General features: G+C 36.0%; 1 protein-coding gene and 1 long non-coding RNA gene across 9 annotated transcripts; one reads left to right on the forward strand and one right to left on the reverse strand.

The window, feature by feature from the left end:
- The first annotated feature begins 11,171 nt into the window (after positions 1–11,171).
- Positions 11,172–109,480, forward strand: LOC138701603 (regulator of microtubule dynamics protein 1-like). 6 transcript variants are annotated; one of them, XR_011332631.1, is made up of 10 exons: positions 11,172–11,940; positions 33,671–33,821; positions 39,547–39,658; positions 46,727–46,941; positions 53,909–54,142; positions 57,206–57,388; positions 57,592–57,650; positions 57,796–57,865; positions 58,606–58,653; positions 58,756–58,837. XR_011332631.1 is itself a non-coding variant. In XM_069828666.1 (7 exons), exons 1-6 carry the CDS (start codon positions 11,594–11,596, stop codon positions 65,064–65,066), a joined length of 1,122 nt encoding a protein of 373 aa, XP_069684767.1. In that variant the 5' UTR covers positions 11,172–11,593; the 3' UTR covers positions 65,067–65,101; positions 108,873–109,480. The 6 variants fall into 6 exon arrangements, 3 of the variants coding, with proteins under 3 accessions (XP_069684767.1, XP_069684766.1, XP_069684765.1); XR_011332630.1 differs by lacking the exons at positions 57,206–57,388; positions 57,592–57,650; positions 57,796–57,865; positions 58,606–58,653; positions 58,756–58,837 and adding exons at positions 65,004–65,163; positions 108,873–109,480; XR_011332629.1 differs by lacking the exons at positions 57,206–57,388; positions 57,592–57,650; positions 57,796–57,865; positions 58,606–58,653; positions 58,756–58,837 and adding exons at positions 65,004–65,163; positions 97,781–102,034.
- Positions 22,591–26,924, reverse strand: LOC138701605 (uncharacterized). 3 transcript variants are annotated; one of them, XR_011332633.1, is made up of 5 exons: positions 25,624–26,924; positions 24,498–24,654; positions 23,765–24,391; positions 23,346–23,553; positions 22,591–23,129 (listed from the first exon to the last, which is right to left on the reverse strand). It is a non-coding gene; the product is annotated as an uncharacterized lncRNA (long non-coding RNA). The 3 variants fall into 3 exon arrangements; XR_011332634.1 differs by having other exon boundaries at positions 23,765–23,890; positions 24,152–24,391; positions 24,498–26,924; XR_011332632.1 differs by having other exon boundaries at positions 24,498–26,924.
- Positions 109,481–126,530: the final 17,050 nt, after the last annotated feature.

Consider the following 126,530-nt stretch of genomic DNA (forward strand, 5'->3'; position numbering starts at 1 on the left):
AGTAGAAATTTAGTGTCCGAGATTGAAGAATCTTTACGAAATCTAGCAATCCAATATAATAACAATTCTGTTCCACAAACTGGGCGTCAAATTAGAAAACATTTGCAAAAGGAAGCCTATAATGCTTTGGCTAGTCTTCAGTCTAAAGGAAAAGGAGTAGGCTATCAGTTTTCCAAGATGAACCGAAAGTAAACTCTTGGGTGAGTAACAGAAAAGGATTATCATCAGAATGGACCACTGCCATTAAAATGTTATGCAATACTGCAGCAGTAAGATCAGTACCAGGGCGAACAAAGACTTCACGACAGTGTAGAACTCCAGGATGTGAGGCGACTGAGACTCTTGGTCATGTGCTAGGATCATGTCCTAAAGGAGATTTATTGTGCAACGTACATCATCATAGTGTTCGCTTTTATATTGCCTCACATTTAAGGAAAAATAAAAATCTTGAAATACATGAAGAAGTACATTGTATATCTGAGGATGGCAGTAACAGACGAGCAGATATAGTTGCTCTTAATAGACAAAAGAAGAAGTCAGTAATATTGGACCCTACTGTACGGTTCGAAAAGGATGTATCTCAAGCATTAGCGGTTAATCAAGAAAAACAAGTAATTTACCGCCCATGTATTCCCCACTTGAGTGAGAGATATAATGCAATTGATTACACATGGGAGGTGAGGGGTTTGCTTTTTGGTGCCTGCAGATCGGCGTATAAATATACTACTGACATTTTAAAACAATATGATATGACATCCCAAGATATTAAAAATATTTGTTTAAATATCTTAAAGGAATCCATGGGTATTTTACATAATCATTTATATAATGTTTAATTCTCTATTCCACATATGCATTTCTTTCATTGTTTTCCGGACCTATATAGTCACCTGTTATTACAGGTGGATATAAAATAAAATAATAACAAACAACATACCTGTAAAATGTGCACAATGAGGAATATCAGTTAAGCTGAAACCAATCGGGAATATGTTGATATAATCCCACCCAGCTGATTTTTAGGCGGAAAAAAAAAAATCTGTGTGCAGTTTCAGTAAGATGAGGAAGTAAATCTGTTGGTATAATGTGGTAGATTTACTGGTATAAAAGACTCACTTATTTTGAATGAACATGAGTAAAAACAAAATTATATCTATTTATTACTCTATTCTCTCCTTTTATCACAATAATGATTGTGGAGGCATCTGGCAGATAAGAATGAAAACATATCAATTTAAAATCTCACTGCCCTAAATCTCCTATGTGTAACAATCAACATACCCGTAAAAAGTACACAGTGATGAATATCAGTTAAGGTGAAACCAGCCGGTTGGAAACCAACCATATTCTGTAGGTTAATGTTTGCAAAAAGTTTACAAAACGTCCTTTGCTTTTAATTGTGTGACTAATAAAACAAATTCCCTGCGTTTCCAGTTTTTTTTTAATAAATTCTAGGTGACTTACGATAATATATTTGAAATGACTTCATTACTGAGTACTCCTACAGAAAAGACGTAAGTATTAATTTAAAAATAGATATGTTTTTAACTAAGAGTTCCATCTCACCTTAGAATAGTGTCAAACCCACTGGACTCTATTATGACACAAAAGTACAGAAAATATCCCGGATCCATCACAGATGCCACTATTTCTTCATATACAGGGAGAAATTCTCTCTAGACAGTTCATTTTTACTGAATTCCAGAAATTTGTGGGGACTTCCAGACTAAACCAAAACTCTTGGATGTATTGGCGTACAAATATTATCACAGCGAAAATCTTCCCTTTTTTTTAAATGGAAATCACTTGTTATCGGGGATCAGGTTTTTGTAAATTATTTTATCCCTTGTACGTCACACAGTGTGCAATTTTCGCAATCTAGCTGGACAAAAATCAATTTTCGACTTTGATTTCGGCACAAATTAGTATTGTTTGTTGTTGTTTAGTCAACTGTCCGAAGACAGGTCTGAACCTCACAAATGATACCAACATGGCACCACTTATGAGGCAACTAGGCCAGGAGATAATTGGGTAGGGTGGCCAGTTCCTTTCCCCGTCCATTGCATACATCGCCGATTAGCTACATTTTATACTAATCAGACTTCAGAACATACAAACAATTATTTTTCCAATGACATATCGTCAAGTGAGATGTACTGCCTGATAATAGATATACATATCAGCCAGAACCTCAATGAGAGGTAAAATGAGTATGAATTTGTGGTTTTCACTGTACAAAGAATGTTGGGGTGCATCCCTTTTACAACTGTGTCAGCTATTTGTTACTTGTTGATTAGCATAAACAATGCCTTATCACTCCAATCCTCCACTGCGAGTTCAGTCTTCGTGCAAAGTGCTCTTTGTAAGAATGTTTAATTGATGGTTATTGTGTAGTGTATTTGATTCACTGTGATGGAATCTTTTAATCCAAATATGTCCTTCATGATAACATACATATATTTTTATTCTTCCTTTAATATTACTGTGTATCACAAAAGGTTTTTATGACGACTGCAAATATGCATTTTAAAAACAATTTTCAAGTTTTAACGAAGCTTATAGCAAAGAGACTCACACAGACTCACAAAGAAACTTTAACCATTATATTCTATGTTATTTTCTGTAATGGTACACTGGCTCGCAAAACTTTTGTCCAATATACTGTACAGTTTTTCCGTTCTTACGTTGGCATTTGTACTCCTCTAGGACAGTAGCATAAGCGGCAGGTAGTCTCCCTGCAGCTAACAAACCATCACCCCTCACAACAGAAAGGTTGAACCAAGCTACTTAGTAAACTTAAAGATAATACGTTTACTTAATGGTCTAGTGAAATAGATAAATTTAATGAACACGACATTTTGTAGCTCCTCCTCATGCCACGGTTCTTTGCATTACAATGCGCCTATAGCTTATTTTTCTTTGGCTGTTGTTATGATAATAATACTACGTTAATAAAATTACATTGATTAAAGGTGGCACTAACAATCATTACATTAATATTCTAAAATATCGGGTAATAATTTTATTAAGACAAATTTTTATGGCTATGAGTATAATTTAAAACTTGATTGTTAATTATATCCCATAGGATACAGCAGTTCAATTTATATTTTGCACACATAAAAAAAAAAGGTTTGCATATTACTCTTCTATAGTAATGGAACGAAAATGTGGATGTAAAACTAAAATATAAGCAAAGCCTATAGAAAGAGCAAATGTCTGTGCTTTCAACACCAAACATGATATTGGAACCATATATCATACAACAAAGATGTATAGATGGAGGAATTGTCCTGTTGAAAAAATATAATTATATCAGGTTGCAACATGCTCATGTTAGGTAGCATATGGTATTTTCCAGGATGTAGCTATATTGCTAGGAAGTCAAATTCTCTTCAATTTTACACAGAGTTCCTCCTCATAGTCTGGAAATCCATCCCATACAGCGACAGAAATATGTCCACTGCGTTGTGTTGATGTTACATATTCTGACCGGAACCTTGTGGACCCAATAGGACGAAATACCTGAATAGGCCCATGACTGGTGTTTGAGAAAATCTTTTAATCTGAAAATATTACATTTTCCCATGGATATTCATAATATTCTTGTCAAAACGCGATGTGATCTATTCTATGTTTATAATCCAACATGGTATTTATACGTGCAGGGAAGATGAAAAATTTTCCTAGAATATTATATAATACTCAAGAGAAATAAACAACATGTTTTAAACATTTTGGTGCAAAATAGACTCAATGTTTTATTTGTGTCGGTTACATATACCGTTATTGCTCTAAAAGGTTGTTTTTGGTTCGATTAGCTAGGTATAAACCTGCAATTCAGAGTTCAAATACCTCCCTTCCCAGGACAACATGTGGAGTGGGGTATGTAGACATATTGCCAACATATCTCACGAAGTTCACTTCCACATTATTTCATAGGACAAAAGTTTTGCGAGCCAGTGTACCTGTTTCCTCTTTTTGCAGAAATGTGCGATAATGTCCGAAATTGATTATTTTCTGTGCCGTGGTGCTCGCAATTCTGCTGTGAGTTCGTTCTTATTGCAGTGCACTCGCTGTAATAATGTTTCTGTGAGTGTTATTCCTTGGTATGTAGGTATGGCCTATTGTTATGAAATTTCTTAATCCAGGTACATTCTGTAGGATAAAATACAAATTCCTATTCATTTTTATTTTTACCCTGTATCACAAAGGTATCTATTTTAATATATACATACATAAATTTTCAAAATAATTTTCAAGCTTTATGAGAAATACGATAAAGAAGCTGACACAGACTCATGAGAATTTACGCATTTTATTAAATATTATTGTTGTGGCGATTTTGATGTTTGTTTCCTTATACAAACATGCACAATTAATTGAAACTAATCTTTTCAGTCGTGCAGTACCGGTACTCTGTGATCCAGTAATTGTTTGGCGGTTTGTTGAGGAATAAAAAAGATACGTGCAATGCTGAAGTGTTTAATCATGTCATAACTGTATTAGATTTCGGAAATCGAACTCAAAATTAAATCTTGCATAGGTAGCCTACAAACTGTTTTATAGGATATCAAGCGCCACAGTGTGAAAATGTTCAATTCTAGCTGAACATAAATCAATTTTCGGACTACAACAATTATCTCAGACAAAAACTAATGTCAATAAAACTATAAAATATCACCATTTTTCGTTTGACATCTGCCATCAATGTGTAGACTCAGCGGAAATCTGAAGCTTATCTTTTATGACATAATGTATTGTGCTGGTAGTCGATTTCAGTGTGTCTCGGAAGAAACAGTGTAACTCGAATATGGTTTAATAATATATTTTTAATTTATTACACTTTCCCAGGGCTTAAATATTGTTTAGAAATAAATTCATTTTGAACTAGGCCTACAAAAAAGTCCAAATTTCCCCTCTAAATTTTATACATGTAAGCTATAGGCCTCATATATATATATATATATATATATATATATATATATGAGGCCTATAGCTTACATGTATAAAATACCTACCATATATATATATATGGTAGGAGGTATAGTTTTATTCTACGCCTATGAAATATTCTGAAGTGCGGAATTTAGATTGACCTTATGTAGATTGGTGTTCAAAGATATCTGACCCTTCTAGGCCCAATCGATAGTGATTGATAATTTTTGGTGTAAGTGTGGCTTCTTTGAGCGTATTCCGAATCCGAGCATTGAGCAATCTGATGGTATCATGGTGCTCCGAATTTCAACAATGATGTTACTGATGCTCCACCGCTGTCGCACCAGTTCCATCAGCTTACAGAGATGGTGGCAGCAACGAGTTAGAAAAAAATTAATCTCTCTTCTAACTCGTTGGTCAGATGTCTTTGAACGTCAGTGTATGTACTGTAGGGAATGCTGGGCTTTGTTACAAATTTACGCATGCAACAAAATGCCGGTAATTATACCTGTTTTTTTTTTAAGATGGGACATGACAGTTAAGCGGCTGAGCTTGGAACTACAGTGCTATGTTGCCAATATGGACTACCACGCTGTCAGCTGATGGAAGGTTACTTATGTCCCAGCCACTATAGGAACTTGATAAACTACCTTGAAAATACCTTGGATTTATAGTATTGGTTAGTAGAAATTGATGTGATCACTATGAGAGCTATACACCCACCCAACCCGCCCTAAATCCGTACCTTATATACGAAAATCGTCGTGTGTGACTGAAGAATACGGCCATAATTCGTTAATGTAACAGTGGGTTTCAGTGTTTTCAACATAGTAATAACACTACACACCTAATCTAACCTAACCTGTCACATAATACACACCTAATCTAATCTAACCTGTCACATAATACACACCTAATCTAATCTAACCTGTCACATAATACACACCTAATCTAATCTAACCTGTCACATAATACTACACACCTGTAATAACATTGCACACGTTTACTATAATTTCGTTTACATGTATTGCCGACCCTGCTACTCATGTCGGTAGCCATCTAGTGGAAGTGGATCGTAATTCCAGGAAGAAAATATGGCGACTTTCATAATAATTACATTAAGTTCGTTCAGTGTATGTTTTGTGATATATGAAATGTGTTAATATAATGATAATTATATATATATATATATATATATATATATATATATATATATATACACAGGGTGTAACAACTTTAATGTTTAGAATTTCTGGAACATGTTCCCTGACACGTTCTACGTCGATTAAACCTAACATACCTATATCCAAAGTTCTATAGGTTTGGAGTATTTGTACCCCAAAGTTAAATTTCTGAGTTTAATTTTATCGCTGAATACTGAAAGAAGTAACACCAATTTCCGAAAGTGACATGTCTATGTCATTATTTTTATTAGTACCATATTACATTTTAATATCAACTACTTGTGAGTATGAAAGAAGCAGTGCAAAGTTGAAAAAAAATGTCCTTAAGATTCCAAACACTGTACTTCTTGAAATTTGCCAATAGGCACGTGAAAATACCTGTGCACTAGGAATCCTATGATTTGGGAACCGTGCTTGGCTGCTGTTGCATTGCCATTACACAGTCCATACACATAAACTATGTCGGCGTATTCCTGATGTGTGTACACAAAAGGCATGTTTTAATGGTCAAAACTCAATAAAAAGACTAGTCACAATACGGTTTATTTTTCTCACAACTGTTATTTTAAACTGTTGTCTGTTTCGTTTCCTTAGCAACCTAAACAATTTTAATTTAATTTCTCTTAAAAGTAAAATTTCCTTCATTCACTGCTTTTCAAATGTTTTTTTTTTATGTATCTCTACTTAGTAATGCCATAAAATAGGCCTTGTATAAACGGTATAATGCTTGGAGTTGCAAGAAGTTCTATTTTTTCCAGCTCTGTTATCTCTGTAACCTCTCAATTTCGGATATAGGTATGTTAGGTTTAATCAACGTAGAATGTATCAGGGAACATGTTCCAGAGATTCTAAACATTAAAGTTGTTACACCCTGTATATATATATATATATATATATATATATATATATAAGTGTGCAATATTCGTTCAGTGGCCGGTGGATCCTCTACCACAGCCAGAAAAAAAAACTTGCTGCTACTGCAGTTATATGCTGCATTCACAGGGGGCTTTTTTTCTGGCTGTCATCTCCGTATGAAACACGTGGAGAGCAGACGAAATTATACAACGGCATGGTGGAAGAATATTTCGTATTCTTCCACCATGTCAGAGGCTTCTTTAGTTACAAGCCGGGGCATGGGTAGGTTTGGCAACGCAGAGTGGAGGCGGGAGATTTTAGAGTGATATTGTGTTTGCTCATTGCTTTCGTTATACGTAACGCGTATTTTTTTCAATATTACTTCATGCACAAAGGTAAGATCAAGATTCAGAGTAGTGATGTAAATTATTACGGGTTCGAAAATAGTGTTTTATTGCAATCAATTAGCTATACTTCAGAATACGGCGTGAGTAGGCTACTTACATACAAAGGCTGCCACTCAAAATAATTACAAAAAAAAACATGTTTTTGATAGTACGAAGATAAATAAATAAATACAAAAAGATATTCCTTGCACCGAAAATAATAAAATTAATAATGCAATAAAGACGTAAGTTCCTTTCAGTTAACAAATTTGTGGCTAGCAAATTGACAATGTTTTGCGACTTAATAGTGTTTCATCTGTGAAAGGTTTAGGATATATTTTAATATTATCTTATGCGATTATCTATCGTGTTTTTCTACAAATATTTCAGATGCCTACAAAGTGCTGTGTGCCTATGTGTCGTAGCAACTACACTTATAATTAAAAAAATAAAAAATAAAAACATACTTGTTATTTTATTGATGGTACAAGGGAAAATAAATAAATGCTTAAAGAAATGTTACTTGTACCAAAAATAAATAAAATAATGACGTACTTTCGCAATACCCTATTCCAATCAATTAACCATTATGTGGCTAGTAAATTGACAATGTTTTCGCCGCTTAATGTTGTTTCACCTCTGACATGAAAGGTGTAGGATATCATATGCATTTTAATTTCATGTGATTATGTCGTGCTTTTCTATAAATATTTCAGATGTCCAGGAAGCCAGTTTTAGTTTGAACCTGGCCAGTCACCATAACAATACTGTTATCCTAAATTATTTGTTATAAACTTTTAAAAATATAATTTTAAATAAATATAAATACAGAAAACAAGCTAAGAATGTGAATTATGCAAATAGGCCTAAAATAAAATGTAAACAGAAGAAACTATTGACATTCCTATTATAATAAAAGTATGAGGATGTAAATATAGTTAAGCCAAGTAAAACAATCTATGAAAAAATGAAAACACATCCCTTCAACATAATACGTAACAAAACGCAACATTATCTATTAAGTACATGTATGTATCAATTAGCGTAAACTCAGTGGACTTTAAATCCTGTAAATACCAAGTGGGTGAACGTAGAGTATCCAACGCCCACTGAACGAATATTTCACTTTTAGCACTGCCAATGTTGCGCTATAATCGTATATGCAAGGTAGGCTACAACAAAAACCTAAACTAACCAAACCTAACCTGTCAAAGAAGCAACAAGTTATACTAAATATGTGTAAAATTGGCCTATGTCTCTATAGTGGGCGGGACATAAGTAACATTGACCAAACCAACAAAGTGATTATATGCATGTACAAATTATAGATAGTTCTGACGTATAGCAGGCATTCCGAATCTTCAACAAAACTGCAACATTTATGGGATCACAAAACAGCTGTTTACAATGACTTTGAAAACCAACGGCGTAACTTTATTGATATAGTAGGCGAGACCCAACAATTTGACTAGAATTGTGATACACACAAATCACAAATAAGAATATAAAAATGTGGTTATACAATATTTAATAGAATAGTCAATTACTTTGTCATCCATAACCGTAAAAATTCCCAAAGACTGCAACCATTTTATTTTCATTTATTGTCTTGTTTTTTTATCACCAACACGCATTTAGTTTATAATACATCAACAATTAACGTTTGGTACGACCGCAAACATAATTCCATCGACACATACTTATACTGTAACATTAATTTACATTGGAAATCGGCATTAGCACAAACACGTATACTGTACGGTCAGCCTCCGGGTGACAGATAATTACAGTGTTGCCGACGTATGGCCCCGGCTTGTAACTAAAGAAGGCTCTGTCACTGCCATCGTGATCTAAACCAGGCCGTAATGCAGGATGTGTGACGTCACTCGATGCTTTTCTATTTGAGTATACGGAGCTGAGTGAAATATATTACTTTAATGCGTGTCGGTGCTCAATTTTATTTAGTGTAATGTGTGTATAAGATACGTTCACTTCTTACTGTATAATATGTTGCAGAAATAATTACAAAACTGTGCTATTTTAATGTGAACGGAGTTTTACATGTTAACATAACCTGTTTGCATCAACATTTTAAGTTTGGAATGGAAGCTATTTTGAGATTTAATAAAGAAGAATTATTTATATTGTGATTTTAATTTAGCACATCTATCTTCCTTACTTGTAGGTAGAAAATTTACCACAGTCCCTCCTATGAAATAAGTGTAGGTATGTACGGTTGTGCGTTACGTCATCTGGTAGGTTAGATAAATAGAATTAAATACGACCCAGTATAGTAGGGAACAAATAAATAATACAATTAAATTGTTATTCAATGCAATGTGTGCATAGGTTCCGGCTAGTTCCATTTATTTGTTGCATAATGTGGCAGAAATAATTATAAAACTGTGTTATTTTTATGTGAAGAGAATTCACCATGTTAACATAACCTATTTGCGCCAACATTTTAAGTTGAGAACGAAAGCTATTTTGAGATTTAATAAAGAAGAATATATTTAGGATAAACTTCAGAACACGGTTATCTTCCTTACTTATAGGTAGAAAATTCACCACAGTCCCTCCTATGAAATATACATACGGTTATATTACTTAACTAGGGTTAAACGAGCGCTGAGATATAATTCCGGTAACTTCTGAACTGAAAACAGTTGAATTTATTCTTTGTGGAGATGCATTTCATCCTCTAAGCAAGGCATAATAAAAGCCTGTACTAACCGAACTAATTAGTATATGCAAGGTGTATGAATACGAAGGGAACTACCTCAGCGCTAGTTTAGTCCTGGTAACATATTAAACTAATCAGATCGGAGTACCGTATGAAACGAATAAATACAATTGAAGTGTAAACAAATTGCATTTACAAGCTATACGTAGCGTTATACTTAATTATTGTGCATAATTGCGAATATAGAAATAAGGCAAGTACTGATAGAGTAAACATAACCTATAATGTCAACACATCAAAATATGCGTGCGATGCAACTGAAAATTGTTGAAACGTGCTTAAATGAATGTGCAAGAATTTCGTAATGAAGCGAGCGTGCTTTATTTCAATTAATTACAATACTAGATACTGTAAAAGTAATGAAAACTATAAGGTATAATTTTTCATAATATACTATATGTATCTCGCTTTTAGTTCAAATTGTGTATATTATCAAACGTATTATTTATAATGTAGATTATTCACACATAAGAAGGGCGCAATAATTTAAATTTAATAAAACAAATACGGGAAACTAACAAAAATGGATTAGACAAGAGTAACATCAGTAACGCTGCACTTAGGCCTAATCATAATTTAGTTTACATCCCAGTCAATGTTTCACTTTCACGTGTATATTATTACAAATATTTACTGTTTATAACACCAAAAATTCACTTAACCACATAAGGGCGCAATATTTAATCGAAATAAAGGCAGGTATTACACATAGGAACTTTGCCTGCAACAAAGTAATTTCCACACCAAAAATAATAGTATACCTTACGTTGCAAGTGAATTGTGTCTCAAGTGTCTCACAGTCACTGTTTAAAATTTTACTGACGCGATTACACTGCATTTCAGAGAGATATATGTTATTTTTCATGTACTGCAACTAATTGATATGGTTGAAAGACCGCCCTTCGCGATCAGCTGTTAAGCAAGTCACGTGGTCTGCCTTACGGCCTGTATTAGATCGCGACGGCAGTGGCTCTGTCCATGTCGTTGCTTACGGTCCATGTACAACCTCTGTTATTTGTCTATGTGTACAACGGAAGGCGCGCGTATTTTTTAATGGCTGCCATATTTCGTCGAGGCACCACCCACAGCGCTGTACAAGCAAAATGGACACTGTAGCTCGTTGGTTGGTTTATCTCTTGTTACCGGTTTTTGGTTGCTAATTGCGATTTGTGTTACGACCGAGTACGACTTCGTGAAAGAAATAAATGTTTGGTGTAGTAGTAAAGTTAAATTTAATTGCATATGAGGGAGTAGTGTAGTTCGGTATGATTTTAAGGAAATTCTTGTGTCCTTTTTCTTTTATATAGTTAGGTGTATTGCATAATAAGCCTATCCAATATGTATGTGTTTATATATGTTTAGTGTGTTTACTTAAAACAATTTATGTTCTGCTGACTAATGTCATTATGGTTGCCTGAGAGTTAAAGTGGAGGGAAAGATCAAAAGTCACTGCTTGCAATAAAGGAGCGAAAGTAGTTGCAGCCAAAATGAATGCCGATTTCTTACGCTACCGAGGCCTTCTGGCAGCAGCTGTAGGAGCTGGAGTTGTTCTGGGTGCTGCGGGTATTTTCTTGTACCACCAATTATATGCAGAGAAGCGTCGAATGCTGCTCCAAAGGGATTTAGCTCGGTTGGACATGACAGTTGCAGAAATGAGAAGTGAGTTGGACGCTCTCCGACGGGTAAATCGTGGCAGAAGACCTGTACTTCGGAAAGTCAACAGCAAGAATGTGTCCACTACAGAGAGTGAAATTGACACTGACATCGACATGTACTCGGCTGTTGGTACAGACGATGATGATGAATTTTTTGACTTCTCAGACGAAGATGATATGTAAGTTGACACATTTCAAATACAATTGATTGTGTACCACGTCTTTATTAAGTTCTTAGCATGGACATTAAGGTGCCTGGATACATTACCATTATTATTGGTTTTTATTTGTTTATTTAACGACGTATTACCTAATGGGTTATCTAGCGTCTATGGAATTGATGTTAGCAAGATGGTATTTGGCGAGATGAGGCCGAGGATTCGCTATAGATTACCTGACATTCGCCTTATGTTTGGGGAAAACCTGTGAAAGAACCCCAACCAGGTAATTAGCCGAAGCGGGAATCGAACCCACGCCTGAGGCAACTCCGGATCAGTAGGCAAACGCGCTACCGCCTGAGCTACGTCGGCGGCTCGTTAACGTTATTAAGTATAAGTTGCAAGGTACAACCTTAATAGGCCTATGTTATTGAATCTTAAAATTATTGTATCTTCTACAATAAATTATTTATTGTGATAGAATGTAAAAGAATGTAAAATTTTCTCCACGTAACTTACTATCCTCAAAATTGAGGTTGGATAACTCTTTATAATAGCGTTACCAAAAGAAGGTGGATAGCAAGGAACTGCCCCACCCATCAAAGACTACGGGATAGCGTGGGAGAGAGGGGTTTGGATCGGTTAGTGACTTTCTTAGACAATTGTGAGTATAGCCTAGGCTATATAATTAACCTAACCTAACCTGTCACTGATTCGACCGTACGAAAGCTCGCATTTTTTCTGTGCTCTGTAAGGAAGGTAATGCGATGTAAGTGCTGCCCCTCCTTGCCGCCTACCCCTTCCACCACGATGGAGCGATTCCACCTGCCTGCACCTCTTCACCAGCTGCCACTTTCCACCCTTATTTCTTTTGTTTTCGATACATATGACTCGACTGAAGGACTTGATTATTTACAGTATGTAAATACATTTTTGTACCTTAGTGTGATAACGCAAATGAAGGCTAAAGAAATACCGGAGATTGTGTGTCCCATAATAAAAAGAAAAATGAGTGACAGTGATTGTTAATCATATTGTAGGCCTACATTGCTGTTTCTATAGTTATTGGTAGTAAAAGTGATGATTGTAATGTGTAATGAGAATGTTCTCGATTTTGTTGGAATGTTTTCATACACTTATAACGTGGTTGGGCAAATAATTGTGATTTAGGCCTACCTTAGAACTTTCATATTTTTCAGCGTTATGCGAAATTTTGGATTTCTTCACCCATCTTAGATGCAGAAATAGGCTATTTCGATGTCTACCGCTGTGTAACTTATATCGGCACCATCATTAGGGGAGACAAGGAAAAAGAGACCTGGCCTACCTTTTAGATCTGTTATTATTGCAACCCTTGATAACAGATTCAGCAGGTTGGTTTCTACTCCTTCCCAAGGACTATTTTCAGTCCTTTGTAACGGATCAAATGGGTAGGTATCCCCTTCCTTGCCATCTGTAATGATGGAACAATTACATAGCAGGGTCATGCTATGTCAATCAACAAACAGTTTGACTGATCTTATTTTTTTATGAATTGTGAGATGCTTAATGGTCATATTATAATGCAAATATACCAAGTTTTAGAAGTCTTGTATGCATTATATGAAGTATTAGAGCTATGTAAATTTTTTTCTTTATTTAAAAACAACTAGATTTAATTAATTTGGTGATATACTCCAATTGCAATAGAAATATCTATTAATTTGAGAAAAATTCGTTCTGGCACCAGGTATTTTTTTCAAATTAATAGATATTTACAGTATAGCTACTTATAGCCATTGATTAACTTATTTATTCAATGAGGATGGCGAGACCACATATAAGAATATATATGTATATATCAATGAGATAGAAAATTGGGAATGGCCTCATTTTAAATCTCTTGTAATAAACTTTCATTTAATTTGCAAAACAATGGAGAACATGGTAAGTTTTACAGCTCTCCTTCAAAACGAAATTACAGTAATTAGCACCACAATGTAGGCCTACATACGGTAACCAACTGAAGTCTATTTGTCAATATTATTATTATAGACTGAACATCTTTATTGACCCCACTCATGTTTCCAACCCCATCATAAGCCTATCTTCCAGATTTGTCAATGGTAGTTGTAGTCTAATGACAGCACCACAAATGAGTGATGCTATGACTTCACAAATGTTAAAGCAGTTTGATAAAATTACACAAAATAAGGTTGGGATAGACTACCCTATTCAAATCACCGTGTCTCCAATTTCAAACGTATTTTTATCCTTTTTACTGTGTAAATTAGTTTCTCTCAAAACTATACCTCGGAAAATTATTGGGGGTGGGGGAGATCTTTTTGTCCCTGAACATCTTTATTGACCCCACTCATGTTTCCAACCCCATCATAAGCCTATCTTCCAAGATTTGCCAATGGTAGTTGTAGTCTAATGACAGCACCACAAATGAGTGATGCTTTGATTTCACAAATGGTTAAAGCAGTTTGATAAAATTGCACACAATAAGGTTGGGATGCACTACCCTATTCAAATCACCGTGTCTCCAATTTCAAACGTATTTTTATCCTTTTTACTGTGTAAATTAGTTTCTCTCAAAACTATATCTCGGAAAATTATGGGGGGGGGGGGGGAAGTCTTTTTGTCCCTCACAGCTGTGATGCCCATGTAAGTATGTAACAAAGGCAATGAAAGAAATATGAAATAAGTTTCATGGTGAAATCTGCGAAGTAATTACAATAAACGAAAGAGTTATATGCAGTAATAATTCATAAAATGCATTTGGGACTGGTACTGTGCTCCAACCACGAGAAAGTCTTTGCAGAATGAAACGGTGCGGGGTAATGCTGTGAATGAATGTTGTCATAAGGTCACACACGTGGGTACTCGTATCTCTAATGGCTCGCTCTCACAGCACAAACAATAACATTGTTACACACATATTTATACTACCCTAGTTACAAAATTAGATCACTGTTAATCTCCTGGTCTTTTAATCCCTCCATATAGGAAATAACATATGCAGGAGAGCGCATGGTTTTTGAACTGATGTTATAACGATAATATTATCTATCTACTTCGCTCCAATAGATGACTCAATACTAAGCACATTGCTTTCACGGTTGATCTGGATGGAGAACAGTATGTGGATTTAGCTCTCTTCTATAGCAATTTTACTTTTTAAGGACTGACTGCTAATTATAAAGTAGTTCATAATTTTATATTCTACCACAAAGAGTATAACACGCTCAAAAAAGATACATAAATAATTTCGCCATTAATATTGATTAAAAGGATAGAGGTCACTTAGTTTTTTTTTTTCTGTATGATAGCTCCAAGGTAACGTACAGTAGCAAGTTAATGGCTTGTGAAGAGGTTCAGGCCATAAAGAAGAAATTATCACACTTATGTCTTGATAATACATAGGCCTATATATTTTTTTATTAAATCCAGACTTTTTTCTTCACTTGATACCACTTAGTCTTGTTTCTTTGCGACTTCACTATTCTTTTGCTCATATAGTACAAAAATAAGTAATAATGAGTGTTATTATTATTATTATTATTATTATTATTAATATTATTAATAATACATCATCTAATATGGCCATAGAATAGCATTGAAGTGTTTAAAGATTCTATCTGTATTTAGTTAAAACCAGTGCTTTTCTTCTGGAGAAAAAGGTGGCGGAACTCTGTGTAGAATATATTATAACCTATGGGGAAATTATTATTGTTCATTGCACGGGAAATTTGTCGTTTTTAAACTCCTTTTCTTCCAACTTTAAGATTTTAAATGCTTAAGCAGAGTTCAAAGAAAAATCATGTTAACATAATTTATTAACACATTTCTCGGTTCTGTGATGAAAAAAAAAAAAAAAAAAAAATTGCTGGAATGCAGAAAAAAGGCACTGGTTAAAACTACTAATTCGGAAAAGTGATGTGGTAATATTAATGATATTTCATTTAAAACATTTAGTAATTTCTCTAAGAATGATTTCTTTCTAAAGACAGGTGCCAACTTAAATACATATTTTATACATCTTGATTACACAACTTTTAACACTATATCACTTCGGAATATGTATTATATATATCTTTCTCGTGTTAAATTTTACCGTACCTTGTTAACATGAGAAAGGCCTACATATTCCGAAATACGTATTTTAATTGCCTGTATTCTTATGAAAGAACTAATTTGTACCTTTCGAAATGCTTATCACAGATATTTCTCTAGATGTCTGAATGGGAAAAACGTAATACGGCGAACGCTAAGCTCCGCCCACGACCCCTTTCCCCTACAAGCTCACCACACACTCTACGTGATAGGCTAGTGTTGTGTCGAATGCACATTTCATGTGGGTGGGGATAACTTCCCCTACTGGCGTTCGCTGTATTACGTTTTTGCCGTCTGAATATTCAGTCAATATTTTGTAGGATGTTTATTTTAGTTTCATTTCCCGAAAGAACTGTAGGCCTAATCATAACAGTTATTTACCAGTATCTCCAACACTTTTCCCATAAGACTGAATTTATTTAAAGAAAATTATGGTCGCAGAATTAAAATTATCAACTGAAGAAAACAATTCTTGATATTTACCAACACTTGCTACAAATTTATCGCTCAACAATATAAAGCCTATGACTTGTTTTAGTCTTTTACTTTTAAAGCTTTGTGAGCTTTAAATTTACTTTCTTCTCGTTTAGTTGAAAATATTCAGCTCGTTTGAATAATATTCCAACTCTTGAATTCTCTCTGTCTCTTTAATTATTCTGGCTCTGGCCATGATATTACATAATTGAAATGTAGTTGTTTAGTAAATTTTTTTTCATGTGAAAACTCATAACCAAAGTCTGTGAAAATGAACGAATATAGATTCCTTCGTGAATTGATGAACTGAAAAATTTATTTACTGATGGATTAATGGGTGGATAGATTGATTTACAGATTAATAGATTGATTGCTGGATTGTTTTGATGGAATGATGACTAGATTGACGTATTTTAGGATTGATTTATTGATTGACAGATTGATTAATCAATCAATTGAATGATTGAGTTTGATTAATTAATTGTTATTAATTAATGATTGATTGATTTCTGAGTGAATAAGTTAATTGAGTCATATGTATTGATTGAAAAGTGAGATTGATTCCTGGGGGGATTGATTGACTAATGGAAGATTAATTAATGAATTGACTGGTTTGTGGATTTGGTGATTGAATAGACTTACATATAGATCGCTGTAGTATATGATTGATTGACGAGTTGATGTACGGATGTTTGACTGATTGATTGATACATTGATATGGATGGAATAATTAATTATGGCTGGGTAGATAATTTGATTTAAGATTGATTGAAGAATTGTTTGATTAATGGATTGAAATAGATTAATTGAATGTCGGATTGGTTGATCAGCTTACACGTAGAAGAATTAATTTACGGATAATTTATAGTGAATCTATAGATTGATTCATAGGTAGTCCAAAGGGTGAATAGTCTGAATAATGAACTGATTCTTTTAATTTTAAGGTGATGAAATAATGAAGTGATTCATTGAAGAATTGGTTGATTAATGGATGAAAGGACGTGTTGATTTATGGAAAAATGCACATTTTGATGAATTCATTAGCCTACTTAATGCAGGTGTGTCAAACTCATGTGGGCAGTGGGCCACTTCGTGTATTACCAAACCTCCTGCAGGCCACACATGATCTATAGACCTTGCAATTGCTAAACCTATCAGTATTTTTTTAATTGGCTGAGTTCTTGCTTGTTGCCGATTCATATTTATAGCTGATAATCATTAACAACTGTTCTAGTGAAATGTAAAAGTATGTTAAAATAATACAATATAGGCCTAATATAATGAATATATTATGAAAAGAAAGTTTAATCGAGGATATATATTTCAATTTACAAAATAAATTAGCAAATATTACAAAAGTCTTTCACCAGAAACACAAAGCAATGAAAAGTAAGTTTAATTGAGATTATATATTTCAATTTACAAAAGAACAAAACATAGAAGAAAAGTTATAAAACACAATATTTCACCAGGAACACAACCAACCAATTGAAAATATTTTATGACTTTTTGCGAGACAGTTGGCACTGCTTGTTTGCAACCAGTTTCACAAATTTTGGGGTGTGAGATTCTGAAGAGACAACCTTCATTATGGAAGAAAGATTGGCATCTGTTAGCCTTGATCTGTGAGCTGTTTTGTTAGCTTTCATGCGTGAAAACTGTTGTTCACATGAATATGTGCATCTAAGGTAACACAGAATTTCTGCTGCAAACTTTCTCATCTGTGGATAACCATCATAGCACTACAGTCCAAAGTGGACCTTGGCTTCTCTCACAACAGCTCTCCACTTCACTCTGTCCCCAGCCACAGACCTCCAATTCCTCGCTCCTCAGGTTTGTAACGTCTTTCAATACGCCATTCATCCATCTCTTCATCGGTCTTCCTCTCTTTTTTTCTCCCTCCATTCTTGCGTTCATTACCATCTTAGGAAGCCTTCCTCATCCATTCTCACTACATGTCCTAACCATCTCAGCCTAATAGATTTAATAAAGCCCACTATATCCTCACCTTCCAATAGCTGGTCAATCTCTTGATTGTTCTTTTTCTCCAGTCTCCTGTATTGTATACTGGACCGTAAATCCTACAGGCAATTTTTCTTTCAAAGATGAGAAGGCTATTCTCATCTTCCAGTTTCATTGTCCATGTTTCCTCTCCATAAGTAACTACTGTGCGAATCTCATCTGTGGATACTTTTCTCTAAATATAAGTAAATTTCTGGGAATCCAGCTTCTCGGTTAAATTATTTTGTAGATCAATTAATTCCATTTGTAACGAAGTAGTGCACCATTGCTGACATTATAAGAAAAGGAACCAGTGAGTAGAGGTAAGTCGTCCTCGTACACCTTGAGGTGTTTAAAGTGATGCTCAAATTCTTCCTTGATATTTTGTATTTTCTCATAGTATTTTGAAAAACTATAATTTTGAATTTTGAACACTTCACATATAGGAAAGTAAGCAGGTTACCGTTTTTTAAATGATTTTTCCACAAGATTAACTTTCTTCTAAAATTAGTCAGTGTGTCGAACATGTGAGTTATAAATTGGTTTCTGCCTTGTAGTTTGATGTTCAGATCATTTAAGTGCCCTGTTATATCTACTAGGCAGGCCAGATCTTATACTCATGACAGATCCTTAAAAAGAAATAAATCCTCACCTTTCATTTCCAGGAACAGTATTATTTCTTCCAAAAATAAATAAAACCTCTTCAGTATGCTGTGGCAAGACCTTCAGCTAACCTCCATGTAGTATGGTAGCCCTTCAGATTCACTGTCCACATCCTGAAGGAGTTCAGTGAAATGGCAATGGTAAAATCCTCAGGATCAAATGAACTTCACAGTTTTGCACAGTCTTGAGCACATCGTCCATTTTCAGCACTTTGGAATAAAGACACTGCTGATGAATAATGCATTGAAAAGTTTGCAGTTTTGGTTTTCCTGGATATAGTGAGGATCACGTAAGTTCAGTTCCCAAACAGCAAATATTTCCGCCTTGTCAGTGTTGCCAACTGTTACCAGATAACACCACATGTAGTAAAATCACGATCCTATGTACTGAATGACTTCTTTACTCACCGTACTTTACCTTAATGTTGGAAGGTTATTCTAAATAGTTTCAATAATAATGAGAAATGTATTGCTATGTTCTATTCTTTTATTCCTTTACATTATTATTAGTATTAGCATTAATAGGTTACTACACGTAAATATACAACAAAGCATAGTATATAATATTCAAGAATCAAATCTGTTCCAAGACCAATTAAATTATTGTCACTTCACTTCAAAGATTCCAGCGTACATATACTGTACTTCCTAAAGGTAGATAAATTAATAACCAATTGACTTTTGGTTGGAATTCGAATGAACTTCTGATTATCTTTTGAAATTAGTAAGGAAATGGATAATACAACTAGGCTAAAACTGAAATAATAATAAATCAACTTACAAAAATAATTTTGGTCCTTAAAAGCCATAAGTAATTTCACTTCTAGATACCTTTTTAAAGATTTCATTTGTTTGTAAATTGCTTAATAATGCTACACTTACACTTATTATTTCTGCAACTCCACGTCTGTCATTGAAAAAATGTATGATACATAACTGTGAAGTCTCTTTTTGGCTCTTGTGTCCTAAATTTAAATAAGAAAAAACAAATGATTCAAGAAATGTGAGCTGGTGAAAATTAAATACTCAATAAAATAATTACTACCAAAAGAATATTTTATTAATTCTATACAAAAGATGGATTACACAGAACAGATGGCCAGAAATCATAGATTTATACACAACATACAGCATGAAACGATCGTCAAAAAATGCTTTTTGTACACAATAACATCTTTCAAACGAAGTGAAATAGCAAATAAGTTCAATAAATATTATGCTAATAAGTAATAACTATAATTAATAATTATCTACAAGCTGTAAAAGGGAATAAAATAGTATATTGTTGAAATTAGGGGGTTATGGTTTATTACGTGTATTTATAATTTTAATTACTTTTTCTACATTTAATTATATTTTAATTTCCATTAGATTAGTTGGTGGTGTGGTTGTTAGTTTTATCTGTGTACGTCAGACTATTAAGGAAAAACTGAAAGAAATATTAAATCTACAATCTACTTTATATAACAATATTTAATCAAGAACTGAATATTACTATTAATTTAATAACATAAGACCCAAAACATCTCCAAGTCCAGACAATACACATGCTGATTTTCTTAAACATGTTGGCAAACAAGCAAACTCACTACTTTTATCTTGCAATCTCATCTAAAATACAATATCTGTCTGGAGAAAATCTATCATAACATAAATTTTGAAAAGCAATTATTCAACTAATATCTTTTCGAGTTATCGACAGATACCACTTACTAGTATGATAGCCAAAATTATGGAAGAGATGATTTCATAGATTGAATTGGTTCCTGGAATCTAGTAACTAACTTTCATTTTATTGGGTTGACTTTAGAGAATTGCATTCAACAAATGGACAGATTTTAAATTTTAGTCAAGATATTAAAGATATTTTAAACAGAAAACAAAACAACTTAACAATTTTAATTTATTTTCAAGGATCATATGGCTCTGTAGATATAAATCACTTAAGAAATTGCAAACTTAGGGTGTCCATGATAAAGTGTTACACTGGGTCAGTGACTTGATTATTTGATTCATTGTCACAAATATGTAAATAGAGACAGATTCATCTGGGCTTCCCACATTGTTGTTTTCAGGAATACATTTTCCAATATTAATGTCGATGGTCTAACTAAAGAAATAGATCTTATGATAATCTCATCATTTGCAGATAATATGGTTGTCTAGAACAAAAAATCACAGTCCACAAATATTAATAAACTGAGCCAAAATCCCAACAGACTTTTTGACTCTACTTGGAGAACTCAAACTTGCTCAATTAAGGGAAACTTTACTAATAAAACACAATCCCAAGTTATTTCAAAATGAATAGTATATAAGTTAACTTTAACAGATGATGTTAAGAAATGTGATACTTCTCCAGACATTTTAAAAATCATTAGAAACGATAAATGATCTGGTCAGTGAGTGACTACATACAGTATTTTTTTATAGATTGATCCTGTTTACCAAGCCATAGATGTAGTGGTGTTGTAGTACAATACCAGTATATTCCCTTTTACAGGGAATTATATTCAAACACTTGTTTGCCCCATTTTAACCGTGACAACGCTTTTTAGTTTTTTAAACATTCTGGTTATTGTATTGTGTTTGTGTTTAGTGAAAGATTTTAGATAAGGGCGCAAATAGCCATAGTAGCTGCCGCGCCCTTTTTAAATGCCACTAACTAACTAACTAACTAACTAACTTCAGACACTGACTAATTTTGATAGTGAAAATTTAGATACACTTTTAAGCTTACAAAATCTCCAGTATCGACTTCATAAATCTGAGAAGGCTGTCATACTATCAGATTCAAAATCAGATATTCTTGCTGCAGTATTGGACGTAACAGCATGAAATCTCAATATTTTACAGTGTTTTAATATTTTAAGCAAAATGGTCGAATTACATCGACGACTGGTACTTCCGTGGATCCATGAACTTTATGGAGTGGGAGGTAATGAGGTAGCTGAAAGGTAGCAAAATTACTGTAAGGTTATCTATACCTGCATCTTACCACACTGTTAAAAGAATAACAAGATCAGAACATGACAATGTGGTAACAAAAATCGGAATGATTCTAAAGCAAATGAAAAAATTGCAATAGGCCATCCGGCATCCGCTCCACGATGGAGGAAAATCCTCAGAAGAAACCAACTAATCAGACCAAATGGATCCAAACTACCCTCGAGTGCAGCTCTGAATTTGCAGGCCAACAAGTCTACCGACTAAGCTACATTGGTGGCTCCACTAAAAATATGAAGTACATGGCACTCAGATTATTAAATTGACAAACCTAAACAATTATTCATCAGTTAAGCTATAAAATATAATACATAGCAAGCAAGTTAATTCAATTTAAAAGTATAAACAATTCAATCAGTTGAAATATACAGAAACTGATAATAAATATCATGCAAATTACTTCACATTACAAGCATAAACAATTCATCACTTGTGGTATACAGCCTACTATTTAATTTACAGCACATACAATTCATCAGTTAAGCTATAGGCCTACAGTCTACTATTCAATTTACAGCATATATAATTCATCAATTAAGCGAAACAAAAATATAGTACAATACATAGTAAAAATAATACACCTAATTTAATAACTGAACTTCTATGAAAATCTACAGTGGCAGTACTCATATTATCACAGGCCATGATTGTCTCAAATATTTACAAAGAACTGATATTTCAGAATCTCCCCATGCCATTTCTGAAACCTCAATGAAGATATGGATCATTGTCTTGACTGTTTAACTTTACACAGCTTTCAATCATCTGGTTAAATATTGGAGTGCAAGATAACAAATGACATCAACTGCTGAACACTTGGTATCAATCAACCAACTTCATTACATTAAAGGGGAAAAAAAACTGAAAGAATTAATTGTATATAGACACAACACATAAGACAAGGCTGCTTCAGAACAGTAATTGGCAAGGCTCTGTTGTTTTAGGATTCTTATGTAGATTCAATTTCACCTGAAAGAAAAAAGTAGCATCTATAAGTATGCCTAATTATGAGAAATAAGAGAAACGGTTGCAATAGTAGTAGTAGTAGTAGTAGTAGTAATGATAATAATAATAATGACTGTAAAGTATGGAAATTAATATTGCAATGTAATATCAAAAGGTGATTTCACACCATCAACTCTTATCATTTAGTACAACAAATCTATTATATTCAGTTGCAATCACCAGTAGCTGTTCTTTCCTCCATTTTGTTGTTGGCTGATTTTTCACAAGTCTGCTATGATATGCAGCACTATCCATGACAATAACGCATTGCCCTAATGTTCTCAGGTCAACAACTGTGTTTGCACCCACTTCTCAACTACAGGGCTATTCATAGCACTATGGTAGTCCTGACTTTTCTTTCAATTGCATGAAAAAATTAAATCAGCACCTGCAATAAAAATTATACCTGGGCATATAATTACGTCACATGAATTCACAGCATTTAAATAAAGAAAATAAAACATAACATGACATGAGATCCTCTTTGGTGAAAGGCTTTCCCACGTTTTTATTTAGTCACCAATTTTTATATTTTTGTACCCTGATTTAAAAAATTACTCTTGCCAAATTTATGTAAAATATAAATCAATATAACTTACCGAGTATAAATCCACCTTTCGTTCCGGCATCTAATCTTCCACCCTCATTTGTTGGTCTATGAATAACACCATTCATGTCACTGGAAACTTCACCTGGTTTATTTCATGAATAAGTGGGTGATCCTACTTAAAAAACAGAGAGAGAAAAGCAATTCACATTGACACTCTAAGAGACACAAAAATTTTAAAGACAGGAAAACCGTTCAAGAATTTTATAACTAACCTCTAGTTATAATATGAAACTATTAATTGCAAAACATGTTGTTCCCACCTGAATTCATTACTAGTAGCCTATATTAATTGCAATTTCATATTCCACATAAGTGTTAACCTATTTGTTAGTAAAAAATTCAATCACTCAATGTCTCACAATACATTGAAATTTACCATTCATAAAAATCCAAGTCTCATCCAAGAATACTACGGGTTTAGGGTTCTCACGCTCCACATTTCGTATATATTCTCTTAAAAACGAATAACATCACTTTCTCATACATGTGTATAAGGATCCCCTTTGCTCCATAGAAATTTCATCTCTTTCAAAATTTTTTTCACCGATGATAAATAAATATGTTTCATAATAATCATTCATATGTTCCAGAACTTTTGCTGCTGTTAGTACTTCCCCTGTAACAGTAAATGAAAATTATGCCATATTTTTATACATAGGCCTGTGACTAATATCAGAATTACATTGCATAAATCAACACAATAATTCCTGTAACTTCCCTACCTTTATGTAACTTGTCATAAATAAATCTCGCAATTGCATCTTTCGTAAAATCATCAGGATCAGTCACTGGATGTTTACGTAGTCTATGTTTTCCTGGTGTCACGAGTGGGGTCCCCTTGTGTGAATTTATCACTTTCGTGGCTGTAGTAAAGCCAAGCTGTAATAACAAACAATAACATAACACTTCTAAAAATTGTTATATCATAAAATTCATGCATGATACCAACATTTGCAGCTATATGAATAGAAAATGATCAACATGTTAGGTTGGGTCTATGATAGGTTTAAGTAGGCTAATATTTAGGTAATTCTCCAGAAAAGCTACACCAAAGAAGGCATAATTTTATTTTGTTTCATTGATTTCTGTGATATTTACATAGTGATGAACACGTGGTTTTAGTGCACAGCCACAAATACTTTCAGCACAAAAATCCTTTGACACTTACCTGTATATTCTAATGCATTGTTGTAGTCCCTCCCTCAAACTTGTTACTAATTACCAATATAACATGCGAGAGGTCCAGGACGAAGAGAAATGGTTAGTTTCCCAGTAGTGCGTCCTCGTCCTCTCGAGTGTTATATCTTAACAAGTACTTTGGGTGGGGTAGCTTTTCTGAAGAAACACCATATTTAATATTACTTAGACCAGTCATGAATAAATTATTCAGCCAGAGTCAACGTTCCTATGCTTTATAGAATATGTTATATAGTTATTAGCCTATATAAAACTGAATTATTTTTAAGCACCATAACAGGCCAACATTCATGTAATATTTGCTGCAATATCAAGTTAATAATTACAATATGACTTGTATTTTCTTCGGCCGATGTGGCATGTAAATTGTGATCTGAACGGTTAATTTAATACCAAAAGAGAAAACTGGAAATTTACTTCCGTGCTGTTTGATTATTTGTTCGTCTAATTTGTAAATGTATTTAAGCTATCACCTACTGCAGTATTACAGTATCTTAAATGTATTTAGTTTGGCAATATGAAAATCACTGACTTGATTAAAGATCTAGGCCTAACCTAAAAATTTGTTTTGTTTGACCACAATCATGAAATTATTAGTGCAAACTCCTAAAACTGAATACCACTTTGAAATGTATGCTTAAGAATACTTACTCCTAATAATTTTCCTATTCTGGTTGTAATTGCTGTCTCCGTTAGCATAATTCCTTCTTCATTATCTTCTTTCTTCAACTCATTATACACGTGAACTACAGATTTCTGAAGCGTACTCTGAATGTCACACATTTTCTTCCTTGGAGGAGTCACTGCAACACTATTTCATTTTTTTGACATAGTAATAAAAATCTAAACACGAAAGAAATTCATTAAAATTTGAAATAATATTTCTATCCATTACCCACGTGCATTATCACGCCCAAGTATATTATATTTATTCGTACTTATCTGACTATTCTTGAATTATAACCACAACGCAACACATAAAATAACTATTATGTATTAATATTAATACTAATATTAATTAATTACTAATAAGTTCGAATTTCACTATCTTCCAGTAACCGGCTGAGAAATCTAGTACAATTTTAATTTCATGGAACTCCAGTACCGGCAAATATTGTCGATATTTGCCTCAGCTGCCAACATACCAGTTACAAAATCACTACCATTTATAGTATTTGTCAGTATCGAAATTCGAAACGAAGTTGGCAAAAGAAAATTCAACCTTCAAACTAGAAAATCACCATAATCCACTAGCATTTGTAGTAATGGGGGAAAAATGGTTAGGTTTCACCCTTAGGGTATCAAGTTACCTGGTCTTCCCTATACTCGTCTTTCAGCTTTTTTTTTTTTCTAACATTGCTGCAAATCCTTTATCTCTGTTGATCATCATTGGAGCACCATCTATAGTCACAACGAGCCTTTGGAGGGGAAGTTTGTATTTTTGTTAAATTTTCACACAGCTCACAAATGTCTTCCCCAGTAGTAGTTCTAAAAACACTTCGTTTACACTAAAGTTTCGTTTAACCAAAGTTGATGGGACCAAGAATGATTCGTTTAGGCCTAAACGAAACTTTGGTTAAACCGGGAACATAGGTGTTTTACATAGTTTAGTATACTACCAGTTTTTGTTTTTGTCTTTTTTTGCATTGTCACAACAACACACTTTCTTTTTTCTGCCATAATCACATAAAAAACTGAAGTTACTAGATTTCTACAATGCAACAACTGAACTGGTTAAAGAACAAATCAGAACTGAAGGGCATGGATACGAGATACACACCTCACACTCATACCTTTTCTAATTTAAATTTAATTTTTAGCTGAATTTGAATAATGCACTGATACTGAAAGGACACGGAAACAAGATACGAATCTTACTTCCGCACTGTTTCTAATTTAAATTTATTTTAAACTGAATTACAACATTACACTAAATTTCACTGACTAATACTCCAAACATTTTCCAAATACAGTAAGTCGTCATAGTTAAGAGTATAAATCAAATGTGGCATCTGCAAAATTCTACAATCAAAGTTTTATTTTTTTTGCATTGTCGTGATTCGGTTAATCCGGAAATTCGTAAAATCGCAATTTGTGCCACATAAACATTGTCATTACTTTCGTCAAGTGCAATTGAAAAGTTTTGAAACGATGAAGATACTTCTTGTAGTTGTTCATGCAAGTCGTAGCTATTTCAGTTTTTCTTTGAGCCACTGTGTTTCTTGACACCGAAATTTCTTGGAACACTTTCACTTTTTCGGGACAGACATTTTCCATCGCTTTTGTCATACATTCTTTAACCACTTCACTAAAGGTTTGGAATGTTTTTCCAGTGAACAGCTGATTTCATAACTGACTTTCACTGCTGACTCACTACTTTTATTCATTTTTATAAATACACTTTGCTGACTTTGCAATTTATTTTTAATTTCCTTTAGTCTTTCTTCTCTTAATTTACCCTCAATGCAGGAAAAAGTTTCTTTATAAATCGTATCATAGTATCGTTTAACATACTTTTTGACAACAGTTACAGATGCATTTGCAAATAACACATGTAATTTTACCTTCCACCTCCATGCAAAAATAACTGAGCTTCCATCTTTCTTGGAATTTTCTCCCTTCATCAATAATCTTTCGTTTCCTGAATGGCTTGGAAAGCGATATCATGGCAGAATTATGTAATTATGAGTCAATATAAATCAAAATGTAAGGAGTTTATTAAATTGTTAGTTAGCTAGCTTTATTAAGTTATCACCCAATATGAAAGCAGCAATAGAACTGTATCTTAGTATGGGTAACAATGACTTATATAAGGCTATAGAAGAAACTAGAACTCTCTAGAATTTTCTCGATCGAGAATAGATGTCTCATCCGCCTCGATAGTAAATTTTAAATATTTCTGTCGTAAATAGTAAGGGTTGCTTCGGATTTGTTGAAGGATGTATTGATTGCAATATGGACCAATGGATGAAATGATTGATTTGTTGCTAGATTGATAAAGTGATTGAAATGTGGGTTGATTGATTAGTGAATGAATATATTAATGGACTGATAGATACTTTGATTAAGAAATACAGGATATTAATGGTTTTACTGTTACATGGGTAAATTGATTGATGTATCTATTGAGAGATATCAGATAAGTGGCAGTCATATCGACAATCATCGTAAGTAGCCTACTTCATTAGATCAACTGGAGCTTGCGTGGTAAAATACAAAATTAAATTGTGGTTTTATTTTTCCATGGAGGTGGGATGGACTGCAAAGTAACATGTAAAGCGCCATATGCAGCCTGCGGGCTGCCAGTTTGACTCACCTGACTTATGGATTAATGACATGGATGGATTTGTAGATAGATAAAAGGATTGATGTTTGCCATGTGGATTGTTTGAGAGAATTGATTGATTCATAGATTTATCCATAGATGGATTTATAACTTCTTGATTTGGCTAACATATTTTTGATTGATGGATGATTCATTGAAGATTCATTGATATATGGAATTAATGATCGAATGGATTGACTGATGGATTGCTGAACGGAATGATTTATCAGTTGATTGGTAGGAGGATTGATTGATGAATTAATGACATATATCAGTGGTTTTATTCATGGATGGTTGGACTAATTGATGAAATTATAGATTTGTTGAAGGATCTGTTGATTTATTGGTTGCAATACAGATCAGTGGATGAAATGATTGATTTGTTGGTAGATTAAGTGATTGAAATATGGATAATTAGTGAATGAATGTAGTAATGGACTGGTGGATACTTTGATTGATTGACTAATTAAAGAATACAGGATATTAATGGTTTTACTGTTATATGGGTGAATTGATTGATATATCTATTGACAGATTGAGGAATAGATTTATTTATTGATGAATTCATTGAGGATAGATTGATTAATGGATTGATTGATCAGTGGTACTATGGATTTATGAATTGGCTGTTGAATATATTGATGGATGATTAATTCATGGATGGATTTTAACGTTATAAGGAATTTATTAATAGATCGTTTGATTGATTAAAGGAGAGGTGGATTAACAGTTGAATTGCTTAATGGTTGGATAGATAGAGTGATGTATTCATGGAATGGCTGACTTATCGATTGATGGGCTGAATGGCATTCATTCGTGCATTGAGTGAGTGATCAACTGATGGACTGATTGATGGATTGCTTGATGGTTGAATAATTAAAAAGTGAACTGATAGATTGCTTCATTAATTGTTAGATTGAAAAGGTGATAGTTGATGGATGAATTGGTTGAAGGATGGATGGAATGATAGCTAGATGGGTTGATTGATGACCTGATTAATGGATTAAGTTATAGATTGAATGATAACTCTTGATTTAATTATGAATAGATTAATCAATGGATAGATGCATGCATTAAGAGATGGATGGAAAAAAATGGAAGTCTATTAAAATGTTTACTGGAACTACGTATGTTCTAGCTCAATTTTATCTCCATGTACCAGTACGTTGCATGCAGACTTGAAAAGACACAAGTTCATCCTCTTATGTAATAGTGTTCTTTCCACCTCAGAAATAGAAAGTTGGAACTATAACTGATTATACCTTTCTGCCTGAGTTGAATCTTCAAAGTGTACATAAGTATATTCAATGCACATGTATGCTTAGTGAATGGTTCCTTTGATTCTTACTGGATTTAATATTGAGTCAGAGCGGGTAGACGAGAAAGTGACGATACTTCCACTAGTCCAGCGGTTCGTCGCAGAGCGGCGCTCGCTCTGCTTTCTGTTCTCAGTCTCAGGAGCGCTATTCGAGTCAATGCAGATGTTTTTAAAATACCCACTAGATAAAAGTATATTATAGTTTATCACAATATTTTACTTATTTAAAAAGTGTAATACTACCACATTAACTACTCTTGAGTTATATCATATGCTCCTGAATCGTAAATACGAGTATAATAATCAACAGTAAACTGGAACATTCTGTCAGCTTCAGAGAGAAGAACGCAAAAAAAAGTACAGCTTCGCAAAACTGAACATTTTTGTGTTGTAAGTACATTTTGACACAAAATTATAGTTTTCGTTGTACAAGAAAGTATAATATAATATATCAAATGGGACATTATATTTTCACCAATACTTTTTTTACTTATTGTTAGGTTTCGTAACAAGCTGTTTTTTACGGTGACGTGAATATGTTAGGAGAAAATCCACAAACGATTAGGGAAAACGCGGAAATTCTACTTGATGCAAGTAAAGAGATAGGGTTGGAAGTAAATCCCGAAAAGACTTAGTATATGATTATGTCGCGTGATCAGAATATTGTACGAAATGGAACTATAAAAGTTGGAGATTTATCCTTCGAAGAGGTGGAAAAATTCAAATATCTTGGAGCAACAGTAACAAATATAAATGACAGTCAGGAGGAAATTAAACGCAGAATAAATATGGGAAATGCCTGTTATTATTCGGTTGAGAAACTTTTGTCATCTAGTCTTCTGTCAGAAAATCTGAAAGTTAGAATTTATAAAACAGTTATATTACCGGTTGTTCTGTATGGTTGTGAAACTTGGACTCTCACTTTGAGAGAGGAACAGAGATTAAGAGTGTTTGAGAATAAGGTTCTTAGGAAAATATTTGGGGCTAAGAGGGATGAAGTTACAGGAGAATGGAGAAAGTTACACAACAAAAAAGCTGCACGCATTGTATTCTTCACCTGACATAATTAGGGACATTAAATCCACACGTTTGAGATGGGCAGGACATGTAGCACGTATGGGTGAATCCACAAATGCATATAGAGTGTTAGTTGGGAGGCCAGCGGGAAAAAGACCTTTAGGGAGACCGAGACGTAGGTGGGAAGATAATATTAAAATGGATTTGAGGGAGGTGGTATATGATGGTAGAGACTGGATTAATCTTGCTTAGGATAGGGACCAATGGCGGGCTTATGTGAGGGCGGCAATGAACCTCCGGGTTCCTTAAAAGCCAGTAAGTAAGTAAGTACTTTTTTACTACTGCCAGAGCGGGTAGAAGACGTTACTTCCTCTAGTTCAGTGGATCGTAGCCGAGTGGCGCAAGCCCTGTTTTCAGTGCCCAGTTTCAGGATCGCTATTCAAGTGAATTCAAAAGGTTTTTAAAAATAACCCATTAGATAAGAATGTATTGTAAAGTACTTAGTCACAATATTTTACTTCTTTAAAAATGTAATATTACTATATTAACAAATTGTGAGTAATATAACACAACCCTGAATAGTAAATATAATAATTAACTGAAAAATGGAACATTGTGCCGGCTTCAGCCAAAAATACGCAAAAGAAAGTACAGCATCGCAAAACTGAAAATTTTTATGGCATTATAAAGTACGCATTGACATGAAATTATAGTTTTTATACACAAGAAAGAATGTAATATAATAAGGACACATTTCATTTTCACCAATAGTTTTTATCTACTATTTAGTCATTAGTTGCAGTTATATCTGGTTTATACGTAATTCAGGGGAACAAAAAATATTACGTGCAACTTACTCATAAATTAAGCTTCGATATTATATCTATGCTAATGTAAGTTTTGATCTTTTGAAATACATAAGTTATTTTGTGTTTTGTAAAATTAAAACAATTTGGTAGCACTGTATTAAGTAGTTGTATGCTACTTATTGGAGAATATTAAATTAACCACTTTTCCATGAGGTCTATTACTTTCTCATATGCTCGATTAGAAATATCTTATGATGTGGAAACGTAATAAACAATGTAATAAACTTGTGAACCAGATTAAGTTCTAGCCTAGATGCAAAGTAGAATTATACTGTACTTTTGTTACCGAAATAACTTTTACATTAATTACGACTAAAGTGCTATTATTAAAAATAAAATAAATAATAATTAAACATGCATATTTAATGAAGTAGAAGCTAGGTGCTTGGATTCAATTAGGAGTTCACAATTAGCACTTTAATACAGCACATTTTTTAACCGGCACATAGATTGAAAAATCTTCACATGTAGAAAGTCTATGGTTATCATCACAAGATAATCATTTTCTAATTCCAAAATATCGCTCTAGAGGATCCTAGTTAATTTTTTTCTGTCTAAATCTGCTATCCCACAAGAATTAATATATTTCGCTAGTGCTCTGAATTGTCACTCTAAATAATTCAAGGGTTCTTTCTTAGGCAAACGTGTTCTTTATATTGTCAATTACGTGTCATATATTTTCTAAAATCGTGTAATGCTAGAATCCTTTGTACAGGGCAGACGAGGGAGTCTTTGAGTTCAACGTATCTGCATGGTCGTTCATTCACCTTTGAATTCTTTTGTATTTTCACTTTCCTCGAACCCTTCACAGTTTATGACTCTAAAAAATGTATCGGTTTTGAAAAACTCACACTAAACAGCTGAAATGCTGGTCTGGAGTTCATTCACTGGAAGGAATTACGGTCAATGTAACTAGACATAATTTTGGGCATTCAGGTGTGGAGTAATGGCACATAAATGCATACAAGCGCATGATTAGCTAAGGTGTTCTTCTGATTTTCGGGTGTCACATCCAATTATTTTTACTCGGATATTTAACGATGCTGTATCAACTGCTGGATTATTTAGCGTCAATGGAATTGGTCATAGCCAGATGGTATTTGGTAAGGATACATTGTTATGAGAAAGGATTGATGTCCTCTTCGTTGGATATTTTCTCTTCTTTTGTTTTTTTAAGATATCGAGGCAAGTTTGGGAAAATATGTGTTATAGCATACGGTTTTGGTCGCCAGTTCTTGCGTGGAAGTCCTACCTCTTTACTGGCAATAATAAATTTATCGGCTCTTACAATCAAAAGTCGCCCTCGGTAGCGCTGTTGATATAGCTCTGGCTTTCAATGCTCGAGGTTGCGGGTTCGATCCCGGCCGAGATCGATGGCATTTAAGTGTGTTTAAATGCGACAGGCTCATGTCAGTAGATTTACTGGCGTGTAAAAAAACTCCTGTGGGACAAAATTCCGACACACCGGTGAAGCTGATATAACCTCTGCAGTTGCGAGCATCGTTAAATAAATCATAATTTTAAAAAATCACAATCAAAACCGCAGAAAAATGGATATCACAGATATAAGAATGAGCATACAGTTTTCTGTGTTCGTGCAATTGCTCTACACCACTTCTGAAAAATAGTCTAGTCTATGGATGGATAAAATAAAGTCTCTTCCTTACAGATTATAGAGTATCTATAATTGGATTTACATCAAGAACAAAACAATTAGGCTTATTACTACTCGCTCACATAAACGGCACAATAAAAATCACCCGAACACCACAAGAAATATCTTCTTAATTCCATAGCAGAACGAGTTCTACATGCTCTGTCCACAGTATTAAGAGGAAAACTGCAATCTTAGAACGATCACCACGCCAATGTTTCGCTCAGTTGCCGCGGCGACACTCGGGGGTTTAAAAGTCCCATTAGACCCTTGCCGAGTTACCACTCTTTCTATTCTAAGTGCTCTGATTGAGTGATATTTTATTTTTATAAAATAACTGTTAATGTTCAATTCTTGGAATGTTTTAGAGAAAAAAATTGTACATTAGCCTATAACCAAATGTTTTGGCTTGAGATATTCCCATGTTTCAGTCATCAACCATAGATATGAGATTAATTTGTTCATACGTGACATTTTCTGAGACAGAGAAAAAGATGCTGTTTTAATTCCTTCAGAATGGTGTCTTCTGTTCACCTTGGTGATGCCAGTGAAACTGAAACTGATCCAAAACTGGTAGAGCTGTTGGATGAAGTGGATCAACTACTTAAGGGAACAGTAGATGACAAAGAAGCAGCTTACAACTTACTGCTGGAACATGAAGATGAGGTATGTCAGGATATTCCTGCCATGACATATTGTATAAATAGATTACTATCATTACTATAATAAAACTATTTACAACTAATAATTTAAATTCATGGAATATAAATGACAGAAATAAAGGCAGATGAGAAATTAAGTGAAATACCCAAAAACTTACGCAAAACTGTAAGAAGAGAAATAAAAATAATAATAATAATAATAATAATAATAATAAAAGAGTAGTGATTACTTTACCCTTTGAAATATATTTATATTTTATAATTGTATATTTGAGAAGATGTAATTATTATTTATTTGATTGGGCATTATATTAAACTGCCATAAGAAGTACATTGGTCAAACACGTAGAAATTTCAAAATTAGGTTTAACGAATACGTATCTGATTTTAAGTACAATAGAAACAGTCCAAATTTGCTATATACTTAATTGAAGAAGGCCATGAACTTTGTAATATTAAAGACACATTACAAATAGTTAAAACCTTAAATAATAGCAACACAGTAAACACCGCTGAAGAATACTATATTGCGAAGGCTTATAATTAAGGAACTTATCTTTCAGATGAACAAATTACTAATATATCAAACCCTCTATACAATTTATATAAACTTATTACAACATCAAAAGTTCCATTTGATCCCACAAACATTATACCTCACCTCCTCCACAAAACAAATGACGTACGTCAAGATAACTGATAACAGACTGTAAACACTGAGCGACTGTCAGTACCATCATAACGCATACACAGCACAGAGCTCCTATTGACCTCCATATCACATAAATTTTTACAATAGTTTAAGCAACTATCACCAAACTATTAATATTAAAAAATTCCCTTTCTACATAATACCAAACTTATTGGCCTGTTTCTTACACAAATTATTTTCAGTTATAACAACTCAACTTATACTCGCACTGTGTGCTAACTTCTACAGGAAGATAATATATATTTGAATAATGTAATTTTAATGTCACATTCTTTTTCAGTAACAAATTCATTTTAATGTATCCATGTTTATATATGTTGGTTTTTTTTTTTAATATTTTAGTATGTAATTAACATGTGTTTACTCTATCAGTCATATCTGTATATGCACAATGCATTCATATTCATGTGTTATTAATTGTTACGTGTTCTGAAGATGGCAGCTTACACTGAAAATATTTAACACTGTGAAATAATGTTGTAAATATTCAAAAGCTTGTAAATTATAACATTATAATATTGATAAGCAAATTGACGGACATATCTATTTAATTAATGTTAATTGCAAGATAATGTTTTAGAAGTTGCTGGAAGTTGCCAGAGACATTCCATTGTCTGAGTCCAAAGACAAGCATCGAACCCAGACTTCTCAAAACATAATCCTAGTATCGCACCCTTCATAGAACATTCTAAGATAACATATTTTTCTCGCATCTGGGCAGTAAGACACTTTTTGTGTTATGTTTTGTCAGGATACAATAAATTGATAATGATGTTTGTATTTACATGTGACTCGGCTCCTTCTTAAAAACACAGTGACCCACTCTGTAAGTTTAAAGATACAAAGAGTTTGTCTGAACCTGAGCCTTGTTAAACTGTATTCTACATATTCAGATAACGACGAAGACTTATGACATGAAATTGGCAGCATAGTAGGAATATATAATACCGTTTCATGGTGTAATTGTGAATATTGTATTCCTTTGTCAACTGCTATAGAAATTATGTGTTACGAATTTCAAAGTATAAATGAAATCAAAAGGTGTGAAAATTGCGTAACTATAGTTCCTTCATTTCATAGACTAATTCTTGACACAGACACAACTTATGCATAAAAAGCAACATTTCTGGAAAGAAGTGCGATTTAATACGGGACATTTTAGTGCCTAGAACTTGGAAGTTTTGTAGCATATAAACAAGCAATTCATAAGTTGGATTAATTCGTTGCTGGCCAGTTTGGTCACAAAAATCATATTGTTATCTCATCATGTGTTGTTAATATGATAATAAAGTTCTCCCAAACTGATGGAATATATCAAGGATTTAAGGCTGCTGAAAATGTTTACCAGGCTTAGTTACTCTACCTGGGCACTTCTTTAAGTGTGAACAAATAAATAATGATTTGTTTTTTTGCCTAAAGACTGCAGTAGTACCGAGTGATCAGTCATATTTTTCAAGCAATTCCGTATGAGTGACTGCCTTTAGCGGAACTCAGACTGGTATAGTCCAGCTTTAGGTACAATAAAATGCGAAAAAATAGGACTGATCACATGTTAGAATGTGTTCTCTTTTACCACTGTATTATTTCATAAACTGATTAGAATGTTTTTACCACTACATTATTACATAAACTGATAAGTGTATTATTATTTATTACGATACTACACTAGTTCCCAAACTTTCTGAAAGCATGACCCAATTTTAGGTGAGACTTCTATTTGCAATCCCCCACTATCGTACTGGTTCTTGAACCAATTCGAAAAATACAAATCCCCGTGAAATTGAAAAGAACTATAATTTTACTCAAAGCCAGTGGTTAACACCCAAAGTACGATTTTAAACAACTGTTTTCCTTTTAATATTTTCCGGAAGAAACTAAAAACAATTACGAGGGTCGCAGATGGTTTCATTAAACTGACTGAAATTAAAATAGATGGGGAGAAAACTCATTGAAATATGTACCTACTGATAGAATGTTTAAAGTACATTCCCCCTCCAGAAGAACATAGACCAGTTTTGAATCAAAAGAATACCCTAGCCTTGAAAAAGAAGCTTTTAAATTTTTATAAAATGTTCTACTTCGTATTTATTCAGAATAAGTTTCTGGTCTATGATTGTCATCAAAACAAAAGCAAGAAATCAGCTTGAACTTGAAAATGATATCTCAGTGTGTATCGAATATTTAGTCCAGATTTGTTAAGCTACTTTCTGAAAAAAAAAAAAAAAAAAAAACAGGCACATTTATCACATTAATTATTTTTTACTTCATAACTATTGAAATATGTTTAAATTTTGTTAAATGTTGTTTATGTTTATGATTCTAAATACAAAATAAATGTATGTTAATAAGCTGTTTTTTTTTTGTTCTTTTTTTTAATCTTGTAAATCATATCGCAACCCCCTCAGCTCTTTACATGATGTCCATTTTGGAAACCACTACGATAGTATATTTTAACATAATATGTGTTGGTGCTCTTTGTAGCAGTAATTTAAATGGCTCTCTCGTGCAACTGCATGGCGATATGGTAGATGTGACATCACGCGACTTTTTAATACACTGTACTACCAGTCCACGTAAAGGTACTACTGAGTCTGGACAAAAGGCAATATTCTTGAATTTTTTTTTTTCTAGACAATCAATTATTGACTCGTGATTTTAGAGTGTACTGCTCCTTTAACTATGTCCACTAGAATCGTGCAAACAATGCCATGCCATTGTAATTCTAATTCCATCACTTTTATTTCGACAATGTCGGTGAGCATTGTTTCATTTAAAAAAACGTAAACTTAGTGCTAGAAAAATATTTTGTGATCATTGTTGGAATATATGTATGGTCTGCATTTGTAAGTCCCTTTTTGTATTTTCTTTATGTGAAAACAATACATCAATTGCATATCTCGTTTCTTTGTTTCACCGACTCGTATTTCAACTCTATCTCTATAATCGCTTCCAATTTTATTTCTATGACTTGATTCCATGTGCATAACTGTAATGTAAAAATTGACACTTATCCTCAGCTGGATTTTTATTCCTCTGCTGACTAGTTTGTAAACACTTTGTCTCTATTCACTGCATAACAGTATTTAACTGAAGACTAAAAATAAAATCAACTTCTAACATATATGAGGCATGTTGAGAAAGTAAGTGCAGTACTATAGTATTTGGCTGTTACAAGAAACAATAACTTAGTTAGAAAAAAATATATATATATATATATTTTTATCAGATGCACCATACTTTAAACTTTCTTCTGTATAGTTTCTACTATTATTGAGCCATTTACTGTAATGGAACACCAGTTTCTGTATCCTCTCAACTTAGAATGTGACCATCTGAGAAGACAGTCACTTCTGCACTGGCCTTTGATGTCATCATTATTGAAGAAATACTGGCCAGCAAGGAACAAATGAAAGTTGCTTGATGCTAAGTATGAGCTGTAGGGTGGATGGTCCTTTTGATCTCAACCAAATGACTTGATAAAGACCTGATTTTGAGTAGCAGTGTGTGGTCAAGCATTATTATGAATCAATACAACTTCACAAGTAAGCATGTCACACCATTTGTTCTTGATTGTGCAGTAGAGTTTCTTCAAGGTCTTGTAAGAGACTGCTAAGTTTAATGTTCTACCTTGAGGTAATAATATTTTAACAAACAAAATTCCTTGCCTGTACCAAAATACTCAGCAGATATCTTGTGGATTGAAATAAAATTGTCTATTTGAATTTTGATAGTCTGCTTGCTCTTGTGCTCTTCGGAGAGCACCTTTGGCACCCAGTGTGAGCACATTTTTAAAAAATCCAAACAATCTCACAGTTTCGTCTAGAACAATCCTTGAAATTTTCGGGAAATGCAAGGAAAATGCTGAAATTGTAATGACTGTCCTCACAAACTTTTGTGTCGACCATGCTCATCACATCATCAGAGATCACACGAAGCCAGCTGTTCCATGCCTCGTTGTGCACGTTCTCACGATCTTTGTTGAACTGTCTGAACCATTTCCTCACCATTCTCTTTGAGCGTATTCCAAATCTCATCGGTGAGCAATCCGATGGCATCACAGTGTTCCGAATTCCACCGATGACGTCATTGATGCTCCACCACTGTTGCACCGGTGCCATCAACTTGCAGAGGTGGTGGCAGTCTCCATCAGCCGCCATCAGTGAATCTGATTGGTTCTTGTATAGGGCGGGAATTAGCAGACGGATAACATCGTGCACTGTTGTGTCATGGCGGTGTGTTCTGCTTTAGTTCTGCTGTATTGTTTGTAATGAGCACAACATAAAAATAATATGTTAATGGCTTATAAGCGAACATGTCAACAGACCCATTATTACTACCGGTTCAAGAAATAAATTGTTTATGCTATCTTTTCTTTGAACGAGATGGGAGTACGAAAATTTCGCAAAATTTTGCTAGCGTAGCACAGACAACAACTTGTACAGTCGCCATGACAGCCATCGATCCTTCCAGCAGTTTTGTTCCTTATTTCGCTGCAATGTGACGTCATTGATGCCACCGGACTGGTGAGATTCGGAATACGCTGTCTCTCACATGGCGTAACTCATAACTCTGATGGATGTTAGCCAGATTCATATACAGTATCTTGCATTCAGAAAACGAATAAGATGCCATATTTCATATTCAGATGGCTGCTCAAAAATAAACATATTAAATGCACAGAACAAACAATATGTAAACAAGATCTGATGTCCTCGTAATGGCATCTCTGGCTTGCCAAGGTATGAGAGAAATCAGTGTTCATGCACAAAATCATTACTTTAACTCTCCAGAAGAAATATTCACAAACTGTACTGACTTTCTGAACATGCCTCATACTGTTTTGTTGTGAAGAAAGCAACTATGAGATATTTTTTTAATACTTCGGTTTCCTCCTCCCATTAGCATTTCACCACTGCTCCATTGTTGCCAAATCATTTCGCCATTAATAAAGAAATATCTACTCTAAAGGATAGACTATATTATAAATCAGAAGAATGACGAGTCATGCTTGTTGCAGTATTCTGGTCACGTGAGTGTTTTGTGGCGGCTTGCTAAGACAAGCCACTTGATGGCTACTGCTCATGGTGCAGAAGGAAACAGTGAAAAGAAGAAGGAGTTCGTACTACAAGGTACAGTACATAGTTATTACTGACACTTTGTCATTTTAATCCAGATATTGTAATTTATTGGTTGCTTAGATGAATTTTTTAAACTGATTCTCACTTCTTGAATTGTTTGTCAGTTATGACATACACTTATTGATAATTGCTCATTTCTAATGTGGAGGCATAGAGATTACTATTTGTGACTAGTTGCAGGAAATGGGACCTAAAGTCGGATTTTTCATTTTTTTGTTTTTTGTGGTTTCAAAAAGAGGATGAAATACTGAGCATTAAAAAAAAATTCATGGTTCTATCTAGGTGGTATAGTTTTTAATATATTACTTATTGAATATTGATATTACAGGATGTACTTTTCGAGAAAAATGCAAATTAGAGTCTTCATTTGTTTTCTTAGCAACTATAAGAAAGATTTAGGTATTTAAGAAGCACTGTGTAAAACTACGTCCTAGTTTAGTATGTAAAAAAGTGTAAAGGTAGTGCAAGATGTCAAAACATAGAATTGCAGTTTTTACACCGCAAATTAGTTATTTTGTTCTCCTGTTAAATTTATTTTCACGACTTTAGGGCCCTTTTTGCGCAACAGGTCACATTTTCAAATTTAAGATGATAACAAAGAAGTTTAAAGGTGCATTTCTATTGCATTTAGTTTGAACAATATACGTGTTTTGAATATGTTGAAAATATGTAGTGAAGAAAACCAATAATAATTGTTTTAAACATTTTCAAATCAAATTTAGGTGAGCTGGAATTAAGTATAAATTCAGAAGATAATGAACTTGATAATGGCCTCTATTATTGAGATACCTTCGCCAGCTTAACTGGTAACTTTGCAGAATCAATTGACTACTTACATTAAGCTGGTAAGGTGTTTTGTTTTCCCTTCCTGTTATTAACAAATCACTAGAAAATTGTGTTAGAGGAGTTCACTTTATTTTTTTTAATCAGATCAAGTTAATAGTGAGTATCTTCAAATATGATGTCTTTGATCATAATTTTGCATTTGAACTGAGTCGAGGCTCACAGGAATATAATGAACAACCCAGAACCTAACATTAACAGTAATTTCTGGCATACTGGTATACAAAGTAAAATGTGTAGAGACTAGATTATCTTGACTAGGCTTAATGAAGGCTGGATTCTTGCAGGCTTATATTTTCCCATTGTGCTCCCTACTATATATGTGATGATTGTCCAAGTTGTGCAGGTGACCTGGGTGCCCATCGAGAATCCAGCACTGATAGATGAGCATCGTGTCTCACCTCTGACAACCAGATACTGTCCCCAGATGAGTACCTGATAAGTCCCAGGGTTCAGAGTCCTAAGTCCTTCCTGTATCAACATTGGAAACCTGTACTAACCTCAAGACTTCCACCTCAGTCTGTTTTTATTGCAAATGATAGATGAAATGAAGGTGAGGTGGATAGTTGGTGGAATAATAGAGGGAAACAGCAGTACTCCGAGAAAAGCTCTCTGTAATATTTGCTTTGTCTTCCACAAATTCCATCACGACTTGGCCAGGAATCGAAGCTGGGCTGCCTGGATGGAAGACCAGTGTGCTAGAGCTTGAGCCACAGACATGGCTGCTATATGTATCACATACATGTTTACATAAATTGCTGAAATGCTGCAGTTACTTTGTGCATATCAGCAGGAAGTTCTAATTGACATACTGAATTTCTCAAATTTCTTCAGTCAGTGATTCGTGGTGTAAGAATACTTTTATCGTGGGCAGTGATTTACCGCACACACAAAAAACTCTATAATGCTGCCTAAGCATATTTACTTCACAAGCTGGGATTGCATTGCGCATCTGCTTTTAAGGCCATGTATTTTGCTGACACTTTTCCTGATCAGTTTCAAATTTAACACTCCACAGGAAATCATGCTACAGGGTGTTCTTAAGCCCTGGGGCATAACAGTGCACAATTTAGTAATTAGAAGTTGTGCACTGCTACCTCTCCTAGTCCTGAGGTAGAAATTTTACACGAAAATTTCTGACCCCGCTGGGAATCGACCCCGGGCCGGCTAGTCTGGAGGCAGACACGCTACCACAGAGCTAACTTGGCACTTGTCATATATACTGGAGAGCATATTTCAATGACTTTATGGCCATTTTCAACAACGGTTTTAGATCAATGTTGGCACTCATATATATTTTTATTTGAGTACCTCGCTATCCCCTATTAAATATTGTGTATCCCATGACTTTGTGTAGTCATTGTGTAAATACTGTAACTTATATTTCAACAATGTGATGTGACTTTTATTTCTAACTTCAACCACATACCTGTCAACAATGGGTATTCCACTCAACACAGCAACACAGTAGTCGTTATTGCACTCCACAGGACGACAATGACAATTCACGTGTATTATTGAGAAGAACAACACTGTACTCCTAATTTCAACTAATGTTCACAAAGCACTATGTACAAAACAAAACTGTCAGGTCTCAGTTCACAGTTAGTTCGCATTGGCTAGTTCTTCTAGCTCACTCACTCAAGTTTACTGCACTTCGAACTCAAGCCTTCCAGATACAGTTCACTGCACTTCGAACCCAAGCCTTCCAGATACAGTTCCCTGTACGTCGAACCCCGCCCTCCAGATGCGGTTCCTTGCACGTCAAAACCAAGACCTCTGGGTACGTTGCACTCGCCTGGATATTGCCACATTTACGGACTCACTCAACTTCACTGTACATCGAACTCAGATCCTCTGGATACATCTCCACTGACTGAAGACTAACTAGCTCTCTCTTGCAGTTGACTACTGACTTATCGTCGCAACTCACGGTGTTATTTATTTACCACCATCGTCTAGAATGTTCTGCGTCGCGAAGCCTCTGGAATCCACAACAATCGCCTCCAGATGCTTCTCTACTTCCATCTCTCTCTCCGCTCCATGCCGGGACTGCAGTTTTCCTTCCCCTCGCCCTGCGGCGCACCACGGCGTCTACCGAAGCTCGAGCCTTGCCTCCCCTTTTTGCTGGACGTGCACGTACACTCCCGAGGCAACCAGACACTACTAGAATGTTCCAAATGCATGCCACAAACTATTAATGGAAAAAATTCGTTCCGGCACTGGGAATCGAACCCAGGACTTCTCAGGTTGGGGCACTGAATGTTCTTAATCAACTGAGCTATGTCAGGATCTGATCCAATCTGATCGGTCAGGTTGTGATAGAATTTGTGGTGGTCAATTAGATGTTGCAGAGGGTTTTTCTCTCACATTTTTCTCGTATCATTCCACCGACATACTCCACATTCTTTTTACTTCATCTGTCATCTGCTGTAAAGTAGACTGAGGTGAAGTCTTCGGGATAGTATGGTTTTGAATGCTGATATAGGAAGGGCTTGGTGGGGGAGCTCCTGGTGCTTATCTATTTGTCTATCAGGGCTGCAAAAGAGTGGCCTGCCTGTCAGCATTGGATTCATAAATGCCACCTGTCATTGAACAATCATCGCGTATAATATAGTACACACAATGGACCAAAGCAAACCTAAGAGCAAGAATCCATTCCAGGTCTGGCCCTTGAAAAACCAAGCCAAGCAACCTAGCAATACTATCAATTGAGAGAGATCTCAATACAGTTATTGAAAAATTTGCATAAATTAAAACAAGGCGATTCTAAATCAATTTGACTATACTAGCATTAAATGTATCTTAATTTAGTTATGCAAGTATTTCCTTAAAATACAATACAGGTTCTTGGGGTTAAGGGATTCAATACTGAATTTGTGGAAGGGACTGTGGAAGAGCCAGCGATCCATGGGTAGAGGTGTAATATTTGCCTTTCTCTGGGCACATGCAATCCATGCTATGTCAATGAGAGAGGCAATTTGGACAAAGAAAGAAATCCCACTGGAATGACACACTGCAGTTGTATGTGAAAATATATAATATATAAAAATGGGACAAACTGCAGTGTACTAATTATAGAGGAATGTGTTAGTCTATAAAACTTTTAACAAAATATGTTGCATAATAGATTAAGTGCATGGCTCTATAACAGAACTTATGAAGTTTTAAAAGAATTGGTGTTCCCTTTTAAGTTACCAAAGTTGATTAAGATAAAACTATAAGTCACACTGCAAAGTTAAAATACAAAGACAATTTATTATCAGGAGCATTAAATTTCTGAAGAGGACAGGGTGATGCTTAATCAGCATCATTATTTAAAATTGTATTAGAGAAACTGTATGAAATATTGAAATAGCTGATCTTTCATACCTAAAGGCAGTGACTATAACTGCCTAGACTGTTAGATTTTTTTTAAATTCTCAATAAAAGTAGAAGCATTTTTGCATATAATAATTTCTCCGAAACATACAAGTCTGGAAACATATTTGGTTTCTCATTTTATTTATTTCTTAATCTTATGCAATAAAAAAATTGAAATAAATAATCATTAGGATAAATTTCGAGTTCATTGCTAGTTTGTATTGTTTATTTCAAATAAAGATCAATTAAATTTTTCTGAAAATTATTATAATATGTTAGGAGAAAGTCCACAAACTATTAGGGAAAACAAGGGAATTTTACTTGAATCAAGTAAAGAGATGGGTGTGGAAGTAAATCCCAAAAAGACAACGTATATGATTATGTCTTGTGACCAGAACATAGTACGAAATGTAAATATAAAAATTGGAAATTTATCCTTTGAAAAGATGGAAAAGTTCAAATATCTTGGAACAACAGTAACAAATATAAATAATATTCGGGAGGATATTAAATGCAGAATAAGTATGGGAAATACCTGCTATTCGGTTGAGAAGCTTTTGTCATCCATTCTGCTCTCAAAAAAAGCTGAAAGTTAGAATTCATAAAACAGTTATATTACTGGTTGTTCTGTATGGTTGTGAAACTTGGACTCTCACTTTGAGAGAAGAACAGAGGTTAAGAGTGTTCGAGAGTGAGGTGCATAGGAAAATATTTGGGGGTTAAGAAGTTAACAGGAGAATGGAGAAAGTTACACAACGTAGAACTGCAAGCATTGTATTTTTTACCTGACATAATTTGGAATATTAAATCCAGACGTTTAAGATGGGCAGGGCATGCAGAATGTATGGGCAAATCCAGAAATGCATATAGTGTGTTAGTTGGAAGGCCGGAGGAAAAGGACCTTTGGGGAGGCTGAGATGTAGATGGAAGAATAATATACTGTAAAGTTGGATTTGAGGGAGGTGGTATATGATGGTAGAGACTGGATTAATCTTGCTCAATGGCTGGCTTATGTGAGAGTGGCAATGAACCTCTGGGTTCCTGAAAAGCCATTTGTAAGTAAGTATTATTATATTTCATGCACATCATCCATAGGTATTGACCCATTGTGCCGTTTATATTTCGGCACGTCATTCTTTTCCTTTCCATTTCTTTCCTGTTCGTCTATCCTTATGCTTTTCTCTGTTTGTTTTGATTATTCTAATTCTTCATAGATGGCTTGTAGTTTTTTCCTTTCTGATCTAGTTCTTCTTACTTTTCATAGATGGCTTACTTCATCTCACTTTTCCGTCTTTCCGTATTCTCTGGTTTTGTTTCTTTAATCTGTGATGAGTTGAAACCGAGGGGCCAGTTAATATCTGGCTGGGGAGCGGTTAGTATTTTACGCTGATTGGTGGAGACCGAGGGTACAGTTAATATCTGCCTAGGGAGCAGTTAGTATTTTATAATATCGTTTGCTGATTGGTTTTGACTGTAGCTCTAGTTTGAATTTCGCCTGAGAAGCTTGTTGTATTTCGGTTCCGGAGTCAGTCTGCGATATGGACTCATTGAGGTCGGGTGTGTGCCGGCAGGCTCAGTAAAGTGAACATTGTTGGGGCGTCAGTGGGCGTCGGACCATCCTTGAGGAAAGTTGTGTAGACAGTTAAAGCCTTCAAGTTGGAAGGGTGTTGACGAGTGAAGTCTAGGACTACGACTTGTTGAGGAAAGTAGTGTAGTAGCGGGCTTTACTATGTGGAAGTTAAGTTAAATCTGCCGGGGAGAGATTTGTTGAGGAAATACATATCGCCAAGCGAGTGGAATGGTGTGGAGTCTGCTGTGAAGACTCGTTGGCCAAGGATACGTTCCTTTGGAAGTTTATAGTGTATGTTGCTACTGATGTGCAAATCTTTAGTATGTGATTACCGTCATTATCAGTAGTGATAGTAGCGTCTGGCTCACGTAGCTGGAAAGTTTAGACGCTGCGGGTTTTGATGTGCTTCAGATCTTGAACTGCATTCGAGTATTTGTCGGGCAATAGTGCAGTCAGCTCTAGCTAAATATGGTCGAAATTTTATCTGATGTTACTTCATCCCCAAGCTGTGATGTGACTAAAAGTCTACCACAAACTACAAAGAGCTCAGTGAGTTAGTTTGGTTTACTGTTTGGTTTGTCATTACATCAGAACACACTTTATGAGAATGGAAATCAAAATGGAGGAATCCATTGTTGCGTGGAGTGTGAGGGGTGACCAATTTCAGTGTTACGGTTCCCACGTGTGTGTTTAGTATTGGTTATGTGTGAGATAGACCAACAAGTTGGATGTCAGCAAGGTGGAGTGCCTATGTATATAAGGTAACTAGCTGGTTGTTGACTAACATTATTCTCAGTTACGAAGAGATACTCTGTGGGACGAAGTTATTATTTGATGTCTTCTCTAAATAAATGTTTTTTTTTTTAAATATAGGGAATGTGTGTTGTTACTCAACTATCTCGACAAGTAGATTACAATCCTGATCATAACGTTTCATGGCAGGGTTATTTGCTGTAATTAATCAATTACTTAAACAAATAAAGAGACCTACCAGGCCTAGGACGGCACATCATAAATGCGAAATATGATAAAACATTCATCCAGTAATTCACGAAAAATTAGTTTATACAAACGATGGCATTCTCGAAACATTTTCTGTATTAGTGATGCTGAAAACTTGTGAGAGAATAAAATTAATTGCAATGACATGATAGGTATATAACAAATTATTTAACATTATAATGTGAATGAAATGGAGAAAAGATTTATTGTCCTAGAGCAGGGAATTTAAATATTCAAATACAAATACATAAATTAATAAGACATTTATTTGTGTTTCTTAGGATTCCACTATGCTCAGAAGGCCTTACAATTGGATGAAACTGATGCAGAAGCACACAAGTGGTTTGCTGTGACTGTTGGCAGCCGTGGTGAGTTTCTCGGCACACGGGAAAAAATTGAAGATGGCTATGTGTTCAAGCAACATGTGGACAAAGCATTAGCTCTTCGACCTGATGATCCTTCACTTCACCATCTCTTGGGGAGGTTCAAATATGAGGTATTTGATACTGCTTGACAAATATTTTAGGCTTAGCTTTTTTTAAAATGTTGCTGTCCTGCTTTTGGCTAAGTCATTTGATTATGTGTTACCATAGTCACATAATGAAAACTGTGAACTGGATGTCTGTAGAGGCCAAAAGAGTAGTGTGTTGCAAGCTGGCAGAAGAGTTTATAGACAAGTTTATGCAATAAAAAAATCAGTAGCTAGATTCATACTAGCTAATTCAAAAGTATTTTTTATTTTTTAATGTACACTAATAAAGTAATTTAATTTTTAACATTTAAATTAAATGAGATAAGTATGTTCATATCTTCATTACTAATTCTGCCCTGAACTGTTTTATAAGTGGATAGTTTATCTTTTTTTTTTTTTGTGATGAAGCTACAGGCTCTTGTTTAGTTAAAGTACATTTTTTAATATCATTGAAGTGCATTTTAGACAAAATTGTAACCGTTTTTATACGGGCACCATCTTCTTATACTGCAGCGTCTACATCACTCATTCACCTGTCTTTGATCTGTGGATTCATTGGACTATTTACAGTTGTGAAAGATATGAAACAAGAGTTAGAAATCCCACAGATGGTGGAAAGTCTCATATTAGTAGAGAATTCACTTAACAACCAATAAAATATAATTTTTATTCAGATCAGAACTTCAGAGTCGGATTCTGTCACAACAGTGAGAACAATGAGAGCTTTAGCACTAGAAACCACCAATTCAAAATATTCACATACAACATACAAAATGGCTGCAAATCTTTACAGATGGATCACTCAGATCACCTGAAGAAGAAACTGGAGTTACATGCACTCTTTTCAGTTTACCATAATGTTTGTCCATGTTCAACAAATTTTGATGGAGAAATTAACGGCTATCTACATAGCTTTACAGAATCTGTTACACAGAATAAATAAATTTCAGAAAGTTGTAATTCTCTCAGATTCACGGCTATCGTACAAGCAATAGTTGAGTCATCAACTTCAAAAAGTGTCAAAATCTATAAATCTAGAAAAATTATAAATCATTTAATCAATTTAAAAAAGACCATTAATATACAATGGATCACCTCACATTGTTATATATATGGAAATGAAATAGCAGATGCTCTGACAAAAAGAGGCACAATAATAATATAGAAACAAAACCAGGCATTTTCTTTTCATTCTATAAAACAAATTATCCACAATACATTTAATTTATTCCAGAAAAAATAAACTAGGACAAAATTAAAGGTAAATCATGAGAAATAATGTTAAGAGATCCTGAAGGAATTCCACAATCACCACAGAAATCTACTGTCGCTATATTTAGATTGGTGACAGGCCATGACCGTTTATCAAGCCATCTGCACAGAATAGGAGTATTCAATATACCTTCCTGTATCCTATACAAAAGTATTGAAGTGCAAGAAGACTAATGGTTTCATTGCCAAAAGTCTAGGCATTGAACACACACACACACACACACACACACACACACATAGTTTCTCTATACTACTTAATATAAAAACGTCGGTCTTTTCTGCCAGACCCTGTACTTCAATGAATGAAGTGCAAGAGTGTTTGAAGCATTGCTATAAATGTGTACACACAGTAGAGTGTCAGGTATGATGTAGCAGTGTTTCTCACAAATGTTTTTCTTTCTCGTTTATGAAGGGAAACTGGTTTTAAAAATTCGAGAGAGGATACTTACAGACTTGATCCAGTGGGCTGTCTACCAATCTTCATATAGTGTATGGGCAGAACTTGTTTGTTTAAAATGTCCATGTTCTGCACACCTGAGTGCATGTCCTCAATTCATCTGTTCCATCGGAAAGAATGTAGAGACATACATGAGTGATTCGAAAATTAATGGCAACACTTTAATTAAGAATTAAAACTTAATTATTCACAATTGATATAACCAGCGCTTTTTTTTTCAGCTGGAACAGTCCGGAACGCGTTCCAGTAAACTTTCTGCCATTACAAATTCCAACGAGATATATTTTATAAGCGAAATTGAAAATTAAAATTGCCGCCACTGCCAAGTCCAAGTTTACATTTTCTCATTATTATCGTTGGTGCAAAAGTAACTCATGCAATCTAGTACTGCCATCTTCTGTTATTGATCCTGAAACTGTAGCTCGAAATCGAAAAATTTCCGTTATGCTTAAAATCGATGAGCTCTGTTTGGAACTTATTGTAATATAAGGTATGTAGATCTAATATTTTTAAACCTACACTTTTTGTTGTATAATGTGATCGAGTCATAGAGTTCCAGTAAACTGGAAAAAAAGCACTGGATATAACAGTTCTTGAAACCTTAATTATTCACATAATTATTATTATTATTATTATTATTATTATTATTAAAACTAATCTTCTTCATTATCGTGTACCCATCGTCAGACCTCTGGAAGGTGACATGTACAGTCCACAGCATCACTTTGCTCTAAACTTCTAATTGACGCTCTACAGCTGTTATAATGGCCTGTCTATTTCTAAAGTGTATCCCTCTCAGTGGTTCTTTCATCTTAGGGAAAAGATCGCAGTTGCAGGGACTCATATCCAGAGATTACAGTTGTCAACATTCTTAAGTCTGGGACCCACCTCGAAGGATATTAAACTTCACTGGGTCCACAAGTTGAATATTATTAGTACACTTTGAAAAATAAATATGTTATTAAAAAAACTAAATTATTGTAATTAACCAAATGTAATATAAAATGTTCCATGTTCATCAAACTATTGTGTTGGTTGGGCCTGGTTTTTTGCGTAAGTAGGCTCAATGGCTGTTAACTAAAGTCGTAAATCTGAATGTGCATCAAGTCTATTTCTGGACTTATTTTTCATTTCAATCAGAAAGAGAGTCCTGCCTTTTTACACAAATATGATATGAGAATTGCATGAGCAACTTTAATGTCACATTCGGAAGTTCAGAAAAGTCACCTTTTAATGATACCTATGGGTGAAAGAAATTAATATTATAATGTGCCTGATTAATTAATGTACTAATTGTTGAAAAATCAAGGCGGTTATGAAAAGTTATGCTCGAAATATAAAGAAATAAATTTAAAAAAATTATCGAAACAGAAACCAATCTTTTTAGACATTTATATTGCAAATTTGCATTATATAAATTTTTGTGGGCCTCTTGCATGACTCACTGAACGCCCCCTGGGGACCCACCAGAGCCTGGAGGTCCACAGAGAAGTTAATGGGGTGGAGGGCCGCAAACAAAATACTAATGATAATAATAATAATAATAATAATAATAATAATAATAATAATAATAATAAGTGGATAATAATAATTATAGTGTGAAATTTTGTTTTTTTAAAAACATTACAACGACCTTAATGGATTAAGATTATATCATTGGAATATTATTAATGAATGTGGGACTGGAGTAGTTTGTAATGTACAGTGAAATCTCTCCTTACGGACATCCCCAAGATACGAACACTCCTCATATATGGACAGATTTTTATGTCTCAACTGAAATAATATAGAAATAATTATAAATTGAATTCTCGTTTATGGACACTCTCAGACATGGACACGGGCAGCTGTTTCACAGTCCGAAAGCATGCTTTACCTCTTGACTGCGGACAGAACTTAGATTTCAAGACCTAATGTGTTACAAAAGTGGAAAATTTAGTTTTGAGAACTGTACAGAAATTCCTTATCATGAAAGAAGACAATAAGGGTCTTGTAGGCTACCACTAGCCCAGCCAGCTACCCCTTGTTAGCTGAAAGCGGGTGGATAAACAAAGTCATTAAATTTAACCTGTCTGATAGGTCCAAGGTTTCCGCGATCATGAAATTGTATTCGACACATGATAGGGTTAGTAGGATTATTCTCTTCACTTCAATCAGTTGTTCTGTTTTGGGAGACATGGCACCTGAACATAAAGATTAAGTTGAAAACTGTAAATAACAGTACTGCATAACTGTAGACCTAGAATAAAATTGCACGGCACAGTACTGTATTTTCCTTTTTCGGTCTTATCTAATGTAGTTCAAAGTTGCAAAGAATTTACTGTAGTACAGTACACTTGTATTTAGAATTAAACTTCAGTAATACATTTCATTTAAAGCGTGAAGGGATACTAATGCATATTATAAATTTACTGTTAGACTGGGGAGCCCCCTCCCAATAAAGGACACCTCCCAGATGCAGATAGATTGTTACATCCCTTTGATATCCATAAATGACAGGTTTCACTGTGTTTTAAACTGTTGATCATGCATATAATTAAACAACATTATATTAAGCAAATCTAGTCTTTCAGGTAAAGCTTCCTGTAAAGCAGATTTGAATAATTTCAAGGGAAAAATTGTTCCAGTGCCGGGTATCGATCCCGGGACCTCTGGTTGAACGTACCAGCGCTCTGCCAACTGAGCTACCCAGAACTCCACCTGACACCATCTCAACTTTTCCCTTTATATCCACACAACTCGCGTGCGCTGACGAAATGCCAGAGACCCACTTCGAGTGCACACAAACTCTGTGTGACTTGGAATTGTGGTTTTCTGTTAACGTACACAGTGATGTACAGTATATATTATGCAAATCTAGTCTTTCAGGTAAAGCTTCCTGTAAAGCAGATTTGAATAATTTCAAGGGAAAAATTGTTCCGGGGCCGGGTATCGATCCCGGGACCTCTGGTTGAATGTACCAGCGCTCTGCCAACTGAGCTACCTGGAACTCCACCTGACACCGTCTCAACTTTTCCCTTTATATCCACACAACTTGCGTGCGCTGACGAAACGCCAGAGACCCACATCGAGTGCACACAAACTCTGTGTGACTTGGAATTGTGGTTTTCTGTTAACGTACACAGTGACATACAGTATATATTATGCAAATCTAGTCTTTCAGGTAATGCTTCCTGTAAAGCAGATTTGAATAATTTCGAGGGAAAAATTGTTCCAGGGCTGGGTATCGATCCCGGGACCTCTGGTTGAACGTACCAGCGCTCTGCCAACTGAGCTACCCGGAACTCCACCCGACACCGTCTCAACGGGAAAAGTTTGATTTCAGAACTGTTAAAGTTGAGACGGTGTCAGGTGGAGTTCCGGGTAGCTCAGTTGGCAGAGCGCTGGTACATTCAACCAGAGGTTCCGGGATCGATACCCGGCCCCGGAACAATTTTTCCCTTGAAATTATTCAACATTATATTAAATTTAAAACTTTTGTTGTTATTATTTATTATTATTATTATTATTATTATTTTATTATTATTATTATTATTATTATTATTTTATTTGCAGCCCTCCATTAAGGGAGGAGATGAGTGAAACTTTGGTCATTTTTCGAGGAAAAACCATTTTCGATTTTTGCAGATAAAATAACACTAGTCAACAAATTTTAAATTTTTCTCGATAACCTCGATCAAAATATGTGATTAATGGGTAATTTGAGTTCTTGAATTGCTCTATCGGGTCACATTTCTGAGTTATTGGTATGTCCCTCTAGCATGCATTGATTTGCATATATTTATGAACACCCATGTCAATATGCAGTTATTATCCCTAATAGTTGGCTCTTATCGCACATATTAATAAAAACAACAAACTAAATATTATTTTAACTTATAAGGTAGTAAAGATTTTCAAATAAACTATAAGAGCATGTAATTTGAGTCAGAAGTACAAATGTTTTTGTTGACTTTCGTTTTTAGGTCGAATCAGGGATTTCCTTGTAGAGAAAACCAGCAGTGGTTCCACTGGTTCCCCATCATAGCTGGGTCCCAACGTCCTTGGTAGCATTTTGACGTGAATACATCTTTAAAATCAGACTGACACATGGGGTACGAGGACGAAAAAGGCAATTTAACATTTGCAAGATGATTCAATCCGACTCTGTAACTTCGTGACTAATAATGTGATTGAAATAGATGTGGTCTCGTTCAATCGGTTATACGACTACGATGCAATCTTGACCTTGAGTTAGCACCACTCATGCATGAGCCATGGGTGAGGGCTCATGGAAACTGGCGGTCATTTTGGCCGTGGGCGAAAATTTTCGGACAGTATATAAAATAAAAAAATAAATTATGGTTTATTTAACGACGCTCGCAACTGCAGAGGTTATATCAGCGTCGCCAGTGTGCCAGAATTTTGTCCTGCAGGAGTTCTTTTACATGCTAGTAAATCTACTGACATGAGTCTGTCACATTTAAACACACTTAAATGCCATCGACCTCAGCCAGGATCAAACCTGCAACCTCGAGCATAGAAGGTCAGCGCTATACTAAGTACGCTACCGAGGCAGTCTGGCAGTTTTAAACTTTTTTTTTTACCTCCCAAAAGTGCCATTGTTTTGGTATTGCCGGTTATTTGGGTGCCAGTTACGAGGGATTTTACTGTATGGCATTACAGAGAATTGGATTCATTTGAAAATTAATTTCACAGTTACGTACTTTAGAAATAGAGTATAATTAAATTAACCATTTGTCTTTACATTACTAATCAATGTGGACGAATTTTAATTTTTTATCAAGTTGAATATTTCATTAAGCTTTTACATTTATTGTACATATTCCCAGCCTGAGTGGAACAGCGCAGCTCTTATTGCTTGCTTGTCGTAGTGTGCTTGGATGATGTCGCCATATTAACAGAATGTGTGATCAGATTTCTGTAATGTCAAGTGCATAAAAAATGTAATTTAAATTTATTTTGCGCATATAAAAATTCAACATATATAAACGTAATGTATTTCTTAAATATCCCTTAGTGTGTTTGTACCCCATTTTGGGAAATGCTGCTTTTTACTATTTAAAACTCCCATTACTTTGATCACATTAAAGTAAATTATCATTCCTGAATCATAAAGGGGACATGTATTGCTTTTATTCATCTTCAGGATGATAGTTGAAATAAAAGGAAAAATACAGTGCCAAACTTCCATACTTTGTCAGCATACTGATCATCACCAATGAACAAATGAGATCATAATTTGATATGAATTTGGTACAGGTTGCCACCTTGTCATGGATAGAGAGGAAGTTGGCAGGCACTCTTTTCGCAGAACCACCCAATGCAACTTACCCTGAGGCAATAGAAGATTTCATGAAGGCTGAGTCATTGAGTCCTGCACCATGGAAGGAAAATCGTCTTCTCTTGGCCAAATGTCACATAAACCAAGGCAACTATTCAGAGGCTGTATCATGGCTGGACTGTGCAGCTGAAGTTCCTGTTGTAACACCAGATGTAAGCAAGCTATATCTTATTTGTCACAAGTAAACTTCAGATTTGCAGTGAAACCTCAGTAAGACACTCTTCAAGGAACCGCATAAAAATAGCATATTAAACCAAACCGCATATTAGTGAGAGTGTGTCATTTTTGGATTTTTTAAATTTTAACACAAAGGTATAAACATTTTTTGAAGAAAGTTAAGGATTATTCACTGTTGTTCTAAGTGTTGAAGAAGGTATTCTTAATGATTCTGCCAAATGTTTCTGATTCATAATGGTATTTTCATCATGTTTATGGAGAATTTGTAATTTCTCCGATATCGATAAAGCTTTCTGTTTCACTCCTTTATTCATGTTGGCACTAAAAGTCACTTCACACTTGTGCAAGATGCACCAGTCAAACCTTCATTGACAATGCGATTTAAAACTGCGAGCAAGAAGGACAGGCTCTGCATACAGTAGTCTTGTAAGTACTCAAGGGTCACAGTCCATTCTATTGTATTTTCACCAACCAAAGATTCCTACAAATCCTTCAATATGCAGGCGCTAGCGGTAAATGTAGAAGTCCAGGTTAATTTTCTCAGTATTCTTTAAAGTACGATATTTTAGAATTTTCAGTAGATGAAAGAGAGTATTAAACAGGATGATGAGCATATTAAGCGCTGGATTTTACATGGTTTTATATAGGGATGTCAAGAGACCGGACAAAAAGAGCGTATAATGTGGGATAGCATAATAAATGGGCGTGTATTATCGGGGTTTCACCATATATGCATTTACATTAAGTTTAAGTCATATATTTATTTAAAATTTAAAATTGCATCTGCTTCCCATTCATATTTCTAGATATGTTGATTCTGTTTGCCTTACAGTAAACAATAAATTCTCTCTCCCACCTCTCTCTTCCACTCTCTTTCTCTCTTTCTCCATCTCTCCCTCCCTCCTTCCTCTTTCTCTCCCTCTCTCTCTCTCTCTCCCTCTCCCTCACTCACTCTCATTGCTCTCTCCTTCTGTATACTACTATTTATGTGTTATACTTTTAATTTTAACGTACTTCTATTGAAGGAATCGATGTGGTTATGTATAATGATATGGAGGGAATAGCATCTTATTAGGGAGAAGAGATTTAGATTGTTTTTTTTTTTTTTTTTTTAAAGCATATCGTTTCGAATATTGGATCTACCTTTGTGTTCAGATGAAAGGGGGAAGAGGAAAAGGAATTTATTGGTGGTGCAATTACATATGGCTGAACCAACTTTTCTATTCGAGTACATCACTGTGGTGTAATGTCAGCATGTCTGACTGTGAAATGAGCAGGCCCTGCTTCAAATCCTGGTTGGGACAAGTTACCTGGTTGAGGCTTTTTCTAGGGTTTTTCTCAACCCAGTAAGAGCAACTGTGATAACTTTCGGGATTGGACCCTGAACTCATTTCGCTGGGATTATGATCTTCATTTCATTCAGGTGCTAGATAACCATCGAATTGATAAAAGTGTCGTAAAATAAACTAATTAAAAAATTCTCTGTTCGAGCACTGAGAATTGAAGATTAAGATAATAAAGTGAAATGAAAGAGAGAGCTATAAATTATACTTTATTTGAAAACTAAGTTAAGTACATTCATTATAAAATGGAAAAAAAATTAACAAGTATTACAAGGCACTTCATAAGTGAGTACAAATAGGGGTGTAATATGGACAGTATATAAATCAAAATAAGACTAAAATTTACTGTGGATGGAACTTGATTTATATTCATTTGTTTAAAATTTGGCTGTTACAAAGCTCAAATTGAATATTCCCTGTGTGAAAGAGCTAATCTAGATTTATATAGAATCTGAAAAGATGCATATACATTTCGAAATTAAGGGCCTGTACTACGATCGCCTGTTAAAGCTCCAGATTCGTATACTCCAGTTTAACAATCTGGAAGTTAAATATTTTGTTCTGTACTACCAGCGGATTTTAACTGCAGGATTGTTATCCGGAAGATATAGTAACATTTTTATTACATTGGCAATGAAGTTACTGAAAATGTAGTGAAATTTATTGCGTTGGTATACCTTTCCCCGCGTATTTCATGTTTATGTTCCGTGTTTATATGGTACTATTTATTTTGAGGTTTTATTGTAAGCATTATTGTTATTATTTATTATAATACTGAAGCTCCAGCCAAAAAATAACAGAGTGAAGAACATAAAATTACACATACTGTATGAAGAAACTTTACATGGAAGCAAAAGGTAAGATTTTAAAGGTTATGTTTCTTTTCGAATAGTAATAATTCCTACCATATGATAGTATTTTGGTTTTAATTAGTAGGCCTAAACAGGAAGGGTGCGGGTTCCAGCAAAAGTGCGTTTTTCTCCATAATCATTGTTTTATTCATGTGTAACTGCACAAGAAGTGTAGGTGGCAATTATTTTTGTATTGTAATTAATATTAAGTGTGCTTTCAGTTTGTTGTATAGCCTACATTATTAGTGAATAGGGCCTATTTCGGTAATTTTTTAGAAATCGTGTACTTCACGGCTTCAAATCATGGGTCGAAGGCACAATAACTCGTTTAAAAAAGAAAAGTTCACTGATACTGATAATAATGAATGATGTCTTTGGCCTGGGATTTCTAACCAACATTAGTACAGCAAGGTACACTGTTCCTAGCAAATTACCAATATTTCAGTATGTTAGACCTACGTATTTTACTGTTATTAAATGGGCGGGTATTTTGTATTAGGCCCATAATACCATTCGATCACAGATAGGGCCTAATATTATTTTTTAAAAGAACAGCATGAGGTGGAGAGACGTTTCCACTAAAATGCAATAGGCCTATCTGTTTGTAATGCACATTCAACACCTCGTAAAATAACACAAACAGCAGATATTAAGTTTTTTTCCAAAGTTCCTATGTACAGTATAGTCATATGTTTGATATTGTACTGACAATCGTCCATTAAAAGCTTTTGCTTATTTAGGTATAGAAACTCAGATAAGGGAAAAAGAGAAATACAGTATATTTTCTAATGTTGTAGGTTGCATATGGAATTAACCTAGTTTTACTTCCTTTTTAATAATATAGAATGAAGCATGGGAAGAATATAGTGACATTAGCACAAATACAAGGACCTGAAAACAGCTGAGAAGCAAATTTGAATTCTTGGAAAAGAACACAAATAAAATTGCTGCTGCAGAGAGACAATGCAGGCTACAAACAATTGGAGCCCCTCCAACTGAAGCAAAATCAAATCCAAATTTAGCCAAGGTAAGTGATTTAATTCTCCTATCAATTGAGTGATTTCTCAGTGATTTTGATTCATATTCAATGCATAAGTTCACTTATATGTTAAGTTATACAATTATTACATAATAAGCAGAGGAAATTGTATAACACAAGTTTGAATTCTTTTTATTTATTTATTTATTTATTCATTCACTCATTTATTTATTTACTTACTTTTGTTACAGCCGAAGTAGTAACTAAACCAAGTTCCACTGATACCAGTGCAGCTAATAACACGAATGAGGTTAGTGTGTAAGGAATTAAGAGTCAGAAGAAGAGATGATGAGCTTTAGAGATAAAAAAAATATTAGATTCTTGAAAATTGTTATACAAATTTAATTTAATGTCGGTATTACATTGTAATACTATTATTTCTTTTTTATTTACAGTACCATTCAGGTTTACAGTGCAATTCTTTAGTTTTTGAAGTGAAACTGGACATCCCAACAATATCTCTAGGTAATTTGATTTATACTACAAAACGTTCTTTCATATTCTGCGTATGATGCTTACTTTTCCAATCTGAAATAGCTGTAACATGTGAACACATTTTCAGCCAACATGTTGAAAATAAAACTAACACACATACTATATGAAAACTGCAGCAAGCAGTAGATAAATTAGATGCAAAAGTTAAAAAAAAAATGTGAAAATATAAATTGTACATAATGATGAGATGGTCACAAGAAATGAATGTCATAAAAAGTAAACATCATTGTATTATAATATTATGTGGGATTTGAGTGGGAATTTGAAATTTATAAATGTAGGCCTAAAAATAGAAAGTACACTAAACTGAAGAATTTATTTTGAGATGAGATTTCTCTGTAATGGGTTTGTAATCAGATTAGGCCACATTATGTTAAGTTGTATTTCAATTTTACTGTGAGGATTCTCACTTTGAAACTTGTGAATGATTTCTTGTGTACAGAAAAACTGAAAAATATCTTTTCATAGGATAAAACAGAAACTGACTACACTCTATTTACAATAGAACTATTTGCTTGGTTTTTTCTCTCTCTTTTTTTTTGCAGCGTTACTTTCTTATTGTTAAAAATGAGTCAGGATTAATAGCACGTTAGAAAATACAATACTGTTACAACTGCTGACTTTGAAGTGTCCACACATTTATGATAAAACATAATCTTTCTCCAGAATTAAATATCTTAAGAATTAATTCCACTCTTAAAATATTACAGAGTCAGCTGGTGCAGCGGCTGTACGAGTGTCTACACAGTGTAATGAAAGTAAGTTTTAAGTGAAATTACTAGTTTATTCAGTGTAGGTAGTGTAGGCTAAACCCAGAAAGGTCTGAATATAAGCATATATCCCTCTCTTAAATATTTCAGCTGATAATGGGATAATAGCTGATCGAGTTACACCCCAAGGATGCTTAAAAAAAAAAAAAAAAAAAAGAAAAGAAAAGAAAAAGCAAGCCTCTGAGGAATGCATTAGCAACATTGAAAAATCTTTCTCCATCTGTGAACTGTAAGTTTAATGTTGACTTAATTATACTTGAGATGTTAGAAATGCATGAACTTCAATACTATTACAGTGATTTCTTTAAAAAATACATTAGTTGAAAGTTGGATGCTAACATTATAACAAAGAATGATTTGAAATAAAAGTAAGTCATGTCCTCATGTTTGGAAAGAGATGGGGTTTGGAATATCAAAAGTAACATTTGGAGTTTTTACATTACTTTTTCCTCCTCTTTAATGGGTGGTCCATCTACAAGGACATATTCAATTAGTGGCAGAAAATAAATGCTACAATAATCACCCATTCTTTATGTTTTAACAAAAAATATGTTTAATTTTGTTGACCAGATTCGTTTGACTTGGATGACTGGGAGATTACTTCTTCTCATCCTTCTAATGGAGTGATAATCTCTTGCAGCTGTTCTTGATCCCTATGGTCTCTGCTTTATCTGCTAGTCTTCAGGATTAGGTTCGAGTCAAGTGATAATTATAAGCTAATCTAAGGTTTCTGGTTGGGTTCGGGTCTGGTTCAGATCAGGCCGAGATGGGCCGGGCCTAAGAATTATGACCCATGCAGATCTCTAACAAATGGGGCTTATAGCTGAAGTTGGCTCTGCCACAGTTTTCCAAGTTTTGTGTATTTGCATATGTATTTGTGTTGTGTTTAATTACAGTTACTATGTACTCTTATGTATTAGCCTGCATATTATTAATTTGTAAATATGACATGTACCATAGCATATATAATGAGACAGTGGATGTAATAAATGATTATGCTTATTGTGTCTCCTGAAAAATGTCGTGTTTTGTTTACACAAAATAAATAAATAAATTTTAAATTTAATTGCAGCTGTAGTCCATCTCTCTTGTTTTAAGTACACATTCACAGAGTACCTGAATACAATTGAAGCGTCAGCTGGACCAACATTATAAGTTACAAAATTTTCATTCGGTGTGTTTCCGTGTAATAATGTTGTATGTCATATTACCTTGCTATACTCCTTGGCATGCAACTGTCCATCAATGCAGTACGTGAAATTTGTCCATTCTAAAGTTTGCTACCCTCATAAGAACAAAGTTGTACGCATACACATATTTTTGCAGCTCCTGTAAATTTTACCAAATGTAACTTATAACGTTGTTCCAGCCGACTCTTCAATTAATGTGCCTCTTGAAAAATGTTGTTTTACCATATTTTGCTTATGTAAAATAAATTTTAATTGCAGATACAGTGCATTAGCCTGTTAAGAGATCACTGTGAGGGATCCAAGCAATAAAATATATTTAAAAAGTAATGATATGAATATGTTTGCATACATGAATCACTAGGCCTAGTGTGAATGAAACAGCTCCCTTGCAAAACATAAATGCCAATTCCAAAACTTTCAGGAAATGAAGAAAAACTGTCACATCTAAAATTCAATAAACCGTTACAGTTTGTTAAATAATAATATATAGCAAGCATATCTTAAGTCTGATTAGTGAAATATGTTAGGCCTACTCCTACTGGCGAGCGATATATGCAAGGAAGGAGAAGGGAACATGCCACCCTACCACATTATCTCCTGACAGTTGTCTCATGAGTGATGCCTTATTGGTATTCCAATCTATCTTCGGAGAGTTGACTAAACAACTAGCAGACACAAAATGAAACGGTTCTAGGAAAACTTTAATCAAGACCTATAATATGTACATAAAACCTGTATTAAAATACTATTCAGAAGTATTCGTAACAGCATCAAAAAGAGAGACAGAATCCCTCGGGGGGAAAAAAAAACAAGCCTTGCACTTAATTACTGGAGCAAATAAAACTACTCCCAATGAAGCATTAAAAGTCATCACTTCAATTAAACCAAGCAGCAAGTGCAGCACTAGCTCGATTGACAACAGTTCCTGCTGTAACTTCGTGGACCCCACAAAAATCTCCTATTGTTGTCAATGTTCTCCCAGTGGCATAGAATCTCAATACCAGTAGTAATTGGTCCATTGGAGGTAAGGCATTATTTCTGGAAAAATGAACAAACAATGAGATTTGGTTACACCTTTACCGGTAAATCTTTACAATAGCGTTACCAAAAGAAGGCAAGGACTCCCTACAGGATAGCCTGGAAGAGAGAGGTTTGGATGTAGTTTTGACATTTTTTTTTAGACAATTGTAAATATATGCAAATCATACTAACCTAACCTGTCACTAACTCGATCTTACGAAAACTTGTCTTTTCCCTTTAATTAGTAAGGAAACACAGTAATGAAATGAATGTGCTGCCCTTTCCTGCCGCCTACCCCTTCTATCTCGATAGAGCGATCCCGCCTACCCGTACCTCTCCACCGGACTCCACTTTCACAGCAACTTTCCACCTTTATTTGGGAAATTGGGGTCTACATTCAATTTTTCTTTCGTTTACGGTACATATGACTTGACTAGAAGCCAAATATGTGAATACATTTGTATCTTAAAATGGTAACGCAATTGTGAAGAAATGATAGTTTACCATATAAAGGATTTTGATATATTATATACGGTTATTATTATTTTTTTATATAAAAGTATTTTGAAACTTATTGTAGGTTGCCCTATATTATTATACCAATCACCTTAATACCTTGTAAGGGCAACAGAACACCTGCATGAAGCAACATTCTAACCTCACTTCTACTGTATGCCTATTACAGGTTACTGTACTTCAAAATAATTATTATAGTGCTATTATATACAAAATATTAATGTAATACCTACCGAAATAGTGTAGCTTATTATTAACTGTGTACTTACGATCTGTGTCTTGTTTCAGTTGATCATTCATTTCATGTAGTAAGTAGGTTTCATTATTCGAAACTGTCTCAAAAATTTCTCGTCATCCCACTCTTCAAAATTATTTGGACGCAGCCTAATTCGTTTTGCTCTTCTGATATAACGAAGCATCTGCTCCAGAACTTATCATCAGAATCAGTATCAAAATTAAATTGATCCTTCAAATCACCAGCTGTACGACGTGCAGCCATCTTGATTTCAACACCGAGTTCCAACCTCTGGATAACGCCAATCTGCCACTCTGCCTTCCGGATTGCTAATCTGGAAGTTTAGCCTCCAGATTGCACGTAACCAAAAGTCTTAGTACGCAATTACAACCCAACTTCCGGATAAATATGCCATCTGCCTGATAAGTTTAAACTAGAACTTTATCCGAGAGTCGTAGTACAGGCCCTAAATTATACAGTCATTAATCTCTCTGATAGTTGGGCTCTTTAGTTGACAGAACTTGAGAGATGCACAAGTCAGTGTGAATTCCAGTGCCAATGCTATTTTTAATGTATAGTTATTCCCACTTAAGACCTTTTCCAAGGGATCTTGTGAAGTTCTTACAAGGAAAACATCTTGAAAGGGCAAACTAAAACTTACAATGGAATTATAATGTAATCAGTATGGAAATTGAATCAAGTGTGTATTGATTTGGGAATACCTGAAATAATAACATAAAATACAGAACAATCAGTGGATGTAAACACTTTCTGTCCCCCATTTATGATTTTATAATTCAGTTTAGAACTTTGTAACTGATGGATACAATCATTTGATGCTTTGAAATTAGCATTTTATATGTAGTCATATTTTACAATTATGTGAATAAAAACATAAGATGGTCTCTCTGTAAACCCTCTACACATTAGGTAGAAGAGGATCAGCTAAATAAGTATGAATAAAACTATGCGAAGTGCCACTTCCCTTACTGCGCTTATCAAATTTAGCTTTTCTGTAGGTGGTACTTCACTCCATACACTTTTGGATTTCTCAAGGAGACGTTATTTCAGTAATCTGAAAAGTGGGGGGGGGGGGGGTTAAGTACTCTTTTTGGCCAAACATCGACCTCTTTGTTAGTACCTATAACCAGTGATGGGTAAATTCCTGGGGATTTTGCTGTCGGGAATATTATTCCAAGGGAATTGCAGGAACATGTTTTTTTAATGGCGGTAACTTGACTGTTTATGTTCACCCATATGAAGCCAGTTGTGCTAACCAATTTACGGACAGAATTGTTGCCCATGTGTGTCTACACTACACGAGAAAACCGCTGTGTTAAGGCTTGTACAACACAAGTTATAAATTGGGGTACATCAGGGATCAAACCCACAGGATTATAAGTCCAGCATTTTAGCCACTAGACCACAGTGGTGGCTATATTCTGGGAACATTCCGTGAAAAATTTCCAGTCACTAAAATGGAAAAGACTGTTAAAATTAAGTGGTTTTATTGAAATTCCACTGAAAATTGTGTTAACTTCAGACTTTTTTTCATATGTAAAACACAGAAAATACTAAATATGGACACAGAGGTCTTGTCTTTCAATAATGTATTAACTGTTTTATCCTATTTTTTAATTTATCAGTAATTTTATTGCTATTTCAGATTTGAGTTGAAATACGTAGAGTAATAATAATAATAATAATCCTTGACACTACAGCCCTTTAAGGGCCCAGACCAATTAGCTGGCTACTGGCCTCAATGCCCACATGCTGCAGTAGAGATGGATGATCATCCAGCCAGAATGGGGATATGTGGTTAGCATGATGATTCCCCCCCCCCCCCCAGCTGGCTTTTGTAAATAAATTTCGCAACCTGTTGTAGCTCAAGTTATCACGATGCAGCAAATAGGATAATATGTACACTGGTAAAAATTTCTTCCCCATGAGGATTCAAACCAGCAAACATTCTGTAACACGAGTCCTAGGCAGGATGCCTCAGACACGATGCCACAGCACAGGACGAAATATATTGAATAATACATACAAAATAATACAGAGTTCAGTCTAAAAGACTCAACAATAATAAACACGTTCATTATGACTACAAATTATTAAATATAAAATTGTTTACAGAAGCAAATCTTAAGGTAGTTTTCATCGAAGATGGAGAGAACTAGATTTTTTACCGAGATCATAATGTTGAGCACCAGTAACTTTAAGAATAGATCCAGAGAATTTTTTTCACTAAGCAGGATATGTATTCAGAAACAGGCTGAATTCTTAATTCTTTATGCACTGATTATTTGTAATAAACCAAGGGGTGTTGACAGCGAAAAAATCCTGTTTTATAATAATGAATGTTTAACAGTTCAACAATCTGTTGGAATGCGGAAATAATCATGTGATTATTGGCAATACTCGCTACATTCTGTTTTCCTTCAATTGTAACTTGTAACATTTGTCAAAGTAAAGAAAATTAAGAACAGTAAAAAATAAAAATCCCAGTCTGAGAATATTTCCAAAAATCATCTGCGAATGCTCTCAGATAAATTTCTTCTCAGGGAAATTGTGTTAATTGGGAATATTTCCACATCCCTACATTACCCATTGTATTCAAAAGGATGCCATGCAACAACGAGAAAACAACAAATAAAGTAGAAACAAAATGACAGTAGAGGGAGAATGATAGAAGAAGTTAATAGCAAATAGTGTTTTCTAAAGTGCGTCTAGAGATAGAGTGGACTTGCCGGCTGTTTACAAGTAAATCTGGCAGTAGGTGCAGCAACTCTTGCCCAGTCCAAGGGTGCCGCAGTCCACTCTATCTCTAGGTGCACTGTACCATTCAGATATCCCACGATGTGCTGGAACTTTTAACATTACCAACATTTCGGAATTGTATGCAATTTCCATGTACAGAACAAATTAGTAGTACCATCTGAAGGTCATATTCTCTGTTGGGTTTATTACACTTTACTACTTCAACCGGGACCTATATGTAGTTCCGAAACATTAGTGAAATTAAGTTTGAGCACACATTAGAATACCCATAAGTCTGCTTCCGAATATAATTACTGTGTAAGCCTAAAATCTCGTAATGTTTTCTACAATTCACCAGCATGTTCACTGAACCTTCTACAATAATAACCACACATTAGAATGACAAAGGACTAGCTACTCCAATACCAGTAGTCCTTCACTCCAGATGAAAGAACAGATCCCAACCTACCAAATGTCTACAGGAAAGCCAGCAAATAGGAACACCAAAAGTCCACTTCATTACAATAAAAAAAAACCTTTAAAATGGAAACAATTCTGTCTAAAGATTTCTATTGTCATTGTCTATATAAACTGAAGTCTTCAATTTGTTTTCACAGGATGAATGTGCAGAGACAGAGGTGCAGAATTTGTTGACGAAGTATACTAGCTACCGAAAATAGAGCCCTGAACACTGTGCAAAAGAAGACTTACTCCGGTAATGTGGAAGATTATATTTAGACTGGATCTGTACAACTTCCTAAGAGCAATAGGCCTAAGGTTGGTTGCTGTGCTTGCACTTGTAGTATTTCCTTACAATCTTCGAAACTTTCACTCAGAATTATTCTAAATATTATCATTCTGTCAGAAGAATGCCTTCATAATTAATTTTCCCGAGATTTTATTGGTACTAGGTATTTTATATAACTGTTATTTGTGTAAAGTTATTGAATCTTATACAACAATAGCATTTATAGTCTCACAATACTTTAGAAGAACTAGCCTCAAGTGGCAGATGGACAAAAGAGTACCTCTATTACTTTTTATTTTTCCAACACATATATATATATATATATATATATATATATATATATATATATATATATATATTTTCTCTCTAATAAAATTATTCCTCCTTAATTTTCCATTTCTTACATAGTTGGGGACAGTGGGTGAGCTTGAATTATGTTTCACATGTCCTCGTTACTGTATGGATGTTGTCTGAAGGGTATGCTCCTGTTACAGCAAGTTTTTATAAATGTTCATCCTTCTTCCTTACTATCGTGTGAGGAGTGATGTTATTGAAACATCATATAGGGAAGTATTCACAGAAAAATGTCACATTGGTAATTAGCAAAGTATGGAGAATGCATAAGTATAGACAGAGAATTATTAATTTCTTTACATTTAACAGGTGCTTCTTGCTAGCTGAAGTTGTTGTTTTCTAATGCCAGGCGTTTGACAATAAAGTCACTCAATATTTTTCAAAGATATTATCATGGTTAAATGCTAGCTGAAGTATGCAAGTAACACACTATGATTTTTATGACTGAGAAATTTTATGTGTCAAGAACACTTACTGTGAATGCAGGTTTTTTCTATATTTGGCGTTATTAATTTAACAACACTTTCAGCCTGATACTCTGTCAGTGATAGTAGTAGTTTTATACGATGATGTAATTATTACTTGTCTGAAGAAAATTTTCTTTCATTTGCTTCAAGGGATTGAGAAATAAGTGGCAACTATAATCCATATCAAATTGAAAGAATTAGTTATGACATCTTTCTGATGCTCAGTAATGTTTTATTGGCCAAGGTAAGAAAAATATAATTGGAAAAATAACTTAATATGAACATCTGTTACATTTAAAGAATGATTGAAAGTCATACTTTTCTAAATCATCATTTAAATAAATTTGCATTGTCTAATTTTGAAGAAAACATTTTTAAAAATAGCTGTTCTAGATTCCTCGCATTAATACACCCTTATTGTTAAAAAGTGGTGCTGCTCCCTTCCATTGGTGATTTCATTTTCATCTATTTCTTAATAGGGCATAAACAAATAGAGTAACAATTACCTTGATTCCCTAAGGAATTGTAGATTCTTGCTGAGTCCTGATCAACATCATTAAAGGCTCCTCAGTTAAAAAACACTTTATTTTATTAATTATTAAGAAAGTGGACACTGAAAGAACAACAGAAAAACTGCGCTTTTCTATGTGTCTGAAATGCTGTTTATTTGCTGTTGTAATATGGCATGTTACAGGCGATGATGTAACATCAGCCTGGACCATTACTGCACATGTAAACAAATGCTAACCAGTATTAAATAGCTGCAATTTATCAGTATTTCTAAAGCAAGAGCTAGAATTAAACCATACCAGTTTGAAACCCAGAAGGAACCTAGTATAGAAGTGCCAGAAGTCAGTCCACTTGAGAACAGAAGTAGGTCCTAACAACACAGAGTGTTGTAATTGCGGTAAATGAAAGGTAATACTAACAAGAGAAGAATGTTTTTTTTTTTTCTGCGAAAGTCTTACCATAAATAATATTAAAGGCAGTGCAGAGTGTATAATTTTTCACAATTCTTTCGAAAGTGTTGTTCTGAATACAGATACACTAAATACAGCTAGGATGGTTAGGGAAGAGGCCTTTAGATAAGAGATGAATAATCAGTGTTTTATACACTGGTTTTTGCAGCTCGCTTTAATGGTACCCTTCTGCAACACAACAAAATCTAAAATGTCTGTCATTATATCCATTGCCATATATGTTGTATTTGCCAGAGCTCTTATATTGACCATAACCAACTATCCAAACTCTGTTTTATTTACCCATAATTTGAAACTGTTCTCCCCTTTTTTGTTCCTCTCCTAATTCCAGGACTGATGTATATTTTTACTAATATATTTTATATACTGTGGTGTGCCAGATTTGCTAAATTTGTTTCACAAAAATGTTTGGAAATTAACCCTACAGAGGTCTGGTGTCAAAATGTTACATCAGTGGTCCGGTGGGGTTTGTACAACTCCAATTTTTTTCTTGCTCTTTTAATAAAAAATATATATTCTACTTTTACCAAACATGGAAATTATAATAGCACTGAATCATAAACTTGATCACATTGTGAATTGTTTTCACAGTTTCAAATATTGTCTATTGTTGAACGGTTTTTCATTAAGAAGAGGAAAATAGGGCCTTCTAGTTACAAATAATTATTTTGAGAATCATTATATTTTGATATGATTTCAATTTATTTTCTAACTAAACAAGTTAATTATTTCTCACATTACTGAAATCAAAGCTTCTTGAAAGTAGTACTTAAGAACAATAATTTCTAACACAAATTCGATACACACATCATCAATTATTTGTTTTGTTTTCGGCTGTCATTATACAATATTCAGTCTTTCATACCAAAGAAGCTCACATTGCAAGGTTACAAACATTCTATTATTTTGTATTATCCTTCAGTCTTCTTCTTCTTCTTCTTCTTCTTCTTCTTCTTCTTCTTCTTCTTCACGTCCTTTGTTTGCTTCAGTACAGTTTTTACAATAGGGAACCACATGTTCGGTACAGATTGGGGCATCACAATTTTGACACCTCACTTTTGTTTTGCGGTCTTTACTTCTGGGGCAGTGGGAACAACGAATTGATTTAGTGGCGGTCTGTTTAGCTGGAGGAGCTTCATCTTCTAAACCTGCTGCTCTTTTCACTTTTGTTCGTAATTTCCTAGGTAAAAAGGAGCAGGTACCTCTTTCTGAAGTTCACCTCTTATTAGCCTGAGAGAAATTTCCTTCAGAAATGATCTACGTGTGATGCTCTTTCTCGAATTTTCTTGATACATTATATGTGAGTTTATAGCTGCTAAATTCATGAGGTCAAAAAACACTTTCATAGGTCATCTTCTGCTATTTCTGGCGACACTGTAGTAGGAACACATTTCATCTACTGTATCTATTGCACCTTTCGTATGATTGTACATAGTTATGATTTCCGGTTTTTTCTTGTCACCAGTATCAGCGTCGATAGCAGCATCATGATGCATTGATGATAACAAAAGTACCACCTTTCCCTTCCTAGGTGTATATGATACCAGTGTCATTTCTTGTTGGAAGCCAAACTTGCTGGAAAGAACGTTGTTAGACTGAAGAAACTCAGAAGGGATTTCTCTTTTATTCTTTCTTACTGTCCCAACAACTGTAAGTTTATGGTCCTTCAATAGTTCCGAAGCTAATGGATAACTGGTAAACCAGTTATCCATTGTGACATTTCTACCTGAACCTGAAATGGGTAGAATCATTCTCTCAACAACTGCTGCAGGTGTGTTGGCTAGGTGATAAAGACCTTGTGGCTGTTGACCTACGTATAGGCCTACTTCAAGTTTCAAAACATAGAAAGTTCTGGCATCTACAAGTGCAAAGACTTTGATACCATACTTGGCTGGTTTCTTGGAACATAGACTCGAAAAGAGCATCTTCCTCTGAAGGCTATTAGTTGCTCGTCTCTGGTAACATATGCCCCTGGAGAGTGTGATAATAAATTCTTATTAAAAAATTTTAAAAATCTCTCTTACTGGCGCTAATTTGTCCTGAGCCTTGCATTCTTGCCTAGTACCAGTGTCATCAAACCGCAAACAGCAGAGCAGGAAATGGAATTGAGATAGAGACATGGTGATTCGAAATAATTCGATGCCTGTAATGTCAGCGGCCCAGAGATCTTCTAAATTTTGGTGTCTTGATTTACAGACTCCCACAAAGTATAACAGTCCTAATAACTCCAATAATTCATTTTTGTCTGTCTTCTTTACTTTGTGTTTAGATGACTCCCCATAATTTTGCAACTCTCGTGCAATGCGAGAATTGGTGCAGCTTACTATTTGTTCTACGATAGGCTATTTGGGGTAAGAAAGAGCTGCAAGCACTCAATAGGAGTAAAGCAATTTCTTGCATTTCCCTTCACCCCAGGAAGGCGAGTGACAATGTTATGGCTTCGAGTTCGAACATTCAAGGGGGGAAATTGTTTTCGCCATTTCGTAGTTTTATCTCAACCTATATACAATGAATCAGAATTATCTTCTTCGTTCCCATCAACCTCTCCATCTGTTTCCGTATCACTGTTGTGCTGACTGTAGCTAACATGATCAATTTCGCCTTCAATTTCTGATCCAGAATCATTTACATCAGATTCGTTCAGAACCCCATCGAGAAGACTGGTAGTTCTCCCAATATATTCCTCATAAGATATCTGTAGGAAATGATGTTAATGGAAAGGTTATAGTAAGTCGTATAACTTAAGTTCACCGTTGTTACACCAGTGCAGGTGCAGTGGTCCGGTGGGGTTTCAGACACCCAACTGAGTTTAAACGTGCACTACTAACAAACATCCAAAGCAAACTGAATCAGGACACAACAATCGAAAGTAGAAGCTTAACTTGGAAGGTATACAGAACGCCAAGGTTGTAACATCTGCCATCTCTTGGAAAATCGTAAAAATATTATCTATGGGGTGTGACAAACCCCACCGGACCACTGACGGGTTAAAGATCCAGACCATTTACATAATGAATGTCTCTAAACTCACACGTTGAAGAATATCTATTCAAGTTTTCCTGTTAACACCACACATTTCTGTGACCTGTGTATTCAGTTTCAACCTTTAAACATGTCCTCTGCTTGAAAGGTAATCTATGGCATATTCTTGGCCTCATTTCGCTATCACCAATCCCATCGACGCTAAATAACCTCATAGTTGATACAGCATCGTTAAATATTCAAGAAAAAAACACCGTGACAAATGTGACAAAGTTGCTAACATTAATGCCTAGTGTGATCATATGATCACAGCCCCCACTGATGAAACGGCACATACAAATTTACTGATGTGAATCACTCTTCAATACTTAAACTTTTCCACCACCAAGAGTCGCGCCATCATTTGTTTCTAAGATTACATCTATTATCAGGCAGTACAGACCCAGAAACAAAATTTGGGCCACCTGAATTTCCCAAGTTCCAGTTATAATATACTGCGCATGCTCAGCACTGAGCACTGAGCGTTCGCACTATGTCATAACTGGAACTTGGAAAATTCAAGTGGCCCAAATTTTGTTTCTGAATCTATGTGTTAGAGCAGGAGCAATTGTTTGTATACATCTGAAGTCTAATTAGTGTAATACAGCGTTTCTCAAACTATGGTCCGTGGACCACCTGTGGTCCTCGAGGTCTGCCCTTGTGGTCCTTCAAAAAGGACAGAAGAAAAGATTAAATTAAAACGAATTGCGTATCACACTATAGCTGGAAATGACACATGGCAATCACCTTTCACTTTTTCTTCCAGTACCGACATTTTATGAAATTTATTACCCTACCTGTCTACTGACTTCCCACTCTACTCTCAGAAACAAGAGAAATTTAAAGCCCTATGAACGTGGTGTTTCTCGCCATCTTTTCCCAGCACTTCAGCTGATGACATGTGGCTAAGTACAGTGGCATATCTTTCAGATGCATTCTCAAAACTAAACGAACTAAATCTCTCTCTGCCCGTATTTACTCGAATATTTCACGCACTTTTTTCCCGCAATTTCGATCTATAAATTAAGAGTGTGTGAATTAAGCGAGGAATTTCACAAGCTGGTATTTTTAAGGGTAAAAATGACAAAACTACGCAGTTCCCTTACATATCCTAGTAACTTGTCTTCAAGATCAGGGAATTTTCCACTTTTTGGCCCATGAAATGCTTTCCTTGATGCATTTGTTTCTTGAAGAGCTTGTTTTTGTTTCCTCCAGTAGCGAATATTAAATTCTGGAACTGTGAATTCACGTCCAGCTGCTCTGTTGCCATGTGTTTCTGCATACGCAATAACTTTTAATTTGAAGGACGCAGTATGACTCAAATATCGGGATTTACCATTCATTGTTAAAACTTTTAACAGACTGCTTTTGACAGGTTTCCTTTTTCGAGTCTCAAACTCAACTGATGCGATCCAACACAAAGCTTTCAAACCACCCCCATTCAAATGGTAGGGGGAGGTCAATACCCTATACCGGTATTTTTAAAGGACTTTCATAGACGAGAAGGGTGCGCCTGTAACAGGTAGCTGTCCAGTCCCAAATACCGCTATGCACTCTCTCGTTACTGCATTTAAGATACCGTATATTCAGGGCTCCTCAACATAATACACCTCATTACTTCAAGTTTCAGTATGTACTTGTTACAGTATTTCACGAATATTAAATACGTGAAATATACGAGGAATTTAATTTATTAAATTATATAGTAAATAATTTGGGTGCGTGAAATATTGCGATGGCGTGAATTACGCAAGTAAATACATTCTTTGACGATTCTCAATGTGCATGAGAAAATAAAGATGTTCGAGACGAAACTTGGTTTGTGGGTCAGTTCCATAAAACAGAGGATTTTTTCACTATTTCCAGCCCTGGAGTCTTTTTTGGTTGAAAATGATTTCGTTATTGGAAAATAATTATGCAGTGACATATTATGTTCGCATTTTGAAACTCTGAGGTCACAATTTGAAACTTATTTTCCAAGCAAATATGTCGAATTTTCATGGGTTCGTGATCCCTTTCATTGCGATATTGAAAATAACAAACTTTCATTGAACTTTAATATTGAACTCTCGAATGACACCAGACTTACAATAAAATTCTAAGTGGAAGGTAGGGTTAATTTCTGTACCTCATCACAAGTGAAAAGAGAATATAGTGAACTGTACAATGGTGCTTTACAGATTATAATTAAGTTTGCTTTTACGTATCTGTGTGAGAAAGGGTTTTCATCACTAACTCTAATAAAACAAAGTACCGAAATCGACTCGATGTATGTGACGATCTCTGACTTAAGCTTACCAGCATTCGTCCAAATATAGAACAACTGTGCAAGAATTGGCAGGCTTATCCATCTCATTAATATGAGTACCAACATTTATTTATTTTGTGTAGTTAATAACTCTAATAGCCTTGTTTTATTAAAAAATGAAAATGATTTTTTTTTTCTGTTAAATATTAACTTAATTAGTTAATACTAACATAAAATTAAATGAATTAAATTAATTTTAATTAATTAATTCAGTTTCAAAATATAAGTATACTGGTATTAAAATATGCTACAAAAGTGATAAATTTGCTTTCGAAGGGAACAAGAGTAAGGTGGTCCGCGGAACTGTTCTGACTTAAAAAAGTGGTCCCCACTTCAAAAAAGTTTGAGAAACGCTGGTGTAATATATTACTAGTCAGTAATGTATTCAATGGAGGTAGAAAGAAACTGGCCACCCGACCCCATTATCTCCTGGCTTAATTGCCTCATGAGTGATGTCTTATTGGTGTCACTTATGAGATTCAAAACTGTCTTTGGACAGTTGACTAAACAAGAACAACAACGAAGTCAATAGTAACAGTAGCATTAAAATTATATGCTGCATATGACATGTTGTAATATTGATGCGACTCTCTTGATGTGCACAGATAAATAGTTACTGGTTATTTATTGTGCTTAAGAAAATCATATCCCTCTGTCTCGCTCATTCTTGGTCTTCTTCTCTTTCCTCTCTCACCGACTTCTTCCTTATTTCCAAACTTTGATCCTCTCTCGCATGTGTATAATTACACTTTTTTTTTTTATAGTTCTGTTGTGTGAAGTCATTCTCATTGTCTGATTTTGTGGTCCCTTCCTTTGTTTTCTGTGCTCTGTATGCCTAGTAGATACTTTGTAAATCTGCTAGTTTTCTTTTTAATATTTTTGGAAGGAAAATCACAAGTTAAAAAAAAAGTTTGCCAAGAACTTAGGTTGTAGGTTTGTTATTGTTTGCGTAATCAGAAATATGTTGAATGCAATTTTTCTAACAGTGCCATATTGGATGCAGCAGATATATTATACAATTTTATTATTGTAATCGCCGAAATTAAATACTAGTTTAACCTTCTATTCTCTATGAAATTTTAAGGCTATTAAATCGTGAAATTGAATTTGGAGGATTCACAACGCTTCATTGCATTTAATGTTTTCGATAATTGACAATAACTTGTAAATTTTATAGGTTTTCCTTTTTAAATTGAAGTCGCAATTCCATCACTGCAGAGTAATTAGTGCTAGCTAATTTTCAAAGATTATATCTTCATATTAAGTGAAAATTATATGTTGATGCTTTTAGTTTTTGTGGAGATATTAGTCGTCTTATTCTTTCCAACATTCAGTGTGGAAAGCTATCTATAAATCAACTATGTACGAATTAAATTTTACGTTGAGACCCATTGTCTTTCTGAATGTTTTATAGTTTGGTTAATTTTTCCTGAGCCAAATATCATGTGGAAGTGAAATGTGCTTCCTAATATATACAGTAGTTTCAGAACTATAAGGTATATCCCTCTGGAAAAAATTAATTACACTGAGATTTTTATTTATTCAAATATATTGGTTATTTTGTCTGAAATATTTTTCATGTTGTAAATTATTGAAATTTGCACAAAGAATGAAACCCTGTAAAACTTTTTGCAGTGACTGAAATGTTCTAAGATATCAGAGGCAAAATGAGAGAAAACTTGGAGCGTTAGCATGTAGACTACAGTTCAGACTTGGAAAGCAACTTAAATATTTTTTCTCGGATAGAATGGGAATTTTTCATCTTCCTTCAGAACTTTCAGATTTATCTGACATCTTGATAAATTAGAGTAATGTCAAAAGAAGTGTGATTCCTGCTTAGAATAAATTGTTTTATGACCTTATTTCGTTATGGATTTTTATCTAGTTGACTAAATTGAGTATGAAGTCCATACATATATTGTAGATATTACATTAATAGACAAGACGAAATGCCACCAAAGGTACAGAAAACTAGTCGCCAGAGTGCCACTATCTGTTATTCTCAGACTAGATTCCACGTAGAGTACATATGAATTAGTTCTCAAGGTCTAATTGAATGATTAACAGAAATCTAGCAATAATTATGAGGTTTTTTTTACCGTCCTTGTGCGCAGTAATAATTAGTCTGCCAATTTACTCAGACATGTGCATCAATCAAGAGAATGTTCTTGGACTACCAGATTCCTCGCAACAAAATATTGCAGAAAGCAGTTTTCAGTTTTGTGCTGAGTGCCGAGTGTATAAGTTGTGTCATGAGGTACAGTACAGAACAACGCACTTTTATTTGTAATACTTCCCCAAGAAGTCTTCGTGGAGAAGGTGTCGCCGTAAGTTCCGTCGTCAATTTCCGATTCCCCTGTGCCGGATAAAACAATATACTGACTAGTAAAGGAGTTCAAAGAGACTGGATTGTGCAAAATAAGATACCTCATATGAATAAACGTGTATTAACAGAGGATAAATTGGACGAAATAGGATGAAATAGGTTTTCGGTTAGAACAAAGCCCTTACAAATCTTTACGCCGTTTAGCGTAACAAGCACTATAAATTCTGAACATTATGTGCAACTGATTCTGCAGCTTTTCTTCGCGAAGCTCACAGATGAGGAAAAAGAATACCCATACTTTGTTCAGGACAAAGCAACAGCGCATATTGCACATGTTTCAATGCAACCAATCTCTAATGTTTTCAGCGATCACATTTTGAGTCTTGGTTTGTGGCCCCCCCCAGGTCCCCTGATCTAAATCCTTGTGATTTTTATTTGTGGGGGACAATAAAGAGTGTAGCATACAGAAACAACCCTCGCACCTTGAATGAACTTTATCATACCGCATATTACTATTGCGCTTTGGCAGCATGCGAGGCTCGCTAGACTTTCGGTTAAGTGGTGGCATTTTGTCTTGTCCACCTGGTATTATACTGTAGTGAGACCATAATTTGGACATGTAAATATTGCTTAATTCAGAAATACTGTTTATAAGTTTTCAATATCAAATACTCAGGTTCGTACATTAATTTGCTGTGGCAAAAATGGTTGTGGGAATGAAAACGTGATTTATCATGGGGAAGATGTAAGTTACATAAACTCCAAAATACAGCTATCTGCTATTAAATATTGACTTCGTTATTCTTAAAAAGAAGTTTATGTAGATCTTTATCTTATCTTTTTTATGAAAGTAGCAAATTAACGAACATAATAATAAATTAATATAATTAAAAATATATATATGCAAATGATACTCCTGATAAGCAGCCATAATGTGATACACTGAATCTTTCGTGTGTAGGTAATAATAAATCACATATTTTATTTGAAGGGTTTCAAGTCAGACTTAGCTGCCTATCACAAAAATTAAGTTTCTTATCTTCATCACAGCTTATCTTAATCTACCTTGTGGTAAGCATGAGTAACTGTTTCCTAACTGCTGAAGCATGCAGTTGTGAAATTAAGTTGGGTAGCAATTGATCTTATCCATTTGCAGTATTGAACTTAAACCTTAAATCTCCGGAACTATTTCATCTGGGTTAGTCACGACTGGTTTGAAACCCTTCATTTGTTTTCTAGCATTTTGTGAGTTGCGTGTGCTGTTATTGCATTTGTATAACATTCCATTGAATTACTGTACTTTTTCCTCTTTTTGTGTGGGTGTGTGAAAGATGGGATGTAATACTCAGTTCAATATTCCACATTACTTCACAATTACATCATGTTGTTTGCTGTAGCTACATACATTATAAATGCAAAACTGGAGACCATAGAAGAGCCTTAGGATGGCAGGATGTTAAGACTCTCACCCCACGAAATAATTGACACTAAATAGCAGTAGGGGATGTTATCCCTACATGCTGGCCTTCTTTATTCCTAAAGAAGTCCCGCTGGTATACATTTTTGTTAGTGGCTGAGTGAATCATAGAGTTAATAGTGCTGCCAAAAGGATGAGATCAATGAAAGCGTATGATTCCTTCAAGAATCGAACCCGCAACCTTCTGACTTTCAGTGCAATGTCTTAACCACGACACTAACCATGTATCCCACATACATTATTATAAGTACAGTTCACACTATTTGGGTCTATGAATATATTTTCACTGTAATATATTATTATTGTGCTTGTGCCATTTTTATTTAGTATTGTACACGAAAGAGTGATATGAAATTTTATTGCAGCAACAAAAGTTTGTTTAATGAGTTGCTTTTTCTTTCTTTTCCCTTCCTCTCTCTCTAAACTGATTAATATTGTTAAGCTATTGCTCTCTTTTTACAATTCATTTCACAGCACTGTGTACCAAATTATAAAAAAATAACAATTCTATTTAAGATGTCTCGTAATTACTTGAATAATCGAATTATTTGTTCATACACAAACATTAAAATCTTAGCATTGATATTTGCTTAGTTGTATCACTGTTACTCCATCAGCAATCATTGTTTATTTTATAGGCGAGGAAGCAGAAGGATTAAACTTTTCATTTTGTTAACGTCAAAATATTTTTTTTATGAAACTAGTGCAGAATGATTAAGTAACCGGGAGAACTATCTGCATGTTCCGAATCGTGTTATTTTAAGAGTAATGATTTGCTTCAAATCTCACTGTCTTCTCTCATCTTTTTCCTTGTCCTCTTTTTGTGCTTTTATTTACGTTTGATCATTAAGTAAATAACTGTACTGCTGTCTCCTTATTTCTTACCTTTAAACTATATTACTTAATTTTTCTCATAAAGGATATGTGTGATTAGGAGCAAGTATGAATTAAATTTCAATTTACATATTGTATTATCAGAAACATTTTTTGTCTGTCTATGTTATTTAGTGACGAAAATACATACCCTTTGAGTAGTCCAACAGGATTCGTTGTGATGTAGGTACCTGAAGCATCATTGTTGTGTTTCTTTATACAACTGTATAGAAAAGAGATATATAATGGATGAAATGTAATGTTGATTTTTTTTTATGTTAAGAATTTGGTCTTACACCTCAATTACAGTGATGTGAGGTAAGTGCATCTTGGTGAACGGGATATGTTAGGATTTTACTCCTATCAGTTCTTGTACTCCAGATTTATACATAGTTTTTACAGTTATTGACATTATGTGGAACATGTCTGCAATCTGTCAGTGTGTATTTTGCAATAAATAATAATACTGCTGGATCATTAGTTTATAGAATACCGGTATGTAAGTTTAAACTTTAAATCTCTGCCTTCCTATCATATTTATTGAAGTTTTGGTTTATTTTAATATGTGTTTGTGCTTTGGATGTGAATTATATTTCGGTGAAAGTCTTTTATGGGACACTCTTATTTTCAGGTATATTCCATATTTGGAAAGTGTTTGTGTCGTGTATTGAGGGATTTGTTTTATATATTAATTTGATATTTTTCATTGTTAGTCAGTATAAGAAGTACAGTGTTTCTAAAAGAGAAAATGAGTACACTTACACCACATCTCTGTTATGTTTGAATATAGTGAAAAGGTTACATGCTTGATGTACACTTATCCAAAACCTTAGTGTACAAATGCATGCTGCGTACATAATGAGGTACTGTTTTGCTGTTGCATCGTCATTCGTGTAGAATGGAGTTTAAAGATATTCGGTCTGCACAGTTTCTTATATTTTTCTGTTTAAAGTTGTATTAATCAATGTTGAGCTGCATTTACCACACTCCATTATACAGGTTGGATTAAAAAAAAAAATTAGGAGGATGTTATTCTTTGTGAGCAGTTGAAAAAATATCTCAATATCATTTTGATCTCTTAGGTAACATTTATCCTCTCCCAAAAAATATTTTTCATCTGCAGTTCAGCGCTCTTTAACATAACATTTATTAATGTAGATAAATACATTCTGGCATGATTTGATCTTCTTTTTGAGATCAATCTCCAGGAATAATTTTATTATTCAGTGCCCTTTTATCATGTGTACTTTTTTAAAACTAAATTAAATTTTGTCAAGGCATGTAATGCGAAGTCCACATAGCTATACGAGTTTAATTTGGTGTAATTGTAATGTAATTAGAAGATTCAAATTGTGTAGATTTGTATGCAAGGTATAGTCTTGAATCGGTTGGTAACATCAAAATATGTTAAGTTAGTCCATTGTGAAAGATTGTATCTTAGGTTCAGAAACCATTACTTTCCTATCTTCATAAATGGAACTTTGCTATTGTTTTACTGTGAAGGAACGAATGATGTTAACTTTTTGTATAGCAAGAAACTGTCAAAAGACTGAACTCATGTAGGTCCGAGTATTTGTCTAATGCCAAATTCTTACACTTGTTTGCTCATTGTATAGTTGATAACTTGCCAGATTTGTGCATGCTTTTTGAGAGATGTGCAATTGGTCAGTGTGGATCACAGGAGGTTAGAATAAAATCTTGGCAGAATTATGTGATATATTCCATAGAGATGTGTTAATTCTTCAGGATAGTGAACTTGGCAAATTGATGGTGTATTCCCACAAATAATTTTAAAGCTTTCCTGGCAGTAAGTTGAAAAGAGCTTAGTGCTGACCTTGAGTACAGTATACTTTATTTTCCGTCTCATTTCTGTATATAAGTATGGTAAATGCACATAATTCTCATCTGGCTGTCCTGAAGAAAGACTTTCCTGTCATTCTCGTTGTATCGTTGCTCATTTGCCATGCCATTATCTCGCTACTTTATAATAACCTCTGTAGAATGTTAATGAAGAAAGTTTATTTTATTTCACTGTTCTCAGTAATTAAAGTGTGCTTCAAAAGTCTCCAAACTATTTCAGTAAGTGTAAGATAGTAGTGGTTACATACTGTCCAAAGTTATCTCCAAAATATTACTCTTGGGCCTTTGCATACCAGTTTCAGCAAATTTTTCACATTTAGAAGAATTCCTCGGAGTTCTCTTGAGTGCCTCAGAACTTTCTGCAAGTTATTTTAATTTCTATGTGATCAGATCAGTTTTCTTTCAAAGTGAACTAAACTTATGATATAAATAAATGTCTGATGAGGCCAAAGTAGGCAAATGTGTTATTTGAAGAAGCACAGAAATTGTTTAGCATTGAGGGTACAGCACACTGGCACATTGTTATGGTGCAGAATCTAGGACTTGTTACACCACTCTGTGTTCGCAGTTTCCTTCTCATTTGTTTCCTTAATTGCTTCTAAACAGTTCTGTAATAGTGTTAGTTTTTTGTTTAACCCCATGAAGCATATTCATGATTAACAATGCTCAACAACTTGAAGGAAATCAGTAATATTGTCTTTACATTGGACCAACTTTACCTTCCCCCATTTTCTCCTCCCCCCCCCACCCCCTCCAATCATGATGAATAGCCATGAGCCTATAAATCTTCACCAGTAATTATTTAATTCACTTTCTGCACATTGTAGGAATCCCTGATTGCTACTGCTTTTGTTGGTTATGTTCTGTACAGTATAAAACCTTAACTTTATGTAACTAGTCATCTCCGTAATGATCAATTGATGGTCTAATCATTTAATTTCATTGACATTGGCTGCATTACATTCAGTCTTTGAAATCGAAGGATGCCTGGAATGATGATCATCTTTGACTAATTCATCCTCTTTAATTCTCTTATATGTGGTCAAAACTGGGCACTTTTAAAGATATAAAATATCTGTAAAAGACTTTTCAGTTTTCACACAAAATTTAATGCAAACATGTTGCACCATTTTCACATCCTTTATCACTTAAGTAAAATGTGCTAAATCACATTACAACTTCCCAAAACTGGTTGCAATCTTGCTGTAAGGAGTTAATAGTAAAAGTTACTTTCAGATGTTGATAATAGAATAGATTTTCTTTCCAACCTTCAGATTATTTTATTATTGCTTAACAGTGGTGGATCCAGTTCGGGAATATTTCAATCACAGTGGTGTAAATAATAATATTTTCTGATAATTTATTATTTAAATGACTCATGGATAACCTTTGTGGTCGGTTTATGGAAGTTAAAGTTGAAAATGTTGATTCACATATTGTTGTGCTGCGCCTGAATATTGCCACTGTTGCAAACAATTCATACGGGTTTTTAACACTTCCCGAGCTTTTAACAAATTATCAATTTTGTTTTCATTAGGTTTTGAAGACAAATGTATCTTTACCACTGACATCTCTTCTCTGCTTGGCAAAGTTACACCTACATTTTCTAAGGGTTAAAGATTTTCTATCTTGAGTTTTCTTTTTCCAAAGTAATCTGAAACAGAACAATGAACATGAAAGATATGTGTATCATACATTATCATTATTAATTCTTTAAATTTACAAAAGAACAATGGAATAAAATTAATTAGCAATTTCATTCTTACTCCCTCAAAATAACTGTAGTCTGCAATTTTGTTTGGCTGCGAATTTCCTCAGGACATCGCCGAGCTCCAGAGCCTGTGTTCACTACTTCTCAAAGGCTTAAAAACTAAAACTAAATTTCCATTCGCTCTTGACTCATGGATAACCTTTGTGTTCGGTTTATGGAAGTTAAGTTGAAAATGTTGATTTGCATGTTGCTGTGCTATGCTGCACCCTAATGATGCCACTGTTGCGAATAATTCATGTGTTTTTGAACACTTCCCAGGCTTTGAACAAATTTTATCAATTTCGTTTTCATTAGATTTTGAAGATAAATATGTCTTTACCACTGACACCTCTTCTCTGCTTGGCAAAGTTACACTTAAATTTTCTAGGGGTTGAAGATTTTCTATCTTAAGTTCTTCCACATTCTCAATATCCAATAAAAGTTCTTCATTTTCACAGAAACGTTAAGCTAAAATCACTAAATCCACAGCTTCATAGAATATATATTTTAGCCGGAGTGTATCGGAGCTGTTTGAGGAATGTACTGACAACTGATCAAAATAAATATAATCAGTATTTTCAATTGTCTTCTTAGGTCTTTTATTTGGAACGAAATGAAAAGCCAGTGTCTCTGGCAACAGAGCTTCAGCTTCTTTCAGCATAGAAGAGAACTGTACAGACGAAGTCACTAATTTCATGTTTCACATACTTTATGATAGCAATTGCATAACTTAGGCTTGTATGACGACTTTAAAATGCTTTATCAGCTGGTTTCAATAGTCCAAGGATTTTCTTGTTGAACACCAACATAAAACGAAATTGAAGTGATGCCATTACAGTCTTCAAACCAATACTTTTGGCCATGTCTTCTCTATTGAAGTTTTCTCGTCTTATACTGTATCATTAAGCAATTTCATTATTTCTTCATAATTGGAAAGAATTACTTCAATAATAATTGCAAGGTGCCCACTCCACTGCTGTTCTAGAAGACGTACTATGGTTCTTCCTTCATATAATTCTGCGATTTTGCTCCATTGAAAAAAATCGTGCGACATAGTAGATTGATCAAAAAACTGTCTTATGTCACGTACTTCAGACACTATTTTAAGAACTACTAAATGGAGTCTCTGATTATAACAGTGGACATAAGGGACATTTCTTTTCACAGATTGACTTATTTGAACAGCTACACCTCCTTTTCTGCCACTCATCACACCAACACTGTCAAAACATTGACTTAGAATGCGGGAAATATCAAGGTTATTCTCATGCATTACATTCAATGTGGCTTTTGTAAACAATTTAGCATCCAGTTCTTTTGTTGTTACTACCTGAAGAAGCGATTCTTTAACAACACCGTCCTTAACATAGCGAATAGCAATGGAAATGTTCTCCCTGTTATTCCTATCTCTTGTGCCATCTTCAGGAAGGTGAACCAAGCCACATCTGCATTAATTATATCCTTAGCGATATTTTCTCTCACCACCTCTGCCATAACCTCAATGATTTCATCATGCATATCAAGTGAAGTATACATTCCATTTTTAGGTGCGTGTGTTAAACATTCTGAAAGAGTTTTATCTTTCTTTAATGTATATTCAAAAAAATTTATGAACAAACTGTTCTCTGTCTTATCTTCAACATTGTATTTTCCTCATAGAGCAAGCTCATTGACTGCCAAAAACTGTATAACTTCCATTATCGATTTTACATAATAACGTTTCACTAGGACAGTTTCATTCATTAATGTTGAAACCGAAGTGCAGGTTTCTACATGGTTTTCTCGCTCCTTCCACATTGACATGGTACAGATATGTGTTTCAGACTTTTCATGTTTGGGAAAACCACACTTGTCTAACGCATTCTTCCAGTTTGTGAACCCTGTTTCCATGAAGCTTGTTTCCTTTGTGCCATGAGGCTGAAATTGCATGCAGGCATAACAGAAAGCAGTATCTTTAAGAACGAAATATTGCAGCCATGCAAATTGTCTACACCAGTCAGGGTGGAAACTACGCCCCATTGCTTTCTTTAAGGTAATTTGTCAAAATAACTGATTTTATTGGCTTATCTTTTTGTGGAAAATCAACACTATTCAGGTTCTTTGTTCTGAATTCTGGTTGAGGTATTGCCGCCACATCCATCCTGTTTATGTTGCTAGAGTGAATTGAGGATTCTTGCCTTTCCTTTGCCTTATGTTTGCCAAAGAAATGTCTTATATCCATATTCACTCACAAGTCACAACTTTCACTGCACTTCTATTGTGACACCATAGGGACGCACGCACATGCAAATGTTTATGTTGCTGGAGTGAATTGAGGATTCTTGCCTTTCCTTTGCCTTATGTTTGCCAAAGAAATGTCTTATATCCATATTCACTCACAAGTCACAACTTTCACTGCACTTCTATTGTGACACCATAGGGACGCACGCACATGCATCCGGAAATAATACGAACTGACTCAGTTAAAAATTAGTGTTGCCAACACCAATTCTTGTAAAACTCAATCGAATTGTGTAAGCAATCTGCAGTGGGTTCTCGAATGTAGATGAGTACACCGTAAAAAAAAGTCTGTTCATAAGCAGAAAAGGGCAAAAATACAACAAAAAGTAGAACATTTCCTAAAATATGACCAATAGACAGTAAAATACTGAAAATGCAAAATAAAAGTAGGCTATATTAGTTCGTGTTGAAACGAGTTTGTATTACATCCTCATTGTCTGTGATGTCTCAGAAAAAGATGCTATTTCATCAACATAAATACATACTGGCGATTCGAATAAAATTATTGGCCAGAAGATATGCAGGAGATAGTAAGCGAGTATGTGGTGAGTACAAGTATCATGTTTATATGGCTCCGCGCACTGCTAGAAGTTTCGAACTCTTATTGTCAGATGTTTGCCATTGACCCTAGAGTCTTGTTGCATCATGCATGTCGAGGTGTATGATGGGAATTTTGTACAAATGTAAGGTATATATTTACAAACACAAACATGTTCTATACTGTTCCTGGGATTTTGGTCAGTAAAAAGCATCACACAGAATTTGAATTAATTTATTTCTTTAGAAACGATCCAATTTCAAACGTAGATTTAGACTGAGGATTTATTCAACAAATCAATTGTTTTATGTATGCTGAAAATACATATTTGTGTACAACACTGAGAAATGATCAGGAAACATCTAGCATAAATCGAAACAGCATCCACAATTTTTTGTCCTTCCTGTCAAATTACTGAAAATGGACTGAACTTGTTTTGGGAGGAAGGTCTTCAATTACTGTATGTAATGTACAAGTGCATGTAAACAGATCACAAAAGAAGGGGTTTTTAAGAACCAAAAAGGAAAAGACTATTTATTTTTACATTGAAAATAAACTTAACACACTAGGTTTAAAATTAATATGCATTATGCCATAACTTTGGTGCTTTTCAGAAATCACTTTGAAAAAGCTCAAAACACTTATTGCAGAAAAACAAAATCATTAAATAAAATTATGCTATTGAACAGTCAACAGAATATTGTCTGGTTTTTTCGAAACTATATTTTCAACATTGAAATTATTTAATTTTCAATTACAAGTATCAAAATTGAAGTCATATTGCCGTTTTATAGTCAGTTCCTAAGATTGTTCTTTACATCAACGAAGAAAACTTTGCATTTGTATATGCTGCCAAATGGAGAAAATATTTCTGAAACTTAATTAAATGTGGATATTTAGATGAATATAGGGTGATGCTAATCTACCTTATTAGTTGTCTACAACCAACCATGTCTGTTAGTTCAAGTTGCTAACGTGCTGGTGCATTTAGAGATTTAGTTTCAGAGGGTAGACTAAAGATGTCAAATTTGGAATTTCTCGAAGTGAAATCACTTAATCCTGTATTGAAATTCTCTGAGAGGCCATTCATGATTGCACAGAACCAGCAATTTTCAGAATTAACTACAGAATTCAAAGACATTAATGAAGGAAAATAAAATCTTGAGAAGAAATTCGGGTAATCTACATTGAAATTTTTCTCTTAAAACACTGAACTGTATCAAGCAAGCACCTCAAAGATACGTTTAAATTATATATACATTAGAATCCCTCTTAACTGGTACCAGTGGGACCAGGCAAGTTCGGATATGAGATTTTGCCGGATAATTGAATAAATCCTATTTTATGATGCCAATCTGTTGAAACTGCAGTCACATGAAGCTTATTTCTCATTTACTTGATCATAACTAAATAACGTAAAACTGTGTGAATTTTCTTTATTAAAACATCACTTAACACAAAAATACACTAATTTTTGGTTCGAATATTTACTGAACATAAAATTCATCCGAACTGTCTAATGTGGCAACTGATGGCCCAGGCTGTGGCAATCCATTCATGCATTCTTTTGTGCCTGATAATAGACAGGGAGATTCGTTACATTTTTGAAGTACCTTGGATTTCGGTATTTTCCCATCACTGTCATGTCATGTGTGTATGTGCAGCATTTTCGCATACCATAACAGTTACATGATCATTGTTTTGTTTGAAGCCCTTGGGCGAGGTTTGCGTCACACATGCCAATATTGTTGTAGGAAGACACCGCCATAATAAACCAGTCTCTTAGGCATTTTATATTTGCTGCACACTAACATTACTCTGACAATTTTCTGGAACTGATTAATAAACTGATTAAACTGATCCACGGACACTTTGTCGACACTCCTAGTTCACCAGACACATCTAGTTTTCAGGTTCCATGTCTTTCTTTGAATCTGTTAAGCCACCCAACGAAAAATCCACACTCACCTTGCAGTTTCATTTTCTAGTGCAATTCCTTGACTTTTTCTTGTAGCATCAGCCCAGAAGTGCACATTCCCTCAGATCTTTTAATTGCGAACCATTTGTATAGAACATGATCCCATTCTTCACAATGGGACTGATGTACAGCTTTCCGATTTTCCGCAACTTTATAGATTCATTGTTACTTTTGAATCACCGAAGTTGACTGCCTTGTTTCTTTATATTGTATAAAGTTGAACTTCCAACTTTATATTCGTCCATTAATTTGGATCTACTAACTTCTCTTTCTATTTTCTCGAGTAATTCAAGCTTTTGCTTCAGTGTGAGGACGTTACTCTTGCACTTTGTGGTAATAGCCATGATGCTATCTATCACATGAATGAAACTTTTACATACTATAGGAACAGAGAATTTCACACTTTCCTATTTAGACTTAACTAACACTCCCTCGAAACGACCTAAGCAGCAACTTACCAACACTACCTGATCTACCCCAGGGACATAACAGGGTTTTCTTCTATGTTTTCACAAGTAAACATTGTAAAGAGTAAAGATAATATACAGCATGTGTAACCCACGAAAACCACTCACATCTTCGTCCGACTCTTCCCTTTCACATGAATGATTATTTTTTCTTTTTGCCCTAGCCAAAAGTGTCATTGTTTTGGTATTGCTGGTTACAAGGGATTTTACTGTAATTAAAAGAAAAATGTGACACTGATAAAAATTTAATTTAAATTGTTTATTTATTTATTAGTGTGACCCAACATTTTGGATTTGCCTTGCGACACAGAATAGCTCACAATAAAATTTAAAATGAAAAATTACATAAACAGGTTTCAAACAAAAGAAATTAAGACATAACTAGTTACTAGTCTGAAATCAATTTATTTCTCTCTTCTCCCGAATAATGTCTATATTTGTATTCGTATTGTGTCTTAGAATGAATTCCCCCCCACAACCTCCCATTCCTCATTGATAGCTCTATTGTATGCTCGTTTGCCTTCAGTGATAGTTTGCAACATTGTATGTACTACTGTACACCCTTTCTTACTGCTGTAATAGTAATGTTCCTCAGGCAGAAAAGCACAGTACCAGAGCAGAGAACTTAGAAAAGCTTGTGCTCGCATTCCTGGTGTATACTGTATATTCTATAGGAAAAGAAAATTCTCACTTATGGTCTCTCTCTTCAGGCATTTCTTGTTCATATGCTTCAATAGTGAATGCTTCTCACTATAAGAAATTTATTATTATTATTATTTTTTTTTTTGTTAAATGTATTTGTTACTTTTCTCACTTTTGTACTACTGTGGGAATAGTATTTTTGACTTTATCAATTTGCCAGTTCATTACTCTTTAACGTTGATTTTAATTAGTAGAGTATCATAGTCATCTGCATTGTTGGAGTGTTCCTAGAACAGCTACTTCTTTATCAAATATTGCATTACTTTTGTTGTCTCTTTTTTGTATTGTATGAGTACATATAAATAATTTTGGTAGCTCTTTAGAATTGTACGAATGTAGTAAGACTAAACTGTGTCCTGTTTTAGTTATTTGGAAGCAATGAGTGTGGTAATGAAACCAAATGGTATTTTAGATAAAGTAGGAGATAAATATTGAATGAAATGTTAGATAAAATGTGATATATTGTATAAAATGCAAGATGCTGGAAATTGTTGTAAAAATGTTAAGTTTATGGGGAATTGTATTGCCAGTTATACTGTATGTTTTATCTTGTAAAATAACAACTTTTTATTGAAGGAAAACTTGCAGTTATGTACTCTCACTTTTGTTTTAGAATGTAATCTGTACCTCTATCCTTTCTTCCCAGGTGTTATCCTCAGCATTACCTAATGTCAATACTGTCATCTTAAAGTGTGTTGTTCTATGATATATCCAGTGTCAAGTAAATCTACTCATTTTAATAGTCTTTAAATTGAATAGTTTTATAATTTAGCTTTTTTATAAAATAGTTATATTTATATGCTTTATTGTGATCATTTTCGACTTCTGGCGCATGTGCAAAGAGGAATTTTATCACCAGTAATTGTTTTCAATTTGGAAGTATGTGTAAAATAAATAACTGTTACGAAGATACATGGTATTCCAGAACTTCTTTTGCAAAAAGGTAGAATAATATACAGGTGAACCATAAGTAATGTCATTAATTTCAGGAGTTATTCTTTGAGATATTTAAAACAAAAAAGTTTAATGTAATATTTTGCTTGTTTTTGCTTCCTTTTCGAGATGAAAATTGTTTCATATGAAACAATTCATAATGTGTTTTGGGAAAGCCGTTGATTCAGTTCTCAATATCCTCAGTCAGTTGAAGAGAGCAGTGTATTACGTTAATAAATTATTGAAGGAATTTTAGTTTTGTCCTTTAAATGTACAGAAATTTGATACAAACAAATGTAATATTTTGAAATTCCTTTTTAGATAGAAAACTTACATTTGTGCAGATCAAATTTCTCCACATTTAAAGGACAACTAAAATTTTTTCAATCAATGATTATTATTATTATTATTATTATTATTATTATTATTATTATTATTATTACTATTATTATTACTATTAGGCTACTGTTACTATTATTATACACTGCTGTCTTAATTGACTGAGTATATTGGGAATTCAGTCACTGGTTCTCCCAAAACATGCTATGAAATGTGTCATATAAAACAATTTTTATCTAAAAAAGGAAGCAAAAACGAGCAAAATTGTATTAAACTTTTTTGTTTGAAATGTTTCAAAGAATAACGTTCCGAAATTAATGGCATTACTTACGGTTCGTTCTGTATAAGACTTCTATCATTGTGAATGGTTTCTGATTAAGATTTTGGGCTTTATAAATGTGTGTTGAGATGTAATTTTCCCAATACTTTGAAGCAACTTATGCAGCCCATCTAGTATTATTTCTTGTGATGAAGATTTTGTTTTGCAGTCTCAGGATGGAATATATGTATGTATCTTCGAAATAGACGAAATAAGTCTCAATTTAAGAGTGAAAAATCTAAAATCAATACATCAAGATACAGTGATACTTGTATTTTGCATTCTCCCATTTTAGGTAATAAATTTTAATTCCAACTTAATGACTGTAACAACAATGCAAAGATTTTCTCGATTTTATGATCTCCGATTTTACATTTTCCTCGACTTTAGGCTGGAATTTTTATGTGCGACATCAGACAACAATGTAACATGCCACTTCTCAGAAACTGTAGTGTGACCACGTGCGATGTGCAGGTGATATCACACTAGATGCAAGACACTACCATCAACTGCTTTGTTCATTTGTTGGAGAATTGCTGTTGTAGATAGAGAATGGAGCCCTGGTACTGAAAATTAAATACTGTTTTAGAGCTTACTGTTATGTCAAAGTGTATTATAATGGCTGCAAATCCAGTGAAAAGTATTGCCAATAGCAGAGAAAATGAATATTCTCGTTCAAGATATTGCCCACATTGGTACACGTGTTGATGTAGTGACTTAATTTATCTGTGTCAGTGCAAAATACAATAGTGAAAAGTCGTGTTGAAGTTGAAAAGATTTTCGCGAGTTGTTCATTTTCCAAGCAGAGGAAGTTATTAAAAATATTGCCATGAGAAGAACTTGAGAGTACACTTTCGACATGGTTAAAACAATCTCGCGTGGCATATGCTTCGATTAATGGCACTCATTTAAAAGAGAAAGCACAGTACATCGCTGCCAGACTTGGAATAAATCATTTCAAGACATCTAAAAATTTGATTGATCGAATGTCATAATCTTGTATAGACAAGATTCTTTTAGGGGAAAGTGCTAGTATGAACCCAGAACAGTAGAGAAATGGAAGAGTGAACTCCAAAAGAAGCAGGTTGAAGGTTATGACCTTAAGCATATTTATAACACAGACGTAAACTGGCTTGTTTTTTAATCTGCAACCAAATAAAAACCTGACCTACAAAGATGTGTCATGTTACGGAGAGGAAAAAATCGAAGCAAAGAATGACTGTTTCATTTGTTTGCAATGCAGATGATTCTGATAAATTACCTTCGTTGGTCATAAGGAAATATAAAAAGTCATGCTGCTTTAAGGGAGTTAAAATATTGCCAACCATAAAGTCCTCTTGGGTGACAACAACAATATTTGAAGAATATCTGCATCAGCTGGATTGTCAATTGGATGCTAATCTACGTAAAGATTATTATTTTTGGTCCTACAGAATACATCTGTTATGCTAACAATTAATATTAGAGGAGAAAAATTCGCTCTGGTGCTGGGGATCGAACCCGGGTCCTTGGTTCTACGTACCAAGCGCTCTCACCATTGAGCTACGCCGAATTTCAATCCACAGCACCATAATTGTTACCATAACAGATGTATTCTGTAGGACCAAAAAATAATAATCTGTATGTAGATTCTTCGAGCAACAGTGCATATTACTGTGCATATTAGCCTACTGTGGAACCTCGGCCAACATGTCACTCAACTGAGTGTGCTCCTTTATATAATGGCAGTTGACTTAATATAAAATGTCAGCATACATGCCCAACTTGGAGTCTGGCCACAAAGGGGAAAAACACTGGAGGAGAGAGGTTCGATCTGGTGCTGTGGATTGAACTTTGGCGTAGCTCCATGGTGAGAGCACTTGGTATGTAGAACCAAGGACCCGGGTTCGATCCCCGGCGCCAGAGCGAATTTTTTTCCTCTAATATTAATTGCATGCTAAGATTAGAAAAATTCTTTTCATTGACCAGTGCACTACACATCCAAGAGATACCACTGTCCTTAGAAATGTTAAACTAATATTCTTCCCACAAATTATACCAGCCTGTTACAACCTTTAGATCTGGGTGTAACCAAAACATTCAAGTGGCACTACAGGAAGCGAATGGTGAGGAAGACCATTGCTGTGATAGATGAAAGAATGCTTAAAGATGCATCAAAGCTGAGTTTAAGCATCATTACAGTAATGCACTACATTAGAGTCTTTGCGTAATCAGGGTGTCCACCCATATGGAAAACTGAGAAATGTGAGGGAACTGAGGAAAAAATGTGGAAATTTATTTTTCTGACAAATAAAATGGACACATTTGCCTATAACTGAAAAGTAATTTTACCTAATTTTTTTTGTGTTTAGACCTTGATGGGCAGGGCATGTAGCACATATGGGCAAATCCAGAAATGCATATAGAATGTTAGTTGGGAGGCTGGAGGGAAAAAGACCTTTGGGGAGGCTGAGACGTAGATGGGAGGATAATATAAAAATGGATTTGAAGGAGGTGGGACATGATTGTAGAGACTGGATTAATCTCGTTCAGATTAGGGACCGATTGCGGATCTTATGTGAGGGCAGCAATGAACCTCCGGGTTCCTTAAAAGCCATTTGTAAGTTCTAAGACCTTTCGTTCACTATAAATATTCTGTCCTGTTGAGCAAGCCTGATCCGTCATATTGCATTTACAGCTTCTCTAATCGCCCTTTATTCATGCAATGGACATTCAGTTTCTTCAGTAGAAGCTGTGATATCACGCACATGCAATTTTGTAAATACAGAACAGGACTTAAATAAAGTGTCGTTACATTGTAAGAAGAAAGTTGTTTATTGGGTTGGAGTTTAGAGAATTTGAGTTTCAAGAACATGTTTTACGTGTTTTGACATTGACATTGAAGTTGTAATAGTGGTTACAAGGGCTTAAGTAACGTCTATGAGGTTAGTGAACTTCATTTTGATTTATAAGTACTTGTATGTATTAAGTTTTGTTGCCATATGTGAACTATACATATGATAATGTTCTTTACATTTATTCTTTTTTAGAACATTTACATACTAAGTGCTAAAGGGACGTTATTTTATTCGTTTGTGACTCATAGATTTCTCTAGTTTAGTGTGAACATATTCACATCAAATATTTCAATGTACACTTCATAGTTTTTGTCATTCATCATATTTAAAGAACGTGATTTTTAGGAATAAAATACAACAAAATACGTTAACATACACAATGAATACCACAATTTAAAAAACTTGAAATCATTGCCATCTTTATCATTACATAAACTATTGTGATGTTTAGTTAGACTCTTTAAAGCTTTATACAATATGCTTACATTACGGTACATTTTTTTTACAGCGTCTTCACCAAAACCAAAGAAAACGTTTTGACTATAATTATGTGTGTGTATTCCGCCTTTGCTTATCATACAATATGAATGAATTAATTAGTCATATTTTCTCATTAACGTTTTCGGTACGTAAATTGTACCATCTTCAGATGTTTGTATATGATGCTAATTGTTAACCAAGCCTGTGGGTGCATGTATCTGGTCTTAAATGGTCAGTGTTTTTGCATGCTGTGCGATGTCGGTGAAGTGTTGTCATGATTACACAAATGATCACCTTAACTCTTATATACTATTTGCTGGTACAACACTTTATCAAACTTAAATTAGAATGTTTCAGTCGTTATTTAAAAAACACTATTTTAAAAACACTGTTTAAAAACACACTGTTTAAAACTATTAAAAACACATAGTTTTTACATCACTTTAACTATGTGAAGTATGTGATCACTTATTGTGTGGTGTTTGCCGGTTTGAAGTTAAATGAGGCACTTGTGTTGATCTTGTTATTTAGCGTTGAGCTGGACGCAATATCGTAACATGGCTATGTTTTCTAAAAGTGATGTTGAGACACTTCTATTAAGTTGATGGCATATGTAATATTATAACAGAATGAAGGTTGTCAGGTCCGTGGCTTTAGTATCGCCTGGCGTGTCTGTAACAATATGATTAAGTATTAATTTATGAATTTGAAATTGGGAATGTTTTTAATTAAAATTGGAAATTCCTTTTACTGGTATTGGTATGGTTAACTGCTTGGGTAATGCCTATTATGTAAGAAAAGTAACTTACAGTTTTAATGTGTATTGATCTGCTCGTGCTTGATGCTAGGCTGATACTAGAGCGATGGACTTGCTCACAGTATTTTTTAGTTAGTTATATTGTCTGTTTCCGGAAGTAGAGGGGGTGTCGGTGAAATCTGTGTGTGTGATTGTTTGGGCGGGAATAGTTTGAATAAATTGAAGAGTGGGTTATTTATGTTGGCTATTTGTTCATTTAGTAGGGGTTTTCCTGAGTTGTGTTCTTTTATAATATGAAATTGTTCCGCCGTTTCTATTGTGGGGTCGTTTGTGATTTTTAGTATTTTCAGAGTGTCATTAATATTTGCGAGTTCGTGGTTTTCATCTATAAGGTGTTGTGCGAATTTAGATCTGTTTCTATTATAAACGAAGTCAGATCTAAATTCGCACAACACCTTATAGATGAAAACCACGAACTCGCAAATATTAATGACACTCTGAAAATACTAAAAATCACAAACGACCCCACAATAGAAACGGCGGAACAATTTCATATTATAAAAGAACACAACTCAGGAAAACCCCTACTAAATGAACAAATAGCCAACATAAATAACCCACTCTTCAATTTATTCAAACTATTCCCGCCCAAACAATCACACACACAGATTTCACCGACACCCCCTCTACTTCCGGAAACAGACAATATAACTAACTAAAAAATACTGTGAGCAAGTCCATCGCTCTAGTATCAGCCTAGCATCAAGCACGAGCAGATCAATACACGTTAAAACTGTAAGTTACTTTTCTTACATAATAGGCATTACCCAAGCAGTTAACCATACCAATACCAGTAAAAGGAATTTCCAATTTTAATTAAAAACATTCCCAATTTCAAATTCATAAATTAATACTTAATCATATTGTTACAGACACGCCAGGCGATACTAAAGCCACGGACCTGACAACCTTCATTCTGTTATAATATTACATATGCCATCAACTTAATAGAAGTGTCTCAACATCACTTTTAGAAAACATAGCCATGTTACGATATTGCGTCCAGCTCAACGCTAAATAACAAGATCAACACAAGTGCCTCATTTAACTTCAAACCGGCAAACACCACACAATAAGTGATCACATACTTCACATAGTTAAAGTGATGTAAAAACTATGTGTTTTTAATAGTTTTAAACAGTGTGTTTTTAAACAGTGTTTTTAAAATAGTGTTTTTTAAATAACGACTGAAACATTCTAATTTAAGTTTGATAAAGTGTTGTACCAGCAAATAGTATATAAGAGTTAAGGTGATCATTTGTGTAATCATGACAACACTTCACCGACATCGCACAGCATGCAAAAACACTGACCATTTAAGACCAGATACATGCACCCACAGGCTTGGTTAACAATTAGCATCATATACAAACATCTGAAGATGGTACAATTTACGTACCGAAAACGTTAATGAGAAAATATGACTAATTAATTCATTCATATTGTATGATAAGCAAAGGCGGAATACACACACATAATTATAGTCAAATTGTGACAGCTTATCGGTATATCTTCAACATGAAAAAGAAAACGTTGTTTAATGAAATATGCTGCTTGATATTTTCTGAACATGGTTGAACTGTGCCTCAGAATAAATTTTCAGCATAGTGTGTAATAAAACATTATTTTCTCTTAGCAATATAGGGAAGCAAGCATTCAAAAGTCGCATGAAAGGAAAGAAGCATGCAAATGCAGTCAAGTGCAGCTATCTCTCATCATCACTAACAATTCTTTTTTTTTTTAAGAAGAAAATTCAAATTGTGGTGTTAAAAAAAATAAATTCAATAGGTGCTACCCCAGCCACAAACACAACTTGTGTTCTGCCTACCCAGCTACCATAACCAGGATTGCCAGGTGTCTTGGATTTCCCAGGATTGTTCTGGATCTTAATGATATATTTTGTATTCTGAATCGAGTTATATTTGTCCAGGAAAAAAAAAATTGCTCATTTATGTAAAATAATATTTGAAAGTCCTTATTAATTTTTTCCAAGATCCTGTCCAGCCTACATGCAACCTCGTCGTCAAGGCTGTTTGATCCTCCTGTTGGGTTGTAATGAAATAAAAACTATTATAGTATTAGATATTACAGTTCTTTTGTTTACTCTTTGGAGCAAAGCTAGTGAGGCACTCTTTGACACTAAATGTAGCTGAGACTGATGTCAGTCGAGAATTAGGAGCCACAGCTCACCTTCGTAATTTTGTGTCTCACGTGATTTGCTTCTGCTAGACACGTTTTTAAGTGTGAAATACACTCAGGGACAAAAAAAACCGGACACTTCTATATTTGCTTGTATTTTGTTGCCAATTATTTCAAAATGAAACAAAACCCATTTAAACAAAATAATGTTTCATTTATCACCTTATATGACAACATTTGAAAAAAAAAAATCTCTGATGAGAAAATTTACAAAAAATTACAAAGGGCGTATAACTATGGCATCATTTGGTCTAACTGTTGGCATGATTGTGACTATAATAGTATTTAATTCATTAATATGTCACATCAACGGACGTATATACGTCACCCAAACATCGTAAGATGAAGATTAGATTGTTTTTTTTTTTTCATTTTATGGTGCCTTAAACATTAAAAACTCTTTTTAGTAACGGGTATTACTCCCTCTGGCATGAATAACTGCATCCATACGTCTTGGCATGCTCTCAATTTGGTTAGCAATGTCTTTTTGAGGAATAAGTTCCCATTCTTCGCCAAGTGCTAACCTCAACTCTTGTAACGATTCTGGTCTCGGTCGTCTATTCTTAACACTCCGTTCCATCATGTCCCACACGTGTTCAATTGGGTTCATGTCTGGACTCCTTGCTGGCCACGGAAGAACATGGATTCCCACTTCTTGGAGATAATCTCCGACCGCATGGGCAATATGCGGCCATGCATTATCATGCATTAAAATAAAATTATCGCCTAAAAATTGGCCAAATGGCACAACATGATTAGCCAAACATTCATTTATATACCTATCAGCTGTTAGTCTTCCATTTTCAACAAAAACCAACTCTGTATGAGCATCTGTACACACTCCTGCCCAAACCATCACTCACCACCTCCATACGGCACATTTTCGGAAATGCAACACTGTGAAAATCGTTCTCCCCTCCTTCTCCAAACTCTTTCACGTCCATCAGGTGAGCACAGATTGAAATGGGACTCATCGGTGAACAGAACACAGCTCCACTGTCCATTTCTCCAATCCTTGTGATCATTTGCAAAACGCAGTCGTTCAACTCGATGCATCCTGAGAAGTCTGGGACCAGTTGCAGGTCTACTTGATATCAGTCCACTTGCTTTCAACCTCCTTCTAACTGTTTTGGCCGAAATTTGGCGTCCATGCATGTTAACAAATTGCTGGGCTACACTAGTAGCTGGCAGGTTGCGCTCCCTAAGAACTCTCAACACCATATACCTGTCTTCATTTGGATTTGTAGCTCTTGGACGACCCGAACCTGGTCTTCTGGTATATTCTAGGGTCTCTCTATACCGTTTTATGGCATCATGGGTTGTGCTTCTAGCCATATTTATAACATTTGCAATGTAACGTACACTGCGTCCATCATCGTAAAGGGCTACAGCTCGAGCCACATCTTCAGGTTGCATCTTGTTTTAAGACAAATGTTACAACCCCACTTAAACTCAGAAAATGTAAAAATAAAGAAATAACGAATGATAACGATAATGAAGCACAAAATGGTTGAGACAAAATTGTTATAGCTGAGACTCCGAAAGCAAAATTGGAATATTTGATTGTAATGGCTTGTTTATAAAACAAAAAACAATCAACAATGTATACACTTCTCCATAACAAGAGATGGCTACCATAATATTATATGAGAAGATAATGTTTTGCAAAATACCAGCAAATATTAAAGTGTCCGGTTTTTTTGTCCCTGAGTGTATTATACAGTGAAATCTCTCATTTACGGACATCGAAGGGACGTAACAATCTATCCGCATCTGGGAGGTGTCCTTTATTGGGAGGGAGAGTCCCCAGTCTAACAGTAAATTTATATATGCATTATGTATCCCTTCATGCTTTAAATGAAATGTATTACTGTAGTTCAAGTCTAAATACAGTATACTACAGTAAATTCTTTGCAACTTTGAACTACAGTAGATAAGACCGAAAAAGGAAAATACAGTACTGTGCCATGCAATTTTATTCTAGGTCTACAGTTATGCAGTACTGTTATTTACAGTTTTCAACTTAACCTTTATGTTCAGATGTCTCTCGAAACAGAACAACTGATTCAAGTGAAGAGAATAAGCCTACTAACCCTATCAGTTGTCAAATACAATTTCACGATCACAGAAAACTTGGACCCATCAGACAGGTTAAATTAATGACTTTGTTTATCCACCTGCTTCCAGCTAACAAGAAGTAGCCGGCTAGGCTAGTGATAGCCTATGAGACCCTTATTGTCTTCTTTCATGTTAAGGAATTTCTGTACAGTTCTCAAAACTAAATTTTCCATTTTTGTAACACATTAGGTCTTGAAATCTAAGTTTTGTCCGTAGTCAGGAAGTAAAGCAAGCTTTAGGACTGTGAAACAGCTGCCCCGTGTCTGTGTCTGAGAGTGTCCGTAAACAAGAGTTAAATTTATCATTATTTCTATATTATTTCAAATGGCACATAAAAATCTGTCCATATATGAGGAGTATCCGTATCTTGGGGGTGTCCGTAAGGAGAGGTTTCACTATACCTATGAATCTGTTGATTGTAAAATGTTGCATCAAAGTTAATTTTATATTATTACATGGAATATAAATAATAGGCTACATTAATTTGCTTGCAGTTTTGTGATAAATCTTAAGTTATTTATAAGATTTAAGAAAGAGCTTCATTTTATATTTTTGTATGTGTTGTGTCTGGTAAACAGACATTCATAATGCACCATGCTCTCCTCCACAACATCAACGGGTCTAGAATTTTTCTGCAACCAGTGATCTATATAAGCAATGCAACGCACTCAGCAGTTCAGTTCAGTCCAGCTCGGATAGCTTATCTTAGTTAGCCTATCAACACATAGATCAATCAATTTACATTTGTAGATCAGTTTTAGTTGGTGAACTCCGTTCATCCACCCAACATCCATAGATTGTTTTTCAGTAGTTTAAAATATTAAAGAAACCATTGGGAGCTGAATTTAGGAAGAGAGCCAAAGAAAGGGAAAAACAAGGTACACAGTCATTTTTCATGTAACCATGGCTAAGTACAAAATGCGTTAGCAAAGGTAGGCTAATTATTTTTGTTATAAAAATAAATAATTTTTGTAACTATTCTTTAACAATGCACATTTATTGTATTGAACTTCACGCTGAAACCATAACAAAACACTTCAACTGGTTACTTTTGTAAAAAGTCAACTTTTAACTTTAACTAGTTAATATTTTTAGCCAGTAACTTTAACTGTGACTAGTTACTTTTTTTGGTTAACTTTCCCAAGTTTGGTATATTTTCACCAAGTGGTCAAAATATGCCAACTCTCAGTATTTCCCTTCATTTTCTTGCTCTCTGGTTTCAGACTCCAGTGAAAATGAAGAGAAGCAACTGAGGTAGAACTAGTCTTATTGACCCTCTTCCTGGAACAAGAAGACGTAAGAAAGCATTTTCATAGTCAATCTCTGGATTCCGAATATACCCTAATATGAAGGATCCAGAACATGGCCAGAGATGCTGTCCAACTCACAGAAATGTTTCATTGTTAAAACTCTTAGAAACTCCAAAGACTGAGCCTGATCTTACTAAAAGTAACAAAGAAGGATGATTACTTACTGGAGATTGGGTTTTTTAAACAATTCCCAAATGGTAAAACGTAGAAAGAACATGGTTGTTATACAGCTCTAGTAAAAATGATTTGTTTTGCTGCCATGCAAACTGTTTTCTAACACTTTCCTCAGGTCAAAATTTGTCATTTTCAGTTAAAGATGAGGGATTCAGCAAGTGGAAAGATCTTTGGCTCATAAAAAATGCTATTTTATCTGAAAAATATTTTAATGTTCTCTTAGAACGGCATTGACAAAGATTTGCAAAGTCAAATAGTGGAAGAAGAGAATTACTGGTAATCTATTTTACGTGCAATCGTGGATGTGATAATGCATTTGGCAAAACAGGGTAGCCCTTTAAATGGATCACATGAAAATCTTGATTTTTCCTATCCTAGATGTGGAAAATTCTTAAATACAATCGAACTTGTCTCATATTACTATCCAGTACTTCAAGAACACATTAACCATAATGAAAAGCGACAAGTTAGCTACTTTTCTTCTAGCATTCAAAATGAATTCTGGAAATAATTGCTGGAATAGTAAAAGAACAAATCTTGAATGACATCAAAGAAGCAAAATATTTCTCTATAATGTTTGATTGTACTCTAGATGTGAGCCACCTAGAGCAAATGTCCCAAATAATTAAGTATGTAAAATTTGGAGAAAATAGCCGTGAAATTGTTGAGAGTTTCATTGACTTCTTCAATGTTATCCAAAAAACTGGAGAAGCACTCACAGAGCTTATTTTACAAAAAAGTAACTGAATGATGGTTCAGACATTACTAACTGTAGGGGGCAATCCTATGATAATTGTTCTAACATGACTGAAAAGTACAAAGAAATGCAGTCTAGATTTTTGTAAGAAAATAGTTTGGCTTTCTTTGTGCCTTGTGGAGCACATTCCTTAAATCTTGTAGGGACAAAAGCTGCAAACGTCTCACCAGGTACCGTGAACTTCCTGTACACATATTTTGCTGCTTCTATAACTAGGTGGGAAGTTTTGAAAAGTATTTCCTCTGTCATTAAACTCCAAAGTGAAACTCATTGGATATCAGAATGGGAAGCGACATTGATAATTTACAAACACATAGGACAAGTGATAAATGTCCTTAATGAGTTGAGCATGTGATCCTCAGCAACAGCAGAAACAAAAGCAAGGGCCATTTCCCTTCTTCGAAACATAAAAAAATTTGAATTCATCGCAATGACATGCTTTTGGTTTAGAGTTTTGACAAAGATTGATATTGTAAACAAATTGTTTGAAAGGGAGGATGTGACAATTGATCGTTCTACTAAACATATTGATGATCTCATCAAGATGCAAAGACAGTAATTGATAGTAATGATGCCGAGGCAAAATTTAAAGAAACAAGAATGAAGAAAAAGAAATGGTTTTATGATTAACTCTGTGAAGACGAAAGCGACACCATTTCTGAAAAGGGTAAATTCAAGTTATTCATAGTCGAAATAGTTGACAGAATCCTTGCCGAACTTGGAACTAGAATCCACGCCATTCTACATTCTCAGTGGAAACAATTTTCAAAACCTGACTAAAGAGGACCTGCAATTACAAGTATAAAAATTGGTAGATATTTACAACAATGACATTGACAAAGATGAACTCCTTCTAGAACTTGAGAGCTTCAAGTTTCATGCTCTGAACTTGGACCCTGAAAATGAAGACGTGCTCATCAACAGAATTCTGCAGAATCATCTACATATTATATGAATTCCATGATGCTTACTTTAATTTAACTACCTGTCTGAGAATAGTCATGCTACAGTATCTGCGGCATCTAATGAGAGAAGTTTTAGCAGGTTTAAGCTTATAAAAACCTATTTAAGGAATTTAACCAAGGAACAGTGCCTAACAAATTTAAGCATAATTAATATTGAGCACGAAATAGCTCGTAAACTGTCTTATTAGACGTAATAGAAACTTCTGCAGCAAGCTTGTAAAGTTAAGCTGTAATCATGTAATGACATGACTTGTGAATATATTTTATTTTTGTAATTTTTGTACAAAGTTAAAACTATGTGTGATGAAAAATGCATTTTTAAGAGTGTGAAAAACGTGAAACATTAATTGTATGTTACTTATAGAATGTATGCTGAAACGTATGATATACATTAAATGTTATGCTTGTAAATATAATGTTTTCCAATTAACTACCTAGTTGTATACTAAGCATTCCAAATACAGAGTGGTGGGTGCCAAATAATTATTGTCTTTCCCCAGGTGCAATATAGTCTAGTTTCATCACTGGGAGTGGTAAGCACAATAAACCTCAGATCCCTATCCTGAGCAAGATTAATCCAGTCTCTACAATCATATGCCACCTCCCTCAAAGGTATTTGTCCCTCCGGCCTCTGAACTAACACACAGTATGTATTTCTGGATTTTCCCATATGTGCTACATGGCCTGCCCATCTCAAATGTCTGGATTTAATGTTCCTAATTATGTCAGGTGAAAATTACAATGCTTGCAGTTCTGCGTTGTGTAACTTCATCCCTCTTAGCCCCAAATATTTTCCTAAGCACCTCATTCTCAAACACTCTTAACCTTTGTTCCTTTCTCAAAGTGAGAGTCGAAGTTTCACAATCATACAGAACAACCGGTAATATAAATTCTAACTTTTAAGTTTTTTGAGAGAAGACAGGATGACAAAAGCTTCTCAACCGAACAATAACAGGCATTTCTCATATTCTGCGTTTAATTTCCTCCCAAGTGCCATTTATATTTGTTACTGTTGGGCCAAAGTATTTGAATTTTTCCATCTCTTTAAAGGATAAATTTCCAATTTTCATATTTCCATTTCATACAATATTCTGGTCACGAGACATAATTATATACTTTGTCTTTTCGGAATTTACTTCCAAACCTCTCTCTTTACTTGGTTGAAGTAAAATTCCCGTGTTTTCCCTAATAGTTTGTGGATTTTCTTCTAACATATTCACGTCATCTGCATAGCCAAGCAGCTGATGTAACCCGTTCAATTCCAAACCCTCTATGTTCTCCTGGACTTTCCTAATGGCATACTCTAGAGCAAAGTTAAAAAGTAAAGGTTACACTACTGGAAATAATTCCTGAAAACTCTGAACATCTTGAGAAAGATAGAAGAATCATTATGTATTCAGGCTGTTGTGAAGGACAAAACCGAAATATGAAAATGGCCCTGACACATTTAAAGTATATTAACAACAACACGGAAATTACTGATTTTAAATTTCTTGTGTCAGGTCATTCTTAACTACCTAATGATTCTGATTTTGGCTTAATTGAGAAGAAGGCAAATTTGCAACGGGAAATATCACAATTTAATGCTTGGTGGATATTGTGAAAACTGTTGAAAGAAAGTGGTTTGAAAGGACTGTGATGCAACACGAATATTTTTTTATCAACAGAGACACTTGAAAATAGTGTCACAAAACGGAAATCTACTGCCCATGGACATACTGTAAACTGGCTTAAAATTAAGAGACTGCGATTTGAAAGGGGTACACCATTTACTATTAAATTTAAAGAGACGCTGCACTGTGAAATGGAGCTCTCTTCAATAAATCTGAAAAAAAAAAATCAAGGTCATTCATTGAGTTCCCTTGCTGTTGTTGGCCAAGTCAAGCAATATACGTTGAGCAAACCTGTGTCTGAGCAGAAGAAAAAGGACATGATAGATTTATTGCCCTTTATTTCTCCCAGCCCACACCCTTTCTGAAAAAAACTTGTTTGTGACGGTGAACACCAGATTAGGGCAAAAACAGCATGTCAACAACACTACAGAAGAAAGTGATGATGAATCAATCTGTGATTTGTAGCTTATTGACATTGCCTGGTTTTCCTCTATTGTATATAAATGTTCATTTTCAGTGCAGAACCATTTTAATTTGTTCTTTCTTAATTTATGCAGGAGTGCATTATTATTACATGCAATTTAATAATCCAATATTGATGTGTACTGATTTCATGTATATGTGACTGTGCCAATAAATTGTCTGTGAATCTTTTCTACATTTCATATTTTTCATTTTCACAAACATCCTGTTTTCTTAATGTCACTTTTTTGGATTTATGCCTCTTCTGCTCTCATCCCTCATATGGTGCATGCATACTGTCGTGCAACATCATTATTTACGTGCAAGTGAAGCTAATGTACATTTGTTTACAGACTCAGAAATAACTTCGTAAGTTTAACTGCACAAAAAAAAAGTTGGTATAGTTGGTATACATGGTTTGGCTCCCTATTTTCATAAACAATCGAATATCCAAACTTTTCGAAATAATGTTGAATATTCATATAGCACTTCACAACTAAGTAATATGTGTACAATGTTCTATAATAGTATAATGCTTACAAAACCTACATCAATAGTTATGTGGAATGTCAGTAAGGAAAAGATGAGTGAAAATGACACGGAGTAAGGTGACTGGGCCTTATAAGGTTGCGTTTAAGCCTTCTCACTGCACTTGTACAGCTTCCTAAGCTGCCTGTGACATACCATAGTTTCAAATTAATCTGGTAGACCATGGTTCGTACAACAAGCTATTGCTGAGTGTTGCGATTTAGCCAGACTATGTAAGGTCATCTTGACAACTGTCAACTACAGTATATATGTTACTTTTCCTTCATTTATTGGTTTCATTACAATATTATTTTGTGTATGAGTGTATAACGATCTAAAACTACATTGTTTTTTCATTATTAATATAACAATTGAATAGAAGTGACACATTTCGAGTAATGTTCCATCATCATCATCAATTATTCCTTTGGTTTATTCCATTCTCATTCTTATGAAGAATTTGAATCAACCCTAGATACTCAAAAGTAGTATATCATGTGGTTAAAAGGCAAAAGAACACCACTTAAGGGAGTTAGAAATAAAGGAACACGTCCAGTTCCTGTGAGAGTAAGATAAAACATTAGACATAGGATTTGCATGTGCCTCGAAAAATCGGGATTGTCTTGATTTTTGAGCTGAAAAAAGCATTGTCCTCGTAAAGGAAAAGGTGATAAAAATTCCAATTTTGTCGAAGTGAGTGAAAGATGAATTTTGATAAATATGTTTTCGTTTTCTTCACGATGTATTATCTTTTCTGTGCTTTTTACTGTCTCAGTATATAAAGTATGATAGAAAGTATTGTGGTACTAGAAAAGGGCATTTCGATATTTTCGCTGAAATACGCGTTTTCAGCATCACTAATACCGAAAAAAGTGGTTACAGGTATGTTACCTGTATACAGAATTTCATCTAATTAAAGAATGAATCACTAGACCAACGTAGGGCCACAACCTTAGGAGGGGCTCCACAACTTGACTTTAGTATAAGGCGAGTTCTGAAATTGAATTTATTAACAATGTAACACAAATCATGTTCTGTTTATCTCGATTTCCCACATCGCAAACATCACATTCATTGCTGCCCTCACATAAGCCTACTATCAGTCCTTGTCCTGAGCAAGATTAATTCAGTCCCTAGCATTATATCCCACCTCCCTCATATCCATTTTAATATATCCTCCCATCTACGTCTCGGCCTCCCCAAAGATCTTTTTTCCTCTGGCCTCCCAACTGCACTCTATATGCATTTCTGAATTTGCCCGTACGTGCTACATGCTCTGCCCATCACAGAAGTCTGGATTTAATGTTCCTAATTATGTTAAGTGAAGAATTCAATGCATGCACTTCTGAGTTGTGTAATTTTCTCCATTCTCCATAACTTCATCCCTCTTAGCCCGAAATATTTTCCTAAGCACCTTAGTCTCGAAAACCCTTAACATATTTTACTCAAAGTGAGAGTCCAAGTTTCACAACTATATATAACTACTGTTTCATAAATTCTAACTTTCAGTTTTTTTTAAGCAGACTGGATGATAACAGGCATTTCCCATATTTATTCTGTGTTTAATTTCCTCTCCAGTGTAATTTATATTTGTTACTGTTGCTCCAAGATATTTGAATTTTTTCACCTCTTGAAAGGATAATTTTCCCTCTCACTGATAAATTCGACCTTTTTTTTTACTGCTGATTTTATTCTTTTGTGAATAAAGAATCCTGTTCCTAATTGGTGATTATTGTTTCTGTCCTCATAGTAGCCTACAACAAGTAATCTCCTATGTAATTACTTTATATTTATTTCTAACAAGTGCAGCGAAGTGCACTGGTATGGCTTGTGTGTGTGTGTGTGTGTGCGTGCGCGTGCGTGCGTGCGTGTGTGTTTTTTTATCACCTAGACTCACATGGAGCACTGGTGTTCTGTTCAAAATTGAAACCGTTCTGCGCATGTTTACGCAGCAATGTTATTAGAAACAGTAGCGTACACAACGAGCTTCAACGATATTGTGGACGAGTTTACTCTAAAGGTGGTGGTACTTCAAGTTTGTTAGACTATTTGAAGTGGTCGCACCCTCGCGAGCTTGGCAATAATGTTGGACAGCAGCCCGAGCATTAAGTATGCCCATCGAACAGCGACAAATCGGATAAACTTTTAATTAAATGTATATCAGCTGCTTGGTGTGGTAAAAGATGCTAGATTTAAATAATTCGTCAAGAGTTTAAACCCACAATATTCGCTGCCGTGTTGTAATCTGTTTCCACGTGCTAAAAATATTGTGATAATGTGTACAACTTACTATCACACAGTGAATTGTAATTTAACCAGCCAAGTTCTTGATGCTTTTTGCAATTTTTTATTTCACTTTTACGTGAACGTTTCAGGTTCCTTTAGGCAACTTATACGAGAGTGTTCAGGATAAACGTCGAACCGAATTAAAATGCGTAAAAATTATTTATTTCACAACAGACTCTTGGTCTTCCAACAGGCACAGGTCAGTAGGCCTAGATACGTGAGTGGTGTCTAACTTCTCCTTGTTTTCACTTATCTGCCATCAAGAAAAGCAATACAGCTGACAACATTGCTGGTTGTGATACGTCATTACTTCATGGGAGTAAAAAGCAAAGTGTGTGCTGTTGTCATTACAGTGCCCGAAATATGGTTGCTGCCATTAAAAAATTAAACCTCTGCAATCTAGGGTATGTTGCGCACACATTAAACCTTACTGTCAAAGTTTCCAGCATGCGACTTTATTAATTCATTTCAACTAAATGAAATAGCTTAATTTCCGTGTGTCGAATATCCGCTTCAGTGCCATTTTATCCCACTCGCAATTAGCCAGTCCCCGTCGGTCGCTTGCTCGGTCATCCTTGAGGCCTCCTTCCTCCGATTGTCGTTTCCCTCCGAATCTCCGCATCCCTCAAAATACTCTCTCTACCACCTACGGTAGTACCGGAGATCACCGGAGGAGAGTTTTACTCGTAACCTTCAATTTCTCCGCTGATTGTAGTCGCTTCACTTAGCAGCACTACTTCTACCTATAATAGTCCATAGATAGTTTTCTACTAATTGCACTATGCCAATAGAAATAAGTACCAGGGATATTTCCTTCGAGACAAAGGCAGTGACGAATCATTCACTAGGCCAACCTAGGTCATGGCGTACGGCCGAATTTGCGGGAAATTGGAACAGCTTCAGTGCGCCAGCTAATGTGAACTTAAACCGTTTTATCACAAATATCGAGAGAAAATACTTCATTTTTATTCTTTTCGTTCTCAGTATGAAGGTTGTTTCAAAGTTCATAGCCTGAAATAGAAATTAAACTATGATTATTCTGAAACAATATTTATTTCGCTACATAATCCTCTCTGAGATTCACACATTGGTTCACCGATGTTGCAATGCTGCTATACCCTCGTACACAGATTGCTCGAGGTCTGAGAAAAAAAGGCCTTTTGCTACTGCAATAACCTCTTCATTTGACGAAAATTTCTTTCCAGCCAAGTGAGTTTTGAGCTTTGGAAAAGAAAGAATTCTGAGGGTGCGAAAGCTGGTGAGTAGGGGGATGCCGCAACAATTCGAACCGTAGTTTAGCAACCGTGATTGCAGACGTGTGGGCAGGTGCATTGTCATGAAGAAACAACACTTTCTTCTTGGCCATACCCGGCCTATTCTCGCGAATTTTCCCTTTTAGTTGCTGCAAGAAATTTGAATGAGATTTTCCCGTTATTGTTCTCACCTTTGCTAGATAGTCAATCATGATTATCCCCATAGAATCCCTGAACATGGACGCCATGATTTTTCCAGCCGATTCAACAGCTTTTGCTCTCTTCGGAGGCTTACAACCACTGTGTTTTCATTGTTAGGACTGCTGTTTTGTATCTGGTATGTAGTAGTGGATCCAGATTTCATCTGTGGTCACAAGCCGCTTCAAAAAATCTGGCGTGATTTTCTCGAATCGAGCCAAACAATGCCTCTGACGTGCTTTTGTTCCGGTGTTAAACATGGATCCCACCTTGTGGAGAACTTGGATATGCCTACGACTTGATTAAGATGAGGCATACCCTTTCAGTTGAGATACGCATAACCTCGCTCGTATCCCGCACTTTCAGTCGTCAGTCATTTAACACCATATTGTGGATTTTTTCTGCACTTATTGTTACTAGATATTCACTGCGGGAGTCGTCTCCCACAAACTCTTAACCATGTTTAAATATTGCCGCCCATTTGTGCATAGTCGAAAACGTTGGAGCGGATTCCCCCTGTGTAGCATCAATGTCAGTTTTAATTTCTGTTGAACTCATTCCCTTTTTATGAAATATATAATGACAGCACGAAGTTCAATATTTTCCATTTTTGTCAATCTGTTAGTCGCACTAACTTCAAAATTAAACTGCACGAAATGTAGTCAATAGAAAATTATAATTTTTCGTGCTTGAACTAATGTAAAATGACCGCTAACAATGACGTTGACACGTTTTTAATGCCATCTATGTGTCAGGCCACGAACTTTTCAAACGCATCTCGTAAAATACCTATTCTTACTCCATTTGTATTGTACAGTGCGTATACTAACTGGCTCCGCAGTGGAGCATACGGCAGTATTCGACCCAGCAGCGATGTAAAGTTGGTACTATGTATATAGCGCCTGGTTTGAACACGTAGGAATATTACATCTTCTCTCTCGCTCTCTCCCACCCTCCATCCAATGCGGCTGAGGTCATTGACTCTACCCGCACGATATAGTGGCCACGTTCAATTAGTAGGCTAGCGGTGTCAAAGAGGACGGAAGCTTTGTAGTTTCAATAATTTTAATTATGTCGCGCTGTCCATTGTCGTCAAGTCTTTTGAAGGCCGCTCCAATACTCCATGTTATATTAATATATAGCAGCAACAAACAAGACGTGACAACGTCGCATTTTCATTTTATTATCGGTGCATGCAATAAAGACCTACAAATTTTAAAAGGAATGCCGCTGCCTAATAATTAAACGAGGCTACTTTACTAACACAACTGCTCGAATCTCCGCATTCTGCGGAGCCAGTTAGTGTACGCACTGTATTTTTGGTTTAGAGAAAGTTATCTTTTACGAAAATACTCGTATTTTATTCACTGAGTTAAAGTAGTAAGTACCATGCACAAGTAACAATAATGGCTCACTGAATGATAGCGGGGAAAATTTCCCAGTTGAATTTATCGGCATTGTAACAGAAACCATTCTCGATTTCGTGCGATTCAAACATCGAGTTACAAGACCGGCAACTTATTGCTGAACCCAAAGGACTACGTCAATTAAATATGACCTAAATTTGCCTTCTTTCAAAGACGCCCACCAGTTAACAATCAAGTAAAAGAACTTGGCTTCATAGATGCTATCCAAGACTTTGCTGCAGTGAAAGAATGGATTATAGAAGGGGGCATTTATTACAAATTAACCGAGCGAGGTGGCTCATGCGTTCCTCACGGGACTCACATTCGGGAGGTCCGTGGTTCAAATCTCCGGACCGACCAACCTAACTGATTTTTCCGTGGTTTTCCGCAGTTACTTAACCAAACGCCGAGTTGGAATTTTCATTGCCACGTTTCATTTCCCTTTCCCTTCCCTGTAGAAAAAGAATTTAGATTCCATATCATATCATTCATCTTCATATCTTATTCCATAGACATTTTCAGGTCATGACGTGTCTTCATCCGCTTGCAGGAGGGGCGTTCTCACCGAAACCGTATCTGGGGTTCCAAGCCTTTTGCAATATCTCTGCCAGGATTCATTCCTTAAGAGCACTTCCGAGGGCGCTTCGACACCTTAGAAGGGCTGTCGGAATGGATCCTGTGTCGCTTGATCATCTTGGCGGTATGAACTTAAGGCGGGGTAAGTAGGAGGCTCATTGGATGAAGGGTCTCATGCGGCCGGTGAGCTGGTACACCTCATTCTCATTCATCCCATAATTCGGGGTACACAATAGGCCACTGTCGAGCCGACGTGCTGAAGGGTCGTCCCTAACCACCTCCTACCTACTCAATACTACTACTACTACTACTGTTACAAATTTCATAATACCGATTATAACCTAGTACCGTTTTACAAATTGGAGTTTTAAATTGTTTGTAATTTTAACAAGTTTAATGAGCCCTACTTTTGCTTTTCTTTTCATTTAAAATAAATCATTGTTGCTGATAGGGTACATCACTACTTCAATTTGAGATCAAGTACCAGTAACGTTGTGGAGTAACGGTTAGCATGTCTGACTGAAACGAGCGGGTCCGGATTCAAATCCTGATCGAGACACGTCGACGTATCTGACCTGTTCCACTGTTTGGCAGTAAACAGCGTGCATTATTGTTACTGCTGTCTGTAAAGGTGATTCAAGTGTCCTAAATGCCTCCGAAACCTATTCCATTCAGAATGAAAATTCTTCATTTTTGTTTAATCATCATCTCAACAATATGAAGTTCATAGCCTTTCTTTGTTTTTGTACATAGGTACGACATTTATTTCGTTATTTTCTTTGTGTAGGTTACTTGTAAATGCCAATACAGGTGTCATTACGATGATGCCTGATGATTTTTGTGACTGTGCCAAGGAATGCAACAGATTTCTTAATACTGTGCCTATCTCTTGGCTAAGGATTTTAAGAGCCGACTTCCTATGAATAAAGACAAGGCAGTCATTCACGGAGGATGAATCATGGAAAGAGTTCAAAACTTCAAAAGAGGGCAGTCTTTGCAGGCCGTCACAAATATGCACTCACTACAACGTCTTACAAAGACAGTCTTAAGTGAGCCATAAAAGGAGCACCTATTAGCGATGCTGGATTTTCCGGACAAGAAGTACCGTATGTTTTATCGGAAAATTTATGCTTGAAAAATAGTAAGTCAATAAATTGTTTTTGTTAAACTTATAAACTCTTTACTTCAATTTTTAATTACATTCGTATAAGCAGAATGAAGACTTGTTAGATAAAATCTGCTCGCTGATGATCTTTCAACAAAAAATACTTACAATTTTTTTTGTAATCAGATAAGTTTTCTGATGTTCCCTAAACAGTAATTTACGTATATTTTTGTAATTAAATATACTTTCTAATGTTCTTAAAACTATTTTTCGCCCTACCTTGCCTATACGATTTCAATCTATGTCAGCGCCTCAATTGTTTGATGAACCGAAACTAGGATGCTCCGTTGCATACATTCATAGCAATTTCGATTTCATTGCTGGGAGTATAAAGAAGCTAGAGTCTGTTGGACTTCCTCTACAAGAATCGTTGGATATTGCCGAGAATGTCGAGAGGAGACTTAGTGCTGTACGAAGAGTTATTGGACAAAAGATACTGAAAAAATTCCGTGCAGTTCGAAAAGAAATCCAGGATATTCAACTTTCATCGCAGTCTGCAAGGTCCAGAATGGAGAAGAACAAGATTCTCTTGCGGATGTTATTCCATAAAAGTTCCATCTCTTGCAATTTGCTCCAACAACGTCCTGCGATATAGAGAGGTCGTTTTCAGCTTATAATAAACTGAATCTGTCTAATCAGCGACATTTAACAACCCCCGAGAATCTCGAAAAATACTTTGCATTCAACTGAGCAAAAAATAATAATAATAATAATAATAATAATAATAATAATAATAATGTAAGAAAAATAACTTCACATTCTCTATGCATGCTATAACTCTATTTAATCATTTCTGCAAGCAATTATTAAATGCTTCAATACCAACCTGATGTGAGCCTGTTTGATTTCAGTATTAAGTATTTTTCTGATAATACATATTTTGCCTATTCTAGCAACTATCGCGAGAAATGCAAAAAAACACCCCAAGCTTCGCAACTGTATATACTAAACTGTGGTCTTGGTCTGGGTATTGGAGACGGTCTTGGGTAGGCTCTCCACTATAGGCACCTTGCAAGCTACGCGAGCACCGCGATCCTGGAACTATAGTCCCGTCGCTCTATTTTCCGGCAGCCAATCGCGTTGCAGGTCGGCTACATTTAAACGTGTGCGTCTTGTGATTCGCTGTTGAAGACATACATTTCTTAAGGCTCGATAATACTTAAAATAATCGCCCGCCATTTTGGCTCTTTCATTGGCATTCGCAGAAAGCACACGAAGACGTTATTTGCTGAATTACAGTGCGTTTGATTTATTATCATAGGAGCTACGTCATGATAATGTTTAACGGTGTGGCAAATAGATTCCTCGTATGGTAGCTCGGCAATGAAAGAATAAAAATGGCGAACGATACTACCTACCTAGACTTTATAGAGCCTTCACTTCCTAAGACGTAAGCAAGGAGGAGGAGTCACGCCGGGAATAACAGCGTCGCGACTATAAATATAGGAGAGGCATCGTACCGACAGTGTGTTTGTGGTCACTACAGCTCTTGTATTCAATGAAGAGTATAAAAAAAACGCGGAAAATCAATATTATCATTGCGTAGTGGGTTGTTCTAATGCATACAATAATATGGATTATGTAGTATTTTATACATTTCCTACAAAAGCGCGTAAGGAGAACGAAGCAAACTGTGGATACGGGATGTAAATCATATACAGTATGATTGCCTCATGGTCTAGTAGTCACAGATTCTGGCTATAGTTCATGAGGTCCCGGGTTCGATTCCCGGTTAGAGCACAGGAATTTTTCCAGTCTGGAATTTAGGTTAAGTTTAGATTTAAGACCTCTCCTGGCACCACAGTATCATAATCATCCTATCACATCATCGAGGTAATGTAACTCCGCCTTCCAGGCGCCCCAACCTCAGAAGTGGGTTACAACTAAGCCATGGCCAGGAGAGAAGACCAGAAATGTCGAAAAGACAACCTGGTGGCATTGGATTAAAAAAAATATTTTGCCTATTTTGTTATATAAATATATACATATTTCACATCTTGATATTATATAAAAATTCTGGCCCTAGTGATGACTGATTAAATATACCCGAGCTCGAATCCGATGTCATGCTCGCCAAGCCGAACTCATACATGTATGGGCACTTTAAGAATTTGTCAATCTCTTGGACAAATATTGTCGCCATTGTGAGAATTTAAGATTGTCTTGAATGTATAAAAATGATCAGAATCATTTAATACTTCTAAAGTGATAGTAGAGCTGCCAGGAGACCAATTTGATCTGTTGATTGAGCAACAGACGACTAAGTAGGAGTGTTGAGGTTCAAGTCGAGGCACAGACGGGATTTTTTTCATATCGCCATGACCTTCAGACCAGCTTCAGGATACACTTCATCTTCATCGCCCTGGGATAAAAGACGATGCTGACTACATGATCTCATCTTACGTGGCATGTGAATGGGCAGAATTTCACTTTTCAAGACAGTCAAGAGTAACTCGTGATGTAACAAAAATTACTAGGTAATAAATTTAAAATTATGACCTTTTAGAATTACTGCTAGTCAATTAATAATGAAACACTTTTTCACGTTAGAAACTGGGTACACTTCCCAACGAAACAAAATCCCTCCATTTCACAAAATCTCCATTAGCACCCACTCAGCACTACCCATTGCACCGACTTTGAATATTGGGACCGGACTCTGCACAAGAGAAAATTTTAATTCTATTGCTGTTTCTCGAAAATGTCCTTACATATTTTACACAAAATAATACTGTTCGATTTTTCATATAATACCCATGGACACTGCTTAATCCAAGATAGTTAAAAACTATGGTCCTTATGCACCAAGCTACTTTTCCCTTTCACTGCTTTGTTTACCATTCGTTGATCCTTGCAGCGATGATGAAGATGAGCTATTATTTTACTGGCACTACTACAGAACGATATACATAAATCTTTACGATTTTGATAACTTATAAACCAGTAATAGCAAACATGTGCAATCTGTTCTGAATTACAGAGTAACTGTGGGAGATTCCTCAGAGTAATGTTGAAAATGTCTTCCACCTGCATCCATACACAGCTGTACTTGTCGCACCATATTCCGTAACATTCTCTGAAGTGTATCCTCGTCATTCCTAATGGCCTCACGGAGTTCAGCAAGTGACCGCAGTCTATTCTTGTATACCCTGTCCTTAAGATAACCCCATAGAAGAAGTCCGGAGAGATTAGGTCGGGTGATCTGAGGAGCCACAGATTTTTTTGAGATTAGGCGATCACTGAAGAAGTTGGGTATAAGTTTCATGGAATCGTTAGACGTATGACATGTTGCGCCATATTTCTGGAATCAACATTCTGTCAATTCGATGTTGTTCAGTTGCTCCACAAATGTAATGAAGACGCGCCCCTAAACCGCAGTGTCTATCGTATCGTCGTAGAAAATGGGGCCAACAATTCTGGTGGCTGACACCGCTCACCAGACTCCAATCTTTTCAGAATACAGTGGTGTTTCGTAGATGATATTAATGTTTTCAGCAGCCTAATATCTGGTATTTTGCTTGTTGATGTAGCCTGACAGGTGGAACCACGCCTCATCCGTAAACCACGTTATGGAGAGAATGTCTGGATTTGTAATAAGATCATGAAACCATTGACAATAACGCATTCGTTTTCCGCGTCTGGTTCTTTCAATTCATGCACTCTACTCGTATATGCTCGTAAGCCCGATTTATTTAAAGCTCTGTGACATGTGCCGTATGAGTAGCCTGTCCCCTGGCTCAATCGGAGCAATGATTTATTTAGTGAGTTCACTAAACGTCCTCGAATATCATCAATACTATCTTGTCTCGCTGCAGGTGTGTGTTTTATACATTCGCTGAGGAGTGAGACAGTTGTCTACAGTTTTCTTGTCATCAATAAAATTGTTGCCTGGTTGGAACATTGCGCACACCAAATTCTCTTCGAAATGCCCGTTGTGTTTGAATCAGAGAACTTGTCTTCCAATATGTTTTCACAATAAAAACACGCTGCCGAATTAAGAACTGCATGTTCGTGTTATGACTGCAAGAACTAGAGACTGCGAACTAATTAGTAATAGTCAACAGTGGGTGGTAGGGTACCAATATAGATTCTCCCAGAGCCACTGAGATCATTAAACTCAACAAATCGCATGGGGGGCATGGAAGTAGAGCTCCATGCCTTCATGACCTTGGCACTAGAATGAGTTGCTGTGATCTGCACACGGCTTTTTACTACCGGAAAACGCCCGGTACTCAATTTGACAGGAGGTTGAATGGTCTCCGCGGTCGTTCTGGAAGTTTGTCAACAAGAAAATTCCCGCCACCATCTGAGTTTAAAATCGGGATCTTGTACCCAGTGCTGCGCAAAGACGTTATATGAAGACAATGTGAGGTATAAAATTGTAAAGGTTTATATGGCTCGCTCTATACAACCCAATTTATCATTGTCTTTATTAACGTCTTTGCGCAGCACTGGGTAGAAGATCCCGATTTTAAACTCAGATGGTGGCGGGAATTTTCTTGTTGACAGAACTTTCAGAACGACCGCGGAGACCATTCAACCTCCTGTCAAATTGAGTATCGGGCGTTTTCCGGTAGTAAAAAGCCGTGTGCCGATCACAGCAACTCATTCTAGTGCCAAGGTCATGATGGCATGGAGCTCTACCTCCATGCCCCCCATGCGACTTCATGGCATGTAAAGGGATACAGTACCTTTACTTTTACTTGTTAGTCGGTTCTGTTAGAGGTTGAGTGAACTCAGGGACATAGTGCGACCGGTTTAGATAATTGGGAAAAAATCTGTGACCCCACCTGGAATAGAACACGCGATTTCCCGGCTTGTGGCGCGAAGTCTTAACCACGTTACTGTGCGCCCCTTTTTGCATAGGCGGTTTTAGGAAAAAATATTTCGGATGAACTCGACTCAAACTAAAAGTGATGTACTACTTCATATGTAACGAACAGCAAATTTAGTTATTTGCATTTTAAAAATATGAGTTAAATGAAAAGCTGGAGAAAATATATGTCCATAATAAATTATAGTAATTAGGTATGATTTCCATGTATTGTAAATTTTAACGAGTGGAATAATGTACTAAGAAATATAATAAATATATTATTAATATGATGCTGCACTTGGAAACAGTGTTTATAAACATTGAATTGCAACTGCTTATGAACCAAGAGGGCTGGAATTCTAAGACTTTTGTTATGAAGTAATGCCAAACACTGTAGACTACATAGAGCAATGGTTTTCATACAGCGTTTTAAAACATTGTTTTGAAGTGCATACTAAGTAATTTTTGGATCATTAAAATAACTGTGTAGCAATACCGTAAAACTGCTCAATAACGTTTTTTTTTTTTCATTGAACGATTTCCAATCATGTGACTTCCTCATTGTTGATTATGATAAGTAGGCCTATGGAGTACATTCCGCCACAACTTTCAATTAAATTTATATTTTATTTTAAATAAGTCAATTAATTTTTTTAAAGTGTGAATGTAATTATTTGTAATTTATTTATTACTACAGTACCCGTTAGATATTGTTGTAACCCAGGGTATAACTATTGCGCAGTGCTATGTAGTTGTTCCGACCGAGAGGAATACCCACTACAGCAATTCTGTTGAACATGATTTTAGTTTTTATTTACGCATTTATTGTAAACAACGCAATTTAAGAAAGAAGTTTCATTTCAGATTTTTTTATGGGCCCAACTCTTAAAACTTAACAAGAAAACGTAATTGAATGAGCCTGCATTGTGTAACAGTCTCTCACTGACGAAACCATTTCATTCCTGGAATATCCCATGATGTTTTTTGTGTCGGATTTTCCTGGTTGTACTCCAAGGAAAACTACTCAATAAAATTGTGGGTTAAAATTTATGAATTGGTGACGAATTTCTAACTACATAATTCAAGCCCCTACAAAAGCGACTCCTTTCACAGTGAGGTAAATAGTCAAATGCAAAATAGGCCTAAAGATATTGTATTTTCATGTATTGCTATATTTAACGACGCTTTTGGCCTAGTGAGACTATTTATGACTTGGATATGAGAATGAAGCGTTTCTAAAATTGAGATTGGAAAGGTAACAACAGAAACCATTCGATTCCGAATTATGTTTCTATTTCATTCACGACGTTGCTCATAAGCAAACATTCTTATGAAGTTATGGGGACAGATGAGAAAAGTTTTTTTTTTCCTCCACCATGTTAATAATGTCAAAACAAGTGCTTATACAAATTTTGGCCACTCGAGCGCATTATGAGGGCTCCCCAGAAAGTAAGTTTCCCTGGGCCGTTTACAGAAAGGGGAGACAATTTCATGGAAAGATTTATTGGAACAGATACAGCAATTCTTGAGCTATTTTTTTAACATATTTTCCACCGGAATTGAGACATTTGTCATACCGTGGGATCAATAGAGGGGTGCAGACGGCTGTCACACACTGGGTCCGATCCCAAGCAGCAGACTTCTACGACACAGGGATACAAAAGTTGACCCCATGTATGACAAATGTATTATTTCCCGTGGAGAATATGTTGGAAAATACTTCAACAATATCTGTATCTGTTCCAATAAATATTTCCATGAAATTGTGTTTTATTTCTTTAAGCGGACCCAGAGAAACTTACTTTCTGATGAGGCCCGAGTGGCCAAAATTTGTATAAGCACTTGTTTTGACATTATAAACATAGTGGAAGAAAAAGAATTAACTTTTTATCTGGCCTCATGAGAATGTTTGCTTGTCAGTAGAGAGAAGTGAGAATGATTGTGACGTGTGGAATAGGGTCCTTCTTACAGATTTATGCTGTTAATGTAAGAAACACATGCCCACTTGTCTAGTCGAATACTTTGGATAAAATTTTGAAAAGGCAGCTGTCTTGGCGTAATTTAAAAAAAAAAAAAAACATTAATAATTGTACCAGTGCTGTCAGTTACGTCTGTACTTTTTCCAATACCGGTACTTGTGTTATAATATTTCTATACTTACTTACTTACAAATGGCTTTTAAGGAACCCGAAGGTTCATTGCCGCCCTCACATAAGCCCGCCATCGGTCCCTATCCTGTGCAAGATTAATCCAGTCTCTATCATCATATCCCACTTCCCTCAAATTAATTTAAAATTATCCTCCCATCTACGTCTCGGCCTCCCTAAAGGTCTTTTTCCCTCCGATCTCCCAACTAACACTCTATATGCATTTCTGGATTCGCGCATACGTGCTACATGTCCTGCCCATCTCAAACGTCTTGATTTAATGTTCCTAATTATGTCAGGTGAAGAATACAATGCGTGCAGTTCTGCGTTGTGTAACTTTCTCCATTCTCCTGTAACTTCATCCCACTTAGCCCCAAATATTTTCCTAAGCACCTTATTCTCAAACACCCTTAACCTATGTTCTTCTCTCCGAGTGAGAGTCCAAGTTTCACAACCATACAGAACAACCAGTAATATAACTGTTTTATAAATTCTAACTTTCAGATTTTTTGACAGCAGACTGGATGATAAAAGCTTCTCAACCGAATAATAACACGCATTTCCCATATTTATTCTGCGTTTAATTTCCTCCCGAGTGCCATTTATATTTGTTACTGTTGCTCCAAGATATTTGAATTTTTCCACCTCTTCGAAGGATAAATCTCCAATTTTTATATTTCCATTTCGTACAATATTCTGGTCACGAGACATAATCATATACTTTGTCTTTTCGGGATTTATGGTACTTCCAAACCGATCTATTTCCATACTCAGAATCTATTTCAATCTTTTTTTTTTTACCAAAAAGTAGGAGGTTGAATCGTTACATTGTTTACTGTAGTTCAATACCTAGTTGGATATGAGGCAAATGTCAAATAATCTCGTAGCGAATCCTCGCCATCATAATTATTTCACTGACGCTAGATAATCTCGCAGTTGAGTCCGTCATTAAATTACCAACCTATCGACTCCTTAGAACTCAGAACTGTACAGTAGATGTCCATTGAAAATGTCACAGGATCTGCTGTGCATCGAACAGCTATCGTTCTCACGAAAAGGCAAAAACTAAGTTTATATGTTGATTACCTTACCCAACCCTAATATTAAAAACGATTCCGATTATGTTTGTAGTGAATAAAACACGAATTCGGGATTATTTTCGTTAAAATCGTAGGTACGGTTGTAGAAAAATAGAGACTGTATGCTCAAATATTAGTGTAATTTTCTTACAAAACACTGTATTGATAATTATTATTTTTTTAAAGTGATGAAGAAACTTTTAATGTACAGTATTTTCTGCCTCCATGTTATCATTATGAGCTGCTGCCAAGAAGTCAAAAGGAGAATAGCAATGGCAAAGGAAGCTTTCAATAGAAAAGGGGCATCTTCTGCGGACTTCTGGAAAAAGAACTAAGAAAGAGACTATAGCGGTTTCAGAATAAGAAGGCATATGGCCTAAGCCAATTGAGTGCTAGCAACAGTTCGACATTGTCACACAGTGCACGGTGCACGAGACGTGGAAGATAGAGACAACAGATAAGGACAGAACATATCAGTTGCAGCCCTCTCGCTGAGCGAGCGGGTCGAGACCTGTTTCTTCATTGTGTGTAATGTTTAAATATAATTACTCTTAGTGATCTCAATTTTTATAACTTCTTCGCTTCATAGATCAGTAGCTCTTGGAGTCGCTGACTTGCGAAATAAAGTGACAGATATGTAGAAATTTACTTTGCTAATGTCTGAGAAAGAATGTTTTTAATTCTTACTCAGACTTCTTTGAACAGCAAAGCTGAATTTATTATTGTTTATTTCTCCAGAGGAAAGATAAGGTACAGTTTGTTTGTAGGGGCAACCTAAGAATCTAGCGACAACAAAACGAAAACATATCTGTAGATACGTAATTTAGTATTGAAGTTGGAAAGTATTTTATTTTTCCTCCGTTAAATGAAGCCTATATAATTTAATTTAATTCTCTAGCTTATACATACCTAGGGGTCCGGGTTCTACATTCTGGTTACGAATCTGGCTATAATGCAACGTAATCATAATGTGTGTTCGTATACAATTCAGTACTCATACTGAAACTGTAGAGTATTTTATTTTTCTCTGATAAACTAAGTCTATCTAATTTTATTTTATCATATAATTTTTACATATCTAGAGGTTCAGTGTTCCATATTCTGGCTAAGAATCCGGCTATAAGAATATAAGCATATCTGTTCATATGTAGGCCTAATTCAGTACTCATATTGAAACTGAAGATTACTTTCTTTTACTTTATTAAATCAAGCCTATCTAATTTAATTTAATCCTCAAGCTTATACCTACCTAGAAGTCCAGGATTCTATGTTCTATCACTCTGGCCTGTGGCAATATAAACCTACGAGTGAAGGTAGCTGTACAGAAGCGAATATGAAAACCGTAATCCAATAATATCGTTAATATTGTGACAGCTGCAACGGGGTTTGAACACGCTTCCGACAGGGCGCTCGGCAGCCGAAACGCTGGTACGGGGAGCATCGGCATGCTGAAGGGCAGAGGGGGAGTATTACGTCAACGCGACGAGGGGAGGTTGCGCGCGCAACTGCTGCGTGCGGAGTGAAGGGGGGACGGACCCTCCCGACTCTTCCAGAAGCCCGTCGAAGTGGAAAAATCACGAATTCGAAGTTTCTCGGTTACGTCGCTGTGGTTATAAATTACGGACGCGAAGGAGTGTGTGTGTCATTCATGGTTAGTTCAGTGAGTAAGCCAGTGAACAGAGCAAGCTAGCCAGTCTTGTGTACCGGAGTTCGACTTGAGTGTGCGTCCGCAACTGTGTCAGCATCCAAAGGCCTGAGTTCGAGTGCAGTGGACCGCAGTTGGAGGGACCTGAGTTCGAGTGCAGTGGACCGCAGTTGGAGGGACCTGAGTTCGAGTACAGTGAACTGTCTCTGAAGGTCTGTGGTTCGAGATACTGTGAACTCGAGTGACTGAGCTAGAAGAACTGTGAACTGAGAACTAACAGTTCTGATTTGTAAATAGTGCTTTGTAAATATTAGTTAAGATTACCAGTTCATTGTTGTTCGTAATAGTCCAAGTAAATTGTCATTGCCGTCAGTGGAGTGCTATAACGAATACTGTGTTGAGTGAAAATCCTATTGTTGACGAGAGCGTTTAAGGTGAATTGTAGAAAGGAATTATTGTTGAAAGAATAAAATCCTATTATTGAGTTGAAATAAATTTACACTGGTGTCAGAATCGGGACATTATCGACAATGGTGAACCTACAGCAGATCCTGCAAGCCATTGCAGAAATGAAAGCAGAAATGAACATGCACATTAGTGAAGTAAAAGATAACATGAACGACATGAACAAGCACATCAGTGAGGTTAAGAACGATATAAGTGAAGTGAAAAACGGAGATGAAAAGTGACATAAGTGAAGTGAAAGACGACATAAGTGAAGTGAAAACGGAGATGAAAGGCGACATAAGCGGAGTAAAAGATGACGTCACTACGCAAATTGAAAGCGTTTCAGCCCACGTAGATGGAATTGTCGCCATCGTGAAAGACGAACTCAAAGCCGATCTTGACAACCTAAACAAGAATTGTACAACTATAAACGAGACAATAACCGAATTGAGACAGGAGGTAGACCATTTCGACGGCAAAATCCGCGATGTCGAGCGTCGTCAAGAGCAGACGAGCGAGTTGCTGGACAAGACGAGTGAGGTGATGGACAAACACGCCGAGGAAAACAAGCACATACTCACGTTGATGGACCGACATGCTGAAGAAAAGAAGCACATCCTCGCGTTGGTGGATCGCCAGGCTAGAGAACAGAAACAGATAGTTGCCGAGGAGGTTCGACGGGCCATGCAAGAAGCTGCCACAGAGTTGAGGACTCCATATAGTGGCCCTGCGGAACCATCGCCTTCAGCCAGACATTACAACGTCAAGACGCCGAAGTTCGATGGTACGACGTCTTGGGTGATATTCCGTCGCCAGTTCGAGGCCATCGCAGAGCACAATGGGTGGACGCCAGCAGAGAAAACCACTCAGCTGCTGGCCGCTCTACAGGGATAGGCGTCGGAGATTCTTCACAGCGTTCCAGAAGATGGGACAGCCGCTGAGATAATGGCGGCCTTGGAGGGACGTTATGGTGACCATCAACTTGCTGCAGGATTCAGGACCCAACTGAAAAGGAGGGTCCAACAGTCAGGCGAGTCCCTACAAGAATTCCCGATGGCGGTGGAACAACTTGCCCATAAGGCCCTCAGGGGCCTACCACCTAACTTCATCGCTGGAGAGGCGGCCTACACCTTCGGCAGCGGAGTTCGAGACCCCGAAATCAGACAACAGCTACTCCTGGCAGAGCATCGTACCATCAACGCAGCTCTGGCGGCGGCCCTCAGGATGGAGGCAGCAAAGTTGACGGCGAACGGCTCGACGTCGCACCGGATTAGGCCGACGTCGAGGAGCGTCAACCGAAATCACCCGAGCGACGAAGACGAGGAGTGCCTACCTGCTGGTCCTGCGGCGAGCCTGGACACCTGAGGAGAGACTGTGACCGATCTGGTCACAAACAGGAAAACTAAAAGGGGCCGATGCGATGAGGGGCACGTCGGCGCCGTCATCACCATCCCCTCGGCTGATCTTGAAGACGGTTATCAGAAGATGCGACGATGGGCTGATTGCTGACGGATGGATAAGAGGCCACCCATGCAGAGTACTGGTAGACACCGGGGCGTCGCTCACTATTGCCAGACCGGAAGTCGTGCGTGGCCTACCTGGGAGGACGCCGCTGCTCCGGTATGAGCTACGTACTGCCTCAGGCGAGAGCCTGCCCTTCCAGAAAGAGGTTTTCCTGGATTTGACCTTGGGAAAGAGGAGACTGGAGATGTGGATGTTCGTCGCCAACATCACTGAAGACGTCATCCTGGGACTCGACGCCATGCGGATTTTGGATGCAACGGTGGACGTCCGGCGCCGTATACTCCGTTTTGGCCAGGATGAAGTGTTCCTGAGGGACGTCGAAGACCAACCCATGGCCAGCAGACTCACCCTGGAGAATCATGTGACAATCCTGGCAGGCTGCGAGATGGTGGTGACGGCAAGACTGGACGGACAGCCTAAGAGAAACCTGCTCCTCGATTCGCAGACAACGCTGATAGATGGTGTTTATGTGGCCAGATCCCTACTCCCGAATCAGAAGGTGGTACCGGTGAGGGTCCTAAATGTCACCAATCGGGACAAGGAGGTGCCTAGTGGAACTGTACTAGGTAGCGTCGAGCCGGTGGTGTCTGTGACGTCTCTAGCAGATAACGAGGAGTGTCACCGACCACGTCCAGATCTAGACCCATCACTGAAAGAGCTGGCTCGAAAATTGGCGGGGGATTTAAGCAAAGCAGAAAGAAGACAAGTCCACGATTTACTGACAGAATTTCAAGATGTGTTCAGTCTATCTGAAAACGACTACGGGATAACGGAGAAAGTTCAGCACCGCATCGACATCGGAAATGCTCGCCCAATCAGACAACCTCCTCGATTCGTCCCTCTAGCTGAACAGAGGGAGATTGACAGCCAACTGGAGGGCATGAAAGCAAGAGGAGTCATCGAGGAATCCGACAGCCCTTGGTCATCACCTGTGGTGCTGGTGAAGAAGAAGAAGAATGGGGACCTGCGTTTCTGCGTGGACTACAGAAGACTGAATGACGTCACCAGGAAAGACTGCTTTCCGCTTCCACGAATTGACGACGCCTTAGACACCCTGGCCGGACAGAGTGGTTCTCGACGTTGGATCTCAAGTCAGGATACTGGCAGGTGGCGCTACATCCTGAGGACAAGGAGAAAACGGCATTCTCTACAGGCCAGGGACTATGGCAGTTCACCGTTATGCCGTTCGGCCTCTGCAACGCCCCGGCTACATTCCAGAGACTAACGGAGTCCATAATGAGAGGCCTGACATACGACACCTGTTTGCTGTACCTTGATGACGTCATCATGGTCGGCAAGACTTTCGGCGAACAGTTGTCGAACCTGAGGAAAGTGTTCGAGAGACTGCGACAAGCCAGGCTGAAATTGAACCCGAAGAAATGTCATCTATTCCAGAAGAAGGTCAGCTACCTGGGGCACGTAGTAGGGACCAACGGGGTGGCCACGGACCCGGAGAAGCTACAAGCCGTCAGAGGATGGCCGAGACCGAGGGACAAACAGGAGTTGCGCCGCTTTCTCGGCCTCTGCACGTATTACAAAAGGTTCGTAGCTGGGTACGCCAACATCGCTAAGCCTCTAACCCAGTTGACCGAGGAGAAACGACAATTCCAGTGGACAGACGAGGCGGAGTCATCCTTCCAGTCGCTGAAAGAAGCGCTCTGCACTGCTCCTGTACTGGGATATCCCATCTCTGGAAGGAAGTTCACGCTCGACACGGACGCTAGCAACGTAGGCATCGGCGGAGTACTCTCTCAGGAACAGGACGGGCAAGAGAGGGTGATTGCCTATTTCAGCCGAACACTATCCAAGGCTGAGAGAAACTACTGTGTGACGCGTAGAGAACTTCTTGCCATTGTGGAAGCCCAGAAGCTTTTCCACAAATATTTGTATGGCCAGGAATTCATCTGAGGACAGACCATTCTGCACTCACCTGGCTATTGGGCTTCAAGAATCTGGAGGGGCAGACCGCCCGTTGGGTTCAACGACTGCAGGAGTACAACTTCACCTCCGAACACCGCTAAGGGAAGAAACATTCCAACGCTGATGCCTTATCACGACGCCTGTGCCCGGATGGGTGCAAACACTGCCTGAAAGTAGAAGAGCGAGATGGTGCCCACGCATTCCGAGCAATTGCCGCCCAGCCGAGCCCAGGATGGGATAACGCCGCCTTAAGGAGGGAGCAGCTGGAGGACCCAAACATTGGGCAGCTACTGCGTGATGTGGAGTCCGGCCAGAGACTAGCGTGGGCAGATATCGCCAACCGTAGCACCACTTACAAGAGCTACTGGGCCCAGTGGGAATCCTTCACTGTCAAGGACGGTATCCTGAAGAGGATTTGGGAGTCGGCCGATGGAAAGACCCGCATAGAACAACTCGTCCTGCCCAGGAGCAAGGCGAAGGAAGTGCTGGAGGAGACTCATGCTGGAGTGACTGGAGGCCACCTGGAAGCCAACAAGACGCTGGACAAGCTAAGGCAGAGGTTCTATTGGTTGCATCAGAGAACCGACACGGAACAATGGTGCCGAAGTGCGACACCTGTGCAGCCAGTCGCGGACCAAGGACACGCAGCAGGGGAGCCATGCAGCAGTACAACGTGGGAGCTCCCTTTGAGAGGATCGCCATCGACGTTGCTGGACCATTCCCGGTCACGGATCGCGGGAATTGCTACCTGCTAGTCGCCATGGAGTACTTCACAAAATGGCCAGAGGTGTACGCGATTCCGAACCAAGAGGCTTTGACGGTGGCCGACGCGCTGCTTGACAACTTCATCTGCCGATTCGGGGTGCCCCGGGAATTGCATAGCGATCAGGGGCGCAACTTCGAATCCAACCTGATGGGAGAATTGCTCGAGCGTCTGGGGGTGCATAAAACCAGGACCACTCCCCTCCACCCACAGTCCGATGGTATGGTGGAACGCTACATCAAAACCGTGGAAGAGCATCTGCGGAAGGTGGTGTCCAACCATCAACGAGACTGGGATGCCAGAGTCCCACTGTTCCTCTTGGCCTACAGAGCTTCGGTCCACGATACAACAGGGATGACACCGGCAAACATGGTCTTCGGGAGAGAGCTGCGCCGGCCCTGTGATCTGCTGTTTGGCACGCCACCCAGCGCCGACCAGTCAGCAACTGACTATGTGGCAGAACTCACCGAGAAGTTGAATGGAGTTCACCAACTGGCCAGAGAGCACCTCAAGATGGCCAGCGACAGGATGAAAGTGCGCTACGACAGATTAGCCAACTCTGCAGGATTCCAGGAGGGCGACCTGGTGTGGCTGTATCTACCTACCAGGACCAAAGGGAAATCACCAAAGCTGCAGCGTGCCTGGGATGGACCGTACCGCGTGGTGACCAGAATCAACGACGTGGTGTACCGCATCCAGCGACAACCTCGAGGGAAGATGATGGTGGTGCATCTGGACCGATTAGCAGCCTACCAAGGGACTGCCCGGGACGAGCAGCCCTAAGGAGGGAGCAATGTGACAGCTGCAACGGGGTTTGAACACGCGTCCGACAGGGCGCGCGGCAGCCGAAACGCTGGCACGGGGAGCATCTGCATGCTGAATGGCAGAGGGGGAGTATTACGTCAACGCGACGAGGGGAGGTTGCGCGCGCAACTGCTGCGTGCGGAGTGAAGGGGGGACGGACCCTTCCGACTCTTCCAGAAGCCCGTCGAAGTGGAAAAATCGCGAATTCGAATTTTCTCGGTTACGTCGCTGTGGTTATAAATTATGGACGCGAAGGAGTGTGTGTGTCATTCATGGTTAGTTCAGTGAGTAAGCCAGTGAACAGAGCAAGCTAGCCAGTCTTGTGTACCGGAGTTCGACTTGAGTGTGCGTCTGCAACTGTGTCAGCATCCTAAGGCCTGAGTTCGAGTGCAGTGGACCGCAGTTGGAGGGACCTGAGTTCGAGTGCAGTGGACCGCAGTTGGAGGGACCTGAGTTCGAGTACAGTGAACTGTCTCTGAAGGTCTGTGGTTCGAGATACTGTGAACTCGAGTGACTGAGCTAGAAGAACTGTGAACTGAGAACTAACAGTTCTGATTTGTAAATAGTGCTTTGTAAATATTAGTTAAGATTACTAGTTCATTGTTGTTCGTAATAGTCCAAGTAAATTGTCATTGCCGTCAGTGGAGTGCTATAACTAATACTGTGTTGAGTGAAAATCCTATTGTTGACGAGAGCGTTTAAGGTGAATTGTAGAAAGGAATTATTGTTGGAAGAATAAAATCCTATTATTGAGTTGAAATAAATTTACAATATATTGAAGATAAAAATTGTATATTAGAAAAAATCGTATAAAGTGTAATATATATATATATATATATATATATATATATATATATATATATATATATATATATAACGAAAGGTTTTTAAATAGAAATTGAGTTTTGGAATTATAAAATCCCCTCGTTCCTAGCATGCCTGTATTTATTTTAAAAATGAAATGTAGTTAATGGGCTTCATTTTATAAAGTTTTGTAATGCCCTTAAGGAAGAATGTTGTTAATCCTGTTCGTATAATTAATGGAAAAAGAGGCAGGAGTGTTTATGTTTACAATATCATCCAAATATCTCATGTTTATGCAATATTTCGTCTTATATCATGTATAATATTCCAATGAAAAGTGAAAATCATACCTATGATTATTCTCAGCTTCCTTCTTCTTTCCACGTTCTATTATAATGGCACTGCTAACACATACTACTAATGTTTTAAAAATATCGTACGATGTAGTAATACACGGTTCTGAAAATTGTACAAATAGTCTAATTAACACGTTTGTTTTGCGTTATTTTCCAGGAGAGGTAAATTCAAGTATACCACCTATTTTAATTGTCTCTTTGTCCTGTCCGAGAATATGAGATAACGTGTGCACTTCTAAACCACACGTCTCTGCAATCAGATTCTTTGTTCGTGAAGAACTGACACGCACTGAATCATAAGTTAGTCCTTTAAAAAAATTATATACAAAAATACCATACTCCTCGCTTGTGAGTGTTGGACTATCCCTTTGCTTATAACAGAAGAAACACCAGAGCCAATTGCAATCCCTTCAAGAGACATTGTTACGGTAAGTTACACATCACACAAGAGAAAACAGTCCACATCTGAATTTGAAAATAAACAGATTCTATCTTCATTTACAGAGACGGAATTCAGAGCAAAATATGTTCTATGCTGTAGGTTGGATATCTCTGATTAGTCTAAAACCGATAACACGCGAACCAGTTAACATACAATCGCCATTCTTGTACTGTTGGATTCAGAATTCGGAGCTCTATCGAATGCCATAGCTTAAAATTCATTACTATCCATAAGTATTGTGCGCGCAAGAAAGAAAGTAATACGCGACGCTTCAGCGAGACTTCGCGACGATTTAACTAGGCGACACCGCTTCACTGTCACTGGTTAGTCGACATAGACCGGCCTGAACTAGCTCCGCCTTATATGCCTTCTTATTCTGAAAGCGCTCTAGTGAAGTGTTTTGTGTGGAGTAGGCAGAAACATGGACATTACGACGAAGTGAAGAGAAGCGACTAGAAGCATTTGAAATGTGGATATGGAGAAGGTTGGAGCGTGTGAAGTGGACAGACAGAATAAGAAGCGAAACAAGTTGT

The sequence above is a fragment of the Periplaneta americana genome, chromosome 6 (genome assembly GCF_040183065.1).
Source record: "Periplaneta americana isolate PAMFEO1 chromosome 6, P.americana_PAMFEO1_priV1, whole genome shotgun sequence".
NCBI classification, from domain to species: Eukaryota; Metazoa; Arthropoda; class Insecta; order Blattodea; family Blattidae; genus Periplaneta; species Periplaneta americana.

What these genes read in the sequence shown, in the direction of transcription:
- LOC138701603 (XM_069828666.1), top strand. Translation starts at nt 11,594, where the DNA reads ATGAATGCCGATTTCTTACGCTACCGAGGCCTTCTGGCAGCAGCTGTA. An exon ending in TGCTGGAACATGAAGATGAG is followed by an intron (nt 33,822 to 39,546) that starts GTATGTCAGGAT and finishes TGCTTGTTGCAG; the next exon opens with TATTCTGGTCACGTGAGTGT. An exon ending in GAAGGAGTTCGTACTACAAG is followed by an intron (nt 39,659 to 46,726) that starts GTACAGTACATA and finishes TGTGTTTCTTAG; the next exon opens with GATTCCACTATGCTCAGAAG.